Genomic DNA, 144,179 nt, shown 5'->3' with positions numbered 1-144,179 from the left:
TTTAGCAGAAAAGCCCTGAAATGGTAATTGTCTTTGTGTAATGTTATTTGGGATATTTATAGTGACATGAACAGTATATTCCAGCTTGGTAATTTCATAAGAGTTTGTCTATTTTTTGTAGGAGATGCGTAGTCACCATATCGTTCTAACTAATATTAACTGCTGGTTCTTTGTTTATAGATGTAACTATACCTCTGTGTATATGCAGATATAGAAGATTGGAACATTAGCATCATGATCTTCGTGGAGATGGCTACCGCCTGACCCCTTGTGGACGTACATTCTGGCCTTGACTATCTCCATGGTGACAACACCAGAAGGAGCTTCTTATAGGGCAGACATAGTTACACAACAGGGCCAAGCAAAGCGCTGATATAGTGATTGCTGCAGAACCCACTGGATGCCTCCATTCCCTGCAGCTTTAGATACTACAACACTGCCCTATAGCTGGACAGCAGTGTAGTTCCTAAACTTGCTTACATCAATAATAATTGATGCAATGATTAAAACTTTTTGCATCCATGCCATCCCATCTCACACTTCCATTGGCTGATATATGAATACCCAATAGCTAAATTCACTGGCATGTAAAAATGGGAGTTCATTCATCTTAATCAAGGTAAAATGTTCAATTAACTGTGATTTTGATTGGGTTATTAATCATCCAACCCTAATTATATGGAATGAACAGGATATATGTGTAGTTTATAGTGAAATTAACATACATACAGGCATGTAGTGCATTCCCTGTGCTTTCTAGGCATGGAATGAACAGTTTATATGTCCAGATAATAATGAAATAAATACATATTCCACATATATTAGCATGTAGTAAAATCCCTCTGCTGTCTACACATGGAATGATCAGGCTATATCTGTAGTTTATAGTGGAATGCACACATATTCCACATACATAGGCATATAGTAAATTCCTTGTGCTTCCTAGACTTGCAATGGACTGGATATAAATACAGTTTATAGTGCAATGAACACATACTTCACATAATACAGGCATGTACTGCAGAACATTCCCTGTGCTTTCCCAATGTGTAATGAAAAGGATATGTGTAGTTTATAGTGGAATTAATACATATTCCACATATACAGATATGAATTTTCTGTGTGCTTCCTAGGAGTGGAATAAACAGATTACACATAGGGCGACAGCTCTGTCTTCTTCTGCCAGCCTCCTCTTTGCCACGTCACTGGCCGCATCTTCATCCAAAAGAGCCAACTGCGCATGTATGTCAGCCATTATCCTGTGGCCTCTTACACGAGCGCCCGTTCGGCCACAGGAAAATGGCCCACAGACATGTGCAGTTGACGCTTTTGGATGAAGATGCGGCCAGTGACGCGGTGAAGAGGCGGCCGGCAGAATAAACATTGTGGCCTAATTTATCCACATAAACTCGTTGTTGCGTGTTTATTTATTTAATTATCTGCGATTAATTAAGGTATTAAATTATAGGTTTAGGAAGGAATGTTGGGCCTATGACACCATGAACAGGTTCTATGTGTGGTTTATAGTATAATGAACATATTCCACATATGCAGGCACTATCCCCACATTGATTAACTTACTGGTAAATATATTGCATCCATGCCATCCTGTCACATTACCACCAGCTAATGCATATGTCAATTAATCGTTATTTAGATCATATTCACCCAGCCCTACTGGCATGTAGAATATATGTTCATTCCACTATCAACTACACATATAACCTATTCATTCCTTTTTTTCATATCTAGAGCACACATGGATTTCACTACATTCTATTAACTGAATATGTGTTAATTTGTTCATTCAGTGTCTGTGAGGCACATAGAATTAGTTGCATACTTGTAGACGTAGAATATGTGTTTATTCCACCATGAATTGAATGTATATACTGTTCATTCAATGTCTACGAAGTGCAGACAATTTAATACACCGATGTCTATGTGTAATATGTATTCAATCCACTATCAACTACACCTATGTTCTGTTCACTCAAATTCTAGCTAGCATAGAAAATTCAATAAGTGTCTGTATATTGTATTTGGAATATGTATTCTTCCCACATATAACATGTTCATTCCATACCCAGAAAGCACAGAGAATTCACTACATGACTTTTTATATAAGCTACATATGTAACCTTTTCATTACATGCCTAGGACACACAGAATATTTACTACATGTCTGTATATGAGAAATATGCATTCATTCCACTATAAACTACACATATAACATGCTCAATCCATGTCTAGGAAGCACATGGAATTCTATACATACCTGAATGTGTTCATTCCACTATCATCTATGTGTATATGTTCTTCAATGTGTACATAGAAAGCACAGGGAATTTACTATATTTCTGTATATGTGGAATATGTCTTCAATCCATTATGAACTATACTTGTGCCCTGTTCATTCTATACACAGGGAATTTACTATATCCTTGTATAAATAGACTGTGTTCATTCAAGTATAAACTACATACATAACCTCTTCTTTCCATGTCTAGGAAGCACATGGAATTCTCTATATACCTGTATATGTAGAGTAAGTGTTCATTCCACTATTAGGGTGAATTCACACTGAGTAAACGCTAGCTTATTCTGAACGTAAAACACGTTCAGAATAAGCGGCGTCTAAAGCAGCTCCATTCATTTCTATGGGAGCGGGGATACGAGCGCTCCCCATAGAAATGAATGGGCTGCTTCTTTCACTCCGTGCAGTCCCATTGAAGTGAATGGGGAGTGCCGGCGTGTACGCTCCGGCATGAGCAGAGCTTGCCGTATACGCCGGCACTCCCCATTCACTTCAATGGGACTGCACGGAGTGAAAGAAGCAGCCCATTCATTTCTATGGGGAGCGCTCGTATCCCCGCTCCCATAGAAATGAATGGAGCTGCTTTAGACGCCGCTTATTCTGAACGTGTTTTACGTTCAGAATAAGCTAGCGTTTACTCAGTGTGAATGCACCCTTACATATACATGCATCCTCTTCAGTCTATAACCTATGTACAGAGAATTAACTACATCACTGCATATGTGGAATATGAGTTCTTTCCACTACAATATAAACATGTATCCTGTTCATTCCATGTCTAAGAAGCACAGGGTATTTACTATATGCTGTATATATGGAATATGTGTTAATTCCGCAATAAACTACACATTAAATCTGTTCATTCCATGTCTAGGAAGTACAAGGATTTTACTACATGCCTGCATATATATATATTGTATTAATTCCACCATAAACAATTCGTATAGCCTGTTCATTCTGTACCTAGGAAACAGGGAATTTACTGCATGCCTGTACAGTATACTATACAGTATATTGACCTGTACATGACACGTCTATGAAGCACAGGGAATTCAATACATACCTGCATAAGTAGAATATGCCTTCATTAGAGTATGAACGAACCATATAACCTGTTTATTCCACATCTAAGACGCACAGGGAATTTACTACATACCGGAATATGGCAATGACAATGACAAACATTTGTGTTGCACTTCTTTCATCAAGGGACTTAAAAAGCAGGGAATGTTGTTGAGTAGTGGGAGTTAGTGCTTCAATACAGGCGCTCATCCCCAACACCCACAAGGGTCACATGTTGTACAGGAAAGGAAGCCAATTTACTTATCGGTATTTTGTAGACATGTGGGAGGAAACCCATGCAAACACGGGGAAAACATACAAACTCCACACAAATGTTGCCCTTGGTTTGATTCAGTACCCCAGCACTGCAGTACCCCAGCACTGACCAGTATGGAATATGGAAAATATGTGCTCATCCTACTAATATTATAAATGTGAAAGCATGTGTTTGTGTGTGTGTTACTCGATCACACAAAACCGGCTGAACGGATTTGGATGAAATTTGGCACATAGATAGTTTGTAACCTTGATTAACACATAGCCTACTTTGTACCCCAGTAAACGACATGGCTTCACGACTGTTATGAATTTATGTTCATATACTATATTAAACTGCTCTTGCTGGCAGCACTATCTCAACTAATTGCAGGTTGCTGATAAAGCCAGGTCTGATATCTCTCTATGTAAAAACACAGCTAACACTGAGTCCATTGTATACAAGCATTTGCATATTATCTGATCTGCTCCAGACAGCATGCTGACAAACATGGCGGGACAAAGAAAATCTAATTTGTCTAAAACAATGTGAGCTAAGAAGGTAGCCAGAAGTCAACAGACTTCTCCACAAGCGGACACTCAGGGGGATCACTGATGCCAACAACACACTAATTATATGGCGTCAAAGCGAGCTGCTGAGTAGTTGGAACAATCACAGGCATGGTGCGAGGAACAAGTTCAGCGGCAAGCCAGCTTGAGAGCTGCCGAAACAGTGGAGCAGGCGGATCATCAACGCCAACAACATGCTCATTATATGGCGTCCCAGCGAGCTGCTGAGTAGCTGGAGCAATCATGGGCAAGGTGCCAGAAACAAGTTCAACAGCAGGACAGCTTGAGAACTGCCGAAACGCTGGAGCAGGCGAACCATCAACGGCAGCTATTTTCTGAATATAGATGGATCATCGACGCCAAAAAAATGAAGACAAAGTCGCAGGTAGAGGCTAGTACCATTATAAACTACATGTATACCTAGTTCATTCTACATCTAGGAAGTACAAAGAATTTATTAAATGCATGAATTTGTAAATTACGTGTTAATTCCACAATAAATTACAATGATAAACTGTTTGTTCCAAATCTAGGAAGCACATCAAATTTTCTGCATGCCTGTATATATGGAATATATGTATATTTCAGTATTAGCTACATATATATTACGTTCATTCTATACCTAGAAATCTCAAGGAATTTATTACATGCCTGTATATGTGGAATATGAGCTCATTCCACTACAAAACTAAATCTGTAACCTGATCATTCCACATCTAGGAAGCGTAAAGAATCCGCTATATGCTGAATATATAGAATATGTGTTAATATCACAATAAATTACACATATAACATATTGCAAGAAGGTGACAAGCTGGGTGCTGGAATCTCACTATATCTCCCCCAGGTTTTTAACTTATATTTTGTCCAATGTGGGTCTTCCGTAGGCCTCAGCTCCAGGTGTGAGTCCTTGGCTCATTACTAGGCCAGAAAAAGGCTTCAGATCCTGTATTCCAGGGCAGATCCATGGAGTGAAAGGATGTGGCTGGTTCTGTCCTGTAACCCTGAGTCCGATGAGACAAAATTGTGCCTGTTTTGTTCGTATGGCTGATAGTAAGCTACATGTATAGTTAGGTTATCATTACTGTTTAGTCACTCAGACGAGCAGGATTTTATTTTGTTTTTGCCTGAAGTTAAGGTTGTATTTTATTTTGCAGATTTATTAAAATCTGTTACAACCGCTCTGTGGTATGTCGACAATTCACATAGAAGTCATAGAATTAGGTCATGTCTGGTATTCCTATGTGCTATATTATTTTTCTTTGCGACTTCTTCTTTTTTTTTTTTTTTTTTTTAAGATACCTGAGGTGAATCATATAGTCTTTGTGGGATCAGATAATGGCACTAATGATATCTTCTCCATCTTCTATCCAGGTATGTCAAAGAATGTGTAATATTTTGTCTGCATTATATTTGTATGAATGGTTTACACGGAGGTACATTAGTAGTTAATTCTGCACTACTGATATACTTTATGTAGTGAAGTTTCCTAATCTGGGACACTGGGAAGCACTGCAAACACAAAGGATTCTGGGTATGAAGATGGTAATGATCATGCTTAGCCTACTGATTGATTTGTAGCAACTCCCTAAAGTGTTTAAGATCTCAGAGCAAGAGGACGAAATATTAATCTCCTGCTTCCTCAGTGCTGACATCTCATTTTCTGAACAACATTAACCATCCTCCCCACTCCCAAACTCCACTCAAATTCACAACATACTGTATCTCCCCCAACCTCTGTTATGTCATAAGAATCCCTTGTCTCAGCCATTGCGTATATCCCTGATATATCAGCCTCCTTACTACTGCTCATATCCATGCTATTATCACGTATTCAATGACTGCTCATTTATAGTACACATCACTGCCTTTTGCAACTACTACTCAAATATATGACATATCTCTGCCCCAAACAATGCTCAGGTGCACAACATACCCCTGCCCCTCCCAATCACCTCTCAGATACATGCTATATCTCCCCCTCCCAAACATCACTCAGATACACATCATAACACACCTCTCTCCCAACCACCCTGCATATGAATACTTATGTCTCACACGACCAGTCAAGTCTGGCTTGTTGGACAACATGTGAAATCACAGAAAAAGGGTCTATCACGGATGAGGCACCATTATACGGCAGCTTTGTGCCAGAGAGAGGGAAAGGATCTGTACTGCCCTGTGCAGCACTCAATGGGTTAACCTGGTTTTCACACTTGTGCTCACATAACATAGTTGTCAGAGAAAGAGATCAGACACTGACGCAGTTCGCGCCCTGTATTCTACGCTCACGTGTTCAGCTCAAACCTTCCCCACTTCAAGCAATGATGTAATGTTGTGGGTTTAAGCTGAAGAAATGTCTCTTTCCAGCCGTATTACACTGTAGTACATATATGGTAATGATGATATCTCACAGCTTTAACAATGATAAGAAAACAAGCAAAAGTCAGAATTATAGCATGAGACACAGATATAATATCTATCGATCTATCATATATCCATCCATCTTTCCATCTATCCTTCCATCTATCCTTCCATCCATCCATCCATCCGTACATGTGGATGCTGTTGGATAATTACCATAAAAATTTACATATATCCTATTCCGTGGCATCATTTTCAGTTAGGGGGTGTTCACACTTGTGCTGGTGTTCACCCTGTGCCATTCTGCCGGGTTTCCATCCTCAGCCCTGGCACAACTGGAGAGAGGACGGCTTCCCAGCGGTCAGATTTAGAACCCATTCATTTGAATGGGTTTTTAAAGGTAACTGCTGGTGTCTGCCTGCAGCCTCTCCGCAGGAAAACCTATTTTTTCAGCCAGACACAAAGTCCTGCATGTCCGACTTTGTGTCCAGCCGAAAAAAATGGTTTCCCCCTTGGAGAGGCCCCAGGTGGACATGGGCACAAGTGTGAATGCCTTCTTACTGTGTGTGGCTTAATTTCCATTTCAGTTAAGTCATCTGTTCTGTAGCTTCATTAAAGGGTTTGTCCAGTTCTTTTTATCTTTTTACTTTTTATTATTCTTTTGATCTTTTATCTTTTTACCTATCCTTTGGACATATTCTCCTGGGACCTCACTGAGAACCATTTCCTGGGATGTAAGCAGCACTCTAAAGTAATGGAAATACAAGGAAGGATTTACAGTATATTCAGACAAAGGGGCAAATAGCAAAGACTGTGCCCCATATCAAACTTTTGATTTGGGACCCCCACCCCCACATGGCATAGAGCCCCAACTCCTGACCCCCACACGGTATAACGCCTAATTTGCACATGCTATAATGTCTCATAATGGCCATTTCTCACAGTATAATGTCCCATAGTGGCCTCAATATAGTATAATATCCCATAGCAGCCTCCACACAGTATAATGTCCCATAGTGGCCACTTCATATACTGTAGTATAAAGTCCCATATTGGCCTCTCCACACAGTATAATATCCCATAGCGGCCCCTCCACACAGCGTAATATCCCATGACAGCCCCTATACACAGTATAATGTCCCATAGTGGCCCCTCCACACTATATAATGTCCCATAGTGACCTCCACACAGTATAATGTCCCATAGCGGCCCCTGGATTCCGTGCCATAATCCGCCCCCTCTGTGCTCGTGTGAACGGGCCCTTAATGTGATTTCTTCAGTCCAATTTCCACAGATGTATAAAATCTAGCAACTAGCCATGTAGTGTGCCCTAACAAACATTTGTAAATGAATGGGGCATTCTAAGGCGCTCAAGGAATTAGAAAAAGCCACTGTTGCAACAAGTTAATTTGTAAATTTTTTTCTTTAATACAGTAGATGTTCTACTAAGGTGTTTGCGTGACCTTCACTCCATTCGCTGCTATGGGGCTGCCAAGACAATAATCTCTACAAGCGCCCGCAGCTCCATAACAGTGGAAGAAATGTCAGTCATGCAAATGCACTGATGTCCCATTCACAATGAGGCTTTAGGGGGACTTCAGGTCCCCCATCCTTCTGATCAATAGAGGAACAGCTGAATGGCTGTCTCCTGTGAATAGGGGTTAAGTGTTCATAATGGCACAACCCTTTTAATGCTTCAGTATACCAAGACATTTTGGACAATTATCCCAACTTCAAGGGAACAGTTTGGGGTAGGCCCTTTTCTATTCCAGCATGTCTGTGCCCCAGTACACAAAGCAAGGTCCATAAAGGGTGAGTCTGGTGTGATAAACTTGACTGGCCCGCACACAACCCTGATTTCAACCCCATTAAACATCTTGGGTTGGGATAAATTAGATAATAATAAATAAAATACAGATTGCAACCCAGGTCTTCTCGTCCAACATCAGAGTCTGACCTACCAAAATCCTTTTCTAGATGGATGTGCAAGACTTCATACAGATACACTCCAGAAAGTCTTGTAGAAAGCCTTTCCAGAAAAGTGGAGGCTGATTTAGCTGCACAAGAGGACAACTCCATATTAATGCCTATCGATTTGGAATGACATGTCCTAAACGTTCCTGTATGTATAAAGCATAGGTGTCCCAATACTAAAGTCCATATTCCTCAAGTGACAAACACAGAATAACATTTAAAGCTAAAGCTGAATACTTACTATGAGGTTTCGTGCCCACTTTTTTGCCTTCCTAGCTGCTTAGCTATAGACTGTACAGAGGAGGTATTCGCAAATGGAACCGATGCCCAGAAGCCCCCACCACATAAGAAGACAACAGTATTATAAATAGAACATGTTACGGGTTTTGCACTGGGGCCCTGGAGCTTCAAGTTACGCCTCTGCACCTTTCTGTTAACAATTTGTTCTTACAAGATTTCTAGACATTTTCCCCTCTGACCAAGTATCATCAGCAATCTCTATATTTTATTGCCACATCCTCGGTGCCACTGTTTTCAGAAGGCATTCAGCTGATCAGAGGAAAAGGTCCTATTGTCTCCACAGCGATTGTCCTAGAAATGCTTTGACTGTGGTGTGAGCTCAGAATACTGAGAGGCTGCTGCCTATATATAGCTCCTCATTCTCCAGCTGTTAGACCTCCAGAGACTGCAAAAAAAGACAGGGAAGCAAATAAGTACACAGTGCTTACCCAATAAGAAGAATCAGTTATTGCTCTCAAATCTTACTCTACACCAAGAAGCTGCATTGAACTTTTCAGGTGAATCTGTATTGTAAGATATCAGACTAAAGTGACCCATGGGTCAAGAAGATGAACCATAACATGGACTAACATCTAAGAATGGTGTCATGAACTAGGAATTGTATCACCAATGCTTCTTGAGTTCTGTAGATGAAAGTTGATCTTAAGGGGGTTGTACAGGAATTGGAGTACACCATGGGGTGTCTGGGGCAAGTGTAATCATTAGTGGGGCTGCCAGTGACGTCACTCACATACATCACCAACTCCTTACTCTTGAGCACTGATGTAATTGTTTGGTCTTAGCAGGCAAGATGCAGGATGTTCAGCAACAAAGCCTGGCTTTTTATTTTATTTTATTGTACACCTCCCCGACCGCCCAAAGGATTAGTTCAAGTCCTGGACAACCACTTTAAGATAATACTATGTTTTGTTCCTCTTGCAAATCTTATGGTCTCCATTAATAACATTTCAGTCTTGCAAACTCCAAACTAATGAGAATCATGATTATGAGACACAAAAAGTTCTACTTATACATTTTTGCAAAAGACCCTAATTAAGTAATACCTTAATAATTAATAAAGCACAGACATTACAGACTTAACTGTGGATAAAAATAGGTTGCTATGTTTTATTAAGGGTTACCAAAGTTCATGTTAATAAATTAGCATAATTAACTGAATGATAAATAATTAAAACCATGAAACATAAAAATCATAATGAATAATCAATTATTAGAAATAAAACCAAGTTTTACCAGCATTAGTTAGAAGTCTACCCCCTCTCCTCCCCCAAAAGAACCACACAGGCAGACATGTCCCCCACCAGCTACTCCCCCAGTTTAATGTCCCCATCCAGCGACCCCCACTGTTTAATGTTTCCCTCTGTCTGCCCCAGTTTAATGTCCCCCTTCATCTGACACCAGTTTAATGTCTCCTCTTCATCTGCCCCCATATTTTAACATAATAAAACATTGATACTCACCTCCCCTTGTTCCCCTGCTGTTCTGTGACGTCTGTTCTCTCGGAGTGTTCAAGGAGCTGCAGGCGCGATGTGAGTAACGTTATCACACTGCGCCCACTGCTCTCAGGACAGGAGCACACAAGGATGTGTTTCACACACAATGGTGAAGCAGGAGCTGTCTGTAGAAGGCCCCTGCTTCATCATTGTATTCATTGTATTTAATTCATCTGCGTTGATACCAGGACATAACTCCCGCAAACCAGGACAGGGGGATGGGACCTGGAATCCAGTACTGTCCCGCTGAATCTGGGATGGTTGTCAGGTATGCCTGATTATTACCTTTGAAGAGCACAGCAGGGAAGTCTGACAGTCTTATACCTCTACCTCACTGGCTTAAATTTGGCCAGGGGAAGCCCTGTTTAGCATGAGACAGACGTTGCCTGGATTCTACTATGTGCTCCTCTCTTCCTGTGCTGCAGCTTTTACCATTTGGATTTTGGAATAAAAGATATTTTTTATATGAAAATCTAGTGGATGCCTTCTTTCTTTCTGACTCCTTTTTTGGAATTTGACTACAATACTTATAGATATGGGGAGACCACCACTGATTAGTTGAGAGTTCCTCCAAGTGCTGGCTACATATATAGTGGAGATAAAAAGAACAGTGCCTCTTCTTTCTCTTTTGGATATTTCATTATGAACAACCACATAAAAGCTTATGCTGAAACAAATATCAAGTGAACAATTAAAGTTAGGTTAAGGCTCCATGTGGCGAAATGCAGAAAAAAAAAAAAAAAAAGTTGTGAAAAAAAACAAAACTCAGTGGAAACTCATCTTCCAAAGCTATTTTCATTTTGTTTAGGCAGAGTTTCCATCTGTGGAATTTCCGTAATTGACATGCTGCGATTTTCAAAAACATGGACATTTTTTGAAAACACAGGCTTTCTGCTGCAGATTTCCATTTCTGCAGTGTGTGGATGGGATTAGCCATAATTCCATTCACTTTGCAGGTATTGTAAAACGCAGTATTTTTTGGACAGTGTTTCCACCGCGGTCAAAACGCTGTGTTTTCACACCGTGGGGCTTCAGTCTTAGAATGTATTTCCTAAAACCAAAAGCAAGGCATGGTGCATGGGTGTGCTGCAAAGACGTCTCCCAGCAGAGGGAGGGTTAAGGAGCCACAGTCAAAGACCATGCAATATGAGTTCCATGGGTCCCAGATAGACTGGAAGGCCTCAACAGTATTGTTCAGGGATGCAGTCAAGAACTCTAGGCTATGGACATCCTTCATACTGAGTTCTGTACTTGGGAGGGGGGTGACTTGACACTTCCCCAATGTTTAGCAATAAGAGTCTCGGCAGCCATACACAAACAGAGGAAAAATCTGGATGTTTTCCTGCCTAAATGTCTAGAAGGTAAATTCAAAAGATAGATCAAAGGATCCAGAGAAGCCTCCTGCATAAAAAGAGTATCCGTAATTGCGTTCACCTCTGCCCAGCATCACTTTATCACGGTGCATTCCCAGAAGATATGATATAACACTACGGCATTGCCAGAGAGAATTGTCTGGTTCAAAGAGTATAGCAGAATTAATAAGATATGCATTCTTCCTTGAAATAGAATTATCCCAATGCAGGGGCGGTGCCAGAAGATACCGGGGCTCAACGCCATCACAATCTTTAGTTAATACTTCAGCACTGTTTCTGATGTCTAACCTATTCTTACTTGCTAACCTTCTGCTGTGTGAACAAGTTTTTATAAAATGATTTAATAAAGTTTAGATCTATGAATTGACTAACAATTAGAGTGCTGAAGTATTAAATAAAGACAAAGAGTATAGCAGGGTCGGTGATACCAGTGCATGAGGAGTTTGTATTGCATTTCTTTAAGCGTCACGCAGGTGGAGGACTTTGAGGTCACATTATCTGCCATTGCTCAAGGGAAATCAGCCTACTCACCGGATCCTCCCATCTGGACATAGAGCTATGAACAAGGGGGTTTCGACTCTCTGGGAGGGAAAGAATCTGATAAATAGTAGAAATCATTTTCGTAGAGGTAACGGCCCTGCAAAGTTTCTCAAACTGGGTATGGGGTGAAACCTTTATGCCTCCATAAGAAGAGCGGATAAAATGACCTGCTGATAGTGAAGCCATTACAATTCGGTAAGCCCAAGGTAGAGGTGAAATAGGGGGTCTGAGCTCCAAAGTAGCAGGGTCGATCATGTCCTCTAACCTAAACAGGGGACCCCTAGGATCAGCTGTGTGAATGAACCGTGGTACGTATGTACGCGCTTTGACCATTTCTCTCTTTACATAGTGTCATTCATCTCATAGCAGCCATGTAATGTAACTACAGCATCGTCCTATATACGTATATGTGACAAGGTTGGAATGACATCACATGGTCACTATAACAGACAGCTTGTGATATAAACAGGCACCATAGCCCCTTCATACAGCTGATCAACTGATCAGCTAAAGAAAAAATGTGCTGGATTGAATGAGGTGACACTTATCAACAGATGTTAAGAATGGAGTTCATGGAGGTGGTGAAAGGTCCTCTTTAATGTCTATAGGGCCTTGTGCAGGCTGTAAATACAACAGGTAGCACACAAATGGAGAACCCCGCAGTATGACTATGCACTTTTGTGTGACTTTTGTGTGAGGGCCCCTCCACACGGAGGATACTCTGGCTGATTCGGAACGTGTAAACGTTCCGAATCAGCAGCGTTTACAGCAGGTCCCATTGCTTTCTATGGGAGCCGGCATACGTGCGCTCCCCATAGAAATGAATGGGCTGCTTTTTCCCATTCATTTCTATGGGGAGCGCGCGTATGCTGGCTCCCATAGAAAGCAATGGGACCTGCTTTAAACGCTGCTGATTCGGAACGTTTACACGTTCCGAATCAGCCAGAGTATCCTCCGTGTGAAGGGGCCCTCAGAGAGAAAGTAGCCTGCTGCTGAGCTCCATCTAACAGTGGAAAGGATGCGCAAAGTGTACCCCCATACTTGTAAGCTGTTTTACTGTGTTCTACATAAAATAAAGTTGCAAGTTACCCTGTTCCTGCATACTTCGCATCTCCCAAGTCTAAATCCTGCAGAACCACCATAGGCACTCCAACTGCCATCAGGTTCAGAAAGGTTGACAACTTTTAAAGATGTGCCCTGGTGGAAAGAATACAACCACCATTGGGTACCCTGCAGGCAGACCCTCTCAGCATTGCCTCAGCCAAGGAACTGAGAGTTCACCGCCACAGTGACAAGTCCAGGTACTACTACTATAATCCTCCGGGCTCCCTCCAATAGGTTGACACAATCATTAGCGGCTTTACAAACAGGGTTCATCACCTTATTTAGATGAGCAGCCTCTATGTTATGTGAGAGATTGCATACTTCAAGTTGCCTACAAGCTGTCCATACAAGCTGTCACCAAGTAAGTCCCAAATGGTTTGAGTGTGTTGCTTCATAGAATGTGCAGAAAATGTGGATTTGACAGCACTGTTGAACTCTCTAGAGACTGTGTTAAGCCAAGACATTGCTATTTGTATGCCGTGAAGTTGCAAAAACTGTGCAATGCAGTTTGTTCCAACACAAGTGAGGTTATTCAGCCATTTTGGCAGCATCATATAGGATTCTGCATTGTGCACATAGGATGTTGTATTGTCTCAGCTTTGGAAAGAGTGTCAAATCCCTGAACGCTGCCTCCCTGTATGAATCCAAGGTTCCAGTCAGGCCTATCAAACGTCACTGGAAATTTGGAAAAAGTTCTCCAGAACTGCTGGAGATGCCAAGTGAGCAAGTTGCCAGTACTTGTTGCGGAACCGTGTCCCATTCGTCACCTGTAATAGGCTTGAACCAAGACCAAGAACGTCCAAGAAGTTGTGGAGGAGATTGTTACTTATGTACTTGTCAGAGCCACCTCCAGGATGTGTTTCAGCATGAAAAGTGATCTCAGTGACTTTAAACAAGTCTTGGTTATTGGTACAAGGCAAGTATTTAAAAATATTCAACCTTGTGCATCAGTGTTGAGTGTATTCAGAAACTTGTGTGCTCTAGAAAAAATGTCTAAGTAAAGGGGATCCTCTGGATGTAAAGAGGATGAAAATGATCAGTTGAGATTGTCAAGTATAGACCTGACAAGAAATCAAATTTCAGCCAAATACAATGTTAATGCTTCAACTGTGTCTGAAAACACCACCCTGTTCCTTAGTACGGATGGGTTATAAAACAGTAAATGACCAGTCTGATCGCCATTGCTGTCTAAGGGAAATAGAAGAGTAAGACTACAGTGAGCAAAAGAGCACAAATAAAACACTAAACTGAAGTAGAAAAACATTGCCTGGTCAGATTAATCCATATTTCTGTTGCTCCACGCTGATCGGATGGTGAGATTTTGGCACAAGCAACATATATCAATGAATTCCAGCATGGTAATATAATGGGATGCTGCTGTGCAACAAGTTAGTTCATGAAATTCATCCTAGATATCAACTGTGAGTGGTATTATTGAAAAGGTGAAGCATTTAAGAACCAAACCAATTGCAAGACATGCAAATTTATACAGGGGATCACTAAGGTCTAAGACGTATAGTGCATAAAAGTTGACAATGCTCTGCTGACTCAATAACTGCATAGTTCCAAACCTCTTCTGGCATTAACATCAGCACAAAAACTCTGTACCGGAAGTTTCAAGGCATGGGTTTTCATGGTCAAGCAGGTGTATGCAAATCTTATATCATTAAGCAAAATGTCAAGTATCAAATGAAGTAGTGTAAAATAAACCGCCACTCTGGATCAATGATCTGTATCCTGTGATCTGATGGATGAGTCTGGGTTTGCCTGACAAGATTGCTCCAACTGTAATGTTTGGTGGTCAGTGGATAATGATATGGAGCTGTTTTGCAGGGGTTAACCTATGACTATATCTTAATGTTTCAGCATATCAACACATTTTAGACAATTGTAAGGTTCCAACTTTGGTGGAACAGTTTGGGGAAAGCCTCTTTTCATGTCCAGCAGTTCCCAGCATCATCTTCCGATCATTCCTGGCCTGTGGCTGACATCATACATCCAAGGGGTCACCACTAAGTCCTTTGAGTGGGCATCAGTCTTCATGTTGGGCGCACTGGCGTCATAACATCAACGTGCCCCACGTGACCATTGAGGCCCAATCACAGGCCTTAATGGTAACCCCCAGGATTTGTGACATCAGCTGTATAGCTGAAAAGTAAGCCAGAGCCAGCTGAATATTGATGCCCATGAGAGGTGAGACAAGGTGATTATTGAATTGTTATTTTTACTTACCGCCCCTGGGCCTCCACTTATTATGCTCTGGGGTTTGAAGAATGGGAGCATTTTATATTGTTGGTGGATTCTGGGGACCATATTATACTGTGTGGGGCTGCTGTGTAGCATTATACTGGGGGGGGGGGGGTTCTAGGGAACATATTATACTGCATGGTGCCACTGTGTAGAATTATACTGGGGCGCTCTAGGAATTTTTTTATATCATGAGTGTCCATCCACTGTGGAGCATTATATACGATGTGGGGCCACTGTGGGGAGGCTCAGTGGAGCACTTTGTTGGATCGCTATGGAGCAATATAATGTGGAGGTGGGCTAGGGAGCCTTATACTGTGTGGGGACGATTATTGTGTGGGGGTGGGGGTGGGGGGCAAAAGACAGCAAACTGTGAGATACTACGGGGAGGTGGGAAGCCTACAAATTTTCCATTATCAAGCCCCAGAATTTCTGATGGCAGCCTTGAGTGCATGCGTGAAGTTCTCCATGGCCATGTCATTCCCTATACAGTACTGTGCATGAACTAGACATTGAGCTATTAGGGAATGCATAGTACTATAGAGGATGATGATACTGAGAAAATATTCAGTAATGTGCAGCGTTGGTTGGCGGATAGTCAGCACATATGCAAGATTTCAGTGAAGGAACTGTGGTGTAAGCTATTTGAAGGAAGCTGTTGGGTGAGCTCCCAGAACAAATTCCCCCAGAATGGGATATAATTAAAGCTCCTGTAGGTGTAATGTGAGTGTGTGTAAATTTATATATATATATATATATATATATATATATATATATATATATATATATATACAGTCCTATGAAAAAGTTTGGGCACCCCTATTAATCTTAATCATTTTTAGTTCTAAATATTTTGGTGTTTGCAACAGCCATTTCAGTTTGATATATCTAATAACTGATGGACACAGTAATATTTCAGGATTGAAATGAGGTTTATTGTACTAACAGAAAATGCGCAATATGCATTAAACCAAAATTTGACCGGTGCAAAAATATGGGCACCTCAACAGAAAAGTGACATTAATATTTAGTACATCCTCCTTTTGCAAAGATAACAGCCTCTAGTTGCTTCCTGTAGCTTTTAATCAGTTCCTGGATCCTGGATGAAGGTATTTTGGACCATTTCTTTCTACAAAACAATTCAAGTTCAGTTAAGTTTGATGGTCGCTGAGCATGGACAGCCCGCTCTCAAATGATCTGAAAACAAAGATTGTTCAACATAGTTGTTCAGGGGAAGGATACAAAAAGTTGTCTCAGAGATTTAACCTGTCAGTTTCCACTGTGAGGAACATAGTAAGGAAATGGAAGACCACAGGGACAGTTCTTGTTAAGCCCAGAAGTGGCAGGCCAAGAAAAATATCAGAAAGGCGGAGAAGAAGAATGGTGAGAACAGTCAAGGACAATCCACAGACCACCTCCAAAGAGCTGCAGCATCATCTTGCTGCAGATGGTGTCACTGTGCATCAGTCAGCAATACAGCGCACTTTGCACAAGGAGAAGCTGTATGGGAGAGTGATGAGAAAGAAGCCGTTTCTGCACGTACGCCACAAATAGAGTTGCCTGAGGTATGCAAAAGCACATTTGGAGAAGCCATCTTCATTTTGGAAACAAAGATTGAGTTGTTTGGTTATAAAAAAAAAGGCGTTATGCATGGCGTCCAAAAAGAAACAGCATTCCAAGAAAAACACTTGCTACCCACTGTAAAATTTGGTGGAGGTTCCATCATGCTTTGGGGCTGTGTGGCCAATGCCGGCACCGGGAATCTTGTTAAAGTTGAGGGTCGCATGGATTCCACTCAGTATCAGCAGATTCTTGAGAATAATGTTCAAGAATCAGTGACGAAGTTGAAGTTACGCCGGGGATGGATATTTCAGCAAGACAATGATCCAAAACACCGCTCCAAATCAACTCAGGCATTCATACAGAGGAACAATTACAATGTTCTGGAATGGCCATCCCAGTCCCCAGACCTGAATATCATTGAACATCTGTGGGATGATTTGAAGCGAGCTGTCCATGCTCAGCGACCATCAAACTTAACTGAACTTGAATTGTTTGTCCAAAATACCTTTATCCAGGATCCAGGAACTGATTAAAAGCTACAGGAAGCGACTAGAGGCTGTTATCTTTGCAAAAGGAGGATCTACTAAATATTAATGTCACTTTTCTGTTGAGGTGCCCATACTTTTGCACCGGTCAAATTTTGGTTTAATGCATATTGCACATTTTCTGTTAGTACAATAAACCTCATTTCAATCCTGAAATATTACTGTGTCCATCAGTTATTAGATATATCAAACTGAAATGGCTGCTGCAAACACCAAAATATTTAGAACTGAAAATGATTAAGATTAATAGGGGTGCCCAAACTTTTTCATAGGACTGTATATATATATATATATATATATATATATATATATATAGTACTGTACAACAGCTTTAAGTTAGTGAATAAAATGCTGCAAAGTAAGAATGCAATCGAAACTACTAGTGGCATTAATAATAAATCTAAATCAAATATTGAGTTTATTTAGATTTCTCTTTTGTTCATTCACTTAATTTTATTAATTAACAAAAATATATCCTGCACATTCGTAGGTTGCCAAAGCTGGTGTCCCAGCTGGTCCCTTAAATACTCAATTGGTGACCAGGCAGACCAAGGAAGTGTTGCAATCTGGTGGAAACTTTCCTGGGAAATCCTTTCTGTGTGTGGGCGAGCATTATTCTGCTGAAAAATGCCAGTTGGAAACCCTGCCATATGAGATAACACATGGCTATGTAGCAGCAGGATGTCCTGCATATATGCTGAGCTGCTATAGTCCCTAGTAGTCACTACTAGGAATATGCAATGGTTCCCCAAATCATTACACCAGTGGTTGGGGCACTGTGTCACTTCACAGCAAAGGCAGGATTGAACGCGCCATACTCAGAGAGTTGGATCCCAAACAGATCCTGGATTAATCTCTAAAGATGAGAGGGTTCCAATCCAAAGTAGTCCAGTTTTCTAATTTATGGCACCACCACAAGGAAAGGAGGCTGTAATGGATGCCATGACACCAAATTTCCTTCTGCTAAGCAACTGGAAATGGTACAGGGAGAGACAGTGTGTGTAATGAAGGTGCCACTATGGGAGCTGCTTGTACTTGTTGGTCATAAAAATATGTGGGCTAGCAGAGGGAATTATTGAAAATAACAAAATCTTTAGTTTGCCATCCTTGCCTCTATGTCTACCAGCAATGTGTCCCAGTCATTCCTGCTAGAACTTGCTTACATGGCTGCAGCCGAGAGGCTTCTGTCTTTATAGGTTACCACTGAAGCTAATCATTGGCCTCATCGATATGTGGCAGAAGACCACTAAGGCCTGTGATTGGCCGCAGCAGTGTTTTATGTATATAGACACCTCCCCATAATAAACAAACCCTGGCAGGGAGGACTGGAGCTTACGGCTGTGAGCAGCGGCATGGAGGGTGGTTAAGTATATCTTTATATTTGAAGTTATTCCCTGATCTAGTTCACATGTATTTACAACATTAACAACCCCTCTAAATTCGATAGGAGATATCATCCCTATGATCATATGCACTAACGCTCTACTTTGAACAAAATTGGGCAAAATTAAAAACTAGACAATAGAAATGGCATTTGTTTCTTTAACGTAGATATTCATGGCCATTTACGACTACTATATAAAGAAATCAATGGATTCTTGATCCAATAATTGCAGAAAAAGAGAAAATGGGATGTTATATAGCAATAAGCCTGGCTCTGGACACTGTACAGCTGGATCCAATGACTCCACCACGTTATGGCCTGGGATCTGTTGAGCTATCCTACATGGTGGTAAGTGCGAGATATATTCTATCTCTCCCTATGTAGGTGTAAGTTTCCCATGTAGCATGAACTTGCACTTTAAAGTGATATCCATATGAATGGCGTTATCCATTTACTGTATACTTATGAAAAAGACATTGACCACATTTCTTAATCGTATACATCGATGTACTGCCTTTCAGAAAAATCTATAAAGATGAATATGAGGTTCTTAGTATACATACAGTATTAATCAAAGTCCATAAGCCCACTAGACACTTCACAGCTACTTCTGTATAGTGGGTCCCTACTCTACTGGGCGCTGTGCCCCACAGCGTCCACAGGGGGAGTGACCCAGCATTTCAGCAACACCTTTGCCACCAGACCAAGCCCTCAAGCACCACAGGCCCAGCACTACAGGAGTGGCAGGCATGGTGCAGGACTGCACCAAGTGAACAGATATCAAAAAATTCACATTACTATAATGCTTCAGTCAGAGAACTGAGAGCTAGTGGACTTCTGCACCTTAATTAATATGTATACTGTGGCCTCGTTCACATATGCATTGGGGACCCCCCCCCCCCCGAACGGACTACCAAACGCATTGACAAGCAGTTTACAGTGAAAGCACACAGACCCCATAGACTATAATGAGGTCCGTGTGCTTTCTGCACGAAACATGCGGACAGTAAAAGTAGTTCACAATCTACTTTCCTGTCGGCATGACTCATGCGGAGACCGTGTGGAAAGCACACAGACCCCATTATAGTCTATGAGGTCCGTGTGCTTTCACTGTACACCGCTTGCCAATGCATTTGGTAGTCCGTTTGGGGGGTCCCCATGTGGACTCCCCCAAACGGATTACCAACGCAGATGTGAATGAAGCCTAAGAACCTCATGTTCATTTTTGTAGATTTCACTGAAAAGTATTAGATCAGTGTATAAGATTGGGATGTGAGGTCCATATCTTTTTTTCTCCAGAAGTGTAGCTAAAATGATACATTTTGTAATAACAAATTATGAATACCTTTAACTGTTTAAGAACATGATATATTTTTGCCTTAGAACACAGTCCCATTTTTCAAATCTGATATGTCACTTTATGTGTACCCATTTTCTTAGGGACCAAATCAGTTCTGAAATGAATTTTAAATGCTTTTACATTGGAACCCCCCCCCCATAAATCACTATTTTAAAAGCAATATCTTGAAATCCATTTCAATCAGCATTTAGTAAATTCCTCTAGTAAAACCCTTTTAGCATTTCTCAGAATTAAAACAAAATGGCAATGAAATTTAGAAATTTCAATTTCTTTCATTGATACATTCATTTAGTCCTAAAAGTTACACATTCACAAGAGGTAAAAGGTGAAAATTCATCCCGAAATTTGTTATGAAATTTTTAGGAACTAATCTAAATGTGGATTTAAAATGCTGTTTGGCACATAATAGGGTGAAGGAGAATAACTAGACTTTTGGAAAGCAAATAAGGCTGGAATAGTTCATACAGTCACTAAAGTACAGCTCCAATGGACACCCCCACAAAAGTGACCCTATTTTTGGAAACTACACTCCTGGAAGAAATCATTGGACCATGGAAATGTACAATTCAATTTTTTACATAACACATTAGCCACAAATGTTTAATTTACAGAAGGGGTAGTAGAAAATAAAATGTGCCACTAAATTATGACGATTCCAGCCCCACAGCTCAGCGTCATTGCTTGGCAGTGAGGCACGCCCCCTGATGGTAAACTTCTATAAATTCGTATTGTCAGGGCGTTGCTCACTGCCCAGTGATGATACTGAGCTATACGGCTAGCCCCTCTGACAGTGCTGCGATATCAGTACTGAAACTAACAGCATCGATATTTCTGCAACTGTGGCAGATGCTGGCAAAGCTGATGGCTTTGGACTGAATTTTAACTCACAATGTTAGAGGACATCTTTCATAACTTTATAAGTGCAGTGACATCCTATGCACAAAATTTTGACAATATCAATTTAGTGATTAGAAAGTTTTATATATTTAATAAATTATATTTTATTGAGGCGTGGAAGTAAGGTATTAGTTGCCAATGGTCAACATGTAGGAAAATTGTTTCAATTAAACCATACCAAACTGTGGGCATAAATGTATAAAACACTCCTTTTGCCCCAAATTGTCACTTTTCACAATGGTAATTAGAGAAAAAAGAACCCAAAATTTGTAAAACATTTCATCTAGACATCTATTGGGCGCAATTATCTTTCAATTGTCTGCATATTTTGGGGTGCCAGTGGGAACAACACATGAACTCCACCAAAAGGACCAGTAGGACATTACTAAATCGCTGGTTCACTGATTGCTGGTTCAGCACTATAGACTACAATACATGTGTATTGCAGTCTATAGAGGAAGTCAGCCTATGAGTAACACATAGGTTGACTTCCTCACTTCTGGGCAGGATCAACCAGGTACTGGAGGTGACTAGAAGCCCAGGGTCACTTAGCAGACCCTGGGCTGCAGAGATGCATATCGGCACCCCCAATCTCACCGGAGGGGGCGCCGAGGGGACATGCAGCATGGTGGAACCCCTTGGATGCCGCAATCATGTTTTACCATGGCATCCAATGGGGTTAAAACCTACAATTGAAGTTGTGCTCCGACCAGGGGTTATGGAGCAGTGTGTTAGCTGTCAGTTACAGCTAACACTCGCTCCTGATGTCGTGGGCAGTCGCGAAGGTGTTAAAGGTCTGTGACATCACAGGGCTGACTGCTAATTGACTACATGCATGGCATTGTAGGTGACCCTGTGTTCCCAGAGTTCCTTGCCCCATGCCCTAATGTGCAGCAGACATTTTTAGAAAAAATGCATTTCGGTACCATGAAGCATGAGGAAATCCGGATTCGATGCGAATGGAATATTTCCTGAAATTTGGATTGAATTCCACTTTGGCAACTTCAATTCGGTAATCTCTAATGATCATACATGACAAAACTAGTGAGCATCTTTGAGAGATCAATTGGAATTTCAAGAAAATTTATACTTGTAATTGATGTAATTGGCCCCCATTGTGTGTCAGAAACTTGGATACTTAGGTACTTAGAAGTACATGTGTTATAGTTGTAATCGACCCTGATTGGTCTAGGTATGAGTTAGAACTTTAGATACCTAAATAAGGGCTGATGTCAACAGTTTGGTGGCAGAGTTGCTGTAATGGTTTCTAATAAGGTTATGCTAGGTTCACACCTGTGTTTGGGTTTCTGTTCAGAGGGTCCGCCGGATTTCAGCCTGAAGAGGGCAGTAAAATACAGAGAAAATAGTACTGTTTCTCTCCACATTTTTAAGGCGGAATGAGGAATGGACTTCCAGGCGGACATTGGGAGCAGGTGTGAACCTAGCCTTAGTTTACATTAACCCCTTAAGCCACATTGCTTATGATTTTGCTTTGCACTTTTTTGCTCTCCAAATTCTAAAAGACATGGCTTTTTTATTTTTTTGTTCACAGAGTCATAAGAGGATTTATTATTTGTGGGACAAATTGTACTTCATAGTGGTTCCATTTAATTTTCCATATGATGTATTAAAAAGCTGGGAAAAAATTCAGAATGGAGTGAAATTGGAAAAAAATGCAAAATGCACACTTCAAAGCATTTGCCATGCAGTGAAAAGGACACCTATATTATGCAGGTCAATAGTCTCAAAATTTAAAAATTTTCATTGACGTTGTTCTGTAAGGGCTTTTTTAGTGGGGCAAGTTTTAGTTTTTATTAATAATAACACTTTGGGGGTTGTATGATGTTTTGTTATTTTTAAATTTTTAGTGAAAGGGGGTGGGTAATTGCTGAAAAAAATTATAATGTACTTGATTTTTCCCCTGCTATGCTGTTCACCATATGGGATTAAAAATGATTATACTTCAGATGTTTTCAAACATGGGGATGCCTAATTGGTTTATGTAAATTTTTGTTCATTTATTTTTATGTGTAATCTAGAGAAAGAGAATGATTTAAACTTTGTCAATCACTGTCTCAGGGGGACATTGTCAATCCCATAGAGGGTTCATAATTAGAGATGAGCGAACAGTGTTCTATCGAACACATGTTCGATCGGATATCAGGGTGTTCGCCATGTTCGAATCGAATCGAACACCGCGTGGTAAAGTGCGCCAAAATTCGATTCCCCTCCCACCTTCCCTGGCGCCTTTTTTGCACCAATAACAGCGCAGGGGAGGTGGGACAGGAACTACGACACCGGGGGCATTGAAAAAAATTGGAAAAAGTCATTGGCTGCCGAAATCAGGTGACCTCCATTTTAGACGAATAGTGGATTTCAAATCTGGGTCATATGAGAATGTGAACTTTGTGACTATGAGACAGGGATAGCTGTACAGGCAGGGATAGCTAGGGATAACCTTTATTTAGGGGGGAATGATATTAAAAATAACTTTTTGGGGCTCTATCGTGTGTGTAATTGTGATTTTTGTGAGATAAACTTTTTCCCATAGGGATGCATTGGCCAGCGCTGATTGGCCAGAGTACGGAACTCGACCAATCAGCGCTGGCTCTGCTGGAGGAGGCGGAGTCTAAGAGCGCTCCACACCAGTCTCCATTCAGGTCCGACCTTAGACTCCGCCTCCTCCATCAGAGCCAGCGCTGATTGGCCGAATTCCGTACTCTGGCCAATCAGCACTGGCTAATGCATTGTATTGGCGTGATGAAGCAGTGCTGAATGTGTGTGCTTAGCACACACATTCAGCTCTACTTCATCGGGCTAATAGAATGCATTGGCCAATCAGCGCTGGCCAATGCATTCTATTAGCTTGATGAAGCAGAGTGTGCACAAGGGTTCAAGCGCACCCTCGGCTCTGATGTAGCAGAGCCGAGGGTGCGCTTGAACCCTTGTGCAGCCTCGGCTCTGCTACATCAGAGCCGAGGGTGCGCTTGAACCCTTGTGCACACTCTGCTTCATCAAGCTAATAGAATGCATTGGCCAGCGCTGATTGGCCAATGCATTCTAATAGCCCGATGAAGTAGAGCTGAATGTGTGTGCTAAGCACACACATTCAGCTCTACTTCATCGGGCTAATAGAATGCATTGGCCAGCGCTGATTGGCCAGAGTACGGAACTCGACCAATCAGCGCTGGCTCTGCTGGAGGAGGCGGAGTCTAAGATCGCTCCACACCAGTCTCCATTCAGGTCCGACCTTAGACTCCGCCTCCTCCAGCAGAGCCAGCGCTGATTGGCCGAAGGCTGGCCAATGCATTCCTATACGAATGCAGAGACTTAGCAGTGCTGAGTCAGTTTTGCTCAACTACACATCTGATGCACACTCGGCACTGCTACATCAGATGTAGCAATCTGATGTAGCAGAGCCGAGGGTGCACTAGAACCCCTGTGCAAACTCAGTTCACGCTAATAGAATGCATTGGCCAGCGCTGATTGGCCAATGCATTCTATTAGCCCGATGAAGTAGAGCTGAATGTGTGTGCTAAGCACACACATTCAGCACTGCTTCATCACGACAATACAATGCATTAGCCAGTGCTGATTGGCCAGAGTACGGAATTCGGCCAATCAGCGCTGGCTCTGCTGGAGGAGGCGGAGTCTAAGGTCGGACCTGAATGGAGACTGGTGTGGAGCGATCTTAGACTCCGCCTCCTCCAGCAGAGCCAGCGCTGATTGGCCGAATTCCGTACTCTGGCCAATCAGCACTGGCTAATGCATTGTATTGTCGTGATGAAGCAGTGCTGAATGTGTGTGCTTAGCACACACATTCAGCTCTACTTCATCGGGCTAATAGAATGCATTGGCCAATCAGCGCTGGCCAATGCATTCTATTAGCGTGAACTGAGTTTGCACAGGGGTTCTAGTGCACCCTCGGCTCTGCTACATCAGATTGCTACATCTGATGTAGCAGTGCCGAGTGTGCATCAGATGTGTAGTTGAGCAAAACTGACTCAGCACTGCTAAGTCTCTGCATTCGTATAGGAATGCATTGGCCAGCCTTCGGCCAATCAGCGCTGGCTCTGCCGGAGGAGGCGGAGTCTAAGGTCGGACCTGAATGGAGACTGGTGTGGAGCGATCTTAGACTCCGCCTCCTCCAGCAGAGCCAGCGCTGATTGGTCGAGTTCCGTACTCTGGCCAATCAGCGCTGGCCAATGCATTCTATTAGCCCGATGAAGTAGAGCTGAATGTGTGTGCTTAGCACACACATTCAGCTCTACTTCATCGGGCTAATAGAATGCATTGGCCAATCAGCGCTGGCCAATGCATTCTATTAGCGTGAACTGAGTTTGCACAGGGGTTCTAGTGCACCCTCGGCTCTGCTACATCAGATTGCTACATCTGATGTAGCAGTGCCGAGTGTGCATCAGATGTGTAGTTGAGCAAAACTGACTCAGCACTGCTAAGTCTCTGCATTCGTATAGGAATGCATTGGCCAGCCTTCGGCCAATCAGCGCTGGCTCTGCCGGAGGAGGCGGAGTCTAAGGTCGGACCTGAATGGAGACTGGTGTGGAGCGATCTTAGACTCCGCCTCCTCCAGCAGAGCCAGCGCTGATTGGTCGAGTTCCGTACTCTGGCCAATCAGCGCTGGCCAATGCATTTCTATGGGGAAAAGTTAGCTTGCGAAAATCGCAAACTGACAGGGATTTCCATGAAATAAAGTGACTTTTATGCCCCCAGACATGCTTCCCCTGCTGTCCCAGTGTCATTCCAGGGTGTTGGTATCATTTCCTGGGGTGTCATAGTGGACTTGGTGACCCTCCAGACACGAATTTGGGTTTCCCCCTTAACGAGTTTATGTTCCCCATAGACTATAATGGGGTTCGAAACCCATTCGAACACTCGAACAGTGAGCGGCTGTTCGAATCGAATTTCGAACCTCGAACATTTTAGTGTTCGCTCATCTCTATTCATAATCTACATTCCCTATCAGTATGTCTTTGTAGTGTGGGAGGAAACCAGAAAAAAACACAAGGAGAACATACAAACTCCTTGCAGATATTGTCCTTGGTTGGATTCAAACCTAGGACTCCAATGCTAACCACTGAGCCACCGCGCGACTCATATCATTGCAGTATGTTGTGTATGCCATTCATTTCTATTACACGCTGCCATAGGCCATAGGCAGTTGTGTAATAGAACCTCAGGCTTGACAGGCCTGGGAACCTTCAATAGGCTCCCATCTGTTATGACAACTGACACTGCCTTGCGATGGCACTCTGAGTGGTGGCAATCGGGCCCAAGATGGCGGTGCCCAAGTGCTGCGGCTATTTAGGAACCTCGGCTGCAATTGACCAAAGCAACAAAAGGGTTAACAGCTGTGATTGTGCCTGCTGTATAATACAGCTAGAACTTGCGGGTATGAAGAGGGCCCTCTTCATACTACCATAGCAACACCATGATGTACAGGTATGTCATGTGTTGTTAAGGGGTTAATATATTGCTTGTGAGAATTATAAAAGCTGCAAGTGAAACTATATCCAGGATGTAGAAACTGCAGAAGAAGAAAGAGCTCAAGGAAAGATTTGGAGACAGGTTAAATAGAGTCATATTGTAAAGTTGAAGTAGTGCAAAATAGACGGCAGGATGTTATAGGGGCTCTATCAGCAAAATTATGCTGTATGAGCCCCATTTATGCGTAATAGCCTAGGCTATTCAGGCACTGCAAAGGTTATTTTAACCCCCCCCGTTTTAAAATAAAACCATAAAAACATATATGTAAATCATACCTATCGTGCACGCTGAGCGGTGATGTACGATCCAACGTCATCTTTTGGCACGCCTTCCTCTTCTTTCTATTTCTTTCAGCAACGCCCTCCGGTCCTGGCTCTTTCCTGGCTTCATCGTCGTCTTCTTCCCACGGTTCAAATCCGATTGGTTCAAATCCGGCGCGTGCGCATTAGCGCTCCCTCAAGAGCTACTGCGCACGCTCCAGCGCCATTTTTCTCAATGCCAGTGCGCACGTGCCGGATTTGAACCAATCGGATTTGAACCACTGGAAGAAGACGACAATGAAGCCGGGGAAGAGTGAGGACCGGAGGGCATCGCCGAAAGAAGAAGAAAGAAGAGGAAGGCGTGCCAGAAGATGACGTCAGATCGTGCATCACCGCCTACCATGCACGATAGGTTTGATTTACATATATGTTTTTAAAGTTTTATTTTAAAACGGGAGGGGTTAAAATAAGATTAGCGGTGCCTGATTAGCCTTTTTAAAGACTATTCACGCATATGTGGGGCTTATACAGCATGATTTTGCTGATAGAGCCCCTTTAAGAGAAGATAATTTCAGTATAATGTGTAAAGGGAGAAGAAAGCAGGTTTCCATGGAAAGAAATAGATAGAAGTTAATTCTGGTGAGATGGCATATAGTGTAAATTGTATTTCTTAATGTATATTGTTATATTCTAGGGCAGTGATGGCGAACCTTTTAGAGACCGAGTACCCATACTGCAACCCTAAAACTAACTAAATTATCACAAAGTGCCAATACTGTGTGCATCCACAATTGAGGACAGTAATGGATTCACAAAATACAGTCGTGTAAATGGGGTTTTGCAGAGCTTTCAATTATAGAAACAACTTTGTACTGAAAGGTAAAGGTCTCTGCACTTGGTACTTTTGAACAATTAATGTCCAGTATTTACATCGCACAGGATCTGTTTTATAGTGCAATGTTTTTACACCCTATACTAATATTACATAGGCTCTAAAACAGATACTGTGTGATATAAATAGTGCAGGGACCCCACAAAGTACAATCTTCCCCAAAGTGGCCCCCACACAGTACAATGTGCTTCACAGTAACCCCCCCCCCCACACACACAGTATTATTTGCTTCACAGTAACCTCCACACAATATTATATGCCCAGTGGCTCCGACACAGTACAATGCAATCCACAGTGGCCCCCACACAGTATTATATGCTTCACAGTGGCCTCCACAGAATATTATATGCCCAGTGGACCCCACACAGTATTATATGCTCCACAGTAGGCCCCCATGCAGTATTAAATGTTCTCCAGTAGGCCCCACACATAGCATTATATGGCCTACAATGGGTCCCCACACAGTATTATATGCTCCACAGTGGCTCCCACACAGTAGTATACACTCCACAGTAGGCCCCACACACAGTATTATATACTCCACAGAAGGCTCCCCACGCAGTATTATGTGCTCTGTAGTAGGCCCCCACACAGTATTATATGCTCCAAAATAGGCCTCCCCCATACAAAGTATTATATCCTACACAATAGCTCTCCCCCCCATAATTACAATCGCTTACTAATAGGGGATTCCTGTACCGGATGCCCCAGTAGTGAGCGATCAGAACAACAGCACACATGCCAACAGAGAGGTCTCTGCGTACCCTCTCTGGCACGTGTGCCATAGGTTCGCCATCATGGTTCTAGGGTAAGGGACTGTATAATGATCAGTTGCTGTCCAGCTAGAGGGTTAATGTGTTTGTATGTAGGATTATGTTTACAGTATTCTACATCAGGGTATGGTATTAGTGACTAGTTAAAGGAATTTGGTGAAAAATTAATGAAACAATTGAAAAAAAATCCAGACTATATGAAAAACAAACAAACAGTGCAGTGTAGAGATTGGCTCTGAGACGCCTATGATCTCTCACTCTATCTGTCTAAATCTAACTAATCCATTCTCCTCTCCTACATGTACGGCATGTTTTCCGCTATCCTTGCTAACTGAAATCCATCTTTGCTCTTTTCCGAGATCACAGTTAGACTACGTCAGCTTATCCTCTGCTGTTCTTCCAAATGTCTTACGTGGTGGTGACCAGATATTTGTATCAGATAAATAAAGATCACCAGATTATTCACTGCATTACTAATATACACGTGGGTCCGCTGATATGTGACTCAACTTAATCTAAACAATTTTTGCTTTGTTAGAAACCTTTTGAGAAATTCAAGCCGAATCTGGTTCATTATCAGATTTGCTCACCTCTAATAGCAAAATGACTAAAAGAGCGCTGTGAGTGTAGATTTTGTGTAAATTGTTCTTGGTTGCACACAGGACAGGATTGTTAATTTGATTTTGAGAGCTGTGATTGATGCAGTTACAGACACAATCTGCTTCTGCAGTAGTGACTGCTGTTTGTTTCGCGACAGACAAATCAGACACAAGACAAAGTGACTCCAGCAACCTAATTAACAAACCAGGTTCGTTACAAATGTTCCAAAAATTTGTGTTTTTTTTTTTTTTTTTGCGAAAACCTTGATTTTTGAGGTTCGTCACCCATGAACCATTATTATAGTTTCGGGTCTCTTCACAAACCCCTCTTAGGCTAAGGCTGAGATCCCACCTTGCGGAAACGCAGCATTTTTTGTTGCAGATTTTGTTGCTTTTTTTGAGCCAAAGTCAGGAGTGGCTACAAAAGGAATGGGAATTATATTGGAAGTTCTTCTACTTCTCCCTTCTGCTCAATCCAATCCTGGCTTTGGCTCAAAAAAATGCAATCAAATCTGCAGCATAAAAATCTGTATTTCTGTAACATGGGGCTTTAGCCATTCTCTCCTCTCCTCACACTGCAGGGTCTGGTTCTTCTTTCCCTGGCTTTTTTGGTTTTCCCCTATAATAACTGGCACAGCAACCATATGGGCAGCATTCACATCATAACACCAGTGTCAAAGCACCATGACCTTAACCCCCTCCATGTGACCACTGAGGACCAATCACAAGCCTCACTGTTGACCTGGGGGTGCTGACATCGCGGGAACAGTTGAGGAATCCAGAAACTCGAAGGTTCTGTTTACTCCTTGCTTTTACATAACAGCTGCCATTTCAGCTAGTTCATGTGAACTGAACCACAAGTAGATTGCAAAATCGGGGGCGAATCCAGTCCATTGCAAATCATTTCGCTCATCTCTAAAGTGGTGCCGGTGTACTTAGCACTGGCACCCCGAGGGTGGTAAAACCACAGCTTCTTATGCGTGTTCATTCCTTTTGTGACAAGAAGCTGCAGTCATAGCACCCTTGGGGTCACAATTAGAGATGAGCGAACAGTGTTCTATCGAACTCATGTTCGATCGGATATTAGGCTGTTTGGCATGTTCGAATCGAATCGAACACCGCGTGGTAAAGTGCGCCATTACTCGATTCCCCTCCCACCTTCCCTGGCGCCTTTTTTGCTCCAATAACAGCGCAGGGTAGGTGGGACAGGAACTACGACACCGGTGACGTTGAAAAAAGTAGGCAAAACCCATTGGCTGCCGAAAAAATGTGACCTCTAATTTAAAAGAACAACGACGCCCAGCTTCGCGTCATTCTGAGCTTGCAATTCACCGGGGACGGAGGTTTCCGTCCAGTTAGCTAGGGCTTAGATTCTGGGTAGGCAGGGACAGGCTAGGATAGGAAGGAGAAGACAACCAACAGCTCTTATAAGAGCTAAATTCCAGGGAGAAGCTTGTCAGTGTAACGTGGCACTGACGGGCTCAATCGCCGCAACCCAGCTTTCCCAGGATCCTGAATGGAATACACTGAGAGTGTATTCCCGTATAGAAAGAAAGATCCAGGTTTCCCAGCACAGAATACTCTGCGTTTGATCGTAGTATAAAACTTAGCTTTTATTTGTTGTCGTCATACAGCCGATAAAATTGGATTATGCCAACATGATGTTTGGGACAGAAGGAGTTTGTGTCCTTGCGCCTACGCGTTTCGGAGGGCAACCTCCTTATTCATGGCATAAAAGGTGTACTGAACAAAATACTTAAATTAAAAAAAAAAAAAAACATAAGAAAAGGATTCAACCCCTTCCGTTTCCGTAATCACCGAGTTGTCAATTACTATAAGTATATGCAAACAGGTGAAGAAAGGGTGAAGAGATATTTGAAAAACACAATATATAGCATTTAAAAAGTGTATGATACAATTGTGAGAAAATTCTAACATTGAATTATTATGAAAAATAAATAAATACACAAGTATAAAGTCTGCCCAGTATATTACGTAACACTAGACGGGATGACATGCACATGTGAAAATTATATTATTATTAATATCATATCATAAAAAAGAGTACCTACAATCGAGACAGAATGTCAGAATAGCTCGAAATCCAACTATTTATATTCATTCCCATTATGACATTCTAACTGTTCCTCATAAAGTAGCCATAGGGAAAGTAGTAGTAAGGGAATGAATGTGCGCAGCCGCGGTTGTACAATTCCCTTAATAAAGATGGTGTCTTGTGTGCTTAGTATATGCGCACTATAGTATTTGCGCATGTTCCTTGATACAACCAACTTTATTGTTCCTGTCATTATGTCTTCATACTATGGTTGTGTTGATCGCGTGTGCTAGTTTAAACAAAAACCTATCACAGCGAGAAAAGTGCATCATAAGATGATGAATTAATAAGAAGGTAAGTTCTATTCTAATATAGTTTTAAACAGATGTAATTTAATAGATGATTTTCAAAATTAGTTATAACAAAATATCGTAGAATAGAAATGTTAAAACTAATATTATAATAGGTAAAGAAAATGTACCCCTATTAGTATAGATATGATAGATCCGTTTTGTAATTCAGTCCTTTGGGATATCTTGTATCCAATTTGAAAATCCAGGATGCCTCCCTTCTATAAATTTTACGTTGCCAATTGCCATTACGGAGGGGTTTTGCTACAAGTTCTATCCCATAAAATCTAAAAGCAGAAATATCACCATGATGGATGTTTTGAAAATGTTTTGCAGCACCAGAAGTTGGTGTAGTGTGTGTATTAACGCAACTCCATAGATGTTCAGAGATTCTGACTTTAAGTTTTCTGGAAGTGCATCCTATATAATTTAAATTGCACTCTTCACACGTAATAACATATATGACGTGGTCAGAGTTGCAATTGATGAAGTCCTTGATTTGGTAAGTACGATTTTGTTCTGAGGTCATAAATAATTTTGTTTGTTTGGTATAACTGCATGTTCCACATCTAGGTTGGCCACATCTAAAGAACCCTTTTATGTTCAACCAAGTATCAGATTTGGACAAGGGTTTTGAGGAGAAATAACTTGGGGATAACCAATTCCCCAATGTTCGTCCCCTCTTTGCAATAAATTTGCAGCCTTTATCCAATATATTATTAAGTATCTCATCTTGGTGTAATATTGGCATATTTTTCTTAATAATTTTAATTATATCATTATAATTTTGGCTGAACATGGTGGAGAAGTATACTGTCTCATCTTTGTTGTTACTGTTTAGGTTACGATTCTTGGATCCTAAAAGATCATCTCTTGTTTTGTTTGCTACTATTTTGTCAGCCCGTTTTAAACTCCATCGTGGGTATCCCCGAGATGATAGTCTGTCATGCATTATCTTGGCTTGTTCTTTAAAGTCCCTTTCTGAGGAGCAGATTCTTTTTAGTCTGGTGAGTTCACCGACTGGTATAGACTTAATAGTGTGTTTCGGGTGTGCACTTTTTGCGTGTAAGATGGTATTACCTGCTTCTTTTTTTCGGAACATTTTAGTAACCACTCTACCATTTTCATTGTCCCCTAATAACACTACATCTAAGAAACAAATAGTTTTAGAGTCATAATTGGAGGTAAATTCTAGATTGAATGTATTGTTGTTGATATATTCCATAAAGGGGGCAATGTTACTATCATCTCCAGTCCACACTATAAGGACGTCATCTATATAACGTCCATAATAGGTCAAATTGCTGGTGAATGGATTGTTGCTAGAGAAAATGTAGTGTTCTTCCCAATATGACATTGTCAAATTTGCTAAGGATGGAGAAAATTTGGCCCCCATAGGGACTCCACAGGTTTGTAAAAAAAAAAAAATCGCCATCAAATGAAAAGTAGTTATGTTTAATGAGGTAATCTATCACTGTAATTATGTATTCGTTCAGTTCCTCAGTGTAATTCGAATATGTATATAAGTGATACGATAACGCCTCCAAGGCTATATTGTGTGGAATCATTGAATACAAAGATTTTACATCGCAGGTAAGCCAACCGTAGTTAGATGTCCATGCAAAATTATTAAAAAGTCTAAGAAGATCTTTTGTATCCCGTATATATCCCGGTGTTCTCAAAACTAAGGGTTGCAATAATGAATCGACCCAAGAGCTAAGACGTTCATTAATAGAGCCTATTCCCGATATTATTGGTCTTAAAGGGGGGGAAATCAGGCTTTTGTGGATCTTGGGAAGACCGTGGAATATTGGTGTAACAGGGGAGTCTACAAATAAATATTTGGCCTCTTTCTCAGTCAAGATTCCTTCATTTATACCCTCCATTAATATTTTCTGTAGGGAGGTAGAGATAGAATTAATCGGGTCTTGTGACAATTTTCTATAAATGTTTGTATCATTTAATATGTTGTTAGCCATTAGTTGGTAATCAGATTTATTCATAATAACTACCTTCCCTCCTTTATCTGCCATTCTGATTGTAATACGTGGGTCATCATGTAAATTGTGCAAAGTCTGACGTTCTAATTTAGTTAGGTTATGAGAACTGGCATTGATAGTATGATTTTGATTAAGTTTTTTCAAGTCTTGTTCAACTGCGATTTGGAAATGATCCAGTGCAGGAACTCTCGATGCAATGGGATAAAAATCCGGGTTTGATATGTTGACCTAACATTTAGTAATATGTCTATCATGGGTTTGTGTGGTATTAAGTGTGTGTAGATTGACTAAACACAGTTGTTCCTGAAAACTCAAAGAGTTATATTCATTAGTTAGAGTCAAATCAACAACATCATCATCCTTATTAAGGTTACTAGCATAGAAATGCCGTTTAACTGTTAAAGTTCTTACTAATTTATTCACATCAAGTAGCGTATTAAAAATATCAAATTTTTCCGTGGGTACAAAGTTCAACCCTTTATTCAATATTTTGTAGCATGTCTCATCAAAGGTAAAATCAGATAGATTGACAACATTATATTTGTCTTCCAAGTTAATTTTAGACTCAGTTGTCATCAGCAAATCAGTGGTGGAAGTAGATGTTGCGGATTCTATGGTTTGTAGTGACTCCTGGTTCGTAATGGTCTGTTTTCTCTTATGTTTGCGCCCTCCCCTGTGTATTTTATTTTTGTTTGTTTTGGATTTTTTTGAATAGTCCCGCTGTTGTTTCTGTTCGTTGCCTTGGTTGAATCTCCTCCTGGGGATAAAAAAGATGATGATGAACAGTCCGTGTCCGTGATATCCCAATCTTTCTCAGAGGAACTAAAGGATACTCTTCTAGTGTTGTTATAGTCTCTTTGTTCTCGGTAATCTCTCCTCACTAATCTGCGTTTTTTCAAAATTGACCGTGGAGTGTATAGTGATGTTGAGGTATTGTCATTCCATCTGTACACTGTTCCATTTTCGTAATCCTGTGTATCTCTTTTAAACTTTTTCTGTTTCAGTGAGGCAATATCATCTTCCAAATTCCTCATTTTGGATTGCAGATTAGACCAGATGTCTTTGTATTTTTGTGTTTCTGTATAGGGAGTGAGATTTTTCTTGATTTCTTCCAAAGAAGTTTTAAGAGTAACCAATTTATTTGTCTCTTTTTTAATGATAAGATCCATTAGTTTCATAGAACATTCTGTCAGTATGTCCTCCCAAGCAGATTTAAATTCCAGATCATAAACTGTTGTCGGGAATTAGTGTTACGTAATATACTGGGCAGACTTTATACTTGTGTATTTATTTATTTTTCATAATAATTCAATGTTAGAATTTTCTCACAATTGTATCATACACTTTTTAAATGCTATATATTGTGTTTTTCAAATATCTCTTCACCCTTTCTTCACCTGTTTGCATATACTTATAGTAATTGACAACTCGGTGATTACGGAAACGGAAGGGGTTGAATCCTTTTCTTATGTTTTTTTTTTTTTTTTTATTTAAGTATTTTGTTCAGTACAAAGACATCTGGTCTAATCTGCAATCCAAAATGAGGAATTTGGAAGATGATATTGCCTCACTGAAACAGAAAAAGTTTAAAAGAGATACACAGGATTACGAAAATGGAACAGTGTACAGATGGAATGACAATACCTCAACATCACTATACACTCCACGGTCAATTTTGAAAAAACGCAGATTAGTGAGGAGAGATTACCGAGAACAAAGAGACTATAACAACACTAGAAGAGTATCCTTTAGTTCCTCTGAGAAAGATTGGGATATCACGGACACGGACTGTTCATCATCATCTTTTTTATCCCCAGGAGGAGATTCAACCAAGGCAACGAACAGAAACAACAGCGGGACTATTCAAAAAAATCCAAAACAAACAAAAATAAAATACACAGGGGAGGGCGCAAACATAAGAGAAAACAGACCATTACGAACCAGGAGTCACTACAAACCATAGAATCCGCAACATCTACTTCCACCACTGATTTGCTGATGACAACTGAGTCTAAAATTAACTTGGAAGACAAATATAATGTTGTCAATCTATCTGATTTTACCTTTGATGAGACATGCTACAAAATATTGAATAAAGGGTTGAACTTTGTACCCACGGAAAAATTTGATATTTTTAATACGCTACTTGATGTGAATAAATTAGTAAGAACTTTAACAGTTAAACGGCATTTCTATGCTAGTAACCTTAATAAGGATGATGATGTTGTTGATTTGACTCTAACTAATGAATATAACTCTTTGAGTTTTCAGGAACAACTGTGTTTAGTCAATCTACACACACTTAATACCACACAAACCCATGATAGACATATTACTAAATGTTAGGTCAACATATCAAACCCGGATTTTTATCCCATTGCATCGAGAGTTCCTGCACTGGATCATTTCCAAATCGCAGTTGAACAAGACTTGAAAAAACTTAATCAAAATCATACTATCAATGCCAGTTCTCATAACCTAACTAAATTAGAACGTCAGACTTTGCACAATTTACATGATGACCCACGTATTACAATCAGAATGGCAGATAAAGGAGGGAAGGTAGTTATTATGAATAAATCTGATTACCAACTAATGGCTAACAACATATTAAATGATACAAACATTTATAGAAAATTGTCACAAGACCCGATTAATTCTATCTCTACCTCCCTACAGAAAATATTAATGGAGGGTATAAATGAAGGAATCTTGACTGAGAAAGAGGCCAAATATTTATTTGTAGACTCCCCTGTTACACCAATATTCCACGGTCTTCCCAAGATCCACAAAAGCCTGATTTCCCCCCCTTTAAGACCAATAATATCGGGAATAGGCTCTATTAATGAACGTCTTAGCTCTTGGGTCGATTCATTATTGCAACCCTTAGTTTTGAGAACACCGGGATATATACGGGATACAAAAGATCTTCTTAGACTTTTTAATAATTTTGCATGGACATCTAACTACGGTTGGCTTACCTGCGATGTAAAATCTTTGTATTCAATGATTCCACACAATATAGCCTTGGAGGCGTTATCGTATCACTTATATACATATTCGAATTACACTGAGGAACTGAACGAATACATAATTACAGTGATAGATTACCTCATTAAACATAACTACTTTTCATTTGATGGCGATTTTTTTTTTTTTACAAACCTGTGGAGTCCCTATGGGGGCCAAATTTTCTCCATCCTTAGCAAATTTGACAATGTCATATTGGGAAGAACACTACATTTTCTCTAGCAACAATCCATTCACCAGCAATTTGACCTATTATGGACGTTATATAGATGACGTCCTTATAGTGTGGACTGGAGATGATAGTAACATTGCCCCCTTTATGGAATATATCAACAACAATACATTCAATCTAGAATTTACCTCCAATTATGACTCTAAAACTATTTGTTTCTTAGATGTAGTGTTATTAGGGGACAATGAAAATGGTAGAGTGGTTACTAAAATGTTCCGAAAAAAAGAAGCAGGTAATACCATCTTACACGCAAAAAGTGCACACCCGAAACACACTATTAAGTCTATACCAGTCGGTGAACTCACCAGACTAAAAAGAATCTGCTCCTCAGAAAGGGACTTTAAAGAACAAGCCAAGATAATGCATGACAGACTATCATCTCGGGGATACCCACGATGGAGTTTAAAACGGGCTGACAAAATAGTAGCAAACAAAACAAGAGATGATCTTTTAGGATCCAAGAATCGTAACCTAAACAGTAACAACAAAGATGAGACAGTATACTTCTCCACCATGTTCAGCCAAAATTATAATGATATAATTAAAATTATTAAGAAAAATATGCCAATATTACACCAAGATGAGATACTTAATAATATATTGGATAAAGGCTGCAAATTTATTGCAAAGAGGGGACGAACATTGGGGAATTGGTTATCCCCAAGTTATTTCTCCTCAAAACCCTTGTCCAAATCTGATACTTGGTTGAACATAAAAGGGTTCTTTAGATGTGGCCAACCTAGATGTGGAACATGCAGTTATACCAAACAAACAAAATTATTTATGACCTCAGAACAAAATCGTACTTACCAAATCAAGGACTTCATCAATTGCAACTCTGACCACGTCATATATGTTATTACGTGTGAAGAGTGCAATTTAAATTATATAGGATGCACTTCCAGAAAACTTAAAGTCAGAATCTCTGAACATCTATGGAGTTGCGTTAATACACACACTACACCAACTTCTGGTGCTGCAAAACATTTTCAAAACATCCATCATGGTGATATTTCTGCTTTTAGATTTTATGGGATAGAACTTGTAGCAAAACCCCTCCGTAATGGCAATTGGCAACGTAAAATTTATAGAAGGGAGGCATCCTGGATTTTCAAATTGGATACAAGATATCCCAAAGGACTGAATTACAAAACGGATCTATCATATCTATACTAATAGGGGTACATTTTCTTTACCTATTATAATATTAGTTTTAACATTTCTATTCTACGATATTTTGTTATAACTAATTTTGAAAATCATCTATTAAATTACATCTGTTTAAAACTATATTAGAATAGAACTTACCTTCTTATTAATTCATCATCTTATGATGCACTTTTCTCGCTGTGATAGGTTTTTGTTTAAACTAGCACACGCGATCAACACAACCATAGTATGAAGACATAATGACAGGAACAATAAAGTTGGTTGTATCAAGGAACATGCGCAAATACTATAGTGCGCATATACTAAGCACACAAGACACCATCTTTATTAAGGGAATTGTACAACCGCGGCTGCGCACATTCATTCCCTTACTACTACTTTCCCTATGGCTACTTTATGAGGAACAGTTAGAATGTCATAATGGGAATGAATATAAATAGTTGGATTTCGAGCTATTCTGACATTCTGTCTCGATTGTAGGTACTCTTTTTTATGATATGATATTAATAATAATATAATTTTCACATGTGCATGTCATCCCGTCTAGTGTTACGTAATATACTGGGCAGACTTTATACTTGTGTATTTATTTATTTTTCATAATAATTCAATGTTAGAATTTTCTCACAATTGTATCATACACTTTTTAAATGCTATATATTGTGTTTTTCAAATATCTCTTCACCCTTTCTTCACCTGTTTGCATATACTTATAGTAATTGACAACTCGGTGATTACGGAAACGGAAGGGGTTGAATCCTTTTCTTATGTTTTTTTTTTTTTTTAATTTAAGTATTTTGTTCAGTACACCTTTTATGCCATGAATAAGGAGGTTGCCCTCCGAAACGCGTAGGCGCAAGGACACAAACTCCTTCTGTCCCAAACATCATGTTGGCATAATCCAATTTTATCGGCTGTATGACGACAACAAATAAAAGCTAAGTTTTATACTACGATCAAACGCAGAGTATTCTGTGCTGGGAAACCTGGATCTTTCTTTCTATTGAATTACGTTCTTCCAACGGGGGAAGACATCCCGTGCACCATACAACTCTTGCGGATCCACCAAGCGATTTTTTCATACTGGGGCATGTAAGTGCGTTTTCTTTTTAACTTTAGTTGATTTGGGCTGTTTTTGTAAAAAATATTTTGTATTGGTATTCCCGTATACCCCATATATACACCCCAAATCCCCGTTCCAACGGTGTGCCCCCCCACCTTCACCTCAGAAATACCCTGCAAGTCCCCTAGCAATAGAATTGGGGCTATATACACCCACAATTTTTGCTACTGGTATATAGTGCCAGTTTCTGACTGGGAATTCAAAGAATATATTGGGGTTACGTGCACCCACAATTTTTGCTACTGGTATATAGTGCCATTGTCTCACTGGGAATTCAAAGAATATATTGGGGTTACGTGCACCCACAATTTTTGCTACTGGTATATAGTGCCATTGTCTCACTGGGAATTCAAAGAATATATTGGGGTTACGTGCACCCACAATTTTTGCTACTGGTATATAGTGCCATTGTCTCACTGGGAATTCAAAGAATATATTGGGGTTACGTGCACCCACAATTTTTGCTACTGGTATATAGTGCCAGTTTCTGACTGGGAATTCAAAGAATATATTGGGGTTACGTGCACCCACAATTTTTGCTACTGGTATATAGTGCCATTGTCTGACTGGGAATTCAAAGAATATATTGGGGTTACGTGCACCCACAATTTTTGCTACTGGTATATAGTGCCAGTTTCTGACTGGGAATTCAAAGAATATATTGGGGTTATGTGCACCCACAATTTTTGCTACTGGTATATAGTGCCAGTTTCTGACTGGGAATTCAAAGAATATATTGGGGTTACGTGCACCCACAATTTTTGCTACTGGTATATAGTGCCATTGTCTGACTGGGAATTCAAAAAATATATTGGGGTTACGTGCACCCACAATTTTTGCTACTGGTATATAGTGCCAGTTTCTGACTGGGAATTCAAAGAATATATTGGGGTTACGTGCACCCACAATTTTTGCTACTGGTATATAGTGCCAGTTTCTGACTGGGAATTCAAAGAATATATTGGGGTTACGTGCACCCACAATTTTTGCTACTGGTATATAGTGCCATTGTCTCACTGGGAATTCAAAGAATATATTGGGGTTACGTGCACCCACAATTTTTGCTACTGGTATATAGTGCCATTGTCTGACTGAGAATTCAAAGAATATATTGGGGTTACGTGCACCCACAATTTTTGCTACTGGTATATAGTGCCAGTTTCTGACTGGTAATTCAAAGACTATATTGGGGTTACGTGCACCCACAATTTTTGCTACTGGTATATAGTGCCAGTTTCTGACTGGGAATTCAAAGAATATATTGGGGTTACGTGCACCCACAATTTTTGCTACTGGTATATAGTGCCATTGTCTCACTGGGAATTCAAAGAATATATTGGGGTTACGTGCACCCACAATTTTTGCTACTGGTATATAGTGCCATTGTCTGACTGGGAATTCAAAGAATATATTGGGGTTACGTGCACCCACAATTTTTGCTACTGGTATATAGTGCCAGTTTCTGACTGGGAATTCAAAGAATATATTGGGGTTACGTGCACCCACAATTTTTGCTACTGGTATATAGTGCCAGTTTCTGACTGGGAATTCAAAGAATATATTGGGGTTACGTGCACCCACAATTTTTGCTACTGGTATATAGTGCCATTGTCTGACTGGGAATTCAAAGAATATATTGGGGTTACGTGCACCCACAATTTTTGCTACTGGTATATAGTGCCATTGTCTGACTGGGAATTCAAAGAATATATTGGGGTTACGTGCACCCACAATTTTTGCTACTGGTATATAGTGCCAGTTTCTGACTGGGAATTCAAAGAATATATTGGGGTTATGTGCACCCACAATTTTTGCTACTGCTATATAGTGCCAGTTTCTGACTGAGAATTCAAAGAATATATTGGGGTTATGTGCACCCACAATTTTTGCTACTGGTATATAGTGCCAGTTTCTGACTGGGAATTCAAAGAATATATTGGGGTTACGTGCACCCACAATTTTTGCTACTGGTATATAGTGCCATTGTCTCACTGGGAATTCAAAGAATATATTGGGGTTACAAATACCCTCATTTCTTGCTACTGCCATATAGTGCCAGTTTCTGACTGGTAATTCAAAGAATATATTGGGGTTACGTGCACCCACAATTTTTGCTACTGGTATATAGTGCCAGTTTCTGACTGGGAATTCAAAGAATATATTGGGGTTACGTGCACCCACAATTTTTGCTACTGGTATATAGTGCCATTGTCTGACTGGTAATTCAAAGAATATATTGGGGTTACGTGCACCCACAATTTTTGCTACTGGTATATAGTGCCAGTTTCTGAGTGGGAATTCAAAGAATATATTGGGGTTATGTGCACCCACAATTTTTGCTACTGGTATATAGTGCCAGTTTCTGACTGGGAATTCAAAGAATATATTGGGGTTACGTGCACCCACAATTTTTGCTACTGCTATATAGTGCCAGTTTCTGACTGGGAATTCAAAGAATATATTGGGGTTATGTGCACCCACAATTTTTGCTACTGGTATATAGTGCCAGTTTCTGACTGGGAATTCAAAGAATATATTGGGGTTATGTGCACCCACAATTTTTGCTACTGGTATATAGTGCCATTGTCTGACCGGGAATTCAAAGAATATATTGGGGTTACGTGCACCCACAATTTTTGCTACTGGTATATATTGCCAGTTTCTGACTGGTAATTCAAAGAATATATTGGGGTTACGTGCACCCACAATTTTTATTACTGGTATATAGTGCCAGTTTCTGACTGGGAATTCAAAGAATATATTGGGGTTACGTGCACCCACAATTTTTGCTACTGGTATATAGTGCCATTGTCTGACTGGGAATTCAAAGAATATATTGGGGTTACGTGCACCCACAATTTTTGCTACTGGTATATAGTGCCATTGTCTGACTGGGAATTCAAAGAATATATTGGGATTACGTGCACCCACAATTTTTGCTACTGGTATATAGTGCCATTGTCTGACTGGGAATTCAAAGAATATATTGGGGTTACAAATACCCTCATTTCTTGCTACTGCCATATAGTGCCAGTTTCTGACTGGTAATTCAAAGAATATATTGGGGTTACGTGCACCCACAATTTTTGCTACTGGTATATAGTGCCAGTTTCTGACTGGGAATTCAAAGAATATATTGGGGTTACGTGCACCCACAATTTTTGCTACTGGTATATAGTGCCATTGTCTGACTGGGAATTCAAAGAATATATTGGGGTTACGTGCACCCACAATTTTTGCTACTGGTATATAGTGCCATTGTCTGACTGGGAATTCAAAGAATATATTGGGGTTACGTGCACCCACAATTTTTGCTACTGGTATATAGTGCCAGTTTCTGACTGGGAATTCAAAGAATATATTGGGGTTATGTGCACCCACAATTTTTGCTACTGCTATATAGTGCCAGTTTCTGACTGAGAATTCAAAGAATATATTGGGGTTATGTGCACCCACAATTTTTGCTACTGGTATATAGTGCCAGTTTCTGACTGGGAATTCAAAGAATATATTGGGGTTACGTGCACCCACAATTTTTGCTACTGGTATATAGTGCCATTGTCTCACTGGGAATTCAAAGAATATATTGGGGTTACAAATACCCTCATTTCTTGCTACTGCCATATAGTGCCAGTTTCTGACTGGTAATTCAAAGAATATATTGGGGTTACGTGCACCCACAATTTTTGCTACTGGTATATAGTGCCAGTTTCTGACTGGGAATTCAAAGAATATATTGGGGTTACGTGCACCCACAATTTTTGCTACTGGTATATAGTGCCATTGTCTGACTGGTAATTCAAAGAATATATTGGGGTTACGTGCACCCACAATTTTTGCTACTGGTATATAGTGCCAGTTTCTGAGTGGGAATTCAAAGAATATATTGGGGTTATGTGCACCCACAATTTTTGCTACTGGTATATAGTGCCAGTTTCTGACTGGGAATTCAAAGAATATATTGGGGTTACGTGCACCCACAATTTTTGCTACTGCTATATAGTGCCAGTTTCTGACTGGGAATTCAAAGAATATATTGGGGTTATGTGCACCCACAATTTTTGCTACTGGTATATAGTGCCAGTTTCTGACTGGGAATTCAAAGAATATATTGGGGTTATGTGCACCCACAATTTTTGCTACTGGTATATAGTGCCATTGTCTGACCGGGAATTCAAAGAATATATTGGGGTTACGTGCACCCACAATTTTTGCTACTGGTATATATTGCCAGTTTCTGACTGGTAATTCAAAGAATATATTGGGGTTACGTGCACCCACAATTTTTATTACTGGTATATAGTGCCAGTTTCTGACTGGGAATTCAAAGAATATATTGGGGTTACGTGCACCCACAATTTTTGCTACTGGTATATAGTGCCATTGTCTGACTGGGAATTCAAAGAATATATTGGGGTTACGTGCACCCACAATTTTTGCTACTGGTATATAGTGCCATTGTCTGACTGGGAATTCAAAGAATATATTGGGATTACGTGCACCCACAATTTTTGCTACTGGTATATAGTGCCATTGTCTGACTGGGAATTCAAAGAATATATTGGGGTTACAAATACCCTCATTTCTTGCTACTGCCATATAGTGCCAGTTTCTGACTGGTAATTCAAAGAATATATTGGGGTTACGTGCACCCACAATTTTTGCTACTGGTATATAGTGCCATTGTCTGACTGGGAATTCAAAGAATATATTGGGGTTACGTGCACCCACAATTTTTGCTACTGGTATATAGTGCCATTGTCTGACTGGGAATTCAAAGAATATATTGGGGTTACGTGCACCCACAATTTTTACTACTGGTATATAGTGCCATTGTCTGACTGGGAATTCAAAGAATATATTGGGGTTACAAATACCCTCATTTCTTGCTACTGCCATATAGTGCCAGTTTCTGACTGGTAATTCAAAGAATATATTGGGGTTACGTGCACCCACAATTTTTGCTACTGGTATATAGTGCCATTGTCTGACTGGGAATTCAAAGAATATATTGGGGTTACGTGCACCCACAATTTTTGCTACTGGTATATAGTGCCATTGTCTGACTGGGAATTCAAAGAATATATTGGGGTTACGTGCACCCACAATTTTTGCTACTGGTATATAGTGCCATTGTCTCACTGGGAATTCAAAGAATATATTGGGGTTACAAATACCCTCATTTCTTGCTACTGCCATATAGTGCCAGTTTCTGACTGGTAATTCAAAGAATATATTGGGGTTACGTGCACCCACAATTTTTGCTACTGGTATATAGTGCCATTGTCTGACTGGGAATTCAAAGAATATATTGGGGTTACGTGCACCCACAATTTTTGCTACTGGTATATAGTGCCATTGTCTGACTGGGAATTCAAAGAATATATTGGGGTTTCGTGCACCCACAATTTTTGCTACTGGTATATAGTGCCATTGTCTGACTGGGAATTCAAAGAATATATTGGGGTTACAAATACCCTCATTTCTTGCTACTGCCATATAGTGCCAGTTTCTGACTGGTAATTCAAAGAATATATTGGGGTTACGTGCACCCACAATTTTTGCTACTGGTATATAGTGCCATGGTCTGACTGGGAATTCAAAGAATATATTGGGGTTACGTGCACCCACAATTTTTGCTACTGGTATATAGTGCCATTGTCTGACTGGGAATTCAAAGAATATATTGGGGTTACGTGCACCCACAATTTTTGCTACTGGTATATAGTGCCATTGTCTCACTGGGAATTCAAAGAATATATTGGGGTTACAAATACCCTCATTTCTTGCTACTGCCATATAGTGCCAGTTTCTGACTGGTAATTCAAAGAATATATTGGGGTTACGTGCACCCACAATTTTTGCTACTGGTATATAGTGCCAGTTTCTGAGTGGAAATTCCCCAAATAATTTGGGGAATGTAGGATTCATTCACCCTACATCTCAGGCTCTTGCCATATTCACCCAGGTTGTCAGTGCTGCATCAGCTCGTTCCCAGACAGCTCGGCCCGAAAAACACATTACCTATATAGAGGATTTGGACAATGAAGACAACATGTTCTAAATCTAATGTCTGCACCTTCTCCAGAATTGAAAATAAAGGCAGCGTTTAACTTTCAAATAGCACTGCACAAAGGAAGATCTTATCAGCTTGTCTCATGACATGCTACTAAAAAGTGTCATTTGTGTATCTTAATGTAAATATAGTTGTATAAGCTTTTTGGGTTTTAGGCACTGCCAAGTTATTTATTACCACCCGCTCCCTTATAATGATGATGACGCCAAAGTCACTGTGGGTGTTCAGAGCTCACAGCTTTGGTTGACATTTGTCTTGCTCTCTGTCGGTACCAGCTGTCTTTTTGGATACCGTAAAGTTATGTTGACTTTATTAACAGCTATAGAAGCTTTAGCAAGGTTGTGACGGTGTGTAACCCTAACAACACTAAGTGGGATACACATTAATACTCAGTCTATGTACGCTAAACGTATCACTGAAGTAATTTTTTTTCCCTCTCCCCTAATATAAGAAAGGAACAGACATTAGACCTAGAACGGGGTTCGAGGCTTGTAAAAATCCAGTATTATTTGTTCTTCATGATGTGAAATATGTGTTGAAAAGCAACCCAAGATGAAGTCAGCCATGTGTGCCAGTGTGTTACTTGGCATGCCTTTGCTGGCCCCAACTGTAAGGGTCACTCTCCATTTCCTCCATTTTCCACTCCCCTTCACACCATTTGTGGTGAAGCAATGGGATGCACTGAAGTGCACCCTCTAGCCTCGTGTGGGACAGGGACATCAGATGCCACTCCAACCCCCTCGTCTTCCTCCGCCAGCCAACGGTGCGAAGATGAGAGGAGTGTGCTCTGAATGTTTTCTGCCTAGCAGAGGCTAGTTCTCACTTACGAAAATGGCCCCACTTTGACCTGTATATCAGGCACAATGGTGTAGGTTTCAAAGAAACATGGCACCAACAAGTTCAAAAATGTGGGCCATGCGTGGACCGTGTTTGAGTCTGGCAAGCTCCAGATCTGCTACCAGGTTCCAGCCATTATCACAGGCGCAAAAATGCCAGGCCCCAGGTGTAGCAGGGAAAAAAAAAATGCCATCTCAGCCAGGATGGCATCCCTGACCTCGGAGGCACTGTGCTGTCTGTCCCCCAAGCTGATCAGTTTCAGCACGGCCTGCTGACATCTCCCCACGCCAGTGTTACAGTGTTTGTTGCTAGTAGCTGGGGTGGAGGTTGCAGCATCGTAGGGTTTCAGTCTACTCCTGCCATGAATTTTGGCCTGGGAGAGGAGATAGGCCACCCCAGTTTGCACCCAGGGACCAGACTCCACCACATTCACCCTGCCTGTCATTAAAGATAAGCACTGCAGCATCCCTGACCACAGGCGCTTGTCCATGTGTCGGTGGTCAAGTGGACCTTGCAGCAAAGCGCAGAGCTCTGGGCCCGACTGATGTTATGGGACACATGCAGGCGCAAGGCAGGGACAGCACACCAAGAGAAGTAGTAACGGCTAGGCCCAGCATAGGGAGGTGCCCCAGCTGTCATCTGCTGACGGAAGGCCTGGGTATCCAGAAGCATAAACAAACACCAACATCTCCAGGGCCAGCAGTTTATCGATGAGGCTGTTAAAGGCTTGGGCATGGGGGTGGGTTGTGTTGTACTTCTGCCTGCAATGAAAAGATTGGGAAATGTGGAGTGGCTGGGAAGAAGCGCATGATGGTGCAGGCCAAAAGGGCGCATGAGGGTGAACTCCCCAATGTGTCAGAGATAGGTGTGTAGGTGTCCTTGCATCATATACTTGCACCATATTTGGCTTTGGAAGTTAATTTTGTGCCAAAAAGTGGTTAAGACAGCGATCCCTCAGCTACTCCCGTTACTCTGTCTATTGAAGTTACCATCTGTGGAAGTGGACCACCACTTGTAAGATCCCAAAGGAAGCAGGCAAGAGATGTGCAGTGCAGAAAAAAAGATGAGAAAATAAGTGTAGGCTGTAGAGCACAGAGGGATCGGAGAGGACAGAGCTGGTGTCGGCCAGGTATTCCCACAACATGCGCCTATACTTGTCCCTCCTGGTGACACTAGGCCCCTGAGTGGCAGTAATTTGTCCAGGGGGGGCCATTAACGTGTTCCAGACCTAGGAATAAGTCTTCCAACAGGGTAGAGTTTTGCATGCCTTTGCTTCTACCCACTGTTTTTGCTGCTTAGCTTCCCTCCACATCTACACTGCTTTCACCCCTAAACATCACCCCAGTTTATGCCTTTGCTTCTACCCTGTTTTTTTGTTGAATTAGCTTCCCTCCACAGCTACACTGCTTTCACCCCTAAACATCACCCCAGTTTATGCCTTTGTTTCTACCCTGTTTTTTTGTTGAATTAGCTTCCCTCCACATCTACACTGCTTTAGCCCCTAAACATCACCCCAGTTTATGCCTTTGCTTCTACCCAGGTTTTTTGTTGATTTAGCTTCCCTCTACATCTACACTGCTTTAGCCCCTAGACATCACCCCTGTCCATGTGGGGTCGGTGGCCTCGTCATCCACCAACTCCTCTTCCAATTGCGCACTGCCCCCTTACTGCAAACCGCACATGACCACAGCTTGCCCTGATGGCAACTGTGTCTCATGATCCCCACTTAGGTCCAGACAAATCGGTGGCGGGTCCAAAACCCCAAAATTGGAAGGAAATGGCGGATGCTGCAGTATTTCTAACACCTGTTCCTGGTGCTCGGGCCTGGTCTGTGTTGTACCCTGCACCCTGCTTAACGCAGCTACCATATCCGAAGTTGTGCTGAGCGCATGCTAATGTTTTGTGTCCAGTGCAATGGATGGGATGGGATTTCACATAAGTCTGCCACCCATGGCCACTCATGGTTGAGCAACTGAGGGAGTTGACTTTGACGAACCCGAGGGTTTTGGAGTTGGAACTACATCAAAGGTCTGTGCTGCTCACACACTCTGCTCAACACATGATATGTTTAGTGCCAGCAGTGTGGAGACGTCGCACAACAGCCGTTGTTCCAGCAGGTACAGGCGTTGTAGGAGTGCATAGAGGCTAGCAGCGGCAACTATAGACTTTAAAAACTATCCGCACAAGCGCCACACTTTCACCAGTAGCTCAGGAACATTGGGGTACCTTTTTAAAATGATTAGCAGCAATGAGTTAAAAACGTGGCCCAGGCATGGAATATGTTGCAGGCTGCCAAGCTACAGAGCCGATCCCAGGTTACGGCCATTATCACACATGACAACATGCCTGGGCCCAGGTGCAGTGGCAAAAACCACATTGCCGTCTCATCGAGGATGGCATGACTCACTTTGTAGGCAGTGTGCTGTCTGGCCCCCAAGCTGATGAGCTTCAGCACGGCCCGCTGACGTCTCCCCACACCAGTGTTGCAGCGTTTCCAGCTCGTAGCTGGGGTCAATTTAACAGCGGAGGAGGGTGGTGTTTCAGCCCTCCTTCCAGGAATGTTGTGTGGGGAGACAAGTCAGGCCACCACATTTTGCGACCCGGTCCACGCCTCAACTACATTCAACCACTGTGCCAAAATTGAAAGGTAGCGTCCCTGTCCGCATGCACTTGTCCATTCGTAACTGGTCACGTGGAACTTTAGGGCTAAGCGCTGAATTTAGGGACCGCCTCATGTTTGGGGGAAAGTGCTGGTGTGGACGGCACAGTGCGGTGGCGCAGTAGACACTCTGCCCAAAAAGGGCAGAGTGTCCCCCAGCCGGGATTCCAACATCTCCTGGGCCAGATTTCTTGAGATGAGGCCGTTGAAGCCTTGGGCATGTGGGTGGGTTGCGCTGTACTTTAGCATGAAATGAAAGGCTTGGGAGATGGGGAGTTGCTGGGAAGAGGCGCATGATGGCGCGGGCAAAAGGAGAAAAGGTGAGGATGAGGGTGAACTCCCCAAAGTGTCAGAGGCAGATGTGGAGGTGTCCTGGCTGCTGGTCTGGACTGCAGCGCCAGCCCTGTCAACAGTGGGAGAGGCAGTGGCCGCCAGGCCAAACGACGATTATCCTGCGCTTGCTCTCACCCACTGAGCCCAGGGCTTGCCTTCCAAATGATGGCACCCGCAAGAGGTGGTGAGATTCCTCTCTGCAGATCTCCAACCCATCTTGGACTTGCAAATTGCACTAAATTTGTCATGTAACTGACATGTATATGATGAGTCTATCCATTGTCTGTTCATTTTGGTGAAAGTCAGCCTGTCAGCTGTCAGACAGCTGTGCTTGTCAGTGATGATGCCACCGGCTGCTTGTACCCCCAGTTTTTGCTGCTTAGCTTGCCTCCACATCCACACTGCTTTTGCCCCTACACATCACCCCTATCCATGCCTGTGCCTCTAGCCTTAAGTCTGCCACCCATGGAAACTCATGGTGCAGAAAGTGAGGGAGCTGACTCTGAGGAACCCTTGGGTTTTGTAGCTGGTACTCCATCAAAGGTCTCTGCTGCTCACACACCCTGCTCAACATACGGTATCTAGGGTTAGAGCGTGTGGTGACCTCGCACAACAGTAGGTGCTTCAGGCAGATGTAGGCCTTGCTGGAGTGTATTGCGGCTAGCTCCAGGTACTGTAGACTTGGGAAAGTGGGTGTCCAAGTGCCGCACTTTCACCCTTAGCTCAGCTAATTTGGGGTATGTTTTTAAAAATCATTGCACCACTACATTGAACACGTGGGCCAGGCATGGAACGTGTTGGAGGCTGGCAAGCTCCAGAGCCCTCCAACAAGACAAAAAAGCCTGGCCCCAGGGGCAGCGGGGATAAACAAATTGCCATCTCATCCAGGATGGCATCCCTGACCTCAGAGGCAGTGTGCTGTCCGTCTCCCAAGCTGATGAGCTTCAGCCCAGCCTGCTGACGTCTCCCCACACCAGTGTTGCAGCGTTTCCAGCTCGTAGCTGGGGTCAATCTAACAGCGGAGGAGGAGGGTGGTGTTACAGCCCTCCTCCCAGGAATGTTGTGTGGGGAGACAAGTCAGGCCACCACATTTTGCGACCCGGTCCATGCCTCAAGTACATTCAACCACTGTGCCAAGATTGAAAGGTAGCGTCCCTGTCCGCATGCACTTGTCCATTCATAGCTGGTCACGTGGATCTTTTGGGCAAAGCGCTGAACTTAGGGACCGCCTCATGTTTGGGGAAAAGTGCTGGTGTGGACGGCACAGTGAGGTGGCACAGTAGCCAGCAGGCCCAAAAAGGGCAGAGTGTCCACAAGCTGGGACCCCAACATCTCCTGGGCCAGAATTTTTGAGATGAGGCCGTTGAAGCCTTGGGCATGTGGGTGGGTTGTGCTGTACTTTAGCCTGGAATGAAAGGCCTGGGAGATGGGGAGTCGCATTGCAAAGTGTGTAAACCACACTCAGTTTGTCCTCGACCTATACATTTAGAAATTATCTCCCCCAGCGAGGAACGTGGCCTCGATGGGGGAATTTTTCTAAGGAAGCTAGAAAAGAGGGCATCTTGGGCCTTGCTGGCTCAGGTCTAGCTTCTGTCATGCAGCTGTCTTCTGCCTCTGGACATCCCTTTGCCTCTAGCCACCTTTTTCCCTGCTTAGCTTGCCTCCACATCCACACTGCTTTTGCCCCTAGACATCACCCCAGTCCATGCCTTAGCTTGTACCCCCAGTTTTTGCTGCTTAGCTTGCCTCCACATCCACACTGCTTTTGCCCCTAGACATCACCCCAGTCCATGCCTTAGCTTGTACCCCCAGTTTTTGCTGCTTAGCTTGCCTCCATATCCACACTGCTGTTGCCCCTAGACATCACCCCAGTCCATGCCTTAGCTTGTACCCCCAGTTTTTGCTGCTTAGCTTGCCTCCACATCCACACTGCTTTTGCCCCTAGACATCATCCCTATCCATGCCTCTGCCCCTAGCCATAACTCTGCCACCCCTGTAAACTCATGGTGCAGAAACTTTGGGAGCTGACTTTGAGGAACCCTTGGGTTTTGTAGATGGAACTCCATCAAAGGTCTGTGCAGCTCACACACCCTGCTCAAGATATGGTATTGTAGGGTTTCAGCGTGTGTGAATGACGGACAACAGCCTGTGTTTGGACAGATGTAGGCCTTGCTAGAGTGTTTTTAGGCTAGCAGCGACTCCTGTATACTTGCAAAAGTGGGCGCACAAGCGCCGCATTTTCAACAGTAGCTTCGGTACATTTGGGTATGTTTTCAAAAAACGTTGCACCACTAGGTTAGACGTGGGCCAAACATGGAACGTGTTGGAGGCTGGCAAGCTCCAGAGCCGCTACCAGGTTCCAGCCATTATCACAGGCGTAAAAATGCCAAGCCCCAGGTGTAGCAGGGAAAAAAAAATGCCATCTCAGCCAGGATGGCATCCCTGACCTCGGAGGCACTGTGCTGTCTGTCCCCCAAGCTGATGAGCTTCAGCACCGCCTGCTGACTTCTCCCCACACCAGTGTTTTAGCGTTTGCCGCTAGTAGCTGGGGTGGAGGTTGCAGCGTCGTAGGGTTTCAGTCTACTCCTGCCATGAATTTTGGCCTGGGAGAGGAGATAGGGTACCTCAGTTTGCACCCCGGGACCAGACTCCACCACATTCACCCTGCCTGTCCTTAAAGATAAGCAGCATCCCTGACCACAGGCGCTTGTCCAAGTGTCGGTGGTCAAGTGGACCTTGCAGCAAAGCGCGGAACTAAGGGCCCACCTGATGTTGAGTGACACGTGCTGGTGCAAGGCGGGGACGCCACACCGGGAGAAGTTGTGACGGCTAGGGACGGCATAGTGAGGTGCCACAGTTGCCATCAGGTCCGGGAAGGCGGGAGTTTCAACAAGCCGGAACGCCAACCTCTCCTGGGCCAGCAGTTTAGCGATGTTGGCGTTTTAGGCTTGCGTGGGTGGGTGGTTAGCGGTGTATTTCTGCCGGCGCTCCAATGTCTGAGAGATGGTGGGTTGTTGTAAAGAAGCGTCTGATGGTGCCTTTGATGGTGCAGGAGAAGGAGATAAGACAGAAACAGGGGAGGATGAGGGAGAAGTCAACAAAGTGGCGGAGGCAGATGAAGTGATGTCCTGGCTCGTCCTCTGGAGTGCATCGCCAGCACTGTGAGCAGAGGCAGTGGCATGAACGGCGGGCGACGTTTGTCCTGCCGTTGCTGCCTGCCACTGATTCCATTTCTTGGATTCCAAATGACGGTGCATTGAAGTGGTGGACAGGTTGCTCTTCTCAGGGCCCCTACTTGATTTCGAGAGGTAAATTGTGTAGACGACACTATATCTGTCCTCGGCACATTCCTTGAAAAAACTCTACACCTTCAAGAAACGTGCCCTCGATGGGGGAGTTTTTCTGGGCTGGGTACAAAAGGGAACATCTTCGGACATTCCGGGTCTGGCCTGGCTTCGGCAAAGCAGCTGACCTCTGCCTCTGGACATGTCTCTGCCTCTAGCTACCCTTTTTGGTGCTGCACCTGCCTCAACATCCACACTACTTTCCCAGCTTGACATCCGCCTTGTCCAGGTGGGGTCGGTGTCCTCGTCGTCTACCACCTCCTCTTCCAACTCCTGTCTCGCCTCCTCCTCCTGCACAATGCGCATGTCAACTGGCTGCCCTGACAGCAACTGCGTCTCATCGTCGTCGATGATTGTGGGTTGCTGGTCATCCGCCACCAAATCGACCGGAGATGGAATGGAGGAGACTCTAGTGTTTGAGCAACTGGACACAGATACTCGTCTGTTAGGTCCGTGGAATCGCGAAATGGAGGGGTAGGTTGCGGTACAGTCAAAGGAAGGGAGAACAGCTCTGGGGAGCAGGGACAGTTGGGGTTATTGTTCTGGGAAGATTGGGAATTTTGGGTGGAAGGAGGACAAGACTGTTGGGTAAGAGGAGGTAGAGGCTGACTGGCTGGTGGACAATGTGCTTTAAGCGTTATCCGACAGCCATTGCAAGACCTGTTTCTGGTTCTCGGGCCTACTAATCTTTGTACCATTCAGCCTAGTTAATGTGGAACTTTTGTGCAAAGCGCAGAACTTAGGGCCCGCCTGATGTTAAGGGACACACGCTGGTACAAGGCTCAACTCACCCTAAGTGCCAAAAACACTGCTGGTGCAAGGCTCTACTCATGCCAAGGGCCTCAATCTCTGCTGGTAGCTCAGCTTAAGGTCCTGTAACTTTGTTTGGAGGGGCTCATGTTAAGGGCTAGAAAAGTGAATTTTGGAAGGTCTTACCACATCACACACACACACACACACACACACACACACACACTCAAAATGACAGTTAAGGGTGAGGGCTTTTGGATTTCCCATTGTCTATTCCATCCGTGGTTGTCATGGGGAACGTGATTTAAAGGGGTGGTTGTTACTGTTTGTTGAGCTTAAATTGGGGTTTGTGTCCATCCATTTGGGGAGTAAAGAAGGTTTCCAGGTATTTTCCTACTTTGATAGAGGTTTTTTTGAATGTGGAAAGTGTGTAGTTGTTAGGCTGTGATGTTGGGGTAATAGAGGGTCTTTGGTGTGTTAGATGCCCCCAGACATGCTTCCCCTGCTGTCCCAGTGTCATTCCAGAGGTGTTGGCATCATTTCCTGGGGTGTCATAGTGGACTTGGTGACCCTCCAGACACGGATTTGGGTTTCCCCCTTAACGAGTATATGTTCCCCATAGACTATAATGGGGTTCGAAACCCGTTCGAACACACGAACATTGAGCGGCTGTTCGAATCGAATTTCGAACCTCGAACATTTTAGTGTTCGCTCATCTCTAGTCACAATGTGACTCCATTTATTTGCATTGGTAAAGAAGTCATTTAGCGATCTTTGTATCCAAAAAATGTACAATGTTAAAAAGAAATACTAGAATTCATGTTTTTTTTTTTCCAAACCTCTCCCAAAAAGTACAGTATGTGTGACTGTATATCAGAGTACACCCCAGGTTTAGAGATTATGAGGGAAAATACACCAGAAGTGACCCCCAGGTGACCCCCAAATCATAAGAGCTACTGCAAAAAATAGCGGGGAATTTACTGTCCACTATGGATTAAGACTTGGACAAATAATGCTCACTTAGCCCCTTTATAAATTCATTGAGGGGAGCAGTTTTCAAAATGGTGTAATTTTATTAGGGGGTTCCAATTTACGCTGGGTTCACACCACCGTTCAGGACTCCGATTTCAGTTTCCGTCTTCTGCATGCAGAAGACGGAAACCTGTCATGCCGAGTCCTGCTGTGAGCGCCGGTGAGCGTTTTATGTGCTCCACGGCTAAACCGTTTTTTTAAAACCGGACACAGAGTACTGCATGTCCGACTCTGTGTCCGGTTAAAAAAACCCGGTTTCGCCGCAGAGAGCACAAAACGCTCCCCGACGCTCACGGCCGGACACTTTTCAAACCCATTCAAATGAATGGGTTTGAAAAATGCCAGCAGGTTTCTGTCTCCTGCCCAGTTTCGGGCAGAAAACGGAAACCTGAAAGCAGAGACCCCGGGAGCAGATGTGAACGAGCCCTTACTGACATCTTATAATAATGTTATATCTGGGCATAAGGTACTGATTTGGCACACAGCAGGGTGCAGAAGGGAAACAGTGATATTTGATTTTTGGTGCAGTGTGGTTTTTGGATTCTATGTCACTTTTGCCGTAAACTGAAATGTTAGTAAAGTGACACATCGCTCAAGAAATTCATCCAGGAAAGTACTGAGGAATTTTAACCCTTGATTGTTTCATTAATTTATGTTCCAGAAATAAACTTGCTGTCAGCTGCATATTCATTTTTGGAAATAAAGTGACGTTCTATTGAAAAAACAATATTTTTTCATTTTCACGTCCCAGTGTTAATAAATCTGTGAAACATCTGCAAAGACAAAACACTCATTATACCCAGAGAAACTGCATCACAAATTGTGTGTTACATTTTCTCCTTTAACCCCTTGTGTATGTGTAAATTTTCAGGCCATATGAACTTATTATTGAAAAAAAAAAAAGAAATGCTTTAATTCATTGTTTTAATTCCCGCGAAGTGCTTAAAGGGTTAATACTGTTTTAAATTATTTGAAGTGGTGAAGTTTTGAGAAAGCAGTGATATATTGGGGGTTTCTAATAGGCCTTTAAAATCCTCTTGAGAATCTATGAACCCCCTAAAAAATGAGTTTGTGAAATTTTCTTATAGATTTGAAAAATTGTTGTAAGCCCTCGTTCACATCTGCGTTTGGATTCCGTCTGGGGGAGTCCACATGGGGAACCCCCAAATGGAATACCAAACGCAATTGCAAGCGCTAGTGCAGTAAAAGCACACGGACCCCATAGACTATAAGGCCGGGTTCACATGGAGTATTTTGGCTTGTGATTTGGTACGTAGATGCCGTGGGATCTTTTGCGGGCCGTATACGCTCCCATTGTTTTCAATGGGAGCCGGTACCGTATACGCGGCTCTATTTTGCGGCCGCCGCAAAATACTCAGTGTGAACCCGGCCTAATGGGGTCTGTGCGCTTGCCACCAGATCTCCGCAGGGATCTGTCAGACAGAAAAGTAGTTCCCAATCTACTTTCCTATCCACATGATTCATGTGGGCAGCGGGCGGCAAGCACATGGATCCCATTATAGACTATGGGGTCCGTGTGCTTTTACTGCACCAGCACTTGCAATTGGGTTTGCTACTCTGTTCGGGGAAGGGGGGGGGTCCCCATGCGGACTCCCTCGGACAGAATCCAAAACGCAGATGTGAACAGGGCATTAGATTTATCAAATAAAATAATGCCAACCGAAAGAAGAGATAACGTAGATGGCATTTATTAACTAACTTGGGTGGAAAAGCAGAGCATTTGAAACTTAGAAAATTTAGAAAGATTCTCTGTTTTCTATTTTTTTCATAAATAAATGCAAAACATATATTATCAATGTTTATTAAAATGAAGCACTACGTGTCACAAAAAACTAAATCACTCAAGTTAAAATATCTCAAAGATATTGCAAAATAAACTGACACATGTCAGTTTTGAAAAATGGGGCTGTACCCTTGGGGCTTGGGCTCCACATGGTGTAATCGCAAATGGTTTGCCCGCAGTGGAAACAGTACGAACAAAATGCAGTATTTTACAGTCACAGCGAAGTGGATGGAATTCTAGCGAATCCTGTCCTCACTTTGCAGTAAAAAATGTGCAGCAGATACGCTACGATTTCCAAAACTGTTTTGGTTTTGGAAATCACAGCATGTCAGTTATACCTACGGAATTGCTGGCGGTTTCCAGATATGTATAACTGAAGTAGAAAGTCTGCAGAGGAAACCTCTGCAAACTTTTTGTGCAAAGTGCTGCTGGAAGAACCGCGAAGCATTGTTGCTGCGTTTTTTGCTGACACTACATTGGGTCTTAGCCTAAGGTGGTTTTTGGTGTGTCATTAAGGGGTTAATGCCTTGGTTTGGGTAGATTTGTATACAATACACCAATTAGCACTCAACTCCTGCATGTCCGACTTTGTTTCCATGCAAAAAAACGGTTTCCCCGCAGAGAGGCTGCATACAGACACCAGTGGTTTGCTTTAAAAACACAATCAAATGAATGGGTTTTAAAACTGCCTGCCGGCAAGCTGTCCCCGATGCAGTTTCTCCAGGGATTAGGATGGAACACACAGTAGACAGACGGGACGCAAGTGTGAACGCCCCCTTAGTTTCATAGCACCTTACTGCACATAACATGGATGCGATAGAGTGAATGACAGAGTTAGTCTCTAGAGATGAGCGAACACTGTTCGGATCAGCCGATCCGAACAGCACGCTCCCATAGAAATGAATGGAAGCACCTGTGACGCCGGCCGGCTGCCGGCAAAGTCAGCGTCACAGGTGCTTCCATTCATTTCTATGGGAGCGTGCTGTTCGGATCGGCTGATCCGAACAGTGTTCGCTCATCTCTATAAAATAGTCTCACATTTTCATATATCATACACTCACCCACCACAGAATTCATGAATATCTTAACTTGCCATAAAATTGCAGAATTTGGTATTGCCACATCTGTGAGACCCAATAATACTGGCAATGCAACCAGTTGTTCTGATTTATGTTTGATTTATTTTTTTTGGACAACATGCCTTCTTCCCAGCAGTTGATGAGAAAATGTGGGGGCTTGGATTAGTGATGTACCGTAGTAATGTCAGTGGTAAGAAATGACCAGTGATGGAACAGTGTCAATGATGAGTAATGGTTGGAGTTTGGAACAGAGATGTAGCGGTGTCAGTGATGAGAAATAATGTGTGTGTGGATTACAGACGTCAGTGGTGGGATGGGATCTGTATTAGGGAAGTATCTGTATGAAAAGCTAGGGAGTGAAGAGTACAAGATATCTTTTTTAGGTTAAGGTGAAAGGATTTTGGAATAGATTTCATGTAAAGAAACATCACCAGCATTACTAATGGAAATTGAAAATATGCATTTACAGTAATGGATAGGGTCTTCAATAAAGTTTTAAATCCTTCCCACTGCAGCAATTTTTCAATTTTCAATAGCCATTCTTTTTTTTTTAACAGAGCCATATGAGCACTTAATTTTTGCAAGGCGAATTGCACTTGTGGACCTAAATGCTTGAAAAAAATTCAGGATGGGGTGGAATTAAAGAATAAATGTGTTTGTCTATCTTTCTTGCAGGTTTAGTTTCTACAGTGTTCACTGCGCAGTCAAAATGACATTACCTGTATTCTATGAGTTGGTACAATTCTAGCCAGATTGAGGCTAAGGCCCAATGTGGTGTTCCGTAGCAAAGAAGCGCTGCGGGAAAATACACGGTGAAAACGCATCAAGGTCCTTCCTGCAGTGCTTTAGACAGAAAGTTCGCAGAGGTTTCTTCTGCGGACTTTCTGTTTCAACTATACCCAGTGCCGCACCTCTAATGAGGTGAGGTGGTGGCCTCAGGTGGCACTCCGGAGGGGGCGGCAACTACGGCAATCAGATTTTTTTTTCTAAACTAGGGCAGGAGAGGGCCGCTCTGAAAATAACCCAAGCAGCCCGCTTATGCGCTGGTTTAGACCTCTGCGTCTTAGTGCAGGTGACATAATTACGCCTCCTGTGCTGATACGCAGACGTCTTATTGCCGGGGAAGTGAAGAGGTGGGAACAGCAGCGAGGTTGGTAAGTTAAATACTTTTTTTTTGTTTTATAATAGGCCGCTACCTGCTGGAGTATCCCCTATTTATCTACCTCCCTGGGCCTGCTCACTGCCGCCCCACTTTCCCTTCTACTATAGGCCACGGGAGGAGGCTGTGAGCAGGCCCAGGCCAGGCCGCGATCCCACTACCACTATTCTTATACTCAGGGCTCTTTTCAGACCCTCGAGTATAATCATTGGAGCCCCAGGGGAGATGAAGGAACATAATAAACAGTGTCACTCACCTCTCTTGGATCTGATGTTAATCGTAGCAAGTTTCAGGCATGTATGGTAATGTTCCAGAAGTAATGTGGTCTGGGATATTGCAATACAGGCCCAAATCCTGCGCTAGCAGTACCATACAGGCCCGAAGCCTGTGCTAGTAGTAACAGCCATACAGGCCCGAAGCAAAGGCTTCGGGCCTGTATGGTACTGCTAGCGGAGGCCAGAAGTCTGCTAGGATTAACATCGGATCCTGGAGAAATGAGTAAAACTGTTTATTATGTTCCCTCACCTCCCATGGGTCTCTGATTATTCTACTCGGGAGTCTGAAAAGACCCCTGAGTATAATAATAGTTCATGGGTGGGTCACAATAGTTCATTGGGCAGCTAAGGGGCATAATAGAGGTTTCAGGGTCCACTGTGGCTCCTGTAACCTCTATTATGCCTCAAAGCAACCCCCCTGCAACCTCTATTATGCCCCACAGTCTATTGTGCCACTGTGGGACATAACATAGGCTGCAGGGGCTGCTGTGCAGAATTGAGGAGTCAAAGATGTCTGTGTTGTAAACTTTACAGAGTCAAGAAGTCACAGCTGGAAGAAGTGGGCATGGCGGTCCAAAGGGAAGAGACGGGAAATGTGGGAAGATGTCTCTTGTACGTATTACTGCACAAAATATTACTGTATTGTATTCACTGTAATGTTACCACTAGCATGGTAACATTGCAGTGTCATTAGGGGTGTCTTTTGATCATCCGCCTCAGGCAGCAGAGAGGCTAGGTTCACCACTAATTAATGACTAATCCAGTTATGAAGGGGTTTTGAAAGACCCATGTATTAGAAACTCCCATAAATCACCCCATTTACAACACTGAACCCCTTAAATAAGCCAAAAAAACATATACCAAGTATTTCAACCCTATAAGTGCTTAACAGGAATTAAGACAAAATGGAGGTGAAATTTACACATTTCATTTTCTTTTACTAATATTTTCGTTTAGAGCTAGAATTTACACATTCACAAGGGGTTAAAGAAGAAAATGAATCCCACAATTTGTTATGCAAGTTCTCCCGACTACCATAGTACCCCATTTGCGAGTGTAAACTAATATATGGACACCAAGGAGCTTTTAGAGGGAAGAACTTGCTGTGATCAGTTACAGGGAACCATGTCGCATTTACAAAGCCCTTGAGGTGTCAAAACAGTGGAAACCTCTAGAAAGTGACGTCATTTTGAAAACTGCACCCCTCGAAGAATTTATCAAGTGATGTAGTGAGCATTAGTAACCCAGAAGTGAATATGTAAGCTGTGCGGAGTAAATTGGGCACACTAAATCTCATTCTATTTTCCCACTAGCTCCTATGACACGGACGGGGAAGAGGGGCATTCTGGGGGATCAGCACTGGTGTATTCTCTCTCATAAGCTCTAAATATGGGGTGTCCCCTGATAGTCGCTCACACAGCTTATACATTTCCTTCTATTCGCAGCCACTTACAGTGGGGCAAAAAAGTATTTAGTCAGTCACCAATAGTTCAAGTTCCACCACTTAAAAAGATGAGAGGCGTCTGTAATTTACATCATAGGTAGACCTCAACTGTGAGAGACAAAATGAGAAAACAAATCCAGAAAATCACATTGTCTGATTTTGTAAGAATTTATTTGCAAATTATGGTGGAAAATAAGTATTTGGTCAGTAACAAAATTTCATCTCAATACTTTGTTATATATCCTTTGTTGGCAATGACAGAGGTCAAACGTTTTCTGTAAGTCTTCACAAGGTTGGCACACACTGTTGTTGGTATGTTGGCCCATTCCTCCATGCAGATCTCCTCTAGAGCAGTGATGTTTTGGGGCTGTCGCTTGGCAACACGGACTTTCAACTCCCTCCAAAGGTTTTCTATAGGGTTGAGATCTGGAGACTGGCTAGGCCACTCCAGGACCTTGAAATGCTTCTTACAAAGCCACTCCTTCGTTGCCCTGGCGGTGTGCTTTGGATCATTGTCATGTTGAAAGACCCAGCCACGTTTCATCTTCAATGCCCTTGCTGATGGAAGGAGGTTTGCACTCAAAATCTCACGATACATGGCCCCATTCATTCTTTCATGTACCCGGATCAGTCGTCCTGGCCCCTTTGCAGAGAAACAGCCCCAAAGCATGATGTTTCCACCCCCATGCTTTACAGTAGGTATGGTGTTTGATGGATACAACTCAGTATTCTTTTTCCTCCAAACACAAAAAGTTGTGTTTCTACCAAACAGTTCCAGTTTGGTTTCATCAGACCATAGGACATTCTCCCAATACTCTTCTGGATCATCCAAATGCTCTCTAGCAAACTTCAGACGGGCCCGGACATGTACTGGCTTAAGCAGTGGGACACGTCTGGCACTGCAGGATCTGAGTCCCTGGCGGCGTAGTGTGTTACTGATGGTAGGCTTTGTTACATTGGTCCCAGCTCTCTGCAGTTCATTCACTAGGTCCCCCCGCGTGGTTCTGGGATTTTTGCTAACCGTTCTTATGATCATTTTGACCCCACGCGGTGAGATTTTGCATGGAGCCCCAGATCGAGGGAGATTATCAGTGGTCTTGTATGTCTTCCATTTTCTAATTATTGCTCCCACAGTTGATTTCTTCAATCCAAGCTGGTTGCCTATTGCAGGTTCAGTCTTCCCAGCCTGGTGCAGGGCTACAATTTTGTTTCTGGTGTCCTTTGACAGCTCTTTGGTCTTCACCATAGTGGAGTTTGGAGTCTGACTGTTTGAGGGTGTGCACAGGTGTCTTTTTATACTGATAACAAGTTTAAACAGGTGCCATTACTACAGGTAATGAGTGGAGGAAAGAGGAGACTCTTAAAGAAGAAGTTACAGGTCTGTGAGAGCCAGAAATCTTGATTGTTTGTAGGTGACCAAATACTTATTTTCCACCATAATTTGCAAATAAATTCTTACAAAATCAGACAATGTGATTTTCTGGATTTGTTTTCTCATTTTGTCTCTCATAGTTAATGTCTACTTATGATGTAAATTACAGACACCTCTCATCAAGTGGTGGAACTTGCACTATTGGTGACTGACTAAATACTTTTTTGCCCCACTGTATGTCCTAATGATTTGGAAATTTTTGGGGATTTAGTCTTCACATTGTACAAGTTATATTTTGTTTTTATTTTCTGGTGATGTGGCCATATGAGGGCTTGGTGTTTGCGGTATTCGATGTACTTTTCAATGCCACCATTTTGGGGCCTGTAACTTATTGACTAAATTTTATTAACTCTTTCTGGGCAGGATGTAAAGGAAAACATCAATGCTGGCATTGCTTTTTAGCATTTATTTTTTTCCCAAGTAGCATACAGCATAAGTAAAACATTACCTTTATTCTGCGGGTTGGTACGATTACGGCGATACCTAATTTATATAATTTTTCAATACGTTGCTATTTGTGCAGAATAAAATTCAATGTAGGGAAAAAAATCAATTATTTTTGCATCGCCATCTTCTGAAAGGCATAAAATTTTTATTTTTCTGTTGACAGAGCTGGTTGAGGGCTAATTTTTTGCGGGATGACCTCTGGTTTTTATTGGTAGCATTTTGGTTTTCATATGACCATTTGATTACTTTTTATTGAACATTTTGTGAGGCAAAGAGGCGAATAATCATTATTTTGTGTGTTTTTCTCCATTTTTTTAATGTAGTTCACCTTTTGGGTTAAATAATGTTTTAGTTTTATTGTTTAGGTTTGTACGTACGTGGTAATACCAAATATGTAATTTTTTTTCTATTTTTCTTTATTTTACATAATAAAACATTTTATATGGGAAAATGGGATTTTTGGGGCTTTATTTATTTAAAAACATATTTAAACTTTTTTCTTTGATTTTTTTATAACTTATTTCTGTCCCCATAGGGGATTGAAGCAGCGATCTGCTGATTACAGTGTATAGGAGGCTGTCAGCCCGTGGAGCTGACAGCCTTCATCTTGGCAGGAGGGACAGATGGAGGTCAGACCCGGGGGTCACTGATCAGACCCCAGGCTGCCCATTAGCAACACCAGCACCCCCCGAAACCATTGCGGGGTGTGCCAATTGAGCCCCAAGTCATTTCAGGGGTTAACACCCGCGATCGGACCCAGTTCCGACCGCGGGTGTTACAGGTCAGTGTCAGCCGTAACATATTACTAACAACCGCAGGGCACAGTGCGCACATAGATTCTGTGCGTACCCGCAGTTTGCGGAAAGTCCTTCCCGGCAGTGCTGTACTATTACGGTGGATGTCGGGAAGGGTTTACATGTTTGTCCAGGTTTAATTTTTTTCCTCAGAATAAGCCATATACACCTGATTGATAGGGGGTGACACTTGGCCCCTGGAGTCTGTAGAATGGCTTCCAGCGCTCATATGTACACAATACTGAGTCGGCAGCAGAAAGCTCCATGGTTTGTATTGGATCCAGGCACCTTTACTGCATCTCAGCACTTATTGAAGTCAGCTGGAGCAGAGCTGCAGTGAAAGTGCCTGGCTGCTATGCAGCAGAAGGAGCTTTCAACCTCAGCGCCGCACCTCCCATGAGGCGACCTGAAGCGAGTGCTTCAGGCGGCGCTATGCCAGGGCCCCAGGGAGGGCGGCATTTTTGCTAACCTAAGCCAGTCCAGGACAAGCTGTCCTGGACTGGCTTAGCACCGAGCGGTGGTTTGGGGAGGCCACTGGAGCAGCGCTGCTCCAGCAGCCTCCCCTCACGCTCAGGCAGAGCGCAGGCAGTCTCCGGGCCTGCTCTCTGCCGGCGAACGGCGCTAAGCCCCGCCCCTTTGATTAGCCACGCCCCCTCCGTTAAGCCAGGCCCCTGCTCCGCCCCGGGGCGGCTTTCTGTAGTTCGCCTCGGGCGGCGAAAGGGGCAGGATCACCCCTGTTCAACCTCGTATTGTGTACGTGATGGGCACTGGAAGTGGCTCCTGCCACATGGTTTGCTCCAATTCCTGGACAACTGCATTAAAGATTCTATCCATCTTTCTAATATTGATGGCCTGTCCTTAGGATAGGCCATCAATATTACATCTATAGGGGTCCAAAAGCCAGGACCTCTGCAGATCAGCTTTTGCAGAACAGTGCTGCAACAGGCAATGGTAGTGGTGGCTTTAGTTAGTGCAGCAGATGGCACATCATATGGCAGGTGAGCAGCATGGCTCCCAACATGTTATTATCTGTAGCTATGCTGTCTCGGGACAGCTGTTCTGCAGGGGTCCTGCTGCGGGTGGTGGGATCCTAGAAACAATTGCAGTAGTGGGCCTTAGACATCCCTGTCCGACACTTTTCAGCAGAAGCTTGATTCCTCAAATAATGATGCTGGCTTGACACAAGATGGCAGAACTGGAATCCTATTATAGTCGTCCTTCCAAGGTGCTAGCTGCATCCTTCTGTAACAGGAAATACAAATCACATGCAGTACAGTAAACGAGAATGCAAGAAGATTTGACCTCACCCACAGGGAATCTAAAACCAAACAGAACACAAAAAAGTTAGAACATTAAACACACTGCACTACACTACTGAAGTGAGACAAGAGCCGGAAGCATGAAAAGATATTACTGATATAAATACACATAGCATACACAATACCCAGCAAAGAAACTGCAACACAGTCAAAGTTTCAATCCACAATGGTTTTCGTAGATTTTCAATGACACTGGGTGAAGGACAATCATTCTGGGAACATTTTTTCAAAGAAAGATTATTTGTGGATGGAAAATCTTTCATAAAGATGAAAGTGCTTTTTAGGGGCCACACGGTGGCTCAGTGGTTAGCACTGCAGCCTTGTAGCGCTGGAGTCCTGGTGTTCAAATCCCGCCAAGGGCAAAAAACCATCTGCAAGGAGTTTGTATGTTCTCCCCGTGTTTGCATGGATTTCCATCCCATATTCCAAAAAAAAAAAAGACATACTGATAGGGAAAAATGTACATTGTGAGCTCTATGTGGGGCCCACTATCTACATAAAAAAAAAAAAGATGAAAGTACTTTTGTCTGAGCAGCAGATGAAAAATTCGACAACTGTCTTCTCTTCAGGTTATCACAGTCTTCTCTAGGCGATCATCGGTCTGCTAAAACAATTGTTTGCTACAATTGTCTATTTGATCCTATATGATCCTAATTAGAGATGAGCGAACACTAAAATGTTCGAGGTTCGAAATTCGATTCGAACAGCCGCTCACTGTTCGAGTGTTCGAATGGGTTTCGAACCCCATTATAGTCTATGGGGAACATAAACTCGTTAAGGGGGAAACCCAAATTCGTGTCTGGAGGGTCACCAAGTCCACTATGACACCCCAGGAAATGATACCAACACCCTGGAATGACACTGGTACAGCAGGGGAAGCATGTCTGGGGGCATAAAAGTCACTTTATTTCATGGAAATCCCTGTCAGTTTGCGATTTTCGCAAGCTAACTTTTCCCCATAGAAATGCATTGGCCAGTGCTGATTGGCCAGAGTACGGAACTCGACCAATCAGCGCTGGCTCTGCTGGAGGAGGCGGAGTCTAAGATCGCTCCACACCAGTCTGCATTCAGGTCCGACCTTAGACTCCGCCTCCTCCGGCAGAGCCAGCGCTGATTGGCCGAAGGCTGGCCAATGCATTCCTATGCGAATGCAGAGACTTAGCAGTGCTGAGTCAGTTTTGCTCAACTACACATCTGATGCACACTCGGCACTGCTACATCAGATGTAGCAATCTGATGTAGCAGAGCTGAGGGTGCACTAGAACCCCTGTGCAAACTCAGTTCACGCTAATAGAATGCATTGGCCAGCGCTGATTGGCCAATGCATTCTATTAGCCCGATGAAGTAGAGCTGAATGTGTGTGCTAAGCACACACATTCAGCACTGCTTCATCACGCCAATACAATGCATTAGCCAGTGCTGATTGGCCAGAGTACGGAATTCGGCCAATCAGCGCTGGCTCTGCTGGAGGAGGCGGAGTCTAAGGTCGGACCGAATGGAGACTGGTGTGGAGCGATCTTAGACTCCGCCTCCTCCAGCAGAGCCAGCGCTGATTGGCCGAATTCCGTACTCTGGCCAATCAGCGCTGGCCAATGCATTCTATTAGCCCGATGAAGTAGAGCTGAATGTGTGTGCTTAGCACACACATTCAGCTCTACTTCATCGGGCTAATAGAATGCATTGGCCAATCAGCGCTGGCCAATGCATTCTATTAGCTTGATGAAGCAGAGTGTGCACAAGGGTTCAAGCGCACCCTCGGCTCTGATGTAGCAGAGCCGAGGGTGCACAAGGGTTCAAGTGCACCCTCGGCTCTCCTACATCAGAGCCGAGGGTGCGCTTGAACCCTTGTGCAGCCTCGGCTCTGCTACATCAGAGCCGAGGGTGCGCTTGAACCCTTGTGCACACTCTGCTTCATCAAGCTAATAGAATGCATTGGCCAGCACTGATTGGCCAGAGTACGGAATTCGGCCAATCAGCGCTGGCCAATGCATCCCTATGGGAAAAAGTTTATCTCACAAAAATCACAATTACACACCCGATAGAGCCCCAAAAAGTTATTTTTAATAACATTCTCCCCTAAATAAAGGTTATCCCTAGCTATCCCTGCCTGTACAGCTATCCCTGTCTCATAGTCACAAAGTTCACATTCTCATATGACCCGGATTTGAAATCCACTATTCGTCTAAAATGGAGGTCACCTGATTTCGGCAGCCAATGACTTTTTCCAATTTTTTTCAATGCCCCCGGTGTCGTAGTTCCTGTCCCACCTCCCCTGCGTTGTTATTGGTGCAAAAAAGGCGCCAGGGAAGGTGGGAGGGGAATCGAAATTTGGCGCACTTTACCACGCGGTGTTCGATTCGATTCGAACATGGCGAACACCCTGATATCCGATCGAACATGTGTTCGATAGAACACTGTTCGCTCATCTCTAATCCTAATGTCTGCCTCTTTCAACTGTAGTTTATATTGCTTAGCATACTGTCACCTAGATGGGGTGTTTCATTCCTGATTTACTATGAGGTCCTTTCAATTCTAGTTACGCCCCTACCAGAAAGCAATCTCTATAATTGCAGTCCCTGGCTCCTGTACTTTGAATCTGTGCTGCAGATTACGTAGAAAAAGTCATCACCATCTGCTTAGAGAAGCTGAAATCATCAGCTTTGTCTTTCAGCAGAACTTTCCTGAGTGAATCACCTGGATGTCTCACACAGGGTCCTTGCTCAGACACCACCCACACTTCTCTGTGTGCACAGAATGTGAGGGGGAGCGCAAGCCAGGGTCTTCGTGTGCTTCATCATGGGCTTGTACAAAAGGTATCAGAGTAGATGGGGTGAGTACTCCCACACATACATTAACCTCTGAGAGGAATAACTAAGGCTAAACAATGATCACAATCAGAATGCTGCTGATGCTTAAGAGTGAATGACCTGTGAGTATCCTCTGTATTTTGCGCTGGTACTGCAACACAGAAGGTTATCTGTGTGGACTAATATAGGACTCACTACCTGCACCTTCTCTTATGGAAAAATCAGGGCAGAACAAGAAGTTCTTTGATATAAAAAACTGACATTTAAGTGGTACTTTCTGTTTGGTCTGCCAGTTGTATATTGTGCACTGTCCATAGCCTGGCTTTATTGTTAAAAAGCCCTATCAGTTTTAAAGGGATCCTATTTTTCAAACCCTTTTCTTCTAACTAAAACGTTGGAATAGCTTTAAGAAAGGCTATTCGTCGCCTACCTTTCGTTGTCTTCTCCACGCCGCCGTTCGCAGCACTGGGGGCGGGTCCCAGTGCTCAAACAGCACATGGGGTGGCCCCAATGATGCGAGCGAACTCTCCAGCGCCTCCTCCATCTTCATCTGGAATGAGGTCTTCACCGTGTCTTCTTCTGGCAGTGTCTTCTAACTCAGGCCTAGGGAAAAGCCTACTGCACATGCTCGCGGCCACAAGAAAAATGGGCGCTTACACAGTATTGTAAGCAGCCATTTTCTCGTGGCCGGCGGGCATGCGCAGTTGGCTTGCCCTAGAAATTAGAAGACACCTCTGGAAGAAGACGCGGTGAAGACCTCGTTCCAGACGAAGATGGAGGCGGCGCTGGAGAGTTCTCTTGCAGCATTGAAGTGCTGCGAAAGAACTCATTTAAATACCAACAAAAACAGGGATTTTAGGCAAATGGCGGTACGGAGAAGACAACGAAAGGTTAAGGCTATTCCAATGTGTTATTAAAAAAAAAGTGTTTGAAAGATAGGATCCCTTTAATGAATAGCTGTAATCCCCATTAAATAACAATTCTGAAGAATCCTGTGACATCTTTCTTTTGTTACTATTCCTGTATTAATATATTGACAATGGAGAGAGGATACTGGGTGGGCGCATGATTGATAGGATGGTCCCTCAATTTCCCACAATAACACCACAGCACCCAAATTTTTCAGCAAAGTGCAGACATTTTATCAGCACACAGCATAATCAAAAATTTAGAAAATTGACAACTGTGTTATCAATCCCCTCGGCAAAATGAGTCCCTTTAGCTAGAACTGACTGGTCAGTGTCAGGCCTCTTAAAGGGATTATATCATTAAAATACACGTTTTAATCTAAAAGCATGTAGGAATAGCCATTCTCCTCCTCTTCTTACAGAAGACCACCACAAAATGGCCGATGGACATGTGCAGTTGACTGTTCCGTCAACCATTTCGCGGTGATGTCTTTTAAAGGGATTCTATCATTAAAATCAATTTTTTTCTCCCTAAGGGAGCCTTCACACGGAGTAACGCCGGGCTCAATGTGTGCTTATTTTTACTGGCGTAGAAATGTGAGGGTAGCGTTTACATCGTGTTTATGCGGCGTTTTTTTACTATGAACGTATACGCGTAAACGCGACATAAACGCTATCCTCGCATTTCTACGCCAGTAAAAATGAGCACACATTGAGCCTGGCATTACTCCGTGTGAAGGCTCCCTAAAATGTAAGAATAGCCTTAAGAAAGACTATTCTTCTCCTAGCTTTAGATGTCTTCTCTACGCCTCCGTTCGGTAGAAATCCCGATTTTCTTCAGTATACAAATAAGTTCTCTCACAGCAAAGGGGGCGGTCCCCAGCGCTCAAACAGCACTGGTGGCGTCCCCAATGCTGCGAGAGAAATCTATCTTCTTCTGGGGTGGCCTCTCTCTGCGTCTTCTTCCGGCGCTGTGGGTCAAACTTCTACGCATGCGAAGTTGGCTCTGCCATCGGGCAGAGCTAATTGCTCATGCCCGTGACCATTTTTTTGTAGCCGCTGACGCACGAAGACAAGTACTTCATGAACTGCTTTCCTCTCTGCATGACTCGGGCGGACAGCACGCGGAAAACAAACGCACCCCATTATAGTCTATGGGGTCCGTGTGCTTTCATAAGCTCACCACTTTTCAATGCATTTGGTATTCCGTTCAGGGGGTCCCCAAGTGGACTTTCTGAACAGAATACCGAACGCAGATGTGAACCAGGCCTTAGAAAACCGTGGTTATGCACCTTCACCAAAGGTGCAGCACATGAAGTTCTCCACGCTAGAGAGATACTGGAGCTGATTCCTTTAGGGGTCTGGTTTGGGGTTAAATTAATTCTGGGATCTCATTTATGATTTGAATTATTTTATGGGCCTGGTATGTAAGTTAATTTAGGGGTCTAAATTAATTGTAAGTACTGACATCTAGAATTCTAATAAATTTTGCATATTACTTGTCTTTAGCTATTTTTTCTCATTAGTAGGAGTCCGATTTTCTTTACAAGGGTTCCCAAATACCAAAAAGGAAGAGAAACCATGGTACACAGAAACATTAGGCCTCCTTTTTGTGTTGCCATATGTTCCATGGGCATTATTTTAAAAAGAAGCAGAGCAGGTCACCCTTACCCAATATTAGAACAATAAAGAATATGTACTTCTAGAATGCCAGTCTCCAGCGATTCCTCTCTAGCAAGCCAGGAGCAGAAGTGACACCCTGTACCTGATAATTCAGGTCTTCAGTAAGGCTCTGTTCATCAGGTGTTATGGCATCCTCTTTTAGAAGAGACATGGCGGATATGACTATTTAACTTATATTGTGCCCATCAGTACAGTTATGTATTATGGAGTTCCCTTAGTAAACCCTGCACACAGTATTATGTCCCTTAGTGGCCCCTGCACACAGTATTATGTCCAATAGTGGCCCCTGCACACAGTATTATGTCCCATAGTGGCCCCTACACACAGTATTATGTCCCATAGTGGCCCCTGCACACAGTATTATGTCCCATAGTGGCCCCTGCACACAGTATTATGCCCCATAGTGGCCCCTGCACACAGTTTTATGCCCCATAGTGGTCCGTGCACACAGTATTATCCCCCATAGTGGCCCCTGCACACAGTATTATAGCCCATAGTGGTCCCTGCACACAGTATTATGTTCCATAGTGGCCCCTGCACACAGTATTATCCCCCATAGTGGCCCCTGCACACAGTATTATGTCCCTTAGTGGCCCCTGCACACAGTATTATGTCCAATAGTGGCCCCTGCACACAGTATTATGTCCCATAGTGGCCCCTACACACAGTATTATGTCCCATAGTGGCCCCTGCACACAGTATTATGTCCCTTAGTGGCCCCTGCACACAGTATTATTCCCCATAGTGGCCCCTGCACACAGTATTATTCCCCATAGTGGCCCCTGTACACAGTATTATTCCCCATAGTGGCCCCTGCACACAGTATTATCGCCCATAGTGGACACCCATAAACAATTATACTCTGGGGTCTTTTCAGACCCCAGAGTATAATAATCGGAGACCCGGTGGAATAAAAACATAAAAAATTACTGTTTCTTACCTGTCCCCGGCTCCTACGCTGTCTTCTCAGCTGCCGTCCTTCTTCTATGACGTCGGACGTCACATGACCCGCTAAGCAGGCCGGGTTCATGTGACGTCAGAGACGTCAGACAAGTAGGAAGGAGGCCTGGCAGGATCGTGGAGAGGTAAGTAACAGTGTTTTTTACATTCCCTTACCTCTCCTGGGCCGCCAATCATTATACTCGGGGGTCTGCAAAGACCCCCAAGCATAATGATAGCAGTTGTAGTCACTGGGCCCTTAATGTCCCGGGCCCTGTGGCAGCTGCCTCCGCTGCTATGGCGGTAGTTACGCCCCTGTAGACAATAGCACTTCCTGCTGGCCTTTAAGAAATTTTTTTTATTGATTAGCTGCAAAGCACCCCCACACACCTCATTCCCCACATGTCACTGCATAGGCCCAGCAAGAAGGTATAAGACATAGTGGAGCTGAAACTTGGCCTGCACACAGAAGTAATTATAGAAAGCCAGCATTCTTACAGCAGCTCTCATGGCATAGAAAATATAGCATATGTGGGTGCAGGGAAGACTCCTTGCAGCCAATTTCTTACGGTCATTAAAAAAACTAAACCAGAAAGGAGAATGGGGATTACAAAATGACAGTGATCAGAATCAAAAATCCTCCAGAAATGAGCTTGTTTATCAGGAATCTGTAAAACTAGAAAACTGACAAGAACAACCAGAGGATCTGCAAGGATCTGAGAGGAATTCTCACAGTAAGATCAGAATGAGCTGGTAACACCGTGTGGTGAGCGGCCGTCTCCTCCTGCACTCCACATCTCTGACGTGTCACACCGCGGGTAAGAAATAGATGTGGCTATTCTTGTCAGCAGTGAATCACGGCACTATTCCTGCAGATAGGGAGTCTACACTAACAATCAGCGCAATTCATAGTCTACATCCATCTACGTGATACAGGGCAGCTCTTTGGCTCAGGGGTTAGATCTAAGAACCTGGGTTCCATTCCAAACATGGACATCTGCCTGGAGTTTGTATGTTCTTGTTGAGTTCTGATGGGCTTCATCCTACTCTCCAAAAACATTCTGATACGTTAATTGGATTCCTACAGAAGGGAGATCATATTGTGAGCTACTCGGGACAGAGACTAAATTGAGTAATGACAATGTCTTTACGTCAATACAGAATAATGCTACTGCTAATTATCTGTCCCAATATCTCAGTTTTCTGTTCGTCCGTGGAAACAGAAAACCAAAAATGACACAGAAATGGGCCAGTTATATGACAGCCACCACTTTACTGACCTATAATGGGGTCCATTGGGTTTCTCTCAATGTGTCCAACATTTTACCAAAATAAAATCATGCTGTATACCCGCACCTTTTTTTCCCCAATACTTTTGAGGCAATCTGTGACTCAGACTCTAATGTTAATTTCGCCTAATTGTGTTTTTTTTTTTAGAAACATTCTGCGATTTTTGCACATTACATATATAATATAGTGCGACAACATATTATATAAAAATAGTATTGCAGGGTTAAAAAAAAAACAAAAAAAAAACAGTTAATGATAGAAACCTGGGGATAATGACTGAAAAGAGCCTGGGACAAATGACAGAAGCCCAGGGTATAAAGTTAGGTGAACAGAGTGAACAAGGCACCTAATGGATATAAATAGGAGCCCAGGGGCAATGAATGAAACACCTGGGGGTAATGACTGACATGCTTGGGGACAATAATAGGAGCCCAAGTACTGACCTGAGCCTGGGGATAATGACTAACTGGAACCTGGGTGTAATGACTGACAGAGGCCAGGGGATAATGACTGACAGAAGGCTGGGGGTAATTACTGACAGGAGCCTGGGAATAACGACTGACTGGAGTCTGTGGTTAATGACTGACTGGAACCTGGGGGCAATGACTGACTGGAACTTGACAGGAGCCTGGGAGAAATGACTGACTGGATCCTGTAGGTAATGACTGACAGGTGCCAAGGGGAAAAGACTTCCTGGAACCTCTGAACATGACTGATTGGAACTTGTGTGTAACGACTGACAGGAGTCTGGAGGTAATGACTGACTGGAGCATACCCGTAATGATTGAGAGGAGTCTGGGGGCAATGACTGACAGGAGTCTGAGGGTAATGACTGACTGGAGTCTGGGGGTAATGAGTGACAGGAGTCTGGGGGTAATGAGTGACAGGAGTCTGGGGGTAATGACTGACAGGAGTCTGGGGGTAATGACTGACAGGAGTCTGGGGGTAATGACTGACAGGAGTCTGGGGGTAATGACTGACAGGAGTCTGGGGGTAATGACTGACAGGAGTCTGGGGGTAATGAGTGACAGGAGTCTGGGGGTAATGAGTGACAGGAGTCTGGGGGTAATGAGTGACAGGAGTCTGGGGGTAATGACTGACAGGAGTCTGGGGGTAATGACTGACAGGAGTCTGGGGGTAATGACTGACAGGAGTCTGGGGGTAATGACTGACAGGAGTCTGGGGTAATGACTGACAGGAGTCTGGGGTAATGACTGACAGGAGTCTGGGGGTAATGAGTGACAGGAGTCTGGGGGTAATGAGTGACAGGAGTCTGGGGGTAATGAGTGACAGGAGTCTGGGGGTAATGAGTGACAGGAGTCTGGGGGTAATGACTGACAGGAGTCTGGGGGTAATGACTGACAGGAGTCTGGGGGTAATGACTGACAGGAGTCTGGGGGTAATGACTGACAGAAGTCTGGAGGTAATGACTGACAGGAGTCTGGGGGTGATGACTGACAGGAGTCTGGGGGTAATGACTGACAGGAGTCTGGGGTAATGAGTGACAGGAGTCTGGGGGTAATGAGTGACAGGAGTCTGGGGTAATGAGTGACAGGAGTCTGGGGTAATGAGTGACAGGAGTCTGGGGGTAATGAGTGACAGGAGTCTGGGGGTAATGAGTGACAGGAGTCTGGGGGTAATGACTGACAGGAGTCTGGGGGTAATGACTGACAGGAGTCTGGGGGTAATGACTGACAGGAGTCTGGGGGTAATGACTGACAGGAGTCTGGAGGTAATGACTGACAGGAGTCTGGGGGTAATGACTGACAGGAGTCTGGGGGTAATGACTGACAGGAGTCTGGGGGTAATGACTGACAGGAGTCTGGGGGTAATGACTGACAGGAGTCTGGAGGTAATGAGTGACAGGAGTCTGGGGGTAATGAGTGACAGGAGTCTGGGGGTAATGAGTGACAGGAGTCTGGGGGTAATGAGTGACAGGAGTCTGGGGGTAATGAGTGACAGGAGTCTGGGGGTAATGACTGACAGGAGTCTGGGGGTAATGACTGACAGGAGTCTGGGGGTAATGACTGACAGGAGTCTGGAGGTAATGAGTGACAGGAGTCTGGATGTATGACATGAGCCCGAGGGTAATAGCAGGAACACGATAGTTAATGACTGATAGAGGCCTGAGGGTAATGGTCAGAGTCCGGGGTTTAGGAGGATGGGTAGTGACAGGAGTCCAGAGGGTAAAACATGAGCACCGAAGGTAACTACTGAAAAAGCTAAAGGGTAATGCCAGAAGCCTGGGTAATGGACAAGTGCTCGGGGGTAATGGACAAGTGCTCGGGGGGTAATGGACAAGTGCTCGGAGGGTAATGGACAAGTGCTCGGGGGGTAATGGACAAGTGCTCGGAGGGTAATGGACAAGTGCTCGGGGGGTAATGGACAAGTGCTCGGGGGGTAATGGACAAGTACTCGGGGGGTAATGGATAAGGGCTCGGGGGGGTAATGGACAAGTGCTCGGGGGGTAATGGACAAGTACTCGGGGGGTAATTAATTGAGCCTGGGGGTAATAACAGACAGGAGCCGGGGTATATTGCTAGCAGGTGATCAGCTTGTGAAGTCCGGGCGCTGTCCACTACGGTTGGTGCTGAAGTTCCGTCGCGGCTCCTGGCGCTACCTCGAATCACCGGTCTTCCGGCCCGATCTTCTCTCCAAGCTCCGCCGTTACTGGCTCCGGTAATGCGCATGATACTGCGGCGCTGCTCTCTCTGCGCGACAACTCACCTTGAAACGGGAGCTCACGACGTCGCCTACAACTGGTACTCCTCATCCAATCCCCGCCCACCTCTTATGGCGTAGCCAGTCTGCTTCCATTTTTCTAGAGCTTAGTCAATCAGCTCCCACCTCCCCGGGGTGTAGCCAATCAGCCCGGTCCGTGGGCGGTGCAAGACTGTAAAGAGCCGGGTTAGGCTGTGGCGCGGTCCTGGCTGTCCTGACCGTGCTGTTGGAATCGGAGAGGGGCCGGGATGGAGAACGGGCAGCGGGCCGGCGCCGAGGTATGATCCGGGGACCGGCAGGACGAGCGAGTAGCGGTGGACACGGCAGTGCGGGGCAGACGGAACGTGTGAGATATGAGGCGGCTCCCGAGCGGCGCTCTGCTCTACTATGATTCGCTATGTGCTCGCTGTGATGGCGAGTGTGACCGGCGCCGGGGGACTCGCTGCTCAAGGTGAGTGCAGCTCTGGGATGAAGCTCTTGTGTCCTGCACTGTCCGTGCTATCACCTTCACTACATCGCTCGTGGTCGGTTATACCTCTGTGTGGATGGAGGTAACGACCGGGAGCGATAACTGATGGCCGGGGTGACGGAGGGGTCACCGGGAATAACCGGTATGGGGAAGGTCATCCCCGGCTCTTGCTGCAAACTGTCATTGTCCCGAGGGCCGGGTAAGGGTCTGGCGTCCCCATCACCCTGTGTCACCTCAGGTACCGTGGAAGAGGAAGAGGAGTCATAGCAGGTGTCCCGGTGTGATGGTGGAGGATGATGGTGAGAGGTTATCATGGTGCTGGAAGACCAAACTAAGAACAAGTGATGATGAATGATGATGAAGTTGGAAGAAGTTGATAATGAGTGATGATGATGATATTGGTGGGAGTGATGAAGGTGGAGGAGGGTGATAATGGATTATAATGGTGGTAGTGGTGATAGTGATGAAGGTTGAGTAGGCTGATAATGAATGATGATGATGATGGTAGTGATGAAATTGGAGGAGGTCAGTAATGGAGGAGAGTGATGGTGGTGATAGTGCCCCTGGTGGAGGAGGTTGGTAGTGAGTGATGGAGGGTGAAGATGGTGCTAGAGATGATGAAGCATGTTATCAGTGGATAATGATGGTGATACCAGAGGATGTTTCTAATGGATGATAATGGTGCTTGTAATTGTTGTGGATGATATTGAAAAATGTCAGTGATGGTGGAAGATGTCATGATGGAAGCTGTCAGTAGTGAATGACGGTGGTTATAATGGTGGTTGATAATGAGTGATAAAGATGATGGGAATGGTGCAGGTGGATGATGTCATCACCTTGTGTAACTTTATGTGGGGTTGAATCTACAGAATCTGTCATTGACCCCTGTGTATGTTCTTGTGAGGTAGCATGTAGCCGGTGTCAGGTATCATTTCCTAGAATATGGTACTGTGATGAAGAGTCTGAGGAAAGTGAGTGTCTGGAACATGTTGGGTGACACAGTACAGCCTGGTATGTTCTGACACCTGTCAAAGAGGAACATCATTGTGACTGCTCACATCTTTATGCCCTTGAGCCCAGTCAGCTCTCTGACTGCTGATGTTGAGGTCCTGAGTAGGAACATAGTTGATGGAACGAAATGGCAGTGACCTGAGGTTGCAAACTGGCAAGTTGCTGAATGTCACAGAGTAAAGGTTACAGATAAGTGCAGAGCCGAGGTACTGACCTAAGGTTGCACGTTGGAGTAACATCTTAGAAAACCAAACATGAATTGCACTTCCAAGTATTACACATTGCTCTGTGCTATTTAGAAAAATCTACTAAATCCACATAGGATTATTACTCTACATTTTGATCCAGATGTAGGCCTAGGGGAGAAGAGTATTGCAGTCTCCAGGTCCAGCTTGAAGTTGTAGTTTGGTTTCCTCCATATTCCTACCAGCCATGGACTAATTGTGATTGTTAATATATTATAGGATTTGACTTTGTTGTCCTATCCTGTGTTTATTGGGGACACACAGTGCCTGTTCTTGTAAATACTGAGTGTACCCCTCATTATGGCACCCAGTAAGGCGGCACTCTCCAGAATACTGACTTTTATTCTCCAGTTGTGGCTCTGTTCCCAAGAACTCCCTGGCTGTGTCAGAGATTGAATGTTTTATTAAGGATTTGTAGGCAGTAGTAGAGACCACTTGGTCTTATTCATGAAAATTCCTTACCTAAATCTTCTAGAGAATCTGCTCCCTCAGTACTGACTCTATCATGCAGAGGTTTGAGGCCCTCCACTGTAGCTTCATTGCCACCAGTAATGTGGATGCTGACACTCCCTTCCCTCAGATTCCAGCCTCTTTCCCTGTTCCTGCCATCACATTGTATCCGCTGCTTTTTAAACACCATTAAAATGTTCCCTGGCAGAGCAGCTCCCTGCAGCCTTCACCTCATTTCACCTCCTGTGAACACACTGACGGATGTTTCCTTAAAGAGACAGAAAATACTTCACAACTTAGAGGACTGAACTTCTTTCAGCAGTAATGTCTGTGTGACCTTGAAGATGGTTTTCATTTGTGGTGTATAATCTTTATGAAATGCAAAATTTGTTGTCATCCTATTGAGACAATATAAAAACTTCTGTGGCTTCTCCCTCTCACAATCTAGTTCTCAGACTTTCTCCGAGTTCTGTGTAAGGGGCTCAGTGGGTTACAGTTACCTTCACTAGAAATGATGGGAATACACAAGATTACAATGGGTCCATAGTTCTAGAATATGACAGCCATTGTATGTCTAGTTTGAAGATCAGAATCTGGTGGAATTGTGCAGCTGTGATACCAAGTCCCCCCCACACAGACTAAGCTGTAACCATACGGATGGTCAAGTCTACTTACATATGGAGTTAGGTTGTAAAAGGACATTGCTAACCCATATAAACTGTTCCATTAGCACTTCAACTTGCTGGGAGTTATTTCTGACTAGTGAACATGTAATAGCTTTCTAGTTCAACGTCCATTGATGAACTGTTACAAGAACAAATCTTAAAGACTCAAAGATTCCCACTTGTGATGTTCATTTATCTGTAAGGATCATAGTCTTCCAGATGGAATGGAGAAGTCTTTTGTTATTCTAATCTGAAGATACCATGGCCCTGGTTTCTTGCTGCCTGCATTATTCCTCTGTATCGGTCTCAACATTACTGAGAATTAGGTGGAATTTTATCTCTTGTTTAACTCTGTTTTTAGTTGTAGTAAACAACCTGGACTGGGTACGACGGGTGTTTGGCACATATTGCGAAGACACCACCCACACGGCCACCCACGCACACTCCTGTATTGATATGAAACATCTTGAAAGTTCTCACTAACACTCTATCACTTTCCGTCATGGGGCCAAGAATCAAGTGAGAAATTCTTCTCATCATTAAGTTATTGTTGTGACAATGTTATCATTATAAAGGGGAAATCTGTGAATGCACAGAAGTGAATCTCCTTATGAGTTTCTTATGTTACAAGAGCATTGCCTTACTTATAGTTGATCCTTACAGTTATTTACTGCAAACTAGTAAGGAGCAATATGTGGATTAAGACCAGCTGTGAATATGACTATAGAGTCAATGGACTGTATTTCACCCCGGAGATATGTGTCAGGGTATATGAACATATTGGTAATGACTGCCTACTATTTACAAGTGGTCAGAGAGCCTATACTTAGCCTCCATGTTTTGTAGTGCATGGACACATCAGAATGTGCAGCATGCTAAAGTGGGTGTAGGGCTCTGATTCTATATATGGTGCATTAATCTGGTTAGCTGTTTGGAAATATGTTTTGCTGTGGTCATCTGACGTGTTATGTAAGGTGGCCTTGTATTAAGACCTGTCTATGGAGAGCTTCTGGGAAAGCCAATGGAACGCTGGGGTGTGGGATCTATCCCGCTCTGGCCTGTGCCTCCATTCAGCACCATGGACAGCTCCCAGCTTGGCCCACTGATGCATGTGGAAGGTCTACAGTGTGAGATTCCTGCAGAGGAAGGGTCTTTGCTTCTGTGCTCTTCCTGGATTCTACTTTGGCCATATATATTTTGCATGTGTGCTGAGTACCCGCACCTGAATGTAATGCCCTAATGGTGCATGTGCTGACTCCCCAGGTCATATAGAATTTTTTTTCTGCACTGTGGTCTGTTAAAAATGGAAAACCACCGCAGAGCCTTAAGATAAATAATGTAGAGAACATCTGTGGGGGGGATGGGATTCTCACACCTGCTGAGTGGAGGTGTGGTGTGTGTGTTGTCACACCTTTTTTATACAGTATTCTGGTCTTTTGTGGAAACCACTAATTCAGATTTTGTGCAGAGAACATACAACATACACTGTGCAAACACAGAACATACAGTATGCCTCAGACATATACACACCCCATATGTGTAATAGTGCAAACATACACAGCATATATAGGACATATACCAGCCTCACACATAGACTAGCAGTCACAGTACTGTAAGGAAGAATGTGACAGCAAGAACGGTGCCCTGGTGCTGACACAAGCTCCCACGATCTGGTTATGTCAGTGTTTGTCACTCGGGGTCACCCTAGACCCCCCCACTGCTGCCTATTTCTTGTGTCAGAAATATCCACTGATATCTCTCCCTAGAGCTAATGATGTCACCATCAGCCAATCAAATTGCTGGGAGACAGCGCTAGCTACAGACTCCGGTGCTGTGTGCAGCCTTCCTTGTTCCTATTAACCTATTCATTGCTGTACATAGTTCACTAGATGCTAAGCACTTATGGCTCATAGAGCAGATTCCCTTCGACCTATTAAATGTTCCATTTTAATGCTCTACTTATGACTGGCCTGCTGCAGAGCAATGCTCACATAATATATCATCAGTGCTTGCTAAGTGTCACTTTAAGAAACAGAGGCAGAGCAGAATAGATGCGTAGTCCATTGCTCTGCTGTGCCTTTTAACTGTGTGTATTCTAGGTAGTGCACAGGGAACTCTTGATAGAATGAGATTAGCGGTGGGATGATGGTACCCTGCCCTGCTCTCATACTATTCTGTATGCAAATGGCGGTGCAGGAGGCTGGACATTGCAGACTTATTATTTAGCAGAGCCCCTCGGTCCTACTTGTGCTGGGAGCTCTACTGTGGTCACATGACCCAACTGGCTTCAACCTTCTCATCACTATAATAATGACGTTATCTGAAGACTTTCTAGGGGCCATTCTAATCTTTAAACTAGGTTTCTTAAGCAGCATACATGGGGCCCAGGGAAGTAGTGTTTCATAATACAGTCATACAGCAGGACATAGAAAATAGGTCCCTAATATTTTTAGTTTTGGCCATGAGATCCCACCTATTTATACCAAATACAGTTATTGAGCATTACAATTACTCAAAATAATCTTTATGAAATCTTATTTTTTGTCTAAATTTATTGGTATTAGTAGAAAGAAAAAAATCAACATCGAGGGGAATCAGCTCCACACTAGAATGGTAGTTCCTCAAGTACATATAGAGGTGATGTTTGCGGTTTACATATTTTAGTCATTTGATTATATATATATATATATATATATATATATATATATATATATATATATATATATATATATAATTGTATACCAGAGCTTCAACTGTGTCTCAACACAGCCCGAGGGTCTGGCTTTCTGATGTTGTCAACTTTAACCTGTTCCTTTCTCTGCCAAATTGTCAGCATGAGTGTGTGTATATATGTATTTAAATGAGTGTGCATATACACGTGTATGTATATCTATATATGTCTATGTTCCTATGAATTTATGCACATTTTGTATGTATATTTATTTATGTGCATATACATACATGCATCTCTTATGCTCTTCTATGTATGCATGTACATATGTATATATGTGTGCGTGTGTTTTTATGCATCTCTGCATATGTGTATGTATGTACATTTAGGCATTTTTGTATGTCTTTGTCTAGTTGTTTGTGTGGGGTTGCATGTCTGTAGTCCTGGGTATCAGTTTGCACAGTGTTAATTTCCTGTGCTGTAGTTAAATATTCTGTGTCCATGTTTTGTAGGTGGTTCACGGGAAGAGCCACAGTTTGTGACAGCACGTGCTGGGGAGAGCGTGATCCTGGGGTGCAATGTCATCCACCCCCTCACTGCCCAGCCTCCTCCTTATGTGGTTGAATGGTTCAAGTTTGGCGTTCCCATCCCCATCTTCATCAAGTTTGGTTTCTACCCTCCCCATGTGGACCCAGAATATGCAGGTGAGTGAAAAAACAATAGATGAGATGCTGCTGTTAACCTCAACGTACCGGCACAGTATATTCTTGTTTTCTGTCCTCTTGATGACAGGCCGTGCCACCCTCCATGACAAGGCATCGCTTCGCATCGATCAGACACGCTCACAGGATCAGGGCTGGTATGAGTGCAAAGTGCTGATGCTGGAGCAGCAATACGACACATTTCACAATGGCAGCTGGGTCCACCTCACAGTGAACGGTGAGGGAATACTGAGCCTGCACTTGCAACTAACCTCAGGGATCATGCTGTTGGATCAGGCTTATCACTAACATCTACTTTCTATTATCAGCCACCACCTTTGTGAGGTTTGGAGAGTCTCCTGTGAAGCCATTCATTTTAGCCCTGTCAGAGGTTACCCAAGTTGGGGCTTTTAAATAGGGGCAATCAGGTGGCTCAGACTTGTTCATCCTAGTGTAGAATAGATGGAATAAAGTTGTCTGGAGCACAGACTGTCTAGATTTACTGCCTTCTTTTATTGATCATGTGAGGTGCTTTGCTTCCTACTTATATGAACGTGCTCTAAAGTTCCCAACCATTCTGTAGTATCTTTCCTTTATGAGAATAGCTGATAGTGACTTTACTGTTTTTTTATTATTTAAAGGGTTTGTCCCATTCAGGACACTTATCCCCTACCCAAAGGAAATGGGATAAATGTTAGATTGCTGGAGGGTCCAACTGCTGGTTTCCTCACTGATCAGTCCTCTATGCCTCCTACTTGTGAACGAAGTACCAGTATGCTTACATGATCAGCGCTCCATCTACTATGGGGCTGCTGGGACTACAATCTCTGCCAACCTCATAGCAGTGGGTTGAGGGGGAGGGCACCTATAGTCAGACACCCCCTGGTCTTCAAAACATGTATATTTAGAGGGGAAGCTGTACAAGCCTAAAATAGAGAGATTAACACCATCTTTCCATGTCTGGTAAGCTGTGAAAGAAGTCAGACAAAAACCAAACTGTTCATAAATAGCACATTTCTTAATTTCGCTCTCTCTTTAGCTCCTCCCACCTTCACAGAAACCCCACCCCAATACCTGGAAGTCAAGGAGGGCAGCAGCGTCACTTTAACTTGCACTGCATTTGGAAATCCAAAACCTACAGTCACATGGCTGCGGGAGGGTGAATTCCTCGGGGGAACCTCAAAATACCAGGTAGTATTTCATGAAGAGGTTCTGTGATGTGCTGAGGGAAGTTGTACTGTAATAAGTCCATACATACAAAATCCTACTAATATTATGTGAAAGTTTGGATGTTTGTGTGTTTGTTACTTGATCACGCAAAAACGGCTGAACAGATTTGGATGAAATTCGGCATATAGATAGTTTGTAACCTCGATTAAAACATAGACTTCACGACTTTTATGAATTTATGTTCAAATACTATATTACACTGCTCTTGTCAGCAGGATTTTCAGCTAATTGGAGTTTGCTGATAAAGCCTGGTCTGTTATCTCTCTATGTAAACACACAGATAACACTGTGTCCATTATGTACAAGCATCTGCATATTATCTGATCTTCTCCAGGCAGCCCCTTTAATCCAAATTGGGAGTTTGCCAATTTTAAACATGCCGGGAAAAAGAAAATGTAATTTGTCGCAAAATTCTAAAACTTGAGAGCTATGAAGGTAGCCAGAAGTTAATAGACTTCTTTTCATTGACGCCAACAACACGCTCATTATATGATGTCCCAGCGAGCTGCTGAGATGCCGGAACAATCATGGGCACGGCACGAGGAACGAGTTCACTGGCAGGCCAGCTTGACAGCTGCTTAAACGCTGGAGCAGGCGGATCATCAATACCAACAACACGCTCCTTATATGGCGTCCCAGTGAGCTGCTGAGATGCCGGAATAATCACAGGCCGGCGCGAGGAACAAACTTCAGCAGCAGTACAGTTTGAGAGCTGCTGAAATGCCTGAGCAGGCGAACCATTGGCAACAGCAATTTGCTGAAAATAGGCGGATCATCGATGCCAACAACATGTAGACGAAGTTGCGGGCAGAGGCTAGTAAGGACATATACTGTGATTTACTGCCAGCATACACAACAAGAAAAGTGGTTCTATGTAGTGTCCATATATACATTAATCAGAGCTGAAACTAGGGATTTCAAGCCCCGAATACAAGACAAGAAAGTAGGTACTGAATAGTGACAAGAAGAATTACTAAGAATCATACATGCAAAACAAATGAAGCTCCCTGTGCAGTGTATATACATACATAATAAAAGCAGATAGTGAAAGTTACCCAGCACAGAGAACAAGAAAAGTGTTACTCAGCTGAGTACGTTCTTGGCCTCACTTTGTCCACTTATCTAGGTGAATGATGGCAGCTTGACCATCTCTTCTATTGGGCGTGAAGACCGAGGATCATACACCTGCCGCGCTACCAGTATTCAGGGGGAAGCCGTTCACAGCACTCGTCTATTAGTCCAAGGTAATGGTCCGTTTCCTGTGTATGGCACTCCCTTGTGTCAGGTTCTGTTTCGGGCCGATGAGGTAATGTTTGTTCTCCTCCCCAGGGTCACCGTTCATTGTTTCCCCTCCTGAGAACATCACGGTTAACATTTCCCAGGATGCTCTGTTCACCTGCCAGGCCGAGGCGTATCCAGGGAACCTCACCTACACCTGGTTCTGGCAGGAGGAAAATGTCTTTTTTAAGAAGTAAGTGAAAGTGGGTGAAGGGCTGTTAATCTTTCATATGCTGAACCCTGGATGAGACTCAGGGGTGGGGTGGAGGGTTATGGCAGTAGGACAAGCCCCTGTGAACCCTTGTGTCAATGACTCAGTGGTGGAGCAGAGATTTGGTTGCTTTATTTTCTTTTCATACTTCCTCTTTTTTGTATCTGATATGCAGTGACCTGAAGATGAGAGTTCGGATTCTGATTGATGGAACGCTCATCATATTCAGAGTCAAACCTGAAGATGCTGGGAAGTACACCTGTGTGCCTAGCAACAGCCTGGGACGCTCCCCATCAGCATCGGCTTATCTCACTGTCCAATGTGAGTTTAACCATGGCTCATTTTCAGCCATAAGTGTCTATATGGGGTTGGGGGTTGTGGGGTTGGAAGTGGAGTGTTCAGAGGTCTGGTGTGTTAGACCTGCTAGTTGAGAGTTAAATGTTGAGGGTCAATCTCTGAACTCTGAAATTGCAGTGGTCTCAGGGGTCTCCCTTGATGTGATAGAACAGTTAATTGTTTAAAGGAGGTTGGGGGCACAGATGAGAGGTCTACTGTATAAAAGCACTTTCATTATAGTGTCATTATGTGTACTGTCCATGATTGTAACCCCTACAGACCCGGCACGAGTAGTCAACATGCCTCCCATCATCTACGTCCCGGTCGGTATTCATGGTCACATTCGCTGCCCTGTGGACGCTGTGCCGCCTGTCACACATGTGAAATGGAATAAAGATGGCCGCCCCCTGCGAACTGATAAGGTGCCTGGTTCTGATTCAACACATGCAGTAATCTCTGTTTTTATGTATGGAAACTGGTTCATACACAATTTGATCAAGTGTCCATAAAAAGCAAAAAAAGCAAGGGAAGATGGAAACAGCTCTGGGAGGTTTATACTGGAATGGTGGAGGATGCTCAAGGAGGTGTTAAGTTGGAGAAAAGATGCTACTTGTGAAGATTTACTGGGCAAATTGAGGTGTTTGTAATGGGAGGCTGGAAGCCAAGCCAGGGATTTTTATTGGGAGGTTTGATGCTTCTTTAAGAACTTTCTACTGGGTGGGTAGAGGCTGCTTCTGGAAGTTTGAGGCTGCTGTGAGAGTGTATGCTTCTCTGCGAAGTTTGTACTAGGAAAGTAAATTATGCTTTGAAAGGTTTTGGCCGGGTTCACAGTTTTGGCCTCAGGTTCTGGCACAAAATACGGGTAGCTGCGACTGGATGCCGGTGAACTGCACCGGCATCCAGTCGCGCACTCCGCACTGGATTAGGCCCAAATGAATGGGCGTAGTCGTGAGGAGGGAGTGTCTTCAGGCAGATTCGTGAGGCGACTCTGCCTGAAGAATGAGCATGTCGCTTTTTTTTTTTTCCGGGACAAACAGCTCCCGGAAAAAGAACTGACCGGCTCCCATTGATTTCAATGTGAGCTGTCTTTTTGGTCAGGATTTTGAGGCGGATATGGCCTCAAAGTCCTGACCAAAATACCCCGTGTGAACTCAGCCTTTTGTGTACTGACATGGAGTGTGAGTGATTGGAGTCAATTTAATGAGAAAATGGAGTTTTACTCAAAGAGTGGAGACTGCTTTGACTATGAGAGAAGAGAGGCTGTTCTAGGGAGTTTGTAGTGAGATGTGGAAGCTGCTCACGTAGGTTTTTACTGAGAGGCTGATCTCAGAGTTAGAAGGGTTGAAGTCTATCCATAATACATTTTCTGGCCTCCAATGTCCTATGACTATTGTGTCAGCCGGGGTGTGGTCCTTACTGCTCTCCTGTTTTCAGTTGTCAGGTTGGAAGCTGATGGAAGATGGATCTATTCACATTGAGGAGGCGACAGAGGAGTTGCTGGGCACCTACACCTGTGTGCCTTATAATGCGCTGGGGACCATGGGCCAGTCCCCTCCTGCTCGACTGCTGCTGAAGGTGAGCTCCATCCAATTCCAACCACAGCTTTTCTTTTCATTTTCGCTTTTGTTATTTAAGTGGGTGATTTTGCAGGAGAATTGGGAAATAAGAGTACTTACCTGATTTATTATATAGACTCATCTCATCCACTGTTGCTTTGTGCACACTTATAGAACTGAATTTCTGAATTTCAGAACAAACATTTTATGGTCATCTGTGTGAACAGTAAGGCCGGGCCCCGCATAGTTTAAATGTCGCAATTATTAGCAGCATTTTACAGTTTCTGCAAAGTGGATGGGATTCTGGCAACTCCCATCCCCACATTGCAGAAAAATATCCGCAGCGGAAAGCCGCGATTTCATAAATGCTGGCGTTTTTGTATATCTCAGTATGTCAGTTATACTATGACTAAGGGGTAACGCATACCCAGAAACGCGTCAGCCAGACCTTGTTATGGGGTTTTAACGACACTTGTGTGTTTTCACTGTCACGTCCGTTTTGTGTTTTTGTATTTTCCCATTTTTACATGGAAAATTAAAAGTTAAATTTTAAAGAAACATCTCAGGAGTGCGGACTGGAATACATTTTGTACTATGTCAGTTATACCTACGGAAACACTAGCTGGCGATGTATTTCCACTTTGGTCTTTTCCGCAGCACTTTTTCTCTGTGGATTGCTACGTGAGGCATTTGTCTAAGTCCAGCGCTGAGGAAACACAAGCAGGACTTTTCTCTCCACATTTTTCGGACAGAAACCGGGTTTACCCCATTATAGTCTCTGGTTTCCGTGGACAGCCTCTTTTAAGCAGATAGGATTTCCATTTTCTGGTATCCCCAAGTGGACCTGAAGAACGGAAACCTGAATGCTAGTGTGAACCTAGTGTAAGCCATTAAAAATGTTGCAGAATTTTAAAGATTTTCTCTAACCATCTTAGTGGTGACAATCTGTGTCTTGATCAGTTGCCAATGGATATGACCATGAATGTAGAAATCTTCTATGGTCTGGCACTTGTCAGAAACCTGTTTTTTGTGGCTGGATTATCTTCTCGTGTATGTAGTACCCCTGTCTGATAATCTGTCCACAACAATTCTAAAAATGATTGGAGCTAAGGCCCCCCATTGTGGATCAGCAGAATTTTTTTGTTGCAGATTTTACTGTTTTTTTTGTTTTGTTTTGTTTTTTTTTTCAACCAAAGTCAGGAGTGGCTTGGAAAGGAATAGAGAATATAAATAAAGCACTTAGACGTTTCCCTTCTGTTAAACACAATCCTAACTTTAGCTAAAAACCCCCCGCTGCGTTTCCACAATGCGGGGCCTATGCCTAAAGGGATGTGCAGGATTACAAAACATGGCTGCTTTCTTCTTCTCAGGAAATGACCGCATTGCTGTTAGTCACATGGCAATGCTACAGCTTAGTCCCACTGAAATGAATGGGACTGAGCATAGCTATGTGACCAGTGGATGTGACCAGTGTGCCTCTTCCCAAGAGGAAGAAATCAGCCTATGTTTTCTAATGATGCACTACTCCTTTAAATTTTAATTATCTACAAGTATAAATTCGGATATGTTCATGGGAATACCCCTTTTAGGCTAAGGCCCCACGTTGCGGAAACACAGCTTTTATTTGTTGCAGATTTAGTTGCGTTTTTTTGAGCCAGAGCCAAAAGTGGCAACTAATGGAATCGGAATTATATAGAAAGCTCTTATACTTCTAACTTCTGCTCAATCTAGTCCTGAATTTGGCTCATAAAACTGCAACAAAATCTGCAACAAAAAAAGCTGCATTTCTGAAATGTGGGGCCTTAGCTATAATGTTACAAACAATAATGTTAGCATGAATTGTGCTTACCTCTAAGCTCTAACACATTGGGGCAGATTTACTATTAAAAATGTTCTAGAATGTTAGTGCAATTTGTGCCAAATACCCGTTGTACACCATAGGGATTGTTTAGCCTATTTTTTAAGAATTAATAATGCTGCTGATATGATCAATAACATAAGAAAAAAACCATTATTTGCCTTTTTCTAGTCCTCATTTTACAGTGGCATCAGGGTCTTTATGGTTCAGGCTTCTGTTTACAGGCACCTCGGCTGATATCCACTGATGCCCACCACAGCTAAATACAGTCCTCAGCGGTGACTTCTGTACAGGCAGTGACATGCCATCTGGGGGTCACAGCGGCCTCTGATTGACTATAGTGTTGACCTGACACAAATGGGACGTCACTGCTGAGGTTAGTCGAGGGCACCTGTATACAGAAGACCAAATGTGCCACTGATGTAACTTGGGCAAGGGGGGAAGGCAAGTAATAGTGTTTTTGTGTTATTGGTCCCATCAGCAGCACTATTAATTCTTTTAAAAAAAATAATAATTGTTTTAGACACTTTCCGAAAGCTTCTGCTCCTTGAATGACAGTGAGCGGGCTTGTCAAAAAGTTGTGCAGCTTTTTTGTTTTTGCAGATTTACTATGGTTTTTTAAAGCCAAAGCCAGGTGTGGCTATGAAAGGAATCATAAATATGTAGAAAGTGCTTGTATTTCTCCTTTCTCCCTAATCCACATCTTGCTTTGGCTCAACCCCCCCCCCCCCCCAAAAAAAAAAAAAAAAAAAATCTGCAACAAGAAAAGCTGTTTTTCTACAGTGTGAGGGCCTTATCATTATGAAGTTTTTGTTGCTTAAGTAAAAATAATGCCATTTTCAGGACCCGCCCTATTTTACGGTGCTGCCTGGCTGGGAGTATAGGCAAGAAGCTGGAAGGGAGCTGCTGATTCCTTGTGCTGCTGCTGGAGACCCTTTCCCCACCATCTCCTGGAGAAAGGTACGGTGAGGATATTGGGGAATTGAAAAGGTTTTCTAAACAAAAAAGTTAAGATCTACATAAGCAATCCGATCTCCCTCATCACCTAATCACTACCCTCTTTACATGGGACAATGATCAGAAATAATCAGTGGTCCTTTGTCAATCCATATTGCCAAAGGTCCAATTGTCTATAGCCAGAAATTGATCATGTCAGGAACAAACAACATGTAACCTAACTAAAAATGGTAATCTAGTCATAAACTAGAATGTGTGCCCTTTTTATTTTGTCCAGATGATTAAGGGTTGTCAGTCACAGCTCTCCCTCTGGAGGCCATCACTGAATGGTTCTACATTGAAAGCAACCTCTCTGCCCCATTATCCCACCATGTTATGCCAGTGAGGAGGCAGCAATGTCTTTATTGTAGTATGAAGTCTTAGGGACAGGTGGATTCCCCAGGGACAAGCCTTCATGTGTTACCTGCCCTCTGCCCCAGATACCGGCATTCCCCTTGTTCTGGTTATTTATTCTTGTAACGTCGCCTACTGTGACCCAGATATTATTTTAAGCATTGCAGTGAAATAAAAGGCAGATTCGTTGCAACATGAGATGGTCTGCAACAGGCTAAGCAACACATTCCTGGGGTTTTCTATGAGTCGTGCTCTGCTTATAATGTGCACTCACATGACACTGTCTAGGATTTACCTTCTTATAAGTCATCCTCTTCTGAATATCAATAGGCTGTTGACTTGCTTTCTGACATGGGTGACTGTACTCAGTTGCCATCCAGATTTTTACCTTTCCTGAATGGCAATTTACACAATTTATTAAGTTCCATTTTCACATATTATTGATCTCCAGGTGACGCACTTGTGTGAGTGTAAAGCTTGGTTGCACACAACTGTGTGCTAATCAGCTGCCGTGAATGAAAAGTATGGGCGGCGCACGAGGAAACATGGATGTCATCCGTGTGCCGGTCGTGCTTCTGCAGACTCTTTCATTCAATAAATAGTAGCCGTGGAAGCAGGATCACAAACTTGGCCAGGACTAGGACCTGCTCCATAGTTTGTGGCCTGGACTTTCGGCCCACACATAGGACCGTGTAATTACCGGTCATGTGTACAGGCCCATAGAAATGAATGGCTCAATCTGCTATCCGGGAAAAACCCAGATAGAACGCAGACCATTCAAATAGTCATCTGTAAGGGGCTAAGGCTCTACTGTAGATGTAGCTTTTTTGATAGGAAAACAATTATGTGTTTGCCAGGCTTAAAAATGGGTTTTTTGCATCAAATAATTTTGAGTGTATTGTGAGACCTACCCTAAATTTTGTACTTATCTTTGTGCTTGGGATGATGTTCCCATTTCCAGTTTTGCAGGTCACACTCTCTCTTCTGGGAATTCTGCTTCCGAATTTCATTCAGAATTTTCCATTTCGCCAAGTGGGGCAGCCTCCTATGTTACTTATTTTATATATGGTTTGTTGTATGTTTGGCACTAACTTGCAGGTTTCATTTGTGCTCTGTTCCAGGTTGGGCGCCCCTCCTCCAGTAAGCACAGTGTGCTGCCCAGTGGCTCCTTACAGTTTAGATCACTTAGTAAAGAAGATCATGGAGAATGGGAATGTGTGGCTAGTAATGTTGTAACAAGTATCACTGCCAGTGCCCACCTCACTGTTATTGGTAAGCGATTTTCCAAGTTTATGAACTGATGACCTATTCTTAGCATATGTCCTCAATAGAAGATTTCGGGATCTCACACCAGCGTCCCTGGAGTCAGCTGTTTGATGAAATTGCAGTGTTCAGATGAGTGTTCTGGTCTATGTACATTGCATAGAGGGTGTGCTTGGCATTGCAGCTCAGCCCCAATTATTAGAATGGACTAAGCTACAAACAGGCCAAGTAACCAATGAACATAACATCATATGGCCTGTGAAGCAGAAGTGCAACTCCTGTATTAGGCTAAGGTCCCGTGTACTAAAATGCAGGAGAAAAAATGCTGTGGAAGAAAACGGATCAATTCTTTTCTGTAGCGTTTAAGCTGTTTTCATTGCATTTTCGCCGCTTTTTCTCTGTGGACTTTCTGCTCTTATTATAGGGAAAGCATCAGCGATTCCACAAGTATAAGTAACATGCTGCGATTTTCAAAAATGCAGGCGTTTTTTAAAACGCAGCATTTCCGCTGCAGATTTTTTTTCTTCAGAGTGTGGATAGGATTAGCCAGAATTTCATTCACATTGCAGGTTCTGTTTTTTTGCTGTGACATTTCCGCAGCTGCAAAAACACTGCATCTTCACAACTTTCAACCTTAAAGAGAGTCGACCACCACCATATAACCCACTAGCGTCTGCCTGCGACTTCGTCTGCGGGTTGTTGTTGGCGATGAGGCGCTAATAATTAGCCAAATGTGGTTGGCGGTGATCCGCCTGCATCCACGTGTCGGCTCTGCTACATCTGTGCATATGCGCAGCAGCCCCAGCTGTATGCACATCTGTAGGGAGAGCATAGCAAGCTGTTATACCGTGCTGCCTCAGCTCGGCTATATCTGACAATTTCGATCACAGGGATTGTCTTCTCTGAGTGTCCTAGCACTGTCTGTGTTAGAGATGGTTGAATGGCTGCTGGTGAAATTTGAGACAGTTCACCCTTCCCTCCCCCCAGCACAGTCTGAAGACCACATGCCCCCCCTCCCCCACCCCGTGCTACACACACAAAGTGCTAGCACGCCTCATATCTGCTACATCTGCGAATTTGTGTGAGAGTGTCTGAGCAACTTCTGTGTTAGACACGGCTGAACGGATGTTGCTGAACTGTACAACAGTTCTACCCCCTCTACCATTCGAGGCAGAACAACAGATTCCCCGTCCTACTCACTGAAACTCTACAGCCAATATAGTCCTCTTGGCCACACACAGCCTGTATGTTCTGTAGTCTCCTGATCTTGTATGAGAGTCCATTTCTTCAGCTTTCAGACTGTCCAGCTCCCTCCTGTTAAGCTCCACCCCCAAATTTGTGTGTAGCTCCACCCACCACATAGAGTGATGCTATGGGACGGCTGAAGTGCTGTGATGATGTCATCAAAGTAGTGTGTGTCTAAATTCATGGTTAACAGTCATGTAGTGACATCATTTATCGGGATAAAAAGTAGCCTATGTTTTAATCGGGGTTCCTATCTATGTATGTGCCAAATTTCAGCCAAATCCGTTCATCCGGAGACTCCATTTTCTTCAGCTTTCTAACTGTCCTGCTCCCTCCTTTTTAGCTCCGTCCCAAATTAGTGTGTAGCTCCGCCCACCACATAGCATGATCCTATAGGATGGCTGAAGAGCCTGTGATGACGTCATCAAAGGTCCTCAAACGTAGTGTGTGTGTAAATTCGTGCTTAACGATCATGTAGTGACGTCATTTACCGGCTTAAAAAGTAGCCTATGTTTTAATCGGGGTTCCTATCTATGTACAGTGAGGCAAAAAAGTATTTAGTCAGTCACCAATAGTTCAAGTTCCACCACTTAAAAAGATGAGAGGCGTCTGTAATTTACATCATAGGTAGACCTCAACTATGAGAGACAAAATGAGAAAACAAATCTAGAAAATCACATTGTCTGATTTTGTAAGAATTTATTTGCAAATTATGGTGGAAAATAAGTATTTGGTCAGTAACAAAATTTCATCTCAATACTTTGTTATATATCCTTTGTTGGCAATGACAGAGGTCAAACGTTTTCTGTAAGTCTTCACAAGGTTGGCACACACTGTTGTTGGTATGTTGGCCCATTCCTCCATGCAGATCTTCTCTAGAGCAGTGATGTTTTGGGGCTGTCGCTTGGCAACACGGACTTTCAACTCCCTCCAAAGGTTTTCTATAGGGTTGAGATCTGGAGACTGGCTAGGCCACTCCAGGACCTTGAAATGCTTCTTACAAAGCCACTCCTTCGTTGCCCTGGCGGTGTGCTTTGGATCATTGTCATGTTGAGAGACCCAGCCACGTTTCATCTTCAATGCCCTTGCTGATGGTAGGAGGTTTGCACTCAAAATCTCACGATACATGGCCCCATTCATTCTTTCATGTACCCGGATCAGTCGTCCTGGCCCCTTTGCAGAGAAACAGCCCCAAAGCATGATGTTTCCACCCCCATGCTTTACAGTAGGTATGGTGTTTGATGGATGCAACTCAGTATTCTTTTTCCACCAAACACGTAAAGTGGTGTTTCTACCAAACAGTTCCAGTTTGGTTTCATCAGACCATAGGACATTCTCCCAATACTCTTCTGGATCATCCAAATGCTCTCTAGCAAACTTCAGACGGGCCCGGACATGTACTGGCTTAAGCAGTGGGAAACGTCTGGCACTGCAGGATCTGAGTCCCTGGCGGTGTAGTGTGTTACTGATGGTAGGCTTTGTTACATTGGTCCCAGCTCTCTGCAGTTCATTCACTAGGTCCCCCCGCGTGGTTCTGGGATTTTTGCTCACCGTTCTTGTGATCATTTTGACCCCACAGGGTGAGATTTTGCGTGGAGCCCCAGATCGAGGGAGATTATCAGTGGTCTTGTATGTCTTCCATTTTCTAATTATTGCTCCCACAGTTGATTTCTTCAATCCAAGCTGGTTGCCTATTGCAGGTTCAGTCTTCCCAGCCTGGTGCAGGGCTACAATTTTGTTTCTGGTGTCCTTTGACAGCTCTTTGGTCTTCACCATAGTGGAGTTTGGAGTCTGACTGTTTGAGGGTGTGCACAGGTGTCTTTTTATAGTGATAACAAGTTTAAACAGGTGCCATTACTACAGGTAATGAGTGGAGGAAAGAGGAGACTCTTAAAGAAGTTACAGGTCTGTGAGAGCCAGAAATCTTGATTGCTTGTAGGTGACCAAATACTTATTTTCCACCATAATTTGCAAATAAATTCTTACAAAATCAGACAATGTGATTTTCTGGATTTGTTTTCTCATTTTGTCTCTCATAGTTGAGGTCTACCTATGATGTAAATTACAGACGCCTCTCATCTTTTTAAGTGGTGGAACTTGCACTATTGGTGACGGACTAAATACTTTTTTGCCCCACTGTATGTGCCAAATTTCAGCGAAATCCATTCAGCCGTTTTTGCGTGATTGAGTAACAAACATACAAATATACAAACTTTCACATTTAGTAGGAGGATTAGTAGGATAGGATTCTCTTTTGTAGTCTATTAGCCAGTGACTCTCCCAAAATAGGAAAAATGACAGGTCCCTCGGACAGTTTTTTGCAGCAGCCACAAAAGAAAACTCCTGATTTGCATATAAAATGAAAGATCATTTTGTTTCCTGTTAACTAGACCCTACAGCATAAAAGTATACTTCCTTTTAAAGGATTATTGTAGTTTTTTGTAAATTGAGTTGAATCATTGTTTTTATTGTAATATACTTTGTGTAAGATCTCTGCTTGCTGTCAGTAAATAGGAACATTCTTTTATATATGCACCGGTTGACCATAGCATTATATCCAAGTGAAGTGAATAATAATGACCTTATATAAGTAGTGCAACTGTCATAAGAATTAAGATGTAATAGGCAGCAAATGAATAGTTAGTTCCTGGAGTTATAGTGTTGGAAGCAAGAAAAAATTGGCAACTGTAAGTATCTCAATGACTTTTGACAAGGGCCAAGTTACCGTAAATAGAGAGTAGCTTGTTCCTGGTATATAGTAGTTAGGCAATGGGAGATTAGGAAGGTAAAAAAGTGGCTCAAGAGCTGCTATAGGAATAAGGGCCTGTGAAAATCATACACATTATAGGTAAAAGTAGGCTAGAAATAATAGAAAACCAATGTAGCTAACTAAAACTGCACGCAGTGCAATGAGGGATAAAAAGAAAGCATTTAAAGTACTAAAACAAGAAGGAAGTGATGCGGCATTAAAAAAATTCTAAACAGAAAAATAAATTGTGTGAGAAAAAAAAAAAAAAGGAGGCAAAGATCGAGGCTGAGAGAATAATTGCCAAGGAAAGTAAAAATAACCCAAAATTATTCTTGAACTAAATAAATAATAAAATAAAAACTGTGGGCTCTCTCAAAAATAATCTGGGTGTAATGGTGGCCAAGGATGAGGAAAAGGCATATCTATGCAATGCCTTTTTCTCTACTGTATTTATGCAGTGCTAGACAGACCATCATATCTAATATTTAAAGAGGACCTTTCATGTCCTTGGGCATATGCGGTGTAATACACCGCTAGAAAACTGACAGTGGCTTTCTCATTCTGTGCCCCCGCTGAAGAGCTATCGGTGCCGGTACCGTAGCACTTCAGTAAGCGTTCTAAAAGTAATCACAGAAACTACAGGCCAGTTAATCTAACCTCAGTGGTGAGTCAGATATTTGAAGGTTTTCTAAGAGATGCTATCCTTGAGTATCTCATTATAAATAATCTTAGAACACACCAAGTTAACATCCTATCCTATTAATATTATAAAGGTGAAAGTTTGTGAATTTGGATGTTTGTGGGTTTGTGTGTTTGGATGTTTGTTCCTCAATCACGCAAAAGCCGCTCCACCGATTTGGCAGAAATTTTCCACAAACATAGTTACTACACTGGATTGCGCAATAGGCTACTTTTCGTCACAATAGCGCACATACGTTTTTCCCAGGACCCCCACAAAACCCAAACTCACATCACTATCTCTGCAATCTCACACACTTTGGACCATAGCAAGCCACAAAATTCATATTACCCTCTACAGCAGAGGTCAGCAACCCCTGGCACACGTGCCAAGAGTAGCACTCCTGCCATATTTCACTTGCACGCCAGCAGCACAGTACCTGCAAGAGTTAAATGAAGTCCGAGCGTCCCTTCAGTGCTCTGCTAGAGCTGAGGCATAAGGACACTCCCCTTTGAGAGGGGTGCAGGAAAACCAGGGGGTGGAGCTTAATCGCTCAGGTCTCTGCCTGCTATAGTGATAGCTCCTGCCGTCTGCATCCTGCAATGGTTCCCAGAGGAGGAGAGGAAGCTGCTAGCAAACTTAAAGTAAGAAACACACAGGTCCCTTCCTTTAGTTCCTATTCTCATTAATGTCAGGCATTTGTGGTTATTAGTTTAGTGTTAGTAACTTCCTGTGCCTTACATTAATAGGAATACACCCCATCATGTCCCTCATATTAACCCCTGTGTGCCTCATATAAAGGTTACTAATATGTTAGACATATGGAGGTACTAATAAAAGACCTCAATAATGAAGATTAATTATTACCTCCAAGTCTCATATCAGTAACTCTTACACAAGGATTAATGTGAGGGACATGATGGGGTTAATTGCTATTAATAAGAGGCACATGGAGTTACTAAACTGTCATGCACAGGGCCAGACTTTATGTTGCTTGCTCAAGAGTATCCTGTGCCCAAAATGTACATGTACTGGCGGAAAATAACAAATCATACAATGTCGTATATCGAAGTATATTAACTTGAAATACCTCTGTCCCAAAGACACTATGTAGAGTTTCTCAGAACACCGTATAGCAGCTGAAATACAAATTACATTCAACACAAAAGTCTCACGTATTCTCAGAATTACAGCAAAAACAAGATACAAAGTTACATTTTATATCACATACCTTTTACACACTACTAAAACCTTACCCGTGCCTGTATTTACCCACTTCTACAATCACCGCAGACGAAGTCGTGGGTACCAGCTAGTGGGTTTATAAAGAGTCACAGTTACCAGTGGGGTGCCACAGGGGTATTGAGTCCTCTCCTGTTTAATATCTTTATTAATGACCTGGTAGATTGTTTACAGGGTAGAGTTTACATATTTGCAGATGATACTAAACTCTGTAAGGTAATCAAAAATGAGGAGGATAGTAGAATATTAGAGGGGGATCTAAGGAAGCTGGAAGCATGGGCCGAGACTTGGCAAATGAAGTTTAATGTAGACAAATGTAAGGTTATGCATTTTGATCAAATAACTAAAATGTGTGATTATGTACGTAATAGTAAATTACTGAGTTAGGCTGCCAATGAAAAAGACTTGGGGATTTTGGTGGTGAATAAGTTTACCTTTAGCGACCAGAGTCAGGCAGCTACTGCTAAGACAGATACTATTATGGGATGCATAAAAAGAGGTATACTGTAGGTTCTCATGACAAGAACATTGTTATGCCTCTATACAAATCACTAGTTAGACAACACACAAACTATTGTGCGCAAATTTTTGCCCCAGTGTATAAGAACAACAGAATTAAACTAGAGTAGAGAAGGATGACAAAGATAATTAGGGGAATGGGTGGATTATTCAATAATAATAACATTGTACAAATACATGAAGGTACAAGGGACAGTGACAAAGGAACATCCTATACGTCTACCAGAGAGAACATTTCACCAGCAACATAGACCGAAATTCTTTACTATAAGAACAGTGAGGCTATGGAACTCCCTGCCACAGGATGTGGTGACGGTGGATAAATTGTGCAAGTTCAAGGAGGGTCTGGATGCCTTTCTTGAATGGAAAAATATTACAGGGTTTTATACTGATTTGGTGTCGGGAAGGATTTTTTTTTCCCATGGACATGGAGCAGTTGGCATCAGCCTGATGGCCATTCCTCAGGATCACTGTAGGGTTATAGGTTGGACTTGATGGGCCTGTGTCTTCATCCAATCTCATCTACTATGTAACTAAAGTGGTCCAAGGAATGAGAACTTGTGACAGGCTGTCCATTGCTGAGAGTGCTCACACTGGGCACGTGAGCATTAGAACTGGGTTATGGATTAATGGAAATATGTAATCTGATGTGATAAATCATGTGGATGGCCAGGTACATGCACATTGTTGTGGAAGGGGTGGCAGCATGATGTGCTGTGGGAGGAAGGCAAGCCAACGGGGGACTGCAATGTTCTGGGCAGTTCTCCTGGAAACTTTGGGTCAAATCGTGGCATTCATGTGGATATTACTTTGATATATGCCACCTACTGAAACACTGTTGCAGTCCAAGAACACACCTCCATGGCAAAAGTATTCCTTTTTCAGCAGAATATTGTGCTTTGCCACACATCATAAATTAATACACTCCTCAACATTAAAATTGCAGAGCCAAGAAGGAAAAAACTGATTGACGTGTTAATGATATGCAAATGATAAAAAAAATGGAGATAAAATATTGAAAACATCTTGATTTATTCAGCATTGAGTATGCACTTACACGCCTTAGCAGGCTAACAGATTATTATTGGTTATCTGAGGAATGGTATGCCACGCTGAATGCACTTGGGCATGCAAATTGTTCACATTGGTTGCTGGCAGATCCCTTTGCAATTGGCAACTAATGGTGTCCCAGATGTGCTCAATGAGAGACAAGTCCGAAGTCTCTGCAGGCCCATGATAGCACTTTTTGGCTGTGTAGGCTGCTCACAGTATCACAAACAACAAGCAGCCTGGCATTGTCTTGTTGAAAACTGCCATCTGGGACACTTTGGAGAAATGGCTGTTCCACTGGTTGGACGAACAAATCCATGTAAAGCTGAGCTACTCGTGTACCTGAAACAAAGACTAGAGGGGTCCAACCTCTGTACATTATGCCACCGCACCACCATAATCCCTGGAGTAGGACCGACACAACATTTAGGGGTAGTTCACATGGAGCGCGCGTTTACTCCATGTGAACTACCCCTTACAGTACTTGTGAAGGGAGATGGGAGATCTTCATGGCATTGCCCATGTGGTTTCCAGATCAATCTCTGGCTATCATTACATCTGAGTTACTGAAGTGGACATCCATTTCAGCCTTGCTGTGCACTGTTATAGTCTTTGATAGTGGTGACATGAGGTCAGTGGATCACCTGTAGCTGGACGTCTCGCTTGTGCTAACACCTACTGATGGATTTTGTTGATACTATGTGCTGCCCTAGTCTTGGGATGTCCAATTTCACTTGCAGTGCAAAATAGATCACTATCCGCCATTCCTCCATGCAGAGGTTTGCCACCATGCACTTTTGCTGTCTTTTAAATTGGCATTATTCTACTAACCACCAGGACATGCAGTGTTGAACAGTGCAGATATCTTGGCTTAGACAACGATCTTCCCCAGTGATAAGCCAAGGTTTCTTAGTTCAAGGATTCTGTCTCTCTTAGCTTAGTAGTAGTGATAATCCACATGTAAACGGATAGGAGTTATCACACAATTATCCCACAACACTTGATCTGATTTTTGAGGATTCATGTGGCTAAAAACTTTTTCACTCTGGCTTTTATGCCCTCTCACATGCCACATATTGGAGTTTGGTGCTTGAAAATCAGATTATTTGCAAATCTTATCGACACTTGCTACTACCTTGATTTACATAACCTTATGGCTTGTTCTTGGTGTTGTAAATTAAATGATGAAAAGTATAGTTTAAGGAAGATGATAAATGTCTCTACGTATTGATTTGGCTCTTCACGGGAGGAGTCTGTGATCCTTATTTTGTAGCCCTGGGTCTGTAATTGTCTTTTTTGGCTTCGATTTTGCCTCTGACAGGATCAGGAAGCTAGGCCTGTCAGCCTATGCAGAGGCTGACTGCTGTTATGCACTCCAATACTTCTGTATTGGAGAGTATAACACTGAACCAGCAATTGGATCATGATTCCCCATTGGGCCAAAAATCCATTAAAAAAAAGTTTAAAAAATGTCATAAGTATCATAAAAAATGCCCTGTAGCCTAAATTCCTCTACGTCTGTCCTGTAGTCTCCTGTACCAGCATGTTACCTGTAGCCTGACCCTGGCTTTGCTACATTGAGGCCTCTGATTTATATACACACCATTCTGACTTCTGGGACAATTGTGACATGTATTTTATTATTCTTTCCAGGCACCAGTCCTCATGCTCCTTCCAGTGTCCGGGTCCTGGTGTCTATGAACACAGCAAATGTGTCTTGGGAACCTGGCTATGATGGAGGATTCGAGCAGACATTTTCAGTTTGGTACGGCGCTCTGTGAGTCACCCAGCATGCTTTGCAGCTTTCTCTCCACTGTCTTGATGTGTGATCCATATTCAGCTTGGGGACAATGCCTTGATGTTGCCGTGCATTCCTCCCTAAACATACAGACAGCTGTGTGTATATGTGTGTGTGTATATACATCCCCTAAGTATATATTGAATCACACATATATGGAATGCGGACACCTCTCCTCTTGTCTATTGTGTGATGCATTGATGGCTGCTACAAACGTTACACTATATGCTATACACTCCATGCTATATGTATGGAGCAGACTTTATTGTATTGCAGCAGTCTAGATTATAACATAATGAAAGTGCTGCTCCTCTTATACAGTATTGTGTAAACCTGCTTCAGATAGTAGATTTCTAGAGATATGAGCAGTCCCAGGTAAGGGCGGCTTACAAAGGGGTTTTTATACAAGGGTGTTCACTGCTCCCCAGTTATTGCGGGGAACACTTTTCTTTTCCACATTCAGCTCCAGTGAGTAACCCGGTGTGCAGTGATTACATGTCTGTTTTGTGGCTTTTCTAAAGGATAAAACGCGCACAGTTCGGGCCTCATGACTGGGTCTCCATGCCAGTAGCCAGTGGGGCAACCTCCCTTCTCATAGACTCTTTGGATCCGGAAACGGAGTACCAGTTCAGTGTTCTGGCACAGAACAAGTTGGGGACTAGCTCATTCAGTGAGGTGGTGACCGTGCGAACACTGGGTAAGAATTCTTGTTCTTCTGTGTTGTGACTTATTTATTGTTATCAGTATAATACAATGTTTCCTTTTTTCTTCTGTTTTAAGCTTTTCCCATTACAACTCCTGAGCCACTGCTGGTTCTGACCTCACCCCGCTGCCTCATAGCCAATCGGACCCAGCAGGGAGTGCTCCTGTCCTGGCTCCCACCAGCCAATCATAGCTTCCCTCTTGATCGGTACATAATGGAGTTTCGCTTAGCGGAGCGATGGGAGATTCTGGATGACTCGATTTCAGGGACTGAAACTGAGATACTGGCAAAGGAATTATCCCAGGTATGGCACTTTAACGCAATTAAAGCAAGACATGTAATAGCACCCTAACTAAGGTCTAGTTCAACAAGGTAACTTCAAAAGTTGCCTTAAATGTTAAATAAGCCCCCTTCCCCATGCAGTCTAAGGCTTCCCCAGGCAGCATTTCTGTTTCTGTTTAATCATCTCATAAGTGATAATCTACGTTACTAACCCTTAGCTGACATGAATGCAGAGATACATCTTTTGTCCTTCTACATACTCTTGCTGACATCCATCATATGAGCACTTCCTTGTATCCCATCTGTATATTGCATGGAACAGATCCCAATACTATCCCAGGTGAACGCTTGTTTAGTAGTCGCTGGAACCTCCTATCTGTTTACTTCCTGAAGATATATTGTATGCTTTCTTTTTTTCTCTAGGACACCTGGTATGAGTTCCGGGTGCTGGCCGTCATGCAGGATCTCATCAGTGAGCCCAGTAACATCGCAGGAGTGTCCAGTACAGGTACAGCGAAACAAAACCTACTAATGCTGTTTAGAAGTGCCCTTGGGCAAATGACAACCTATAATCCACCTCACCCATGTCCTTTTCAGGGCCTTCATTTATGCACACCACAAGCCATTGCAGTCATTGCCATTGCAGTAAATTCACATTTATCACTCTATAGGGGGTTATGAAGGCTTTAGTACAAAATTTTAATTTTTTGTATGAAAGGGCATTACTGATTTTATTACAAGTATGGTTTGTAAGAGTAAGCTGGATTGTAGGTAATTATTTACCCCAGGGATGTTTTTATGCAACTTTTCTATACCGTATCTCTACAGTACTCGGTTTCTTCCTTTTTGATGTTTGCAATCCACTAACTCACACAGATATGTACGCTTATGTACGCTTCATAGGCCAGGCACACAAGCCAGCAACCTTAGTTGGCTTTAGTAGTGCCCCCTCTACTGGATACTTCCAACTACTTCTAATGTTACAAAGAATAGCAGAGGTATGGTGTCATGTCAAACTTGATTTTCTTTAAATGTCACTATTGTTGGTCAAAGCTGATGCTGTGGATATTGCCTACTTGGATTTCAGCAAGGCCTCTGATACATTGCCACATAAAGACTTGATAGATTATTAAAGATTGGACTTAGTCCCTGAAAAGTTCAGTGGATTTGCAAATGGCTGAGAAATAGATTAGAGTGTTGTTGTTAATGGTGTGCAGTCACAGGACAGACAAGTCACAAGTGATATTTCCGAGGTCCATCTTGGGTCCTGTTCTTTTTAATATTTTTTGTGGATGACAAAGAAGGTTTGGTAGGTAAGGTTTGCTGATGACACAAAAGTTTGTAATAGGATTGATACTCTTGGAGAGATTTGAAATATAGAAGAGGTCTAGCATTAGTGGATGAATGTTCCAAACAATGATAACCAAAGTTCAGTATTTTCAAATGCAAGATAATGCATTTGTGGAGAAGGAACCCTCTATCTGAGTATTGTACTGGTAGCTCTGTTTTAGATACGACTTCAGAAGAGAAGGATCTCATGGTCTTGATATCTGATTGCCTCAAAATGAGTGCACCATGCACCTAGAAAATCAGGAAAGCAAGCAGGGTGCTTGGCTGTATAGCTAGAAGAATAACCAGTATGAAGAAAAATGGTGATTCCACTGTAAACAGAGCTGGTAAAACCACATCTAGAATACTGTGTCCAGTTCTAAAAATGCCAACTACAAAAGGTCATAGAAAAAATGGAGTGGGTTCAAAGGTGGGCCACAAAAATGGTGAAGGGTTTGAAGCCTAACACATATAGGCTAGGATAGGCTTAAAGGGGTTGGTCACTTTCAGACCAATACTGAGAGACAAATATTGTTTGTAAAATAAAAAGTTGAACAATTTCGCAATATACTTTCTGTATCCGTTCTTTGAGCTTGTATAGATTTTTTTGTTTTGCTTTCATTCATTCTGCTTACTCCTAGTGGATAAAAGTCTGACCATGGTCATGTGATATACAGTGCCTACAAGTAGTATTCAACCCCCTGCAGATTTAGCAGGTTTGATAAGATGCAAATAAGTTAGAGCCTTCAAACTTCAAACAAGAGCAGGATTTATTAACAGATGCATAAATCTTACAAACCAAAAAGTTATGTTGCTCAGTTAAATTTTAATAAATTTTAAACATAAAAGTCTGGGTCAATTATTACTCAACCCCTAGGTTTAATATTTTGTGGAATAACCCTTGTTTGCAATTACAGCTAATAATCGTCTTTTATAAGACCTGATCAGGCCGGCACAGGTCTCTGGAGTTATCTTGGCCCACTCCTCCATGCAGATCTTCTCCAAGTTATCTAGGTTCTTTGGGTGTCTCATGTGGACTTTAATCTTGAGCTCCTTCCACAGGTTTTCAATTAGGTTAAGGTCAGGAGACTGACTAGGCCACTGCAACACCTTGATTTTTTCCCTCTTGAACCAGGCCTTGGTTTTCTTGGCTGTGTGCTTTGGGTCGTTGTCTTGTTGGAAGATGAAATGACGACCCATCTTAAGATCCTTAATGGAGGAGCGGAGGTTCTTGGCCAAAATCTCCAGGTAGGCCGTGCTATCCATCTTCCCATGGATGCAGACCAGATGGCCAGGCCCCTTGGCTGAGAAGCAGCCCCACAGCATGATGCTGCCACCACCATGCTTGACTGTAGGGATGGTATTCTTGGGGTCGTATGCAGTGCCATCCAGTCTCCAAACGTCACGTGTGTGGTTGGCACCAAAGATCTCGATCTTGGTCTCATCAGACCAGAGAACCTTGAACCAGTCTGTCTCAGAGTCCTCCAAGTGATCATGAGCAAACTGTAGATGAGCCTTGACATGACGCTTTGAAAGTAAAGGTACCTTACGGGCTCGTCTGGAACGGAGACCATTGCGGTGGAGTACGTTACTTATGGTATTGACTGAAACCAATGTCCCCACTGCCATGAGATCTTCCCGGAGCTCCTTCCTTGTTGTCCTTGGGTTAGCCTTGACTCTTCGGACAAGTCTGGCCTCGGCACGGGAGGAAACTTTCAAAGGCTGTCCAGGCCGTGGAAGGCTAACAGTATTTCCATAAGCCTTCCACTTCCGGATGATGCTCCCAACAGTGGAGACAGGTAGGCCCAACTCCTTGGAAAGGGTTTTGTACCCCTTGCCAGCCTTGTGACCCTCCACGATCTTGTCTCTGATGGCCTTGGAATGCTCCTTTGTCTTTCCCATGTTGACCATGTATGAGTGCTGTTCACAAGTTTGGGGAGGGTCTTAAATAGTCAGAAAAGGCTGGAAAAAGAGATAATTAATCCAAACATGTGAAGCTCATTGTTCTTTGTGCCTGAACTACTTCTTAATACTTTAGAGGAACCAAACAGAATTCTGGTGGTTTGAGGGGTTGAATAATAAATGACCCTCTGAATAAACTTTTCACAATTTAAAAAAAAATTAAACAAAGAAATAACATTCTTTTTTGCTGCAGTGCATTTCACACTTCCAGGCTGATCTACAGTCCAAATGTCACAATGCCAAGTTAATTCCGAATGTGTAAACCTGCTAAATCTGCAGGGGGTTGAATACTACTTGTAGGCACTTGTATGTACCTGGTCATGTGATGAATACACAGGTGCGTAGCTCATTATAGTTACAACACAGTAATCATACATCTACATGCAAAGGTCTAGAAAACAGTGAGGAATTGATACAGAAAGTATATTGGAAAATTGTATAGCTTTTGATTATACAAAGACTAATATCGGTCTCTCACAATTGGTCTGAAAGTGGCCAACCTGTTTAGATCTTAAACAGTAAAGCCTTGAAGAAACAATGTAAAGGGAGGGGGCGGCGTGATTCAAACTTTTAATATAGTTCAGGAAGTAAGTGTGTTTTTGTTTTGTTTTTAATAAAAACCTAAAGACAAGAATAAGGGGGCTAAATCTGAGAAAGATCAGAAGCAATGTCAGGAAATATTATTTCAGTGAAACAATAATTGAGGCTTGGAATAAACTTCCAGCAGATGTGGTTGGGAAATCAAAACCAAGTGACTTTAAAATGTACCTCCAATTATAAACAACATTTCATAAATGTATAATACATTTAAAGGGGACTTTTCACCACCCCAAGGCTGTGGAGTTTTCTGTACCATGTTATAGGCGCTGCTGCACAGAGTCTGGGGCATTTAGAATTTTGTCTAGCCCCCCTTGTTGCGGAGTTCTGAACCCCGTTATTTTTGGCACCCTGTATGTTAATTAAAGGGGTTGGCCACTTTCAGACCAATATTGACAAACAAATGTACAATAAAAAGATATACAATTTTCCAATATACTTTCTGTATCAGTTCCTCACGGTTTTCTAGATTTCGGCTCATTCATTCTATTACTTCGAGGAGATAAAACTCTGACCATGGTCATGTGATTTACGGTCCATGGTCATGTGATGAGCACACAGGTGCCGCTCGTTATGGTCACAGCCCAATGATCAGACATCTGCCTGGTAATCAGCTGTGCACCTGTGTGCTCATCACATGACCATGGACCGTAAATCACATGACCATGGTCAGACTTTTATCCTCTAGAAGTAACAGAATGAATGACAGCAAGCAGAGATCTAGAAAACCGTGAGGAATTGATACAGAAAGTATATTGGAAAATTGTATATCTTTTTATTGTACATTTGTTTGTCAATATTGGTCTGAAAGTGGCCAACCCCTTTAAGCCCTACTGACGGTGGAGGGAGCATCGACGTCATTCTGACACTGTCCAGTTAGCAGATAGCAGTGTCAGAGTAGCTTCAGCAGCGTGATCTCATGAGATCACGCACTTCTCTCTTTACAGGACTGAGAAGAAGAGCCGGAGGAGCAATTCCAGGGAGAGCTCGGAAGCGGGATGCAGGAGAATTTCAGTGGCATCACTACAGTCATCACTCCTCCGGCTCTTCTTCTCAGTCCTGTAAAGAGAGAAGTGCGTGACAACATGGTGGCTCATTGGTTAGCCTTGCAGCGCTGGAGTTCTGGGTCCGAATCCCACCAGGAACAGCATCTGCAAGGAGTTTGTATGTTCTCCCTGTGTTTGCATGGATTTCCTCCCATTCTACAAAGACATACTGATAGGAGATTTTAAAAAAAAGTACATTGTGATCCCTATATGGGGCTCATAATCTACATTTAAAAAAAAAAGCCTTGGGGTGGTGAAAGGTCCTCTTTAAATATAAGAAACTATGTAATAATAAGCTGTTTTCCTGCTCCTTATTTTCAATGTACTGTTTGTTTATGTCTTCAGCCTTACACATACAACTTTATGGAACATGGAAGAGCTAAGCAGAATTCACCTGCTGTCTGGTTAATTGATTTATTGCCTTATTCTTATTATCAGCTTCTTATCTACAACTTACCAGTGTTAAAAGAGCATGGAACATCAGAGTGTAACAGCAGCAATTATTTGGGATCCTTCACACGGAGTTTATGCTCCGCTCATTCTGAATGTAAACTCGTTCAGAGTGAGCGGCATAAAACAGATCCCATTGATTTCTATGGGTGCCTGCTTACGCGCGCTACCCATTGAAATCAGAATGAGCAGAGCGTAAACTCCGTGTGAAGGCTTCCTTTTAGTGTCTTTTGTAATATGGAGAAAGTAACTGCCTGAAAAGTGGAGAATAAACCATATATTTCTTTAATATGATATTTTACCAAATTTCTTATTTTCACTTTTACTATTCAGATATGAAAAGTTGTTTATAACTGGAAGTATGCTATAAGCCTGCCTAGGATAAACATGTGTCTGTCCAAAGATAGAATGGAAATAATATAAGGGTAGACTAGATGGACCATGAGATCTTTATCTGCTGTTAATCTTCTATGTATAACAGATAGACCCTCTGATGACACATGCAGGATGCACAAAAAGTATGTTCAGTGGTCTAGGTCATCAGGTTTTCTTCTGTATAGTGTAAGCTCTTATGGTCAGGGTTGTCCCGCTTCCTCTACAGTGTAATGTCTTATGGTTATCAATGTCCTCTCTCCTGCAGGGTCTAATTTTTGTATGATCAGTGGGGATTATAAGTGAAAGATATCAATTGAGATTGTATTATGTAAGCTTGTATGGTAAGTGTGGTGCTCTGTCCTGTACAGTGTAATGTTTTATGACCAGTGCAGCCATCATTCCTGTAACACGTGAGCTCTTATGGTCAGCAGGTTTCCTTTTTCTTGTAGTGTGAAAGCTTTAATGAGGCATGATGTCCACTTTCCTGTATAGTGTTACCTTTTATACTTTCTTGTAGAGTGGAGTCTCTTATGGTCAGTGGAGTCTCCTCTCCTATAAAGTGTAAGCTTTTGTGGGCATTGGGGTTCTTTGTGTAAGCTCTTGTGGTAAGCAGGGTCTTCTATACTATAGTGTAAGCTCTGAAAATCTAAAATGTTTCCTCTCTCCTGTGTGCTCCATTATACAGCACTGTTAAAAACAGATGCAGCTTTTTTAACTTTACTTTGTGGAAAATAACTTGGCACAAAGACAAAAAAAAAAGCCATTAAAGCACCAGTTAAAATTTGCTACATCTGTAAGTTGAAGCTATGATACTAGATTATATGTATAGTATTAGTTTCCGTGACTTTAAGGTATGTTTAAGATGGATAACTGTTGTATACATAATGACTGGAATGGTGGGAATGCGTTTTTTTGGCAAATCTTTAGACTGCACTCTTGTCCAAACTTTTAACCAAAATGAGCTCTCCTCAATGTATCTTTATCATATAGTTGATGAAAATGTGGTTTCTACCTTTCAGATGTCTTCCCTTCTCCAGATCTGAGTGATGAAGGTTTTGCTCGGCCTGTACTTGCTGGAGTAGTTGCTACTATCTGCTTCCTGGCTGCTGCTGTTTTGTTCAGCACATTGGCCGCATGTGTTGTGAACCGACAGAGAAAGCGCAAACTAAAAAGAAAAAAAGGTGAGTGTCTTGCCCATGCCTAGAAAGCTCTGATCGCTGAGCTTTGCCTTACTAAGGGAGCAGCAGCAGGGAATAATTTATCCTTCAGCACAGTGAGATGAAAAACAATTACCCTTTTTATAGAGGCTTCTAGCTCTCTCCAGCTTAAAGAGGTTGTCCAGGCAAATTTTTATATTTTAAATAGGATGGCGGAGGTGAAAACATTTTAAAAAAAATCATACCTGTCCCTGGTATTCTGGAATCCAACCAGTGCGGTCCGGTCCTTCTGCTGGGCTGTCTCCTCAAAGTGAAACTACTTGCAACTGTAATGACTCGGATCCCTTCCACTGAAGCCAATCAGCTTCCTCAGGAAGAGAACCCGGGACGTCACAGGTAGTGACATCCTGTGCCCTTCGTTGAGGTCGCTGATTGACTTCAGCAGTCATGTGTGACGGGCTTCAACTGGAAGATAACAATGGACCAGGAGGACCGGGCCGTACTGGGTGGCACTAGAGCACAAGAGAAAGGTGAGTATGATTTTTTTTTTTTCACCTCCCCTAGCCTGTTGCTAGGCTGTGCATCCTATGTGGGGCCGAGTTTGCAGCAGAATGCACTCAGAATGTCATCCGAGTGCATTCACTTCTGTTGGGGGCTTCTGATTGATTCTGTTTTGATAACACGGGGCAGGATAGGACTTGCTCTATAATCATAATGGAATGTACAACTGAATGCACTCAGATAACACTCAGATGTCACTCCAAGTATCATCCAAGTGCAAAAGGCTGCAAACGCGTGTGCATGGGGTCTTAATGTCCCCTTTATAACATTTCCTGTGCACTTGAGCCTTTTCATTGGAATGTATTGATCACCATTCACTCATATAACTACTGATGTTCATTCCAGATTATACTTACTTTACATCTCCCTAACATGAAAATACATGACTGTGCTAGCCAATTATTGCAGTGAGGCATCACCTAAATTAAAGAACGGCAAACAGTTTTTTCTGCCATGTATTTATGGACATTTTGCACTTCTTGTAACTGGGAAAAATTTACATTATTGACGTGTACAAACCCTAATGCCCATGTATTTTCTCAAAGTAAAGACCTGGCACACAGTTAAAATGCATTTTATACATAGATACACCAAATTGCATTTTCAAGTGTAATTTTCAATACACAAATGCATCGTACATATCATTTATGTCCACATCTACATGCACACAAATTCACATGCATAAATATAAATACCGGAAATGGAGGACAGAACTGAAAGTCTGGACTACTATCTTGAAAATGAAGTATGAAGTAATCCCCACACATTCTGTTTTCCTTGAAAGTAGGCACCTTGAAAAACTTATTGTCCTACCTAGTAATTTACTCTTGGTTCACATCTGCAGTGGGTTACTCCATTCTTCTAGTTCATTACAGGACCAGAAGAATGGAAAAAATGTGTTGTCTAATGGATCCTGCGGGACCATCTAATGAATGGATCCCAAGGGACCCTATTGACTATAACAGTCGTTTGGATGCCCTTTAGGTGTCGCTTTTGTTTGTTTTGGATTTTTTTGGAATATATGCAGCAGTGGAAAGCAATGCAGCTGTGAATAAACACTGGTGTCAGTAGAATTATCAGCAGAGACAGAATATTTTTTTTTGCGTGCCTCCCTGTCTCAAACTGTGCAGTAGCTCCCTGTTCCCCTAACTCTCTAACAGACTCAGAAGCAGCAGTAGTGACTGCTCCCTCCCCTCTTTCTTCTACACACACACTCAAAAACAGCAGGAGTATGGTGTGCATACAGCAATCCTGCTGCTGTTCATCACTGGGGTCAGAGTGGAATTTTTACTAGAAACAGCAACAGTGTCTGTGTCTCAACTGCAGCTCCCTTGTTCCCAATCACTGCAGCCAAAGCTACCTCCTACCCAAAACACACACTGAAAAACCGGAGCAGTATAGCGGACATCATACAACAGTAATAAGCAAAGTTTCTCTGAATCCAGCAGATCCACAATCTTTGTGTGGATCTTATCTTTGCAGTTACAGCAGCTTCTTTTCCCTATTTAAAGCAGAATATGTAAAATGATAGATCAAGACGTACAAAGCTTATACTACAAGCCTCTACATCAACAACAACTTTTGCTCTCAACTGGTGAAAAATAGGAAATGCAGCATTTGGCACAAGTGTGATAAAAATATAGTGTACATCCCAAATGGCTACTCTGCTGCTAACTTGTACATACAGCATTGCATATGCATTGCATATGCATACAGCATTGAATGCTGTGTATAAAAACGTAAGTTAACATTATATATACTCACACCTGCTTCCATATAACTTTGCATCAATCAGTGATTAGAGTTTTGTGAGCATATATGCATGTTTCATACTGATGATTTATCCAGAGCATATGTCACCAGTATCTGATCTGTGGGGGTATGACATTAGACCCTGCACAGATAAGGTGTTATGGCTGCCTCCAGGCATTCAAAACTATTGCAGGGGTTGGGGAACGGATACAGTCTTCTCCTACATATGTAACTGGAGCAGAGCTGCAGCCCCATCCACTGTATAGCGGTGGTGTGGGGCAACTGCAGTTTTGCTTTTGTTTCTAGAATAGGTATACATTGCATGCATCCCTGTCTACTACAGAAGCTTGGATAGGTTCACTCCTGTGGATAGGCCATCAATATCAAATATGCATTAGGGGTAGACGCCGCGGGACCCTTTGCGGGCCGTACACGCTCCCATTGATTTCAATGGGAGCAGGGATCGTATGCACCGCGCTAGTTTGCGGCCGTGCATTTATCCACGGCCGCAAACTAGTGCGGCGCATACGATCCCCGCTCCCATTGAAATCAATGGGAGCGTGTACGGCCCGCAAAGGGTCCCGCGGCGTCTACGTGCCACATCACGTGGCACGTAACTCCGTGTGAACTCCCCCTAAAACACTTGCTCGGGGAGACCCCTTAATCAAAACGTATGGATCAGGCACCGACTGTGGGATTCACTGTTGAAGCCTACTGGTACATGCAGCACTGTACCACTTATCTAATAAAAAGCTATAGAGAAGATAAAGGACAGGCTCACACATTCGAATGGTGTGTGTGCTGGAATCCACCACAGAAATACCACCTCCCATTCATTTCAGAGGAAGGCACATGTTTCACTTTCCGCTAGCTGAGAGAAGAGATGCCCTGCTTGATTTTCAAGTGGATTCTGTCTGACCCTCCCATTAAATTTGTTCGGAATATGAAATGTTTAATACCGTCGGCAAGACGATTTTTGCAGCTAATTTTGCAGGGCAGGTGCCATTGCAAAATCTGCCATATGAACTTGCCCAAAAGGAGACTGAGCATGCTTTTCCTGGATGAAGATGGACTACAGGACCTATACAGTGGCTACAGATCTCATACAGTGCTAGGGAAATGGAAATTTTTTGGGCTTCTTCTAGTGACATAGACAGTTTGATTAATTACTTTCAGTGAGTGACAATGACATTTTGCAAAGTACGGTACGTTTATATGTAGTATGATTGTTATGGGAATTCCCCTTTAAGTAAAAGCACTGTTGGATTACAGACTTTTCCTAATTACTGCCCTGCAGTAGCCCTAGATTTACAACACCCGTGAAACTTGGTCCATGTGTGTGCTGGATTTTCCTGGCCTGAACGTCATGCCGGGATAGGAACTCCTAGCATTATAGTGATCCATGCTGCTAGGAATTCCTGTAACTCCCTGCTGTCATCGGAACTCTGTAGTGATCTTACAGACATCACATGGGTTAGTTCGGCATCGTGTGATCTAGCCTGAGCTAAAACTAGTTGTACCAAGGATACTGAATACTGGTCTTGACTACTGAAGTATTGCCTTGGAAAGGAAAAGGTTAAACACTAGGTAGAGCTGTCTCTTTGCCTAGGGCTATATAGCAACCTTGGCAACTTTGGAATTTCAATGTGGTTCCATTCACTTACATTAGGGAAACAATCACAGGGCAACACAACACACTTTGTTTGTATAACAGGAGTTGTGGCCAAAGTCTCAGTGTTGCTCTAGCCTAATTCTAAATCTGGATAATTTCTTTGTTGAGATGAAACTTCTGACTCCACCGATATTAGTGTTACACTCTTATTAACAAATACATAACAGACAAAGATAGAAATGTCAGGTTGCTGAAAAACTCCGCATACAGTCATGTCTCAGGCAGATATGTAAGTGCCTACAATTGTGGTCTGATGGCACACTAGGTCTTGCCACAAAGCTGTTCTGACCTAGCTGTAAGAAAGCATAAGGAGCAGTGGTTACATGAGGATACGCACACATGGCAAATAGGCTTCGGATGGTCCAGGCAGATGCCCAGTTGAGAACATATTTTGATCCACTGAAACGCATGGGTATCTCCCACAGTTTCCTTGTCCGCCATCCAGACACAGGTGGTACCTTCACTATACATTCCTGGGTCTTCCTGAACCATTTCCAGGTGCTTACCTATAAGAAATTTTGGTAACATTGTGACCATTACAAGCCCTGTCTATATAGTTCCAGGCCATCTATGTCTTTAGCAATGATTACAGGTTCAGTGTGGGATCTGATGAAGGATCATACTTGGATTCAAGTATGGAGGACTCATGGGTGAGTGCTTCAATCCTGCTGCCTGTGGAGCGATACACTGTCCCAAGCGCTGGTATGTTCTGAGGAGCCATCACATATGACAGTTGGCCACCCCTATGAGTGATATGAGCGACACTTACTGATGGTTCAGCAATATGTGGCCACGTCTGATCTTTAATGAAAGGTTTTTCCAATTGGTGTTTTTAACCAGGATAATGCTAGCCCGCACACAGCAAGAGTTTTTTTCAGGAAGGTTTCCACCAGATTACAAACCTTCTTTGGCTTGCCTGGTCACCAGATTTATCGGCAATCATGCATTTATGGGACCATCAGAGACGCCAGCTTTGACTACCTGCGAGTTTGCAGGAGCTACATATCATCATTACATTCACACACAAAGTTTCATTTGAGTCCAACTTTTTTTTTTTTGGTCAACATATGTATTATGTAGAATATTCTAAACATGGTGAAGGTCAAAAGCTAATATAGTCGACAACAAGCAAAAATGTGCAATAAATGAACTGTGCTAGGATGCAGTGTCATGGGAGAGATTTACTATTTCTCACGTAGATTTTTTTCCACTGGCTACTTACTTTTTTGCACATATCCATATACAATGTGCTGCATGGTAAATGGACCATTACTTGCAACAAATGGAACAAAATAGGCACTCGAGAATTAAAAAGGTAATAAATCTACTTTAGTGTGTTATTAGCGTAATTAACATGTGCTATGTGTTCTTGTCTCTACAGATCCACCACTTTCCATTACACACTGCCGAAAAAGCATGGAGTCTCCGTAAGTAAACTTCCCACGCTTTTCTTGCTTAAGTGGGTTCAAAAAGATAATGCTGGGAAATGAATAAAACTTGGATGGCAGGTCCCACATCTTAGTCACTAGTAATGAGTTCTACTAAATTTGCTCATATACCAAAGATTTTTCTAGTACGTGTTACGCTGACAAACTGGGATTTCTAGTGATTTAGGCTAAAGCCTCATGTTGCGAAAATGAAGTGAATGAGATTCTGACTCATCCCATACATTGCGTAAAAAAATCTGCTGTGGAAAAGCTACTAAAATTTTTGAAAATCGCAGTATGTCAATTATACCAGCAGAAGTGCTGTTGTTTTTCCTATAGGTTTAGTAAAAGAAGAAATTTGGCTGAGAAAAACTCAGCAAAAATTAAACGAAAAACTCTGCAGAAAAAAACATGATGCGTTTCCGATGTGTCTTTTTTAAAAGCGTTTTTTTTTAAGCTGTGTTTTGCTACGTGGGGCTTTAACCGTAAAGGAGTTTTCCCATTATGGACACTTATTCCCTTTAGATAGGGGAAAAAGGTCTGATTGCAGGGGGCCCAATCACCTGGTCCCCCAATAATAAGGAGGATGGGGGAATCAAAAGTTCCTCTGAGGTCTCCTTGTGAACAGAGTTCATGTGCTTGCGTGACCAGCGCTTCATTTACTTCTATGGGGCTGCCTGGACAATTATCTCTGGCAACGCCCGCAGCCCCATAGAAGTGAATGGAGCGCCGGTCGTGCAAGTGCACTAGTGTTCCCTTCTCAAGGAGGCTTTAGGGGGACTTTCAGTTCTCCTGATCACTGGGGCATCCAGCAGTTGACCCTCAGTGATTAGACACTTATCCCCTGTCCTGTGGTTAGAGGATGAGTGTCCATAACGGCACATCCCCTTTAAAGAGGACCTTTCACCATATCCGGGCACAGGCAGTTCTATATACTGCCAGAAAGCTGACAGTGCGCTGAATTCAGCGCACTGTCGGCTTTCCCGATCTGTGCCCGGTGTGAAGAGCTTACGGCCCGGTACCGTAGCTCTTCTATGGTCAGAAGGGCGTTTCTGACCATTAGCCAGAGACGTCCTTCTGCCTCGCGGCGCCAATCGCGCTGTGCTGTGGAGCCGGGAGGAACGCCCCCTCCCTCTGCTCACACAGCTTGTCCATAGACGAGTATTATCAGGAGCGGGAGGTGGTGTTCCTCCCCGCTCCACAGTACAGCGCGATTGGCGCCGCGAGGCAGGAGGACGTCTCTGGCTAATGGTCAGAAACGCCCTTCTGACTGTAAAGCGCTACGGTACCGGGACCGATAGCGCTTTACACCGGGCACGGATCGGGAAAGCCGACAGTGCACTGAATTCAGCGCACTGTCAGCTTTCTGGCAGTATATAACACTGCCTGTGCCCAGATATGGTGAAAGGTCCTCTTTAAGCAAGCCCAACAGATGCCAGATAATGGATATCTGTGGAAAAGTTGTTCTGCCAAATTAGATTTTTTTGCACTCATTGTTAGGAGATGTATTTGTGCCAAATGAATGTTCTGCATCTGATCAATGGAAACACAGACTAGGCTACAAATCACAGTAGAGATCATTTATCAATTTACCTTCTGCTGTTCACAGAAACCAGGTATCCAAAATCCGTATTGTGATACTTGATATTCTATATGCTCAATGGTTTTTTTATGTTTCCTTCAGGTAAATCTCCATGCACATGAATGTGTGCTTTATCCATGTGCTATGGATCTTTTTAGGATTAGCACATTATTTTCTATGGACCTATACACTCACTTTATATTATGACAGGTCCGTGAGCCTGGGTCAACACTCAGAACAGGTTCTATACCTGTCTGTTTTGTGGCCTGAGCATACTGAATGGGTCTGTGGAGGCATGCACGGCAAATGGATGTCATCCAGGTGCCATTCATGCCATTTTACCATGGACCTGGCATATACAAACATTTGTATGCATGTAGACTAAGGTGCTAGAGACTCAGTAGCTAGAATTTACCACAAATGAAAAATGACTGTGTTCAAGAGCCAAGAATTAAAAAGGTTGCCCCCATGGTGTCCTTATGCACCTTTGGGATAAATGGATTCCCCAAGTGAAGGGTCCTCTGTTAGCTAGAATGAAGAGTTACTGGAGTTATTGGCTGGGACTCTCTTTAGAATGATGGGAACCAGTTATTTTAAGAGAAAGCTATGATCTGGAGAGAGTGCAAGATTTGATTCCTGTCTTTCACATAACTGTAGTCGAGAAGATCTCATAAGTGAAATTTTATTACCCTATATGAGGCTCCCTTTATTTCTCTTTAGATTGTCTTCTGGAAAAGTCAGCCCAGAAAGTGTTCGAACACTTCGTGCTCCATCAGAGTCTTCAGAGGATCAGGGTCTTCCACCAAAAAGGCCCCTGAGCCCGGGGCGTGAAAAAGAGTTGTCACTGTACAAGAAGACCAAACGTGCTATGACCAGCAAGAAGTATAGTGTCAGTCAGGCAGAAGCAGAAGTGACTACTCCCATTGAATTAATTAGTAGGGGACCAGATGGCCGTTTTGTTACAGGTGGTCCTGACCAGGAGCCGGCTTTGCGCAGTCGAAGAATTCAAGGGTTTCCATTTGCAGAGGAAACTGATATGTACCCAGAATTTCGACAGTCTGATGAAGAGAATGATGAACCATCTGGTTTAAAGTCCCAGCTAACCCCATTGTCATCCAGCCAAGACTCCCCACTTCAGCCTCCTGCCTACAGTCCACGCTTTCAACATCCATCTCCAGAAGGAAGACAGCAGGCTTCTGGTCAGTCAAGACCAGGTGGCTACCATCATGGCCACTTGTATGGATACTTGAGCAGTAGTCCTCGAGACTCAGATCCACCTCCACCATTTTACATGCCAGAAGTCAGTCCACTCAGTTCTGTCATGTCCTCCCCACCTTTACTTCCTGATGGCTCTTTTCCACCTATCCCAGAAGAGAATGGCGAGAACAGCTCTACTAGTACTTTGCCCCTTACACATACTCCAACTGGGGGACGTTCACCAGAGCAGTGGGGAGGTCCAGACTTTCCTTTTGGAGGATTGGAAGCTCCTCCATCTCCTTCCATGTTTGTCCAGCATCGGTATGAACCTGGTGAGATGAGGCGACCTTTACCTCCACCTCCTCCAGCCCCCTTTCCTCGAGGGCGACCACCTCCCAACTCGCTGCAGGTTCCATCTTATGCAGCCATCTTGCCTCTGGACCCACATACAGGCTGGGCAGGAAGGTTGCCTAGTCGCTGTCCACATCCTCCTCACCCAACTTCTTGGCAGGATGCAGCTATGCAACTGGCTGCTCAAGGTCAGCTCCGGCACACTAGCCAAGGTATGGGGATCCCGGTGCTTCCTTACCCAGACATCCCTGAACCAGGGCCTTTTGGGATGGATGCTCGATGGTTTGAAAGCCGGACGCGTCCACAGATGAGCCCCAGACAGCATCGCAGACTGGAGCCAAGCTTACATCAAGTGGTGCTGCAACCTTCCCGCCTTTCACCACTGACCCAAAGTCCCCTAAGTTCTAGACATGGATCCCCTGAGCTCAGTGCCAGAGCCAGGCCCCGCCCTGGTCTGCTTCCCCCACCTCCAGACTGCTCTGGCATTGCCCTGCAGCCTCCAGGCTTTTTACACAAATCGCCTCCTTCTTCTGGATCGCCAGCAAAGAGCAGCCACGACAGTCCTAGCTACCGCCCTGCTCCACCTGACTCCTCCCCTCATGCAGATGGACGCAGGAGAGAAGAGCGAATTCACGCAGAGACAGCGGTGCTGTGCACTGCAGGGTGAGTGTGATATTGGGGTGCGGTACAGACTTGCTTCTCATGGGAGGGGTCCGTTACTTGCATTTGTCAGTACTGTAGGACCATTTAAGGTCTTAGATAGATCTTGTCTCAGCTTTTTACTGAATCTCTCCTTAGCTGCTTTTATTTTTATGGGCTCTTTAAAGGGGAACTAAATAAAAATATCTGGTTGTTATAAGCAAACACAGAATGATCATCAGATAACAAGTGATTAGACAGATCTATATTATTGAAATGGTAAAGTATGACACTGCCACCACAGACAATGGTACTATTCATCTAGAATCTGGTTCTGTAACCATCTTGGACCTTTCCACTGCTCTGTGAGGATAACTTACTGGGTACCCTGTGCCCTACAGAAATGCAGAGTAAGATGTTCACGATGTTATTGAATTAGAATTCTAACTTCTTTAGTTCTCCTTTAATACATCAGCAGCTTATCACCCTGTAAACCAGTGTCCACTCAAACTCTATCTAGAGACGACTGCTGTATCTAAGGCCACACATTTATTTTGCTAAAAACATTGCCACCTACTGAACACGCACTGCTAAGACCAGACACACAAGGGTTCTTATAACTGGGACTTGTCAGTTCTTACCTCGCAAGGATATCTCCTCCTGTGCTGCTCACGAGGTTTGTACTTTCCAGACAGACTGCCTCTTGATGAAGATGATTACCAGCCAAAAAATGGACTGATGAGATTTGCCACTATACACAAGTCACAAGCCGGTATCCTTCGGGGTGACCACATCTGCCACATTGTTACGTTGTGAATGGTTATTAATGGCTGTCTAAACAATGCTCAGTGTAGATACCAGTACCAGGGCAAAATGCAATACAACAGGAGTGCTGATCCTTGACAAGGTTGTACTCCATGATGTGACGCTAAAGGCGTCCATGTTTTGTGCCAGTAAATGACATCAGTAATAAAATGTGAAGCGCACATTGAATAAAGCATGTTTGTGCTCTCTGGGTCTCTCCATTCTTTACAGAGTTGTATCACTGGTATGGGAATGACAGGATTGTGTGCACAGCAGTGACAGCTGGAGGGTCTGGAGAACGTGGGGAAGATGTATATTCTGTGGAGAGAATTCTTTCTGTATGTCCTGTAATTTGTGGTTGCTTCCATGAAGTCACTTTAGAGTTGATGTCTTTTAGAAAGGTCCTTGGGATGCAGGGGGTACCAATAGTACATGAACAAAGGAGCAGCCACTGCTCCTGCAGTGATAGCACCTTACACCATAAGGCAGATAATCCAGACATGAAGGATTTATACTTCATATACTCAGACTCATTTCTATTCTACATTCTCTTTAGAGCTGTAGTTGAACAGGCGGCCATCTACTAAAGCCTCAAGGTAACCATACTCTAAGATTGGCCTTAACTTCGCCCTAAAACCCAGTTACCCATTGCTTGTTTGTTAACATTGACACACAGATGTTCTTAGAATGGGAACAGATTGACATCCAAAACACTGTAAACACCTGCAGTGGGGTTTTCTACTCTCGAGAAGGGACATTAGAGAAAATTGCTTTATGCGAGTCCAGGTCAACAAACCGGAAGAGTTTGAATGCTTCAAAAAGGTGCCATGTGGACATCACATGCTGCATAGACTGGTGCACCAAGGTCCCATCTGACAGCAGCAGTGAAAGCACTTCGACAAGATGTGTCCTACCCTTCCCTCCCAGTGTTTCAGTATAGTGGCAATGTCTTTTAACAATGTGTTGGTTGTCTTGTGTGTTGTGTTATGTAAGGCAAAAAAATGACTGCGCAGGATTACTGTCAGACCATGACGTTTCTTATACATAGTTTGGATGCTCCTTATATTTGCAGGTATACTGGAGTTTCTCTAATAGTGTGAGGTTTTGCTTATATAATATGTTCCCCAAAGTGCAGACCCCCACCCCCCACTTGTTTTCCGTAGTACTGCCCTTAGTAACTGTGTCTGTTTTTGATTGATCTCAGCTATCTGAGCAGTGTTGACGTCTTGAACTCCTCCGTCCAATAGGTAAGGGTGATCCATGTCCGAAGGGGGAAGAGGGAAGGGCAGGGTGGGCTCTTTGAGGGTGGGAAAACATTGGGGGTCCTTTCCTCTGTTTATAAACCCCAGCCTGCTTTAAAGGGGAACAGCGCACAATACTCTGAGTAAGACAAGTTCAGAGTGCTAATATCAAGAAGACTTATTAAATAGTCCTGTGTTATTCGAAGCACATCATTTTGCACCTATTCAATATAGCGTGCATAACCTGTAGAAGTTGTAGCGCTGAGCTCTGTTTGTCCTATTCTCACCAATCGTGCAAGCAGCAGCCTGGAGCCCTCTCATTGAGTCCCAGGCAGAGTTAGATTGGGTACACTAGCAGTCACCCTAATTATAACCCAAGGGAGTTCCTCAAGCCATCTGTTGCATAACAGATAAGCAGCTCTCTATGTAACCACAAGATGATATCATCCACACTAATGCATTCCTTATAGTCTGTGTAGCCATCTTTAGAAAGATATGACTTGGCCCTCCTATGGGAACCTCATATTCATGGTGGCACCTTCCTGAGGGATCACCATGCAAATTTTCATTAATCCCCATAAATAGGATTGTCTTCTGCATCACCCTTTGCTGTGCCTTTATAACATTTCCAGGATTGTTGATAAATCCTGTTACTTTGCCTTTAGACCCCGACTCCATTTATTCTTTTGTAGAACAGGACTTACAACATGGAAGCCTCTACGCCTGTGGCCACCATATGCTAGAAACTACATAAAGCACATAAAAGTGACTTATCAATCATGTTGTATACATGGAAGAGGCAGATGAGTCATAGAAGGATACAACAGAACATCTCAAGTTGCTGCCCTTTTATGGTTTCATTGCTGTAGATGTAAGCTGGATTATTATGCATTTACTGTCTCAGTCCACAAAACATCTGCCTCATATTTCAGAAACTTCTATGGGCAGTTTATAAATTTTCCCATTGGCATTAGAGGTGCCAAAATTAAGAGGCACACAACCATTTATATAGGCTAGAAAAAAATCACCTTAAAGGTGATCGGATATGTGTGGTCATACAAAGAAGTAGAACATAATCAGTTTAGTCCAAACGCATACAAATGACCAGGGGGCCATTCTTTGCAGGTGGAAGAAAGGACATTTAGGCATCTAAATAGGAAAGGGTTCTTTAGAGTTAGAGTAGTCAATCTATTGCATGCCTACCCAGGCGACTGTAATGGCAGATACCATGTCAGCATTTAAAGAGGGCCTAGCTGTTTATCCAATAACAAATGACATGGAGGGCTATAAATAATCTAATTACAAATTATATACTAGATTTTCTGGGAGATGAGAGGTTGGTCTAGGGATTTACTCTGACTGCCATCTTTGGAGTTGGGCACGATAATTGGCATCTGCCTCATAGGGGTTTTTGCCTTCCTTTGGATCAATGCTGGGGATTATAGGTTCAACTTAACCTTATTAATTGTGCATCGGGTGACTCATTCATCCAGTATTCCTAGCAGTTTTCTGCTGCAAGTAATGTTAAATTTGCTGAGCAGTAAATCCCACTTTTTTTAAAAGCTTCACCAGTGCATAAAAAGTTGCATTTTTTTGCTACAAATATGGTCATATGCCAATAACTGAGTTTTATGAGTCTTATAGAAGTGGTCTGATAGGCTGCACCCTCTATTGACAGCAGGGTCTCCATTTGGAAGGTGATTAGCAAAGGGCTTCTTACTGGGTGCCAGGTTCCCCTTTAAAGTAGACAAGTGCAAACTCCTATGCATGATAAAGCTTTGTTCTAATGCTGTGACTGTAGCAACCTCCTCCTCCGTCTTCCTCCTTCCCTGTCATGGTGACGCCCTCATGCAGTCAGCCATCCCAGCAGTGCTGTACAACCTGCTGCTTTTATAGCCACCTTGCCTTCCTTGCAGCCGGTAGTGCAGTTTCTCCTCTGTGTGTCTTCACTACAGTCTCGTCCTTCAGTAATAAATCTATTAACATCCACAGTTGTCTCTTTCCTCCAGTGTCTTGTATTTCTCCACCAGTATGTTCCTAACTCTCCAGTGGTCTCCATTATTGTCTTGCTATATCATAGTGTTAAAAGTGAATTTTCTTATGTAGTGGAGATTTTATAACCTGACCATTCCTTTTTGTTTTCATGAGACTCCTAGCAGGAACTGTTTTGGATGAGATATTGACCATCATACATCCTTCATGTTCTAAGACTTCTTACTGTTAAGACTTTGACTTACAGGGCAACAGTCATAAATCATGTTTCATTATAAAGCATACATTTCCCAGGAAGCATTGCCTAAAGTTCCTCTATTTCTCTGGCCTTCTCTTAGGCCATTGACGCTCCATCTGGTTATGTAGTGTCTTCATTTTCAGAGTTCTACATCATGGACATCTAAACCTCTGTGCAAGATCTATCTTTTTCTTAGATAATATCTTCTATATTGAAATATACATAGAGCATTATACTTTATATTATGACTTGTAATTGGTTTATAAAAGTTTTAATAATGACACCTCATAAAATCATTACACAGTGATTCTGCTGACCATCAGTCAAGGCTTATGTAACAACCTCCTAGTGCCATTCATCCTGGATCACAATACATACAGTCTGGTTCTGCAATCTTCAACTTATAGATGAATGATAATCATAATATCATAGGAACATTCTCTCAGTTTCCTTCAAACCCCCACCATAAATTTTGCTCATAAATTCTATCAGTTCATGGAATCAGGTCTACAGCATGCTAGACTGGACTGAATCAAATTCTAGAAGAACCAGTAACTGAAAATGATATTGCTGATATAAAAGTGGGATCAGCAAATGAGATGGGATCTGTAAATGAATCTCTTCTCCTATTCTGAGTTATTAAAGAAAGGTTAATAACCATTAAGTACTTCGAGTTATTTGGGCCACACAGTGGCGTAACTAGGAATGGTGGGGCCCCGTGGCGAACTTTTGACATCCCCCCCCCGACGCTGAAGATCTCGACCGAGCCCCTCCTACGCATTCCTGCGCACTCTATTATGCCCCATAGTGGCCCCTGCACACAGTATTATGCCCCATAGTGGCCCCTGCACACACTATTATGTCCCTCAGTGGCCCTCCACTGGGGCCACACAAGACCACAAGTAGTCATCCCTTTTGCTAATAGATACAACCCAAAGCTTTTCTATGAACAATGGCAGGAAGGCCATCTTGTCCTAAAACAAAAGTATATGCAAAAGGAGCAATGATCTTAAAGAGGACCTTTCACCACCTGGGGCACATGCGGTTTTATATACCGCTAGAAAGCCGACAATGCGCTGAATTCAGTGCACTATTGGCTCGATCTCTGCCCCCGGTGAAGAGCTATTGATGCCGGTACTGTACCTCGTCACCGTCAGAAGGGCATTTTCTGACAGTCAGTCAGGAACTCCCTTCCTCACAGCAGCGCCTATAGCGCTTTACTGTGAGAGCGGTGAGGAATGCCTCCCGAGTACTCGTCTATGATATGAGGAAGGGCGTTTTTGTCAGAAACGCCCTTCTGACGGTGAAGTGTTACGGTACCGGCACCGATCGCTCTTCTCCGGGGGCACAGATCGTGAAAGCAGGCTTTCTAGCGATATATAAAACCGTATGTGGCCCAGGTGGTGAAAGGTCCTCTTTAAAGGGAATCTATCATTAGAATCCCTTTTTCTACAAAGACCACATCGGAACAGTCTTTTTATGATCCACGCTGCCATTGCTGAGAATTTTCTTTTTTTTTTTTTTTGCAATGAATCTTCTGAAATCACAGTGGGCGTTTCCCCTGTGCTTACCAAAGACACTCCAATGACTCTTCTGTCTTTTTCTGCCGACACCTCTCTGCCGCGTCATCAACTGGCAGAGCCAACTGCGCACATCAGTTCGCCTATTTTCCTGTGGCCAAATGGACGCTCGTGTAAGAGGCCACAGGAAAATGGCCGAACTGACATAATTCGGCTGAGAGACCTCGACAGAAGAAGAGAGAGGCAGCGCTGGAGCGTCTTCATTGAGCACAGGGGACGCCCCCTGTGCTTTCTGAAGACTCATTTGCATAAGGAATAAAAAAGAAAATTCTCAGGAAGGCTGGTGCGGATCAGAAAAAGAAAGCTAGGAGAAGAATAGCCCTTCTAAAGGCTATTCCAATGTGGTCTTTGTAGAAAAAGGGATTCTAATGAGAGAATCCCTTTAAGCGCCTATGTAAAGGAGACCAGTAGGCCATTCTTTGTAGTGAAAAAAGATTACGGAACTGGTATAAAGATATACATTGAATTGTATGTACCTGTGGATGTTGTGGGCACAACTATTCAATCAAAACTGTCATAAACATGAACTAAAAGGTTAGGGTTAAAATGAGACTTTAGGTAGCCTACCTTTTCAATTAGATGATAGCTACTGTCTACAGCTGTGTATGGTTCAATGTATATCTTTGTACCAGTTCAGAAATCTCTATGTAAGGCGAGTTCACACCCGCGCCTGGTCCCCGCTTTGAAGGTTTCCGTCTTCTGCCCGAGAAACTGGACAGGAGACTGAAACCTGCAGTCACTTTTCAAACCCATCCCATTCATTTGAATGGGTTTGCAAAGTGTCCACCCGTGAGCGTCATCTGGTCTCCATGGCGAAACCGTTCCTTGCAGGACTCTGTCCGTTTAAAAAAAAAAAAATCGGTTTCGCCGCAGAGACCATTAGACACTCATGGGCGGACACTGACTGTCGGGTTTCCGTCTCCTGTCAGCAGAAGATGGAAACCCACAAAGCGAAGACAGGGGTGCAGATGTGAACCCGCCCTTACATGGGTAGACACTAAGGTCACACCAAAAGAATTGAGAGACTTGGCCCCCTCTAATTTTTTTCCAGTACTATTTTGCTTCTTAGCAAATAAAAAAGCTAGCCCCATGCTTTAGGGGGACACCAGAATGAATGATTTACTAATGATCCTGGAAATGGGTTCCAGGTATTGGGATACTGTTCTCCACTCCCTTCACATTCTGATAAGAAATTATTTCAATTATATAAAACAACGTTTCATAAATGAATAGTGCAAGTGAACATAAGAAACCAAGTAAATATCTTATCTTACAAATAAGGGGCCACACGGTGGCTCAGTGGTTAGCACTGCAGCCCTGCAGCGCTGGAGTCCTGGTGTTCAAATCCCGCCATGGGCAAAAAAAACATCTGCAAGGAGTTTGTATGTTCTCCCCGTGTTTGCATGGATTTCCATCCAATATTCCAAAAAAAGACATACTGATAGGGAAAAATGTACATTGTGAGCTCTATGTGGGGCTCACAATCTACATTTAAAATAAATAAATAAATATCTTATACAAATAACTACAGCTGCTGAACACTGCTAACCTGTGAGTGAAAGAGCTCTGCTGGCACTGCTATATCTTCAAGATAAAACTCTATCATTGCACAGAATGAGACAATAAATCAATTAACAAAGACTTCTGTGTGCACTGAGTATGGATATGGATCTATGCAAATAAACAGACGGAGTAAGAATATGGAGGAGAAGAGCAGCCTAATAAGCAGAGATGGAGACATATTCCACAAGATATGGCACACATTTTCTTATACTTGTACTATTGTTTATGAAATGTTGTTTTATAATTGGAGGTACATTCTAACCCCTTACCCCTCTGCACTGTACTATTACATCGCACTGAGCATGTAGTTAACGCATGCACAGCACCATAATAATATGGTACTTATTTCCCGCAGGCACAGTAGCTGTAACTGCAGTATGACTACCTGGGCTTAGTAATTTTTCTTAACCCCTCAGATGCTGTGAACAATAGCAATCATGGCATGTGGGTGATTAAGGGGCAAGATCACCCTCTTCCACCCCTTGAATTCTCCGATCTCCAATCTCAACGATATTGTTGGATGAAGGGTTTTGACAGCCAAGAAGCCGTTGACCTTTTTTTCTATTGCACATAGGGATGTATTAGAATACATTGCTCTGGGGATCAGGAGGTCCCACGTTTAAGTCTCCTTGTGGGACAGGAGAAAAAAAAAAGCTAAACTATAAAAGAAAGTTTAAAAAATAATTAAATAAAAAGGTTTAAAAAATAACCCACTTAAACACCCACCTAAACAAAATAAGACAAACAAGCATGTATGTTAGGTGTCCTAATGTGTTTATAATAAGTTCACACTATCCAAAAACAGTAACATATATATATATATATATATATATATATATATATATATCGTAGTGCGCAAATTAATGTATTTTCGACACCTCGCCTCCCCCAAAACTAGCAAAAAGTGATCAAAAAGTCATACGTATCAAAAATAATGCCAATAAAAACTACAACATGCAGGTAAAGAGCCCTGACATAGCTGTTTCCACAAAACAATAAGAAAAAAAGTTATTTATTTTCAAAAAAATGATGTTAGATTTCATAAAACTGGTAAAACATAATAAAAACTATATAAATATGTTATCGCTGTAATCATAATGAACAAGGGTGCCTTGTCATTTTTTATGCAGAGTAAATGCTATAAGAACAAAATGCAAAAAAATTAGATATTTGTAAGGTTTTGTTTTGTTTGCTTGTTTACATGGACCCCCAATAGAAAAATGTTAATAATGGGGCCACACGGTGGCTCAGTGGTTAGCATTGCAGCGCTGGAGTCCTGGTGTTCAAATCCCACCAAGGACAAAAAAAAACCATCTGCAAGGAGTTTGTATGTTCTCCCCGTGTTTGCATGGATTTCCATCCCATATTCCAAAAAAGACATACTGATAGGGAAAAATGTGCATTGTGAGCTCTATGTGGGGCTCACAATCTACATTTAAAAAAAAAAGAAAGAAAAATGTTAATAAAAAATAATCAAAACATTAAATGAACCCAAAGTTTTTGCCAAAAGAAAGTACAAGTTGCCGAGAAAAGTATAATCCCTCATGTTGACAGAAAAATAAAAAAGTTTTGGAAGGCAAATATGAAAATAGTTGCTGAGCATTAATGTGCTACCTACTCTGTGTGTTTAAAGGGTTAACCTAGAGAGCCCTAACACTTAGTGGCCAATGTGGCACCACTCTCTGCTAAAGGAATTGCATCAATTATTTGGTTGGGGATAGTGGTCTTTCCTGGTCCTTACCTATAGTGTGCCTTTGACTGATCGAGGCACATGGCTCACGTATGAGTAGTGCTCACCACTGTAAAGCAGCTGTAACTAACTGGTAAAAAAGGTGCAGTTGGCACAAAAAAGTCTCCATGTTGCACCCACCTGAGGCAAAAATGTGCTGCAGGTCATGGACTTACATAAACTGTCATCCACTGAGCTCAGCAGGTCAAGGTGGTGTTTCTTGAAGTGCTTTCTCTGCTGTCGAAACTAGCAGCCGCATTGCCCTCAATTTCCTAGCTCAGCACTCAGCAGTGACAGCCATAAACCTCTCTGACCATTACTTAGTTTCCCAGAAAAGCAGGCTGCCAACCTCCATTATTCTTCCAGGCAGGTTTAGGCAAATCTACTTCTCCCAGCATGCCTTATAATTGGGTGCCTGGCAGTCACCAGGGAGATGGCCGCTCACCCTTGCAATGTTTTTTTTTACCTTTGTCTCCTTTCCTCTGCAGGCTTGGGTTAGCTGCTGTACCTGAGAGGTCAGAAGTTGTGAGAGATGATCGTGTTCATAAGCCCAAAAAGTCAACCAAGGGCAGATCTAAATCCCAGAAGTACTCCGGTAAGAATGTCATACCCTGATCATAGGTGTGAATGTGCTTACATATTTCAGGATCTCAAAAAAGCACAAAACCTTCCTGTGATATTCCTTTTAAGGGATTCTATCATTAGAATCCCTTTTTCACTTAATATCACATCGGAATAGCCTTAAGAAAGGCTATTCATCCCCTACCTTTATATTTCTGCTCCGCACTGCCATTCCATTGATATACCGTTTTTTCCAAGTATGTTAATGAGTCTCCAGACAGCACAGGGTGTGTTTCCTCTGTGCTCAAACCGCACAGGGCCGTCCTCTGTACTGCCTAAAGAATCTCCAGCAATGCCTCCAATCTTCTACAGCCGCACCTCTCCACTGTGTCATTCATGTAGTTCATACAGTAAACCTACGTTCGGAATCTAAATTCTGTGCATGCGCCATTGGGCTTCGGGCAGAGCCAACTGCGTATGACTGTTCGGTCATTTTACTGTGGCCACTTACACGAGCGTACCATGCCTGTAAGTGACCACAGTAAAATGGCCAAACAGACATGCGCAGTCAGCTTTGCTCGACGGCAGAGCCGACTGCGCTTGCGCAGAATTTAGATTACGAATGCAGGCTTGTCAGAAGAAGACTACAGGAAGGACGTGGCAGAGAAGAGCGGCTGTAGAAGATGGAGGTGTCACTGGAGAGTCTTCAGGCAGCACAGGGGAAAGCCCCTGTGCTGTTTGAGCTAAGGGGAACACACCCCGTGCTGTCTGGAGACTCATTTGCATACTGGGAAAATCCGGTATATCAACAGAATGGCGGCAGAAATATAAAAGTAGGGGATGAATAGCCTTTCTTAAGGCTATTCCGATGGGATATTAACTGAAAAAGGGATTCTAATGATAGAATCCCTTTAATTCATTGGTAGTAAACCACATGTTAATACTGTGTAAAGGACAGCACTGCAGGCTCTGAATGGTGGGTGGATTGAAAGGCTTCATATTTAGTTGCAGGAATTTCTGCAACTGTCCCGTTTATCGGAATAGATCTTGCATAAACCTAAGTGCTTGCTGTTACAGCAACTCGATTCATATGAATGGACCTCTCTGGAGTAAGGCACCCTATTGCAGTGTCATTATCACTCTGTATAGCTTCTCATCCCTATACAGCTCCAATTCTTTTTGTGGACAGGCATGTGCTTGTTTCATATGACATACACTGCCTGGCCAAAGAAAAAAAGTCGCGAGTGTTAATATTTAGTTGGGCCACCATGATCACGAATAACAGCACGCATCCGTCTCGGCATGGAATCTATAATGTTCTGTAGTGTAGACTCAGGGATTTTGATCCAATTCTCGAGTATCAGGGAGCCCAGGTTACGCAGATTCATTGGGGGTGGTGAGTGACAGCGCAGGTTCTTTTCCAGCACATTCCAGTGTTTCGTGTGCTTCTCGCCGCACCCGGACGCGACCATCACTCTGGAACAATGTGAAACGTGATTAATCTGACCACATGACCTTTCTCCACTGCTCTAGGGTCCAATCCTTGTGGTCTCTTGCAAATGACAGGCGCCGATGTCTGTTGGTCTCTGTCACCAATGGCTTTCGTGTGGCGACACAACTGTTGAGACCCATTCCTTTGAGTTCTCGTCGCATTGTTCACTCCGAAATGTGTTGCTCCGTCGAGTTGAACATCTGTGTGAGATCAACGGTGGTTTTCCGGCGGTTATTCTTCACCAGTTACTTTAGGGACCTATGACCTCGACTTTCGAGTATAGACTTACGCCCACACTTTCCACAGTTGGAGGGGGGTTCTCCACCATCTTGCCATGCTCGTATGATACGCTGAACAGTTCTCTGTCCGATACCAGTTACTTCGGCTATCTCCTTGGTCGATTTGTTGGCCTGATGCAATCCATTGACTTGCCCCTTCTTGAAGGCACTAACATCTCTTCCTCTGGTAGCTTTTCCTTTGGTAGACATCGCTTCACACCTTTAATTATGTTCCGCACTTGACAGGCTACAGCTCAATTATATATATTCAAGAATATATGCAAATTCTTGTCATGAACAGTTCATAATTATATCAGGGGTGGAATGGTACCTTGTTGCACAACGTGACTTTTTTTTGGCCAGGCAGTGTACCATGTGCATCTCTTAGGAGTGCATTGCAGTCTGGCTATTGAATGGTAGAGAGACTTGAAGGTGAAACCATGCAACTTAGCAGATATTGGCCAAGCAAGCAGAGGGGTGGACAAATTGTGTCCAGCATCTCATGGCTGCAAGTGGATATTACGATGGCAACCAGATTGAAGAAGTGGATCGCACCATGGAGAAATACGTGAGCTTAGATCTTCAATCTGCTTTATTTTCAATAATGAAAATCTATTGCACGCATTAATGATTTTCTTCACTGTATGTTTTGTACCATGTTTCTTTTAATGGAAATACGTCTGTAAAGGACACACAGGAATGAAATACTGCTGAAAATCTGAGAAATTGCTGAGCTGAGCTCAGACTCTTCCAGCTTGACAGAGTTGCTGTGTCAGGAATTGTCTTCTGTGTTTTCAGTGAAATATTCTCAGATCAGTATCGGCTGGAGTTCCTTGAGGACTGGGCTGTTCCAGAGAGTTAAGAAGAAAGAAAGATTTAGATGCTATTATTTTGTAGAACGTTGTTCCTCAGAATCCATGAATTTTGTCCACTCTTCACTTTCCTTGAAGAAACGCTGATCATTTAAAATGCGTACAATAGGTTACATATCAAGAAATTCAGGACCTGGAAAGGAACGCAGTGGGGAATTTATTAAAGCTGGTATTTTCTACACCACTGATAACCGATTACCCTGCTCGTGCGAGATGTGCCAGAATTTCTCTTAATATTTTTGCGATATCATGGTAGGTCCTGCCTGCTGGAACTGAAGTCTACACCAGACAGTTTTCTGGCGTGAGTTTCAGTAAATTTGGCAAGCTGTAGTATCTCTGCCCACTGTCTTTAAAGAAGACACATGCAGGCACATGCGGTGTAATACAATGCCAGAAAGCCGGCAGTGCGCTGAATGGTGAGGAACGCCACCCCATAGTGTCTATGAACAAGTACTGTCAGGAGGAGAGGGGTGTTGTTCTTCACCGCTCAGCGTCAACGCTGGGCGGTCAGGAACGCCCCTTCTGACAGTACAGCACTATGGACTCTACTGTCTGGAGGGGCTTCCCTCACAGACTGTCAGAAATGCCCTTCTGACAGTGAGCCAATAGCTGTTCACCAGGGGAACATAATGGGAAAGCCAATAGTGCGCTGAATTCAGCGCACTGTCGGCTATCTAGCGGTCTATTACACCGCATGTGCCCGAGGACATGAAAGGTCCTCTTTAAAAAGTCATGAGTAGGGCACAAAACAAAGTGGCACATCTTTTTGCATAAATCGAAGCTGAGTTTTCTGGCATGGATGTGTTAGCAAATTCTCCCATGTGTTCACTCTGCAAAGATAGCATGAAAGAGTCTGTTTGGCCTCTATTGTATATTGTTAGGGAGCGTTCACACTACCGTCGGTGTCCGAAAGCTAGTGTCCGCTGCTATTGTCCGTTAAAAATCTTGTGCGGACATTAGCATCAGACACTAGCTGTGTCCGTGACATTTTGCATTGATTTAAATGGAGATCGGGTGCATTCTTTTACAGTCCGTGTCTGTCCTTAACTGTCTGTTCCCAAAGATGTCCGACTTTTCAAGTGGACAGCAAAAACCTACATGTCAATTTATGCCATGTAGAATAGCGGTTAGCTATGTATTACAAGTGTGATTCTGTGATATCTGTTATGAGTAATATGAGATTAATGCAGGTTGTGTTGTCTCCAGCAGATGGATCCACCTCACAGGTCCACCAGCCAGCCCCAGCCATGTACACGGACACTCGCTGCATCCGTAGGAAGAAACGCCCAGCTCGACAAGACCCCTTCTCCCGTCTCTCTGCTCTGAGGGACGAGCTTTGTCACCGTTCACTGTCTGATGATCGGGCTGCCATCCTGACCAGCACAGAGCCCGATGACTCCAGCGGCCATGCCACACTTCTGTGACCATCTTTTGAGACAGGCCTGTTTTAGGCCCTTTCTGTCTCTTGGTGCTGCCACTCCCTGCCCTCCCTTTTAAAAAACTTATACACTAAAGCGTGAGCAGCGAGTTGTGCGTTCATTGCCTACCTCACCAACCCTGTGTGTGTGCCGAGTAAATGCTCACGCCTCACACCTTGGAGCAATGTACAGTGTTAAGACTGCTAGATCTGAAGATACATGCATAGGTCACATCTCAGCAGTACATCTCCAGCCTGCTAGAGGTGACAGCCCAGTATCTATGGGGTAGCATGCATGTCATTGCAAGCCTCACATGTTGTGTATGTATGTGATTAGAGAAGGTTTAATCATGTAGGACAAATGTTCTGGTTTTTATCAAGAGGAAATTAACACCACTAAAAGCTGCATTCATTTACCCTCTTCTTATATGTGTTACCAAAGTGAGAACCAATCGTAATAACCCTTTCCCACCACCGACTCCTGACTCCCAGGGCATCTTCCAGAAATGTGACCTGCGGTTGAATTCAGTTGCAAGATTTTGTTAAACCAAGCCATTTTGCTAAAAAGGATGGGGTCATTCTGTTGTTTTTGGGCAATAAGGCACAAGAAAAGTTGGTACCAGGGGCGTAACTTGAGGGGGTGCAGAGGGTGCAGTCGCATCGGGGCCCAGAAAACTTACGGGGCCCATTAGCACTGACATCAGTATGAGATTGGAGCTTCCATCTGGCCCATAACCCAAGGAGGCCCACAGATTACCCTAACCACACTAAGGCTGATTAAACTCCTTAGCACCCGTAACCATCACTATTAAGAATTTGTTGTAGGGATGAGGTAGGGGGCCCCGGATAAAAGATTGCACCCGGGCCCACAAGACTTTTGTTACGCCACTGGTTAGTACACGTTTCTGGTCTGTGAATGTGGCTTTTTGGTGTTAACTTTTCTCTTGGACTGATAGTTTCATTTATGGGGTTTAGGGTTTTGCACTTTTTTAAGGTTTTTATCCAACTAACACTCCCAAAGTGGTTTCCTTGTGGTAGCTTGGAGAAAAACTTTATTATGGTAAATGTAGAATGTCAATGAAGGAGTTGAAAAGTGATGTCACGAAACATGAGGGACACAGTGAAGGAAGGTAATGGAGAGTGACATGGGAAGGAGAGTAATGTAGGAGGATAGGAGAAGAGAATAATGTAGAGTGGAGGGAAGGAGAGTCATGTAATGTGACAGTGGAGAGAAGAAGAGAGTAATGTAGAGTGACAGAGGTAAGTAATGCAGTGTGAAGACTGGAGGAGAGTAATGGAGAGCGAAGAAAGCAGAAAGTAATATAGAGTAACGCTAGGTTCACACCTGCGTTCGGCACTCCGTTCTGTGGTTTCCGTCTTCTGCATGCAAGAAGACGGAAAACACAGACCGGGTCCAGCCATGAGCGGCAGTGAGCGTTTTATGCTCTTCGCCGTGAAACCGTTTTTTTTTAATCTGGACACAGAGTACTGCATGTCCGACTCTGTGTCCGGATTTTAAAAAAAACGGTTTCGCGGCGGAGAGCATAAAATGCTCACCGCCGCTCACGGCTGGACAGCTTTCTCACCCATTCAAATGAATGGGTGAGAAAGAGTCCTGCAGGTTTCCGTCCCCTGCTCTGTTTTGTGCAGGAAACGGAAACCTGCAGAACGGAGACCGGGCGCAGATGTGAACGAGCCCTGACAGAGACAGAGATTAGGAGTGTTGTATAGAGTGACAGAGGAGTTGAGTGTAATGTAGAGTGACAGAGGGGAGGAGAGTAATATAGAGTGATAGAGGAGAAGGCAGTAATGTAGAGTGATAGAGGAGAAGGCAGTAATGTAGAGTGACACAGAGGCGGAGGAGAATAAAGTTGAGTAAAGACATGTGGAGAGTAATACAGATTACACAGCATAGGGGATTAGCCGTGTAACATATAATGAAGGAGAGGCATGTAGACTGACAGAATATAGGAGAATAATCCAGTAAAGGGTAAGTAACAGAGCGAAGGAGAGTCCCTTAGGGCTAGTTCACACGTGGGCAAAGGGGAGGTTTTTGACAGCGGAATTCGCTTCAAAAACCTCTCCTTTAACATGGTGGTCTATGTAGACCACTAGCTTTTTTTTTCCTCCTAGCGTTTTCCGCCTGAAGAAGCGACATGACCTTTCTTCAGGCGGAAAACGGCTGAAGAATTGCATAGAAGTGAATGGGAGGCGAAAACCGCGCGGTAAAAAACCGCGCGGTTTTTTGCACACAAAACCGCGCGGTTTTTTGCAAAAAACCGCGCGGTTTTCGCCTGCAGTTTCTATAGCACATATAGGAAAAAAAAACCCTAGCGAAAACCGCTAGCGAAAACCGCGTCAAAAACCTCGTCAAAAACCGCGTGGAATGCAAAAAACAGCGTAAAAAAAACTCCTCGAGGTTTTTTACCTCGCACAAATAAGCTAGGCGGTTTTCACGTGTGAACTGACCCTTAGACTGACAGTGAAGGAGAATGATGTATAGTAACAGTATGAATGAGAGTGTTTTAACAGAACAGGAGAGATCAAAACATGGTTTCAAAATTATTCAGCACCAAATTCTGGATGTTTTTCTAATCCTGTTTTTATCACTGAACACCGCAAAGTTTATTCTGTGCAGTAGGAATAGAACTCTGGTCATATGGTAGCCAAGTACATTTGGAACAAGGGCAATGTAGAGTAATGTAGAGAGACAGAGAGCAAAGGAGAAGTAATGTGGAGCAAAGCTACATAGAGTAAGAAAGTAAAAGAAAAGAAGTGGACACTTGGAGAGTAAGGCAATGGCTTTATAGAAGGAGGACAATGCAAAGTATCAAGTGAGGAAGAGTATTGTGGAGGAAAGGAATGAAGGAAAGCCATGTTACATAACAGAGAGTGAGGGAGATGCAAGAGGGACAGAGAGTGCATAGAGGGGATGGAGAGTGACCTGGACCATTGAAGAGTCATATAGAGGGTTGGAGAGTTCAGGTAAATTAGTGTTGTTTGCATTATAAGCAATAATTTCCATGTTTCCAGAAATGGCTGCTGATGGTTTTGTAGTATTTTTTTCACTTCATTGTGTCATTTGCTGCTGTTTATAAGTGGGAAGTTCATTCTGATGAATGATATGATGTGTCTGCTATAGGTAACATTACCCGTTCTAGTGCCAATGATAAGAGCAGATGACAGAAGACAGGGGCTTCTGCCTTCTCAGCCTCATACACCCCTTGATGTATATTGTTACTCCACCAAACTATCTGCCTCTTTTCATCCATTGGTCAACAGCCACCATCTTATATACTTGGAGACTGAACTTCTGCTCCACAGTGACCATTAGTTTAAGGTGCTTTATAGTAGCAGATTTCTACAGGACTTTTGTGAGTCTATAGAATATAGCAATATGTTTGTTTTGCTTTTTTATATTGGTTGAAGGATAAGGGGGCATTCATTTTACCATAATGAGCTCCAGAGCTGTCTTTTTTAGTAAATTTACAATTTCTAGAGTCATGCGTGGCAGGATGATAGTGGCAATAATACGACATTCATTGAACAGATCTGTAAGAGACAAGCATCCCAGGATATACTTTATGTCCCTTGTCGTTTGGCTGCGTTACATTCATATCGAATTATCACCTAGTCACAAGTGAAGCATTGTATTAGCTGCATATCTTGTGTGAGGTGCAAATACACAGTAAATCAGACCGTCCATTCATTTCAATCGTCCTCAGGCTGAGCGGAGGAGGAAGCAGTTTGGGCCTTTCCATATCACCAATCTGGAGCTTGTGGCCAGCATGTGTTCATTGTACCTGGTGGTCATTACAGAGATAAATCTCATACTTCCCTCTGGAGCTGATGGTCAGTTTGGGTTCATTGTACTTGATGGTCACAAGACAAGGTAGTCTTATCACTCTGTTTCTCTGAATCTTGAGGTCACCTCTCTGCTTAGTCATACCCACCCCCTGGATATTATCTTCAGCACATGTCCATTGTTCCTGGTGGTCACCAAACAGAGTAGTCTCATCAATTAGTCCCTCTGGAACTTGTGGTCAGTATATGTTCAGTACACATAATGGTAGCCACGCAAAGAAGTCTTCTCACTTATCCCTGTGGAGACTGTTGTCAGTGTGCCACCAAAGTACCTGTTCATTGCCAAACAGGGAATTCCCAACATTCAGTCCCTGTGGAGCGCTGTTCTTCCAGCTTTATGCTTCAAGAGGGTGACTTGTGCATGTTCTTTTAATGTGTACAGTGAGAAGAATAATATGTATTGCAGGGAGTCTGTCACTAAACCCTTCAGATGGATAGGATAGGGTCACCTGATTCAAATGTTGTTTTCCTCTTGTGAATTGGTGCTTCCATTGTCAAGATATTTTCAACATGAGAATGACCTATTTGCAGCAACAAGGACATTGATATTGCTCCTAAGAGGTAAGTGAAAACACTGGGGAGAGTTCACACCGAGTAACGTGCCGCGTGAAGTGGCATGTATACGGCGTGTGAGACTTTGAGCGCTGTATACGCTCCCATTGATTTCAATGGGAGCCGGAATCGTATACGCTGTGTTATTTTGCGGCCGTGATTTTGCAGCTGCAAAATAACGCCTCGTATACGATCCCGGCTCCCATTGAAATCAATGGGAGCGTATACGACGCTCAAAGTCTCACACGCCGTATACGTGCCACATAACGCGGCACGTTACTCTGTGTGAACTCCCCCTTTGCTCCAAAGAGTTCATTTGTATATTGGCAAAAACTGTTATATGTTGACAGCAGAGGCATCGATTCACAAAGGCAAAATTCAGTTTGATTTCGGTGACGCAAACCTATCAATGCGGGGCTGGGTTCTGATAGTCCAGCAATAATGAGAAAGGTTGCTTCAGTCACATAGTTCACCTGGAAAGTATACAGAAAGACAAAGTAAAGCAAACGTGACTATTGCTTACTGCTGACCAGGTGTCTTGGGGCCTCTGTTGTCTCCTCACCTAAAGGATCTTAATGGATACATTTCTTTGTTGTGTTTAATGGGATGAAGAGTTCCATTATATTTCATATATAAATCATTAGATTATGAGGAGCTCCCAGACAAATTGAACATGGTGGCCCTTTCCACTGGTTTCCAGTCTCAATGACTTACTCATAGATTAGGCCCCTTTTATAGGTTCATTTTTAGCAGTGTTGTGAATTTCACACAATCTACAATTTCTGAGTAATAATGTAGGCCAGCCATATTTCACTACTGAAGCAGCCTTATAGCACAATAATTCTAGTACAGTCCTATGAAAAAGTTTGGGCACCCCTATTAATCTTAATCATTTTTAGTTCTAAATATTTTGGTGTTTATAACAGCCATTTCAGTTTGATATATCTAATAACTGATGGACACAGTAATATTTCAGGATTGAAATGAGGTTTATTGTACTAACAGAAAATGTGCAATATGCATTAAACCAAAATTTGACCGGTGCGAAAGTATGGGCACCTCAACAGAAAAGTGACATTAATATTTAGTAGATCCTCCTTTTGCAAAGATAACAGCCTCTAGTCGCTTCCTGTAGCTTTTAATCAGTTCCTGGATCCTGGATAAGGTATTTTGGACAAACAATTCAAGTTAAGTTAGATGGTCGCCGAGCATGGACAGCCCGCTTCAAATCATCCCACAGATGTTCAATGATATTCAGGTCTGGGGACTGGGATGGCCATTCCAGAACATTGTAATTGTTTCTCTGCATGAATGCCTGAGGATTTGGAGCGGTGTTTTGGATCATTGTCTTGCTGAAATATCCATCCCCGGCGTAACTTCAACTTCGTCACTGATTCTTGAACATTATTCTCAAGAATCTGCTGATACTGAGTGGAATCCATGCGACTCTCAACTTTAACAAGATTCCCGATGCCGGCATTGGCCACACAGCCCCAAAGCATGATGGAACCTCCACCAAATTTTACAGTGGGTAGCATGTGTTTTTCTTGGAATGCTGTTTCTTTTTGGACGCCATGCATAACGCCTTTTTTTATAACCAAACAACTCAATTTTTGTTTCCAAAATGAAGCTGCCTTGTCCAAATGTGCTTTTTCATACCTCAGGCAACTCTATTTGTGGCGTACGTGCAGAAACGGCTTCTTTCTCATCACTCTCCCATACAGCTTCTATTTGTGCAAAGTGCGCTGTATAGTTGACCGATGCACAGTGACACCATCTGCAGCAAGATGATGCTGCAGCTCTTTGGAGGTGGTCTGTGGATTGTCCTTGACTGTTCTCACCATTCTTCTTCTCTGCCTTTCTGATATTTTTCTTGGCCTGCCACTTCTGGGCTTAACAAGAACTGTCCCTGTGGTCTTCCATTTCCTTACTATGTTCCTCACAGTGGAAACTGACAGGTTAAATCTCTGAGACAACTTTTTGTATCCTTCCCCTGAACAACTATGTTGAACAATCTTTGTTTTCAGATCATTTGAGAGTTGTTTTGAGTAGCCCATGATGCCACTCTTCAGAGGAGATTCAAATAGGAGATCAACTTGCAATTGGCCATCTTAAATACCTTTTCTTATGATTGGATACATCTGGCTATGAAGTTCAAAGCTCACTGAGGTTACAAAACCAATTTTGTGCTTCAGTAAGTCAGTAAAAAGTAGTTAGGGGAATTCAAATCAATAAAATGATAAGGGTGCCCATACTTTTGCACCGGTCAAATTTTGGTTTAATGCATATTGCACATTTTCTGTTAGTACAATAAACCTCATTTCAATCCTGAAATATTACTGTGTCCATCAGTTATTAGATATATCAAACTGAAATGGCTGTTGCAAACACCAAAATATTTAGAACAAAAAATGATTAAGATTAATAGGGGTGCCCAAACTTTTTCATAGGACTGTATTTACTGTTACCAGACATAAAATCAGCAAGAACCCACTAAGCAAACGTTACATTGACAATAGACTTTGTGAGGCCGCTGTTTACTGGTGCAATGTTAGGGTAATGTACCATGGATCAACTTGCATACCTTATTCACAATGGATGGGATCTGACAAGAGTCATAAGGGTGCAAGGGCCATCAGCTTTCTCCCATAAGCAGCAATACAACAAACCCTGCTTACCGTAAGAGCCATGTTTGGCAGAAAGAGACAGGTTTGTTGCCCAGGGCTGGACCATAAAACTCCACATAACAGCACACTGGTTTTGTGATTTCAGAACCCCCGTTTACTGTTACGGATTTTAGGGTTGCATAAAGGTTTCTTTTTTGGTTTGATTACCCTGGAGAGCTTGTCAGATAGGTGTTAGATGTTCCACATGAAGAAGCACAAGATGTTTGGAGTAGATGAAGAATGTATTATATGTAAAGAGATGTTTGGCTGGGTTCCTGTAAATGGAGAACTCTTTTAGAGTTGTTTGTCCTATGCTGTTTTCCTGCTGTGGATAGCAGATCTGTGGGCAATGTTAAGAGGCTCCAGAGTTGTTTGCATTCTGTGCAGCCCACTGTAAGTCTTAAGGACACTATACTCCTCAGTGAGGGCTCTTGAACAGATTTGTCTCGGCCTGTAGTGCTGCAAAGTTGAAGAGAATCTTTACACGTGAACTGCAGCCCTGGAAGCTTTGTGGCTGCAGAACTGTATTATATGTGTCAGCTGTGCCCTTCTGAGTCCTGTAGATTTTAAAAACAAGTCATATATTGGATAGAAAACCACAGAGGGGCATCAGCAGAAATCCAAAATATAAAACAACCATGAATGGGTCCTGTACGTGCAGGCATCTCACACAGACTTGCTGTAAATGTTTACTACCATGTTCAATGCCAGTGACATGGACAAAAGGCCAGGGCCCGGCCGGAGGTTTCTTTCGGTTGAGACAACTTGCTGCACATGTGATTGGTCATACTTGCTCTGTGAAATACAATTTGGGATTTGGTCTTGGGATTCCCAACCACTAGAGGAATCAGTAAAGGTTTTATTGTTGTATATAACTTATTTGTTACTGTATCTTTGGAGCAGTTTCTTTTCTATGGCAAGAGGTATTCTCATACAGTTTCTGTGCAGATATACAAATCTACATATATAAATAACATATATAAAGATATATATATATAGAGACAGAGAAATATATAGTAAAAGAGAGCAGAAAGTCTATATCTATATATAGATAGATATATGTTTTATTTTTGTATGGAGCTGCTAGTAGCCACAGGCCTAATGTGGATACAGTTTTAAACAGCTGCGATGGAAATAGGCATCCAATAATTTCAGTTTTCTTTATGGGGACATCAGTCTGACCTTCCTAGCTGGGAAAGGGCCATTGGTGCTATAGATTTCTGGTCATAGTTTAGATATTATGGTGCAGTTTCCTAGCCAGATAGGTATTAACAATGGGTGGTCTATGGATTATAACTGTATTCATTGTGCTGTGTATCCATCCAACAGAGACCCTACTGAGGGGTTAGCTGCGGGACTGTTGAATGACATTGGTGTATGATTAAAATGAAAACTACAGATTCCTAAATACCTTTTCACAAAACCTGTGTATAAACAATGGTGCTCATATACCTGTGTAACTAATGTGAGATCAAGCCACTTATTCTTTGATTGTCTGAGTTCTGGCCACCATATGGCCATGGATACCAAACCTGTGGCAGTCTTTTGGCTAGTAGCTTTACTAATGTTCTCTTGCCTTTCTAATGACGTGAAACCTCAACATACTGTACTGTCTATATCAAGCCAAGGTTGATGTGCTAGATGCCCCTAAAATGGAAGAGACAATTGTGAATGTTCATTGGAGGACATTTTATTGTAGGGATGGAAAGGTCACAGGACAGGCAGGAGATGTTTGGAAGAAGCACATTGAGGTCCGTCCCATAAGTTCTACCAACTATTCTTTGATCCATGATTGTCTTTCCAGTGATTGAAATCTGTTAATATCTATGGGATAGACCTGCATGTTAAACCCCTGAGGACGGGGATTCTCTGTAGGAAGCCTTGCCCCTTCAGTGCCTTATTGCCATCAGAAGCACATATGCCATCTAAAAAAACAGACCTGTTCAAGCCTTAGCTTGTAGTACACGAGGTGGGAACTGTTCATCCGGTGCTTGTGTTTGGTTTACCTGGTGAAGTTATGGTGAAGGGTGCAATGTATACACAGCAACACCTTATCAGAAGCAAAACTGATCATTGATTGCACTAGTGATTTCTACTTTGCACCTACAGAGATGTTTCACATCACAGAAATATAGCATATGTCCTCCCCACAGGTAACTCCAGTGAGTCTTGGCACTGATCCCACAGCTGACACCTTAAACACGAAAAACGTTCTTAGCTTAAATTGTGGATGTAAAAAGATACTTGACTTTAAAGCTCAAAGTTATCTGGATCACTTACAACCAACACATTTTTAGTAACTGAGGAGTTTTCCAATTGCTCACTTTATAAACAACCATATAGATATCAATGAGTTTATTACATTCATTTCAATACTGATCTCAGTGAAATGAATGTTGTGTTCTGTTCACGCCACATTGAGTATACCACTAATGTCTACAGCTGTCTACCATAACCCTATACAGCTACATGTCTCTACCATTTTAAGGTATATTTTTTTTGTGGTATCTAGTACTGAAACACATAGGGGACTCTATATTTCATTACAAGAAAAACTACCCAATTGTAACCTAGCCAAATGTATGGGAAACTCATTTGCGTACACCTGTCCTATGTGTCCATGAAGATATAACAATTCTTTCCAAATGTGTACGCCTTATAAAAATAATAACCCTACTAACCTTGTGCCTGTACTAGACTACTCTTGACTGGTATAGGTCCTTCCAAGGTAGACAATTTGTTTTATTCTGGGTCCTAAGTAGACTGTGAAACAAACCCGCTCAGGCACTGTAGACATGCCGCTACGATTATTTGTAGTTATAGGACATCCTCTTGACATTGAAGGTCAGTAGGTTAGTGACAGGTCCCTTATGGGTGTTGTGTATCATGGGTAATCCAGTGATATTGGCAACTACTTTTCTTAGGTTGGGTAGAGGGGTAAGTGGCGATAAGGGTTGCGGCGGGGGAGTGTGGTGTAGTCCTTTGTATTCACAGGTTGAAAGGACAGTCCTCTGCTGGGATCTTACAAGCAGTCATTACCCTAGCAGTAAATGCATTGTATGATCATGTACTCTCCTTCTGAAGGAGACAAAATTGTACCAGAATCAGCGAATAAAGCTCTTTAGCGGAGATCTCCATCCTAGCAATATCCTATCATATTTGGAATCCTTCAGAGCTCTGATTTTCGGGTTCAATATGATAGTAAGTGGTGAAATATTCTTTTCTCTGGTGATTTATAATATCTTCCTTATCACCAGCTTTTACTCAATTCTTCCTGAAGTATAAGGCTAGGTTCACACGTTGAGGTAGTGTGCCATGCCTAATTTGAAGGTGAAACTTTTTTTTTTTTTACTATGTTCCACCTGTACAAACTGTGTGGCCAATAACCACAGCAATTCATGGTAAAAATACATGTGATTTTGCAACATGTTAATGGAACACGTGGCACATTACAGCTGCGCATAACCCAGCCTACTTATATTCAGCTGCAAGGGAGGTATAAAAGCCAATAAAAATGAATCGTCCAGTAGGAGCTTTCTTAAGCCTGTGCAAAGGCTGTGTTTGATTATTGAAGTAGGTAATGTTTTTGGTTTTATTCTTAAAGGAGACTTACCAGAAGTGACCACAACATTTCTTGTACCTTAAACACATGGAAACATAGTATGGATTTAAATCACCATTCACATTAATTCCTATACCGTGCTGACTTAAATTTCAGAATTATGGGTGTTGTGTAAACACTGATAAATTTGGTGGTTTGCATCTACACCATGTCTTCATGACAACACTACACCAGATAGTAACCAGAAGCAGACATATAGTCATCAGAATCTCTTAGCAGTGTAGCCTATGCCCAGATTCACACGGCCGAGTTTCACCCTTAAACTCTGTGTGTTTGCTGAAATTACGGCCCCAACTTCATTCCGGAAGAGGGACTCCTAGCAAAACAGTTATTTATGATTCTAGGAGTCCTTGCCTCCAACATACTCTTCCGTACTGATTATAGTACAGGACAGTATGACATTGGGAGGCAGGGACTCCTAACATCATAGGTATCTATACTTCTAGGAGTTCCATTCCCTGCATGAAATTCAGCCTGGTAAATCCCGCGTACACTCGGAATGAGTTTCACAGGTGAAACTTGGTCATGTGAATATAGCCTAACATTTTAGAACTTGAATTTGATCAGACCTCAGCAGAGAAGAAAGGGGTTAAATAATCTTTTTTATCAATTGTTTTTCAAGGTGTCTGTCACAGGTTTGTTTTGGTTGGTCTCCTTTAAATAACCCAACTAAAATCCTCATGGTGCAGAAATATTGGTACGTAGCCGCCACATATTCAGTACTCAACCATTAAACGGTGTTTCAGCCATTACTGGCATTTTGCTACTGAATCCCAGAAACTAAAAAAATAAAGAATCCAGAAAAATTCTGCTGGTGCGTGAAACATTCTCGTGGTTCACTAAAGGGTAAGTTAGAATTTTATCACCGTCATCTAAGTGATGACCACCTCACACGTAGACATTGGGAAGAGCATCTACAGGTCATTTTCAATAAATATTTGTACAAGTGAATGCATATTTAATGAAACAAAGAGAACAAATAAAGATATGAAATCTGTTTTATATTTCTCCTTCTCCAGTCTTTTACTTTAATACGCTACAGTGCTAAGGCCTCAATCACATGTATTTCAACGGATATAAAATCAATCTTTTTTTTTCAAAATTAACAGCTGATTTTTTATGCATGTTGTAGAGGAGACAGACTTGGAGACTTTTATCTCCAACAGTCTCTAAGTCTGTACCAAAAACACTTCATTCCATCACCGCATCACCAAAATCATCATTTCTGTATATTTGATTCATGTGCTTGCAGTTTACCTTCCTGTCTAGTTGTGATCAGACACCATCTTGAGTTTTATATTTCTTCTTCTCTGTTCTCAGTATCACATGTGCAGCTACAGACAGTGCCATCTCTGCCTACTTGGAAACAGTATGATTATATTTGTCTCTATATTCTTCTAAATAATCTAAGATACAGTAGCCTGTCTGTTTACCATCATACAGGTAGAAAGGAATATCTAAATACGTTAACATATATTGTATACCTATATATTGAGAGAATACTGTAGTTGCATAAATCAACAAAAATTACCAGCATGGTGCCATGGAGGCCACTACACCTCACTTCATATCCTATTCTGCTCATAACTGGCTTTCTATATATATATATATATCACACTGCCATAACTTTGCATAATATTGTGTTGGTCCTTGTGGCACCAAAACATGTCTGATCTGTCGAGGTATCAACATTGACAAAACCTCTAAAGGTGTCCTATTGTAGTGAGATCTGAGAAATAATGACAATACTATGAACGCTGTTAAAAGTAAGAAAAAGGGGCAACTCATTGACAAACTTCGTATTGCTTGTGTATCAAGTGCACTGCTTGGCCCTTGAATCCTAGGAAACCACATAAACAACTTATATAGTTATACTGGATATCTAGATACCCCACATGTCACTGGAATCATATTCTGTATATAATACAGCATAATTCATCAAAAATATAATAAAAATTAGATCACATTTTGGCTGACACAATGTCTGACACAATGTCTTGTCCTAGTGCCAAAAATTAAAGGGAAATTCATACGGAAGTAGGCATCTTCAACCTGAATCTGGTACATTGAAGGAATAGAAAAAAAGCTGAGCTAAAGTGATTAGCAACAAAAGGGTCTATTCACACGGAGGAAAATGGCGCTGAATTTCCAGCGGAAAATTCCGCTAGTGGAAAAAAAAAACAAGCAGAACCCATTGAAATCAAAGGGAGGCTTTTTTTTCAGCGCTGAAAATTCAGCGCCAAATAAAGCGCCATTTTCCTCCGTTTGAATGTACCCGAATGCGTTAAACTTTTTGTTAAACATGGCTGCATCTGTAAAATGCAAAGAATAAAATAGCAAGGCAATATATGTTAATATTTTATATACCGTATATACTTGAGTATAAGCCATGTTTTTCAGCCCAGTTTTTGTGCTGAAAAAGCCCCCCTCGGCTTATACTAGAGTCAGCAAAAAAAAAAAAATTTAAGGGGGGAGGGGGGGATCTATGACCAGCCACAATCTCAATGTAGAGAATATCCAATAAAATAATGCAAAAGAAAAAAAAAAAATTTTGAAAAAATAAAAGTTCTTAATCCCTCCTTTCCCTAGAATACATACAAAAGTAGAAAATGACTGTGAAACACATTAGGTATCCCTGTGTCTGAAAGTGCCCGGTCTACTGAATATAGGGGATCTGCAGTGCTCCTGTTCCGTTGGGAAGGGGTTAATAGGAGCACTGCAGATACCCTATATTCAGCCAGGCTGAATTCCAAGTGGGGGAAGAAAAAACAGTCCTCAAGCTCAGGGAAGGAGCAGACAGACAACCAAAACACCCCCTCCCCTTCCCCAGCACCTACTGCACCCAAAAACTCCGACCATTTTAATTTTACAGTAGCTGCTGCATTTCCCCCCCTCGGCTTATACTTGAGTCAATAAGTTTTCCCAGTTTTTTGTGGTAAAATTAGGGGCCTTGGCTTATATTCGGGTCGGCTTATACTCGAGTATATACGGTAAATTCATACATAAAGGTTTAATTTAAAAGACAAACAAATATTGTAATGATAATAATATATGACTGCAGAGTGTGCCCATATATGGCAGAATACACGACCTCAAATTGAACAATAATACTGTTACGTAAATGATGTGGCATAATGTTTAATTCCACATAATGTCAATGGATGCTTCACCAGTTATTTGCATCAAGAGAATGTTATGCCATAATGCTAGTGTGATATTAGATGTATAATTGATATACAAAATGTTCCAACAATTGATTGGTTCACATAAAATTGCACAATGATAACTTCCACGGTAAGAATACGTGCTCCAATATATGTTCACACCAGCATTTTTAACTGTGTAAGGTAGTCATTGAAGTTGATTCAAAGTACGCTATGTCTATGTAACGTTGCCGGAACTAATGGGCACAACCAGTTATGCTTCAAAGCGTTATACCACTAAAAGTATTTATCCTCTATCAATAGAATAGAGGATAAAAACCTGATCGATGAGTGTCTGACCACCACTGAGACCCTTCCCTTACCACAGTCAGACGAAATGTAGGTGTGACTGGTGGTGGACGAACTCCCAATCACTA

The 144,179-nt window shown here is 42.8% G+C and overlaps 1 protein-coding gene across 4 annotated transcripts; it reads left to right on the top strand.

The window, feature by feature from the left end:
* The first annotated feature begins 74,655 nt into the window (after positions 1 to 74,655).
* IGSF9B (immunoglobulin superfamily member 9B) lies at positions 74,656 to 130,464 on the top strand. 4 transcript variants are annotated; one of them, XM_075280112.1, is made up of 20 exons: positions 74,656 to 74,921; positions 80,494 to 80,685; positions 80,774 to 80,920; positions 81,722 to 81,873; positions 83,039 to 83,156; positions 83,242 to 83,383; positions 83,577 to 83,722; positions 84,017 to 84,159; positions 85,172 to 85,312; positions 87,995 to 88,111; positions 89,623 to 89,773; positions 98,902 to 99,013; positions 99,568 to 99,743; positions 99,827 to 100,053; positions 100,455 to 100,539; positions 106,810 to 106,971; positions 112,314 to 112,359; positions 114,662 to 116,152; positions 125,764 to 125,870; positions 129,685 to 130,464. In XM_075280112.1, exons 1-20 carry the CDS (start codon positions 74,858 to 74,860, stop codon positions 129,900 to 129,902), a joined length of 4,137 nt encoding a protein of 1,378 aa, XP_075136213.1. In that variant the 5' UTR covers positions 74,656 to 74,857; the 3' UTR covers positions 129,903 to 130,464. The 4 variants fall into 4 exon arrangements, with proteins under 4 accessions (XP_075136213.1, XP_075136211.1, XP_075136210.1 ...); XM_075280110.1 differs by having other exon boundaries at positions 98,902 to 99,025; positions 129,688 to 130,464; XM_075280109.1 differs by having other exon boundaries at positions 98,902 to 99,025.
* Positions 130,465 to 144,179: the final 13,715 nt, after the last annotated feature.

The sequence above is a fragment of the Leptodactylus fuscus genome, chromosome 6 (assembly GCF_031893055.1).
Source record: "Leptodactylus fuscus isolate aLepFus1 chromosome 6, aLepFus1.hap2, whole genome shotgun sequence".
Taxonomy (NCBI): Eukaryota; Metazoa; Chordata; class Amphibia; order Anura; family Leptodactylidae; genus Leptodactylus; species Leptodactylus fuscus.
This window is presented reverse-complemented; position numbering and strand designations above follow the sequence as displayed.

Coding starts and splice junctions, on each gene's coding strand:
- IGSF9B (XM_075280109.1), top strand. CDS start 74,858: ATGATTCGCTATGTGCTCGCTGTGATGGCGAGTGTGACCGGCGCCGGG. Junction 84,160..85,171: donor GCCCCCTGCGAACTGATAAG/GTGCCTGGTTCT, acceptor TCCTGTTTTCAG/TTGTCAGGTTGGAAGCTGAT. Junction 106,972..112,313: donor CAAACTAAAAAGAAAAAAAG/GTGAGTGTCTTG, acceptor TTGTCTCTACAG/ATCCACCACTTTCCATTACA.